General features: G+C 43.4%; 6 protein-coding genes across 9 annotated transcripts; 4 read left to right on the top strand and 2 right to left on the bottom strand.

Annotated features, from left to right (window-relative positions):
• The first annotated feature begins 16,304 nt into the window (after window positions 1-16,304).
• Window positions 16,305-21,071, top strand: MRGBP (MRG domain binding protein). The gene is made up of 5 exons (XM_066561395.1): window positions 16,305-16,527; window positions 17,422-17,543; window positions 18,083-18,164; window positions 18,652-18,729; window positions 19,741-21,071. The coding sequence occupies exons 1-5, from the start codon at window positions 16,305-16,307 to the stop codon at window positions 19,929-19,931; spliced, it is 696 nt and encodes a 231-aa protein (XP_066417492.1). The 3' UTR covers window positions 19,932-21,071.
• Window positions 21,072-22,059: 988 nt separating this feature from the next.
• On the top strand, window positions 22,060-32,650 carry OGFR (opioid growth factor receptor). The gene is made up of 8 exons (XM_066561733.1): window positions 22,060-22,327; window positions 25,881-25,925; window positions 26,611-26,673; window positions 26,957-27,041; window positions 27,391-27,469; window positions 27,921-27,987; window positions 28,268-28,416; window positions 29,212-32,650. Exons 1-8 carry the CDS (start codon window positions 22,112-22,114, stop codon window positions 30,563-30,565), a joined length of 2,058 nt encoding a protein of 685 aa, XP_066417830.1. The 5' UTR covers window positions 22,060-22,111; the 3' UTR covers window positions 30,566-32,650.
• Window positions 32,651-34,434: 1,784 nt separating this feature from the next.
• Window positions 34,435-71,055, top strand: COL9A3 (collagen type IX alpha 3 chain). Its single transcript, XM_066561873.1, is given in 33 exon segments — window positions 34,435-34,493; window positions 34,495-34,711; window positions 35,853-35,930; window positions 40,134-40,169; window positions 40,750-40,821; window positions 41,077-41,130; window positions 45,451-45,486; window positions 46,076-46,099; window positions 46,991-47,044; window positions 47,217-47,270; window positions 48,355-48,396; window positions 49,859-49,915; window positions 51,177-51,230; window positions 51,775-51,828; window positions 52,614-52,667; window positions 53,443-53,496; window positions 54,381-54,434; window positions 54,829-54,882; window positions 55,165-55,218; window positions 55,749-55,802; window positions 56,879-56,923; window positions 57,795-57,848; window positions 58,217-58,270; window positions 60,939-60,992; window positions 61,819-61,890; window positions 64,754-64,789; window positions 66,058-66,102; window positions 66,328-66,360; window positions 66,746-66,892; window positions 67,255-67,309; window positions 67,997-68,179; window positions 69,170-69,247; window positions 70,098-71,055. Coding segments are annotated over 33 exon segments (2,247 nt in total). The 3' UTR covers window positions 70,274-71,055.
• A 1,049-nt stretch (window positions 71,056-72,104) lies between these two features.
• TCFL5 (transcription factor like 5) lies at window positions 72,105-76,733 on the bottom strand. Its single transcript, XM_066561792.1, has 6 exons — window positions 76,000-76,733; window positions 75,104-75,290; window positions 74,393-74,552; window positions 73,438-73,678; window positions 72,884-73,025; window positions 72,105-72,218 (listed from the first exon to the last, which is right to left on the bottom strand). Exons 1-6 carry the CDS (start codon window positions 76,731-76,733, stop codon window positions 72,105-72,107), a joined length of 1,578 nt encoding a protein of 525 aa, XP_066417889.1.
• Window positions 76,734-78,917: 2,184 nt separating this feature from the next.
• DIDO1 (death inducer-obliterator 1) lies at window positions 78,918-126,622 on the bottom strand. Of its 3 annotated transcripts, XM_066561787.1 has the most exons (17): window positions 126,539-126,622; window positions 114,336-114,525; window positions 112,639-112,743; window positions 111,416-112,325; window positions 110,792-111,110; window positions 108,673-108,885; window positions 107,941-108,166; window positions 95,264-95,714; window positions 94,242-94,401; window positions 93,714-93,830; window positions 93,391-93,495; window positions 92,810-92,945; window positions 92,133-92,679; window positions 91,143-91,296; window positions 90,072-90,161; window positions 89,249-89,444; window positions 78,918-84,009 (listed from the first exon to the last, which is right to left on the bottom strand). In XM_066561787.1, exons 2-17 carry the CDS (start codon window positions 114,418-114,420, stop codon window positions 80,642-80,644), a joined length of 7,182 nt encoding a protein of 2,393 aa, XP_066417884.1. In that variant the 5' UTR covers window positions 114,421-114,525; window positions 126,539-126,622; the 3' UTR covers window positions 78,918-80,641. The 3 variants fall into 3 exon arrangements, with proteins under 3 accessions (XP_066417884.1, XP_066417883.1, XP_066417885.1); XM_066561786.1 differs by lacking the exon at window positions 126,539-126,622 and having other exon boundaries at window positions 92,810-92,936; window positions 114,336-114,509; XM_066561788.1 differs by lacking the exons at window positions 78,918-84,009; window positions 126,539-126,622 and having other exon boundaries at window positions 87,489-89,444; window positions 114,336-114,509.
• A 5,430-nt stretch (window positions 126,623-132,052) lies between these two features.
• Window positions 132,053-139,532, top strand: GID8 (GID complex subunit 8 homolog). 2 transcript variants are annotated; one of them, XM_066561507.1, is made up of 5 exons: window positions 132,053-132,179; window positions 133,314-133,443; window positions 134,588-134,784; window positions 135,285-135,482; window positions 135,820-139,532. In XM_066561507.1, exons 2-5 carry the CDS (start codon window positions 133,326-133,328, stop codon window positions 135,991-135,993), a joined length of 687 nt encoding a protein of 228 aa, XP_066417604.1. In that variant the 5' UTR covers window positions 132,053-132,179; window positions 133,314-133,325; the 3' UTR covers window positions 135,994-139,532. The 2 variants fall into 2 exon arrangements, with proteins under 2 accessions (XP_066417604.1, XP_066417605.1); XM_066561508.1 differs by lacking the exon at window positions 132,053-132,179 and adding an exon at window positions 132,477-132,584.
• The last annotated feature ends 1,720 nt before the right edge of the window (window positions 139,533-141,252 follow it).

Genomic DNA, 141,252 nt, shown 5'->3' with positions numbered 1-141,252 from the left:
GGGCCAGCAGGGTTGGTTTGTGCACCCAAAGCCAACACTGAGAAAAGTCCCATGGACAAGCAGAGTGCAAGTGAACAGCAGCACTCCCAGCACTCCCACACTTCCCTCCGCTCCCCGTGGATCTGCAGGAGCTGTGATGTATGCAAAGGACTCAGGGGGACCCGAATTTCCTCTGAAAATGTTCCTCACAGGAAGCCAAATTACATTTCTTCATTCAACCACACCAGCTAAATTTGCATTTGCAGAATGAGTATTAATTTCTTCATGGTTTTTTGCTCCTCAGAGAGAGATTTCTTGTGGTTTGGGCCATTTCCACCACATGTGCAGATTTCCCACCCAGAATTGAATCTGCTTAGTTACCACAACCTTGTGCACTGTGGTCAGTGCACATCTAATGGAGAAACAGCATTTACAGCACAGATATCAAACATCCACATTTAAATATTACTCTGAAATTCAAGATTTGTGTGCCAGCAATTTTAATGTAAATAAACAAAGGTGACCTGTTTTAGTGCATCAGCTCCTCCCTGATATAGAAGGTTCTTCTAATATTCCATTTTTGCTCTGGGTTAGAGTTTAATCCTTGTTACACATGTGTGACTATGGACCTACTGAAGAGATTTCAGTAGCTCTCACATTGATCCAAATAAGAAAATTTGGATTGTACTGACTTTGGCCAATGTTCCATAGTGAATTTGTGACAGAGATGAAATAAAATCCATCACTTCTGATGTACTCCCTGCTGTTCTCCCCCTTACACAACACTTTGTTACATAAAACTTTTTCTGGGGAAAAAAAAATAAAAAAGGAGGGGGAATGGAAAAAAATAGCATCTTTTTGGTTGTAAGCCAGTTTTCTGTATCAACACGGCAGCAGCGTGTGAAGTGAAGCAAGATTTCCTTATAGCACCATGTGACAAAGCTAATCAAAATAAACATCCAAAAAATAAAGAAATTAAGGGTGAGGTAGCAGACTGTGGGGAGAGCAGATGGTTATTTAAAATAACAGCAAATTTTCCATGCTGACTGCAACTATAGCTCTTGTCACAAAACATTGTTGTTAATGGCGAAAGAGAAGGCAGAAATATCATCAGAGGATTTAGTGGGGCTGGGGAAAGCAAAGGGATGAAAAATATATGGGGAAGAGGGAATTTTCCTCTCTGTCTTGAAAATCTGCTCCAAATATCAGTGGCACTAGAGCAGAGACAGCAGAAACAGCAATGCAGCAGGTGGAAGGAAGATCACATTGATCAAATTTATCACACACAATAAGAGGTGTCTCCCAAGCCCAAGGATCAGACACTGTGCTAAAGGAGAATCTTTTGTCTTCTTAGGAATGGAAAACGACAAAATTCATAGCTTGCAGTAGTTTGAAGCACAGAAAAGAGGATCCAGACCCTGAGAAACGAGTTGGGAAACCAGGATTGAACTCAGATCATTGCTGAAGTCGTGGTTGAGGACCAGCCACTCTCTCCCAGCCTCAAGCACAAATCCACAACTGAGTTCCAAGTCATGGCTTTGGCCAATCCTGACATTTTACAGGCTCTTCCCACTTTTAAGGGCAGTGTATGCACCAGATGTGCTTTTTTACAAATTCAGATTTAAATGTTCTGCTGGAGCAGGGAGATGCAGCTTCCAAGACAGAGAGAGTGCTGCAGCCAAGTGCCTCAGATTCAATGCAGAGGGGACCTGGGAGCCGCTGCCTGCAGCGTTGCTCTGCCCATTTTGTCCTGTGAATCCCCTAATCCCCTCTTAAGGCTGAATAAAAGAACTAAAAATGAGAAATTGCAGACAAACTGCTGCCTCTGCGCAGTTCAAGTTTCCAGAAGTGAGCTGTCAGCACCCTGGCAGAGCGGGAGCAGCCGGCTCCGCTCGGGCTGTGGAAGCGTTTCCAGCACTCCAGACACTCCAGGGTCTTGGCACAGCGAGCAACAAATGCAGAAGCAGCATCTTTTCTGTCTCCTGCAGAGAAGGGGGAGTAGAGGGACATAGACTAAAGCCCCAGAAGCTGGGATGGCTGTGACACAGAGGATGCAGCTGCAGCTTTGGCCAAGGGTCCCGTGGGTTTCGCAGCACACACCACCAACAGTTGTGCTGGTTGTGGTGGTACCACCCTGAGCTGCCCTCTGACAATACCCAAATCTGGGAGAGCCTCCCTTATCACCTGCCCTTTCCTATCCTTCCAGCCTGTTCTGCCTGTCTAATTTAAATGTTTGTGTTTTCCATGACTGTGAGAAAGATTTTGTAGGAGCTATTTCACTCCTTTAGCAAAAAAAATTTGGTTTCTGAGTTTTCCATTGAATGGCAGCTTTGGATCTGTTGGAGCAGCTTCTTCTCAGGCAGATACACCTCAGTTCTTGCTTTACACAACTTTCTACTTAAAAATATGTTCAGCAGCTCCCTAAGCAACAGAAAGGACAAAGGCAAATCCTTGTCTGCCCAAGAAAACAGAGATGTTCATGTGTCCATCCTGATGAACAACTGCAGCTGAACAGCAAAGGAAATTAAAGCATTTTTCTAATTCTCTTCCTCCTAAGGGATCATCCTTGCAAAAATCGACTGTGTGGATGCTCACAGTATTTAAAATCATGCTCACAGGTGTTTTCTGAAGAACAAGAAAAGTTTTGCTGGGAGTGTCAACTCCTGGTGACTGGACTTCAGTGAAGATCCTTCTGCAACATTATCCAGATTAATTGTAACTCGAATTTTCCTCAGAATTCACACATCTTTGCACTGCCTTTCCACACCCTTTTATTTAAACTCTGATATTATGCAACCATTTTATATCACCCCTCATCAGCACAGTATCTGAACACTTCCCACATACAAACTGGGAGGGAATATAAACTTCAGTTAATTCTTTGCCTTTCTTGCACTTTGGGGTGAAAGCTCAGCTTTCATGGCAGCTTTATTTTTTATTTTAGATATTATAGTTTCTTCTTAATGTACTGTTGCTTGGTTAAAAGGGATTTACTGAATAAAAATCTTGTTTTTTACAGAAATTTCCAGGGTTATGGTACAAAGGTGGGAAAAAGGCTCTGGTAATCCAGAGGAGAATCCCAGACCCCCTGTTTGTGGGGTAGCTGAGCATGGTTAGAAGGACTCAGGACAAAAAGCAATGAGGAAAGCTTTAGGAGAGCTGATAGAGGGAGTGCTGAATCCAAAAGGAATTCAAACCCTGTCTCCTATGTCAGGGGCAGATGTGGTGAATCATCCTTGCTGTAGGGGGAGCAGAGCTGCAGCTACTCATGGATGTATCCTAATACCCAATTTCCCAGCTCCTACACAAGCATTGGAGTTTTCAGTCTGTTTAATTCTGTTCTGTAAATATATCCTGCCTCAGAGGTCCAAGGAAACCAAAGTTTATCACTTTCCTCATTGCTGAGGGCCTTGAAATGCAGTAGAGCAGCTCCATCCCAGATTCAATTTGTCGGATTACATTAGAGCCCTTCAGACTTAAAAAATGGGCACCTGGTGAGCTTCTCTATTGCGTTTCCAAAACTTCTTGCACTTAACAGCATTTTTCAATAAGTTTCTTTGCAAATTAATTGTCAGTGTGATTAGATTCTTATTCAGTCTCAGGTGCTGCACACAACAATTGGAATGTCCATGTGAATTTGGAAGGAAACACAAGATTAAACTCGCTGGAAAGCAGAAGGAGATCAGTGACTGGCAGGTTTTTTGCTTTTCTTTGCTTGGTTTGTTTTTTCTTTTGAAATATAAGTCCTTGCCAAGTTTCACTACCCCCAAAATCACATGCCTATGCCTCTAATAAACAGCTGCTAAATGATTCTCTGAACAGTCTGTTCTCCTCCTGCAGAAACCAGGCAGGAGCCCACCTCCAGCTGGACTTGGCCACTTCTCATCTTGTTGTGCCCCTCAGAGAAACACAAAAGCATTGAGACAAAGAATTCTGACAAACTTAGTCACAGACTTGCATTTGAGGATGTGTGGGATTCACTTTACAGGAAAATTTATACATTGGGAGTCAGATGTCTGGGGTGGCACGGTGAGAAGAAAAACCCAGAAAACCAGAAAATTTGTTTTCGTGAGAATGGGGAAGCACAGCATGTACCAGAAATGCTGACAGCAGTGCCTCTCTTGCAGTTTCAAGGCATAACCCTGCACATAGCACAAGGATGTTGGACAAATTCACCACTGCTACTCACACTGAAAAAGAAAAAAAAAAAAACATCTACAAAAGTGCCATTGCTGCTGCTAAACTTCCAACAAAATTTCTTCTTTTCTGATAAAGGTGCACTTCTGCCTTATGTGAAGTTCAAGAAAAATCTGTACAGAGACTAAGATTCCCTTTTGAAACTGTTATCTCTATAGATCCAATACTTAAAATAAATTGTTTGCCACTTAAAACAGTTTTATTCCAAACAGTTCCAGCTCTGTAAGTGCTAGCTCTGTGCCAGGATTTTTCCCAGAGGCAGATTTGAAGCTTGAGGATTAACATCAGACCTTTTCTGACACTAAGAGAAGTCAGAGTATGGATTAACAGCCCGTGGTACCTGGAGTGGGGAGGGGTAACCTGTGAAAAGATTGGAGAACTGAAACCTTCAGGCTAGAAACTGCTACTGCTCTGCTCTGCCACATGCAATAATGTCACAGAAGGGACACCAGTGTCATCAGCAGGGCTCCACGAGGTGCTTGACCACTCCTAAAACCATTTCGCCTTAGGAAGCCAAGCTGTGTTTAATTACTTATAAGGTTGTATTGAATTTGAAAGGAAGGAACTGTCAGAGTGCACCACGAGGCCAAGTAATTATCCTGCATTCATCTTTGGCTGCCCCCTCCCCTGAGATGACCTGAATTTGTGAGTCCTCTGAGCCTATGGAACCACAGCATCAAGCCCAGAGGATTACAAAGAGTTTTCATTCTGAAGCTGAATGCAAAGGCACAAAAAAACCTAATGATGATTCTGAAGAACATTCAGGTTTCCAGTTGCTAACACCAAAAAGACTTATAAAGCAGGAAAAATACAGCTGTGTCCACCCAATAACATCAGTTTGAGATCTGATGCCTGATCCCACTTATCTTAATTATAACTTCTCATTAAGTAGATAAAGAGAAAAGCTATTTTAATATAGTATCTCTTAGCAGAAAACTCAATTGAACAGAAAATTGAGAAAAAATATTTAGACTCACAATGCAGTTAACAGTCAAAATGAAAAGCTTTTCCTCAGCTGCCCTCTTCTTATAATAGGTCACAAATTTTACAATTCCATTATCTTCCATGATTGGTCCTTTTTTACAATGTAATTGGCAATTGTTGTTTCAAACTGAAAATGAAAATGAATGGTTTGGTGACAAAAGAAGTTTCTTTTATTAAGACATATTAAAGAGTTAGGAGCAGCTCCAGTGACTGAACTCAGAGGATTCAGCCCAGTGAAATAAAACTTCATCATGTTTAAATTATTTAAAGTGCTGTTTGCTCATAACTGAAGAGTAAAGGGAGCAGCACAAATGGGGTATTCACTGTTCCAGTAAGTTTGTGATCTTCATTTTCTAGAAATATGTTTGTCAAAGAGCTTCCTATTATGAACCTGATTATTACCTGTATTAGAAACGGGAGCCTCAAACAGCCATTGTCAAAATTCATTTCAGAAATTGGTCTGGAAGACAAGTACAAAGGCATTTAATCAGCAATCCTGTCTAATAAAACTGATTAGAAGAGCACAGTTTTGCATGAGCCCACCTTGACCATAGTGAGAGCAGATAGCAAATGTTCTGAATTTGAATAAATTAGCAACAATCCCATCAGGGAGCAGAGATAAAGTAATATGCAGATATGAACTGCAGCAATAAAAGGTAAAGTGGGAAATGAGATAAGATTATTTTTCATAGCAACTCCACTAAGTTGATCCAAGAAGAATAACGAAAAGAATTCAAAGTGAATGCAGAATATTGTGGGTTTGGATTCCTCTTCCAGATCAGACTGTGGATAAAGTGGAAAATTCATCAGCTCTCCCTAAATCCCTTGAAGATGAATTACACTTCTGCACAGGTGTACACAAACAGCTACACACCTAAAAGGTAAAGTAATTTTGTAAGGATGGAAATATTTTCATTTAATCCCAACTTTGATCATGGAATGCATTCAGAAACAAACCAGACTCCCTTGCAATGGAGAGAAATTAAATTAAATTAATGGATGTAACAGCCAGACTTCTTAAAACAATTTTAGCAACTGCTACACACAAAATGGGCAGAAAGTGCCAAACACAAAATGGGGAGAAAGTGCCCCTTCCCTTGCTGTGCCCAGGGGTGGAAGCCACCATGGATCATCCCAGCTGGACACCCAGAGAGGCAACGACAATGAAATGTTGTCCTGAGCAGGACTAGAGCTTTTGAAATGAGAATACAACAAAAAATCAGCTCTAGGGATGAACATTTGGCACCTGTACAAGGACAGCAGTCACAGCAGGCCCAGGGCTCTACATCTGGGTCTCTATCGCTTTCACTGATGAAAATCTGTCCCATAAAAAGCTAAAAAACAAAATAAAGGAACATGAAAATGATGAGACCAGTTTGAAGGGCATCATTTAACAGAGGCAGTGAACAGCCCAGCACAAAAAATTTGCCACAAACTTTATTTTTTCACCTCTTATTTTAAGTCTTTTTCCACTTGGGCTATTGAGCATTTGGCCTTCAGATTAAGAAGTAAAAGGGAGAACAGCAGACCCAGATATCAGGGAAAAAAGGCATTGTGAGACAGGCCATTATAGAAGGGAATTTCTGAGAAACTCAACTTTGTTAAAGTAGATTTGGCAGAAGGTTATTCCACATAACAGAGCTGGAGCATTTTGCCCCCTGACCAAGGTCAGGTGGTCCTTGTAAGGTCACAGAACCCTTCCTTTAAAAGCATCAAACAAAACATTGGTAGATGCAAGTTCTAAACTTACCCCAGCTGTAAATATTTTCTAGTGGAGACCTAGTCATTCAAATGAAAAACTGTGGTGATTATATTTAACATCAGCAAAAGTGGAGAGCATTTAAGGTAATAGCTTCCATGGAGGGGAAATGAAACTCTGGGGATAAAGCCATCCTTTAAACCTTGTATATTTTTATTATCATTGCAGGAGCAATTCAGAATTCTGGTGTGCAATGTTAATAGGACAGATTATAGTTCACCTGAGCCCCAAATTTCCTACTGCTAAGGCAAAAGAGATTTTTACTTATTATTTTCTTAAAGTCTATTGAACTCTATTATATGGCAGGATGTATCTGGATTCCAAACAAGCTTTCATCTGCTACTAATAGAGGGTTAAAAATGAAAGGCTTTAGAAAGTCAGATATATGTGATTGAATAAATCCTATTGCAGGTCTGTGAGTGAACTTTGAGCCTAATTTAGTCTCTCTAAAGTTACTGCAAAAAGAAATTTTTATTTTTAAGGTTTTGGTATCTCATAGCAGCCAAGAAAGCTTGAAAAAGATCTGTGTTCTGAAAGACTTGGAGTTAGCTCTGAGGTACAGTAAGTTTGGCAAATATAAATTAGACATTAAATTTTCCTTCACATATATTCAGTCCCTATAATACAAAGTGCATCAGAGATAATTAAAAAATCCCACAATGAGGATAGCAGTTAATAAATGTACTGATTTTGTGTGAATGAGGGGTCAGCTTTGCCTCTGCCCCATATGGCCAGATCCAGACTCCTTAGCAAATAGGAAAAATTGCTAGTGAACAAAGATATTAAAAAAAAAAAAAAGATAATTTTTGTCCTGGTTAATTTATTTTGGCCATGCAGCAGCATCTCCAGTGTCCTAAAGAATAGGCATGAAAATGTTGGGGAATCAGAGAACCCTGATATTGCTTGGATATTCTTAAATTATGTCTCCAAGAGTAAATCTGTAGCAAATGCTGCTTTCTCTACCCCCATTCCCAAGGGCAGATCAGAAGTCCTGGGAAGGCAGGAGAAAGACCCCCACAGACAATGGCACCTTCTGAATCAGCATTTCCTTTTGGGTGTAAAAGTGTGAGTAACTCAGATCTCATCAGAGACAGTTTTAAGAATGGGAGAAGAGTGAGAGATCCTTGATTTCTCCTGCAGGGGCTGGAGGATGAGTCAGGAGCACCAGGGTGTGGAGGTGGGATCCCAAGCCCTGTGTGCATGATCAGCTCATCCCTCACCTCCCTGTTCCAGCCTGTGAGGACAGATTTTATGAGTTTTCAGAAGTATGACCCCCAACACACATGATAAAATCCAACAGGTATTTTCTTTCTATGTGTCTCACATGGATAAATGGTGAAATTATCTATTATGAAAGAAATCAGGCTCTTCCTACCTTTCAGAAAATGCCTTGCATTTAATACTTTACCTCTGATATTGTCTCAAGGAGCATAAAACCAGCATGAATGGCTGAGGCAATTGAGAAATCCTGAGCAGGAGGGGAAGCTCTCTCTCCTTGCAAAAAGCTTCCAGCCACAGCTTGCTGGGAAAAGCTGTGGAATGTGTTCCCAGGCTCTGTCCCTAACATGATTATGCAAAGCAGGTGACAGTAATAGTGCTGCCATGCCATCACTTACATTTGCTCTCTTCAATTTTATGTAATTTTCACCGAATTTAAGTCCATCAGGTCTATAGGAATCATGTGAAAATGAGATCCTCACTCAAAGCAATTGATGCAGTTGAAGAAATGGGAAGTGCTAAGATTTCTATCCATTTATGCTAAGGGGGGAAAACTATCCCCAAAATGCAAAGAGATAAAATCTACTTAAAGGTGCAAGTTTTCAATTACTTCCATTCCAGAAAAAAAAAGAAAAGAAAAGAGGTCTGTGAATCACAGCTGTCCTCAGAACACTAGAACATATGTGCTCAGGTGGGAATTCTGATATACATGTAACATTGCTCACAGACCTGACCTAGCAAAGGCCGCATTCCCATAGGAATCTCAAGTTGGAGTTTGGAGTCAATGCTCCAAACTTCAAATATCAACTTTGGGGTAGAGGCTACTGAGCAAAATAAACCAGAGATAAAGCAGGAGCAGTAATTTAAAGGCAGATTTTGATCTTAGTAAAGGAGCAGAGCACATTGGCCAAGTCAGCCTCTGAATCCACTATAAATTCCTGCAGCTCCAGAGTGATGAGGTGCTGCTCTGAGTGGGAAACAGTGCAGAAAGTGGTAATTAGAATTCTGGAAGCAGTGCAGAACTGTTGATCCAGTGGGCAGGTTTATGCAATTAAGTCTCTGATGAAGATATCATACATAATTTACCAAACTTCTTAAGCAATCTCTCATTGGCATCATTGGTTTTACATCAAATTATGGCTCCTCACCACAGTTTAAAAAATCCTTGAGTTTTGCCACACAAGCTGCAATGCACTGAAATAAAGTTCTGCCTGCTGAATCAGAAACCAGCAAGTAGCCAAGTGTATCAATCCATAACAAAAACAATTGCACATTCTACCTTGGTGATATTGTTAGCTGTGTCTGTGTTCTTTTTACAGGAACAGATTGATATATATATATAGATTTTTTTAGCATATTTTTTATATAGTGATGTCAGTCATGACAGTGTTGTCTACAGCCTTTCTTTAAACCTGTTTATTTACTTAAGGGGTTTTTTTTTGCTCCTGAGACACCCTAGGCAGACACACACTAAAAACTGACATTTTTTTGGCTATGAAGATGGAAACACTTCAGTCTAACCCAAATACTTTAAATTACTGATACAGTTATTTTGGCTTTTTTTTTTTTTTTGTCTGGGTTGTTTTAGAAGGAAGAGCTGGCTTTGCAATATGTGCTGTAAATTACAGAAAAAAAAACAAATAAAAGAGTCCCAGGCCTGAAAAATAATAACCAATTGTCCCCTGTCTCCTCTTACAGGTAGCTCCTAAATAACCAAATAAACAGAAAACAGAATACATTCTACAGGGAATTCTACCTTCACTGACATCAATGGATTTTTTTCCCCTTTGATTCACACTTAGGCATAAAACTATTTTTTTTTTTTTTAGTCAGTCTGGGGGTTTAGTGTTATTAAAGATGTGGGTGGAGACATTGAAAATGTGAAGGACAAGACTCACAGACTTTAGGTAACACCAGGCAAAGTTGCTCCTGATCCAGGGCTGCATCTGCCTGGTTAAAGGCAAAGTGACCCAGGTTAAGAACATCTCCTACCAATGGAATCACTGCAAACACACTGATGGTTTCTGAGAATCCAATTTCTTCTCCAGGTGATGGACAGTGAGGAATTTGGTTCAACAGATAAAGCTCCAGGATGAAATGTATTGGTTTATCAAGCATTCCCTACTGTGAGTAATTATACACTTTGCATCTTGAGGAAAGACAGAATTACACAGCTCTGTTTTGCTTCTGTAAATCAAATGAAAATTTAGAATCAAACCAGAAGTGTTTATAAAACAAAACAGGAGATGGGACTGGACTTATTTCCATGACCATTGAGAAAAAAATGTCCAGTGAGTAGGACTCTATGAACTCTCATTTCAGAGACACACTGACTCTAGAGACCTATTTCTACAAATTCAGACATTCCTTGACAAGTTACCTGGCTTAGACCTGGCTGGTTGTATGATTTATCATCATTGCAAGCCAAATTTCAAGTGGACTTGTCCCTTCCAAGCTTTCTGTGCTGTTTCCTGTGCCAGCAGCATTCCCTGCCTGGCTGTGGCTGCAGTTTTACCCCTGCTTCGGATCCATCCCAGGAAACAGCTTCAGGCATCACATTGCAGCCTAAGGCATGATGCTGCTGAAAGGTGCTTGTGAATACCCTCAGCAAAAAAAAAAAAAAAAGCCAAAAAAAAGCCAAAAAAAAGGTCCCTAAGAGGATCTCCCAGACCCCTGAGTGGTTGTGTGTGTGTTTAAAGGAGCACACGTGCTCCATGAAAATCTGCTGCCACCCTCTGCCACAGCTACAGCTGAGTGTGGCTGTCGTTCTAATGCCAGCCAGGCAGGGTTACTGCTTCCCTGATTCCCCTCTGAGGATCCTCTCTGCTCATGCTGCCTCTTTGTTGTTTTACAAACTAGTAGTTGTAGTTTGAAAAAGAATATTTTTTAAATGCCCCCGAGAAGAAAAGGATGAGCTGAGCAATCCTAATCAATGCTGAAACTGTCGAGGAAGGGAATTTCTTCTGGAGCTGTCCTGACCAGCTGGGCTAATGGGACTTCAGTTTGGCTGACACTTAGGCACTATCAGTAAAAACCACCTTCAATAAACCATCCTCTGATGTTGGCTTGGGCTAGCCAAGGATTCAGGAATTGATCCTTGTGCTCACCTTGAGCTTGCTCGTTATAAATCCCCTGGTTATCTTTCTGCCTCTCTGCAAGCCTGGGGTATGATGGATTTATTAAACTGAAAAATCAGTAAATGGCTTTTCCTTCTCCAATCCCCTCTGTGCTGGGATATTTTAAAGCACAGCAGCAGCAATAACAAATGCCTCTGTGCATGCTCAGAGATAATTATTTGCACTGTTTCCATCTACTTTTCCAACGTTTGCCATCTGATGCCCACCTAATTTGAAGCCTCCCTCCACTGGGAGAATGAGCACAAATGATCACAAGGGAAAAATTCAGTTTGAGAACATATGTCTGAGCAGAGTGGATCCCCTGTCTGACAGCTGCTGCCCTCAGCCTTGCTGCTTCACCCTTATTTTGATTTAAATTCCCTATTTTGCACCTGTAAGAAGCCATGCAGGGCAGATCTTGAGAGTGAAATTTCCATTCAATGTCCTTGTTTAATATAATCAAATACACCTTTAAGCAAAGGAAAAAGGTAATCAACTAGAAGAGGCAATGCTGCTCTAAAGGGCTTTGTGATAAGACTGACAACAAACAGCTTTATCTTAGAATGGGGAGAAAATCATTCACATATCAAAGCATCTTCACTGATTTATTAAAAGATCTGCAAAATAAGCAAGCTCCAAGTTTTGGACAATTCCCTGGGTAGCTCTGTTAAAGCAAAACTTCCCACAGATTTCACACTGAAAAAAAATGAATTTTGAAAGTACAGCTAAAGCTTGCAAATCACATCAGAACTCCTCTTCAGGAGGTCCTCCAAGTCACAAAGGGTATTTTATTCAGAAATACTGGATTGTGCCAAGGTACCAAGGTTACTTATTTTGTAGGAGGTTTTATGGATCTGAGAGTAATTTGGTGCATGAAGAAGCTCCAGAAAAAATGTACTTCTGCATGTACTTCTTACCTGTTTAAGAAAAATCCTGTTAGATTCTATATTTAAGAAGTTCTAAACCTCTCCAGCAAAGGTTAAAAGACTGGGTTTAAAAGTAGGCAGATGATACTCTTTTACAAATGTTCATGAGGCACACCAAAAAATTACAGGATTTGGAATGAAATTTTTGCTTTGTTAAGGGCACCAAGCACATGGTGTTCTAAAATAATGACAGAAATAGTTGTAGCCATATTGCTTATCCCAGAAATCCAATGCTTCTAGGGAGAATGCCAAATGCCAGGCGGATTTCTCAGTTGTTGCAAAGTCTTAGGGAAATTACTGATCATCTTCTGGTGGGGGAAACACTGCTCCAGCCAAGGGCTCAGCATCTTAGATGACACAACAACCAGCCAGGATTTTAAGGCTGAAAGCAGCCTAAAGAGTAGGAAGAAAAAGGAAGGAATAAAATCATGCAGGTCTTCCAGAGCCCATATCTGCTTAAACCCAAAAGTAGAATTTAAAGTTGAACGAGGGAAGTGTAAATTTTTCTGAAAAATCTGTTCGGTGACTGAAAAAAAAACAAAACCAAACCAGTCAAATTTAATGAGGGGAAAATTAAACTCTGGTCAAGATCCAGGTGGAGGCCGTACGTGGCATTATTATAGGCTCCCATATGTTTCCTAGAGGCATTGAACGTGACAAGGGAATTCAGACACACAGAAATGTAATTATTTGTGATTGAAACAAAATAGCAGCCAGTTTATGCACACACTGCTCCTGTTGCATTAATATTATTGCACTGAATTGAATTGTTTTCAGATTCTGTTGTATTTTCAGAGGTAGGCATAGTTTTTTTTTCATATTCTGTTTCACATGTTACTTTTTTTAGCCATCAGAACTTAGTGACATAAAAATTGCTGTCTGAGTTGACACAGTTATTCCCTCTTGATGTCTTTAAGTAGGAGCATAATGTGACAGATGAAAGTGCTGAAACTCAGTGTCTTACACAGGCTTAAAAATAAGTTATTCCTGCAAAACTTTGAAAACTGTTCTACTGGGGAACAATTTTTATACTCTGAAATTTATTTGCTTTTCTTTCCCCCCTCATTTTTCTATGTCTAGAAACATGTATGAAAGCAGGGATTGAGTTGTTCAGGAACTCATTTCCTCCTGCTGTGCAACCATCACAGGAAATCATAAGCCTTTTTCTCAGTAGCAGCTGAAGACCAGGCAGCAGCATAGATGAAATAAACACTGAAAGATTAAACAGGGCTGAGATTTAGGGCTGGGTTTAACTGCAAAAACATGAGGACCTGTGTTTGAGAATGGCAAAGTCCTGTGGGTAGGTAATTTGGGCTCAAAATGAGGAAATCTGTGAAGCCTGGGCTGCGTGAAGGCAGGTCCAGCACAGCCAGGACACGGTACAGCAGTGACAGCAGGCAGAGGGAATATTTCTGAGATTCCTCTACTCTTGATGCAGAGAAGTCATTCCAGCAAGATCTCTGGTCACTCTGGAGCTCTCAGAGAAAGCTATTCCAGGAGAATTTCAACAGCATCTAAGCCAGACAGGCGTCACAGAATCCTTTCCATTCCAGACTGAACCCCACTGGAAAAGAGGATTTGTACCCAGGCATCCACATCCATGATTCACACTATCAAACTTCCCAAGGCTTCACACATGAGGTTCTGGGTTTAGCTTATTTCAAATGTTTATTTAATGTCAGACTAACCTGTTTGGGGTATTAATTACATCAAGCCCAAAACAATGATACGAGTCAGCTCTTTGGGCACGAACAGGTACAGAAAGTTCAATTTCAGAAAATTGCATCTTTCCCTTCCTGTTTTTTATTATTTGGATAATTTGCATTAAAATAATGTCTCTGCTTGTGAGTGTTTTCCCCCACTGATTTATTATTCACTCAGAACACTCATTCCTTGCATATGATTTGATCATTATTTGTTGTTGAAATACTTTTAATGTCACAAAATGGATTAAATCTTCAAGTGAGTGAGCAATTGGAAAGCCCTATCACCTAAGCAACAGCACTCCTATTTCGTGCCTGTGTGTCTAATTATACCTAACAAGGCAAAAACCCCTTATCACCGAGGGAGTAATACATTCCCTTTCTTCCCAAACAATTTTTTTTTTTTTTTACATCTTAAATGATGGGCAAAGCTGGTAGGTTCTGCATTTTGTAACCAAGCCAAGCAGTTATTTGTTAAGCATGAATGCCAGGTTGGTATCTGATATAAATGATCAATATTGATCAAAACCAATCAACTTTATATCAAACGATCCTGTTGTAACAAGGAGAAGGGTTGCAGGGCTTGGGACATCCTTCCACCATGGCAGTTTTCGGGTAAGCACGGGGGCGGCCGAGGTTTGCCGGGCAGCAGGGCTGACCCCCAGCCCTGCTGTGACCCCCAGTTCCAATCCCAGTCCAGGGGTCTCAAAATGCAGAGCAGAGCCCTGCAGAGTTCATGGGGATGGCAGCACTCTGCTGCCTCCACGACCGGCCCAAGATGAAATAAACATGGGCAGGAGACTTTTCTCCTTTTTTTTATGCTGTTATAAATTATCAAATCATGAGCCAAAATTATCAAAGATTTATTAATTTGTCTGCGAGACCGAAGTTCGGTCTTTGAAAACACCACAGCCAAAGATACAGTGTCGAGCCTGGGGTCGACACCGGGTGAACCTGGGTCTGACCTCCAGAGTGTCAGTCTCCCCCTCGGTTCACAAATGCTGCTTCTTGCAGCAAGGTTTTATACAGTTTATTCTGCCCGAGGCAAAGACGACCGAATTTCCTTTGTATCTCTTCACATGCATCGCTGTTTGTTTCCATGTGCAGAGCTGGACAAAAGCTGGGTCCAGGTGTGTCAGTCAGTGACAATAGGCTCCGGGAAGCCGTGTATTCAGATGTATCAGTTTGGCACCGCTGACTGTCTTGATAGATGCAAGGCGATAATCGCTCTTGGGTGGCTCCCGACAAGTCGAGAAACCGGTGATTATCACCCTGGAAGCTTCTATTCTTATGTTAAGGCGTCGATGGTCATCTTAACTTGTGTCCGGGAACTAGATGAATCTAAAGAGACAGCTGCTCCCGGCTGGGATGGTCAAAAGACATGCTTTTGGATTTCACAATATTTTATACAATACATTAATAGCATGAATTATCCCTATCATATATTTCAATGTCTTTATTAAAAGTGATCAGCTCGGGTGGGGAGAACCAACAGGTCCGCGCTCACGCCGCCGCTGTTCCCAGGGGTGACTCAGAGCAAGAGTACGGCTTTGGCCACTGGTCTGTGGGCAGAGCTGGGGATTCCGTCCTCACGAGAGCATCGGAAAAATCCCTTGTTCACTTTTTTGGTTTGACTCCCAGGGTCCTGGCTCTAGCCGAGGTCCTTCCGTGGCTAGGGGCAAAAAAGGGTCTCAGCGTCTCTCAGGCTCTGGGCTTTGTTCCTCACCTCCAGACATCACTTTGATCTCTTAATTTTGTGTTGGCTCGTTGTTTTAGGGGTTTTTGGCTAGGTTTGGTATGGGGTCTCTCCCGCTGCGTGCTGGATCCGATATCATTTGCATGTTGACTCCATGTCCCTTCTCCTCCACCGTCTGGGTGTCATCCTCCAGGAAGCAGCAGGGTGTCACTCGACAAAAGGCGGAATTCTTAACCATCAACGACAGGTAGTTAACGAAAACGACCGGTGATTACAATAACAAACAGTTAGAACTCCACCCTGGCAGCAACTGGTCCAATCTGCTCACTCTGCAACCTTTCTAAAAAAAATCGGCAGCTTTTTTTACTTATAAAACAAGAGACCCTGAAACACATCCGCGGTGTTCCAGAGGCAAGGCACTTCCAGAGGCCTGTAATGCGTTCTTTCCCCAGTTGTTCCCCAAGCTCTTCCCAGCGCTCCACCACGCTGTTCCCAGCAGTCCCCGAGCCTCCTCCCGGCCCGAGCCGCGGCCTCGCCCGTCCCTCAGGGCCGGTGCTGGTGCCCCGCTCCCGCCTCCGGCGCTGCGAGCGCGGGGCGGCCCCGTCCGGAGGAGCCCCCCCGACCCTGCGCGGCCCCGCCGAGGCTCCCCCGCCCCAGGCCCGGCCCCGGCGCGGCCGTGCCCGGCTCCCGGCCGGCAGGAGCCGCTGCGGGCGCGGCGCGGCGGGGATGAGCGAGGCGGAGGGCGGCTCGGCCGCCGCCGTGGAGAAGCCGCCGCTGCCCGTGGCCGGGCCCGGGGCGGCCGCGGCGGTCGCTGCCGCTGTTGCGGCCGCGGCGGCGGCGGCGGCGGCCGGGCCGGAGCCCGGCGCGCCGGCGGAGGAGGCGGCGGTGGTGTGGAGCCCGGAGGTGGAGGTGTGCCTGTTCCACGCCATGCTGGGCCACAAGCCCGTAGGTGAGCGCGGGCCGCGGCCTCCGGGAGCGGCGGGGGCTGGGCCTGGGAGCGGAGCGGGGCCGGGCGGGGGCTCCCGGGCGGCTCCAGCGGCCCCCGCGCCCGCCCTGCAGCCGGGCCGGGCCCGCGGGGCGCGGCGGGGCCTGGGGAGGGAGCGCCGGGCCCGCCGGGCCCCTGAGGCGCCGGGTGAGCGGCTGCCCTGCGCTTCCACAGCAGCGCAGAGCGCTGGATCCCTGCTTGGGCAGGGTCATTGCAGAGCACATGGCACGGGATTGTGTCCAGGCCGCTCTGGAACGTCTCCAGTGAGAGAGGCTCCACAGTCTCTCTGGGCAGTGTGCTTCAGTGCTCGCAGTAAAGAAGTTCTTCCTCGTATCCAGGTGGAGCTTCCTGTGCATCAGTTTCTGCCCATTGCTTTATGTCCTATTGCTCTTGGCACCCCCCTTTAGATATTCATAAACATTGTTGATGTCCCCTCTTAGATATCTCATCTGGAGAGTGAACAGGCCCAGCTCTTTCTGCTTTTCATTGTCCGGGGGATGCTCCAGTTCCTCCTCTGTTGCCCTCAGTGGAGCCACACCTGGAGCTCTGTGTCTCTCCTGTACTCAGGAGCCCAGAACTGGACACAGCACTCCCTCTATATCCCTTGGGATGTTTCTCACATAGCCCCTCTAAAAGCTCTGTGTTAGAATTATCCACAGGGGCACCCTCAGCTCCCTAGAGAACAGCACCTGCAGTGTAGGGTGAAAGATAAGCCTGGCCAGCTGTCTCTCCTGTAGTATATTGATTCCTTGTAACAACATGGCTTTTTTAATTTATAAGTAAATAAATTTCTTTATATCTCTAAGTGTCATAAATAAAACTGCTAGCAGTGTTAATTGCACTGGGTTCTTCCCCCAGGCGTGAATCGTCATTTCCACATGATTTGTATCCGGGATAAATTCAGCCAGAATATCGGACGGCAGATCTCATCCAAAGTGATCTGGGACCATCTCAGCACCATGTATGATATGCAGGCTCTTGTGAGTATAAAGGGTTGGTGCTGCCACATGACTTCATAGAGTTCAGAAATTTTGCCAGGCCAAAATCACTGGGCCTGTCGTGCCTTTCATGGTACTTAGAATTAGGTGTCATTCCAGTGAGTTGATGGGGTTTTCCCTGAATAAAAAAGTATATGAAGTAGGAGACAATAAAACCTGCAGTGGCTTCTCAGGATTTTTTGGGGGTTTTTTGATACCATGTTCTATTAAAGTTGCCTAAATGCTGATCCAGGAAATGTTGATATACATATATAAGTGTCAAATGAGAAAGTTACATAAGAAATTGCTATGTTTAGGTTCCTAAAATGAGCTCAAATGATCATGAGTTGTGATCTCAGGTATCCTGACCTCAGTAATCAGCTTGATATCAGAAACCTGCTGATTCTCTCTAACATCTGAGATGTCATGTTAAAAATTATTTAGTTCCTAATTGCATGTAAAATAGAACTTGAGATTGCATGTCAAAATTCAAATTAAAGTCTTTACCAGTCACTCACAGAGATCCTTCTTTTCTTTCTAAGCATGAATCTGAGATTCTTCCATTCCCTAATATAGAGAAGAATTTTGCTCTTCCTGATGAAATGATTCAAGAAGTGAGAGAAGGTGAGATGTGATTGCAGTCTCTGATTCTTGGTTGCTTTAATCTTATCTCAGAATCTTTAACAAAACTCCCCCCAAAAAGCATGTATTGTCAAATCTAATAGAAATGAGCAGGAGTTTGACAGAAATCTCAGGCTGAGCAGCGAGAGCTGGATTTTGAAATTTAGCTGATGTGCGTTATCCAAAGTAGAAACTAGAAAGTTCAAGCACCTGCCAAAGGACTTCTTGGGATATTTTAAACTTCAGTGGAATGTTTCTCAATTACTAGGTACACTAAAAATTCAGTGTAAAATCATAGTACAAATAAGACATTGCAATATATTTTGCCTGTTTAGCATTTCACTTTCTCATGTTAAAAATAATTTCTTGGCACTGAATTACTGCTGAACGTTGCATGGAATATGTGCAAACATGCAGAGGCTACTAATCCAGAAAAAGTCCACGTGGTTCTTTAAAACCATCTAACCATTGCCAACAATGCTTTCTGTAGGAAAAGTAATGATGGAAGAAGAAGTGAAAGAGGAAGTTTTAAAAGAAGAGATGGAAACGCATGCAGGTCCTGAAGAAGGTAATTTTGTAACTCTCTACTGTGTAATACGAGATTAAAACCCAACTGTAATTGAGAAATTAATGTTAAAATGTAAATCCAAATGCAGTGTACTTTGTGATTTGTACTCAGACTTAGCCTGTGCTCATGCTAAGAACTTGACTAATTTAAGAGTGCACAGAGTAAGCAGCTGCTTATTGAAAAGATTTCTTCTTTGCTCCTAATGCATCTGTACAAAGTTGTATAGCTTTGGAGGTTTTTTGCTTTAATATGTACTTGACAAACCCCTGGGAGTCTGAAGGAATCTGGGGATCTCTGGAAGAAAGCGGAACTTGAATGCTTTGTGTTGGGAACTTTGTAGTCATGGGGGAAATAGGACCTAGAAATCAAAAGAGATTGTAAAATTGTGTGCTGAAATGGGAAGGTGGGCAGAGTGCTTATTTTATTTTATTCTCATTATCTTGCTGCTTTTAAATAAAAGGCTTGTTTTCCTAACACTTTGCTGTAGAACAAGTCAAATGTGAACAGTAGAGATCCTGCTATTTATCTTAACAGACAAAGCCAACTGCTATCTATATAATTTCATCATATTTATATCACTGAATAAGTGGTGTTTAAAGACTGTAATAAAAGATCTAAAATGTATTTTTAAATATATTAAATTTTTGGGTGTTCAGTTTTAAAATTATCTATGGTACCAAATGTAATGACTCCTGTTGATTATAAATTCCATAGATTGGTCCTATGTTTCTGTAAGTGTTTCTTTTAATTATTTTAATACTAAATGCTGTTTAATTCCACTCAATGAGTTTGATTTTTAGCCTGTCAAAATATATGCCTGTCTTTAAATCAAATAATAAAAGCAAGATGTGCCTTTCTCAGAGATTTTTTCTTAAGACTTAAATGATGGACAAGTATGCTGAGAGTCGATTGTTTTGAGAAGTTTTATGGAATATAAAGAAGTTTGATATCACTCTTGTTTGCCTTTGTGTATGACTCTGATCTGGAATCATTACTTTGGTCCTGTTTCAGTTTTTGCACCCTCTGGAAGTTTAGGAAAAACAACAGAAAAGCCAAGCAGCAAAGAGAAAGAGAAAACTTCATCAGATCCTGGATCCAAAGAAGGGTCTGATAAGAGGAAGCGCAACAGAGTCACCGAGAAGGTTCTCAATGCCAACAGCAACCCCTCGAGTCCCAGCGCCGCCAAACGACGCAGGACGTAGAGCTGAGGAGCAGTGACAAACTCTGGGATGGGAGGAGGGAGCAGGAAAAACAAGGAGCAGCACACAAACTTTGGGAGGAAGTGAAAGATACCTGAGCCAGTATTTGAGGAATCTGCGCATTGGCTCTGTCTCTCCTGGGGGGTTTCTGGGCAGCAGCGAGGAGCCGCCTCCCCCGGGGTGTGGGGACAAAGCTGGCAGAGGGGAGGGTGGGTGTGGCAGTGCCAGGGCTGCATTTCAAACCAGCAACACACTCTGTGTCAGCACAGCTCGTGGGAAGAGTGCCCCACGGGGCACATGGGCCATCAAAAGCAGAGGTGGTTTCTGTAAATGTGATTTCTGCCATTGCTGTCTGTGACTTTTAGAGACCATCTGTGGGTAATGTTTGGCCATTTCCCTTCCATTTGTATCAAATGCCTCAATTTGTTGGTTCAGTAAAACTAAAATAATTCTAAATGCAGATGACCACTGCATTTGAAAGGTTCTGTTGCTCTCTTTGCTGGAGGAACCTCATTTCACCCTTTTTGATGTAAAATTTTTCAACCGTAAGTAAAGTGAAAATTATAATGCCTTTAGCCCAAATACTTAGAAAGTGTCCTAAATATCTGATGATGACACACGGTTTTGTAAGGGATCAGCTGAGCTATGCCTGAATGTGGAGGTGTTGCTTCATCCATTTGTAATACAGTAGTGTATGACAGTGGGGTTTGTACTTAATTATTTATTTTTTTAAAGCAGTTTTAGTATATGTGAATGGAATTGATTTTCCAAAATGTTTGTTTTGTTCTACAACTGAAGAATCTTGCTGACATTGTAATGCTTATCTTTTATATGCTAGAACATTGAGATTTGATGAAGTTCCTATTTTTGTGTTGTCAAAAGATGGATCGCAGTCAACACACACCTGTTAAATGGTGAATGAAGCAGGCTGAAATGGTACTGAATTTGTTTCACTATATTAACTATCAGTTAATAAAAAGAAGAATTACTTCTTGATCTTTGAGTATTGCCTTCAAGGTGAGGCACTTGGAATCTTCTCACTTTTTGGTTGTATTCTAGGTACATAGCCAAGTTCTTGTCTGCCTAATTTGCTTATCTTGTTTTATACAAAGAATAAATTTGACTTGTTTTTATTTTACTAAATGACAGTTGTTGTGTGACTTGATTAAAATCTGGCCCAACTTATTTTAGAAGTAATTTAGCATGTAAGCATTGATTACTGTGTCACAATCTACATAGATTTTGGCCATAAAGTGCTGATTTTGGAACTCGAGTCTCATGATCCTGTGGGCAAATCCTTCTCATCCATAGGATTCTAATCAAAAAGTTTTGCTCTACCAATGAAATGTTTATGCAGCTTGAAGTAGAAATATGTCGTCAATGGCGTGTACTGGTGCAACCACTCAGCACCAACCTCATAGCACGGAAAGTCCACTTGGGGATTTCACAGTCAATGCAGCCATGCCGACTTTTTAGGAATTGTTTGGATGTGAAGTTGAGTATCAGCAAATGTAAACACTTTGCTTGTTGCCCCCTTCACTTTCAGAGTGCTGGCTTTTTGGGAATGCTGTTCTTTGATCCCTGTTCTGTCCAAGGCTGGCAATGATATTCTCTGATCCCTGTTCCTATCCCAGGCCGGCAATGCCGTTCTCTGACCCCTGTCCCCGTACAAGGCTGGCAATGCCGTTCTCTGATCCCTGTTCCTGTCCGAGGCCGGCAATGCCGTTCTCTGATCCCCGTTCCTGTCCGAGGCCGGCAATGCCGTTCTCTGATCCCTGTCCCCGTACAAGGCTGGCAATGCCGTTCTCTGATCCCTGTCCCCGTACAAGGCTGGCAATGCCGTTCTCTGATCCCTGTTCCTGTCCAAGGCTGGCAATGCCGTTCTCTGATCCCTGTTCCTGTCCGAGGCCGGCAATGCCGCTCTCTGATCCCCGTCCCGAGTCCCGCTCCCTCCGCTCCGCCCGGGGCCCGCGGGCGGTGCCGGATCCCCCGGGCGCGGTGCGGGCGGGCGCAGAGCCCGCGCGGGCGGTGGCCAATGGGGCGCGGCGGCGCAGGAAGGGGGCGGGGCGTGCCCGCGCTTCCGTCCCCCTGTTCCCCCCCACGCGTGCCCGGGCTTTGTGCGCGCGGGCGGTCCCGCCGCTACATCCCGGTCCCTTTCGCTTTCCCTTTCTCTTCGCCTTCCCATGGCGGCCTGCTACGCGCTCAGGGCGGAGGAGGACGAGGCGGAGGACGAGGCGGACCTCTGGAAGTACGACTCCACCTGGGAGGGGGAGGAGGAGGAGGAGGAGGAGGAGGAGGATGGCGGCGGAGGCGAGGCAGAGGGAGCGGCGGCGGAGGATCCGGAGGATGCGGGGGAGCCTGCGGGGCAGGGCCAGGTGTGCGGCTGGTGGTACGGCCAGGTGCGTGTGGGGACACGGGGACAGAGCGGAGCCTGCGGGGCACGGCCAGGTGCGTGAGGGACACGGGGACAGAGCGGAGCCTGCGGGGCGGCACGGCCTGAGGGGAGCCCTGCCAGCCCCTTCCCGGCCCTTCCTTGCCCGTTCCCCGGGCAGAGCCGCTGCTCGCTGCCTGCTCGGTGCCAGGCGAGGCTCCGCGGCCCTCCGGGGATCCGCGGCACGGAATTTGTCCTCATCTTGGGGAAGCAAATCCCCCTGGAGGAGCAGGGTTTACGGGGTTGCTGTCACTTCATGTCTCCTCAAGATCGGTTACATTGCCATGAGCTGGGCGATGTAATTTTAATTTGTTTTTCCTCACCGCTCCCTATGATGTGGGTGCTTTATCCCATAAGTACAGGTGGTGTGTGGCACCTGCCTGTTCGCCCCTGCTGATGGCTGCTGGGTTTGACGTTATGCCATTGATGTTCTTTTAAGTTTTTGGTTGGTATCCTCAGCTTTGTGTGGTGGCTCTGCCATGCCATCAATAAAAATCCATTATATAACACCTGCTCAATTTTAAAAATGAGCTGTAACTCTTTATTTCTCGTAGACGTGTTTTATTTCTTAGGGAACGGGTGTAGAGCAACTTTGAAAACCAAAAAAAAACGGTGTGCTTTAGAAACTAGAGGTACGTGTGCGGTTTTGAGCAAGGTGCAAAACACAAGCACTTGTGTCTGGTGCCTTAAAATAATGTTTATTTGAAACAAAATTAATTTGTTAGTCTTATCTGAGGTTTCTGTTAGTTTCAGTGGATTTCAGTTTGACATTGGGGGTCAGTAATTTCTTCTCCAGCATTGCTTTGGTAAATACAGCTTTATCCTTTTCAGTACTTCCTATGCCAGGTAAAACACACTACAGTCCTTTAACTCCTCCCCTTTTTGAGAAAGGGAAAACACTGCTTCACTTTGAGTTTCATTTCTGCAGCTCGTCCTTATCTTTAGAATATAAATAGGCAGATAGAGCTTTCTAATGAATATACTTTTAAAAGAGCTTGATATTAAACTTCCTTTTTTTTTCCTTGATAAACATTAAAATAGAAATAACCACTTTTGAAGGAACAGTAAATTGTCTGTGCACATAGATCTGGGAAAGGCCAAAGGTATTTTGAGTGGAATAGCTGTAATTCTGAAGGGAAGAGGTGGAGATTTCCTTTGAAGTTTTTTGCATTGTTCGAGTGCACCCTATCAACTTTTCCTTTGTACGTGGCTGGACTTCACAAGCTTTAATAACTCCAGAACATTCCCATTGTTCTGTTTGAATGTGTTTGTTCTTCAGGTTTTCCTTAGAGCAGCTCTGGATGGTGACAACTGTAAAAGCAAGGACCATTTTTCACTCCAGTGAGTGAACTTTTCCAGCTTTGCCTTACAAAGGAGGATGTTGTCTTTGAGACAGCCCTGAAATATAATTCTGCATTTTTAAATAGGAGCTCTTCCTTCAGTGATGAATGTGTAGGCACCTCTCTCTGGCAGTGTCCAGTGTAAGGGCAATGAGAATGAATGCACAAAGAAGCAGTAAATCTTCTGCTAGCCATTTATGCCTTTGCAGCCTGTCAAAGGCATGTATCAATTTCCCAAACTTGTTCCTTACTTCTGCTTATTTTACACTAATTTTCATTCTTCTCCCCTCAGCTTGGATGGTTTTCTTTATGCCTGAAGCAGATACAGTCTTTCTTTGCTATTGAGGTTAGAGTTTTTTATTTTTATTTTCGCTATGGGCTTTCAAAATAAAGTTCTGCTTCTGTCTTTGCATTTCACTTTGTCTCTGAGTGTTCACAGCCTGAAGTTCCTGCAGGTGTGTCTTTCCAGCTCTTTTGCATTTCAGTGCCTTCAGCTTCTATGGGTGAGCTTTGGAAACTTTGGGGGTTGTGTTCATTTTAAGAAGTTCCCTCTGAGACTGCTGTAACACCTGGAGTTCATGATCAGCTGTTTTAATAACAAACTCATGGGCCTGCCTCCTCCTAAATCTGCATCAACAAAAGGTTTCAGTCACTCTTCTGGACTCTTATCTTTCATGCTCCTGTGCCTTGTTCACAGTCTGCATCCCCTTTGGTTCCAGCAGCTTTCCTGCTGGTTTCTCAGCCAGATCCTCTTTCTGTCACCCTCTCCTGGTTATGTTCTCTGCTTCCCTTTGCCTTTCCCACAGCAATGCACATTCTGCCTGGTGTGATGCAGGTTTGGTGTGTGAAACCCACTCAGTTTTGCTGTGAGACAAAAAGGTGTTGGATTTCTACAGAGAGGTTTCAGCCTTGCTGTTCAGTTTGTGTTTCTTACCTGGAAAGAAAGGCATTAAGTTTGGTACAGACCCAGGAAGAGCATCTGCTTGGAGGAGCAAAGCTGAGTTTTGCTCTCTTTGCTTCCCCATCTTGTTCTCTGGATTGCTGTGCTCCAGGTTGCCTTTTCCCTGGATCTGGTTTCCTTCTGGACAGGCCTTCTACAGCCTGTAGATGCAGATGGCATTGCATCTGTCTCTGTACCTTCAATGACTCTTCAGCAAACCCCTTCTCTTTCTAAGTGGGATCCAGTCTGCTGTTCTCCTGTCCCACCTGACTGTCTTCAAGGATGTTATTTAGAACCTTAAATGTAAAGAATTTCTGGGATTATTTGGTAATTGGGAACAAAATTGTCATTAATGCCACATGACTGTCATCAGGGCAACTGAATGGGTGACTTGTTTACAGCAAGGTGTTACAAATGTAGACCAATTTCTGCCCTAATAATAAATGAACTAGTGATCAGTGTTAGAAAGTGATTTTATTTTTCTCTTGTGCATGTGATGTTAAGAAATATCAAATGAGGTTATGAAGTAACTTGGAGGAGTTTTTGCTGCTTCTTTCTTCTAAATTTCATTTAATGCTTGTTTTGCAAGATTCTGCACATCTTACACCCATTTCCCAACTTCCCTGTTGTCTCTGTGAGCTGGCATTGAACCCCCTGGCTGTGCTGTGCTTTGGGTGCCTTCTATTCATGAGCAGTCTTGTTCCTTTTGGTGGTTCTCAATTCACAGAACACTGTAATAAAATCCTGTCATGGTTTGGGATAAGATGGTTCAGCACTCAGCAAGATTGCACCTGTCTATGTTGCTTGTGAAATGTAACAAAATCCCTTATCACTGAGGTAATCAAATGTATAAATAAATAAATATGTATATATTTCAGTTAAAATGCACTTTAAACTAAGGCATACGTGGAACTTCTATTTCCATGAAGTAGTTCAGAGGGGAAAATAAAGCTGTTCTTTGTGAGCTCTGTCTAAATGTGACACTTGGAATGAATCTAGCACATCTGTGATGAGAACCTGGTGCCTATTCATGTGGCACCACAGGTTTTTCTCTGAAGCAATTTGAATTATGCATAAAATACAGTGAATTCAGCTGTAACTAGGTAAATCTGTCACTTGGCAACTAATAAGGATCCTGTGAGTCACTGCTGTGGGTATTCTCATTTTGTATCTATTTTTTTTTTATTTTCTTAGTGAAGTTTGGTTTCAAAATGTTCCGACTAAATGTTTTCTATTTGCAGGATCAAAGCTCAAATTCCTCACTGCTGTCTTGGGGGGGTTCTCAGGTAGGCTTGACATAAAATTTGGTTACGTGGAAAGATGGGTAATAATGAAGGTTATGATTGGAAGAGAAGTCCAATACAATAAATATCTAATGTGACCATGTGGCTCTGGTGCTATCCACTGTCTAAATCAGCAAGGTTGATCTTGAGCATAAAGCAAAGATGAAGAAAACTTTTATTTCAGCAAGGTCTGCAGGGAATGAGAATCTTGAATGCAAGGGATATTTCTGTGTCCTAAATTCTACAATTTTAAGGTCTAGCCTCTGTCTTCACTAGGGTTTGTAGCAGCTCAGAGACATGTCTTGTTTTGAAACCTTTGAGTTAAGGAAAAACAATCCCATTTTCATATTTGGGATCTCCAGCTTGTTCTGATCTTTTCCATTGGCAAACCCAAGTGGGATAAAAGATATACATAAAACATAAAAACCTTGATTAATAAGATGAGAAGGAAAAAAAGTATTTTGGTGACAGGAGATTGTGTTATCTTCTCTTAGTTTAAATTTGTCTTCAGGAATGCAGAGACGTGACTACAGCACCAGTCTGGTTGGTTTTGGGAGTGCTGGGAGTGCAGAGGACATGCAGGGGAACCTGTGTGAGGTGCTGAAGTCAGTCAGAACATTATATAATGTTACTTCATTTTGCAGAAGGTGATTTTATTCTGAATCTCTGCTCTGTCTCTTCTCTGCAGTGCAGCGGGAGGCGCAACTGGACCGCGGCGAGAGACCTGCAGAGATACAGAAACCATTACCCAGTACGTGTCCTGGGGCTGCTCCTCACCACTCCTGCTGCAGCAACTCTTCCTACATCTGGGAGCACCCTTTTGCCTTTGCTTTACAGGCTCAGCACCTTCCAAGGATTCATTTGTGAGGGGGAAGGGATGATGTGCATGTGGGTGCATCAGAAACAAGCTGCTACTTTCCAAAGCACATTTTTGAGGATTTAGCTTGAAATGTATAGGGAATGTGAGGGAAAGCAAGGAGAACTATTGCCTTTTAAAGGGTTGCTGTTTGTTCATTTCTTGTTCTCATCTCCAGGATTTGAAAGAACCAGAGAATGATGAGGATGAAGAGATGGAGAACTTAAACTTTTACAAAAATAAGATGCCTTTTGTGCCCTACGGTGAGTGCCTTGTGTGGTGGCTGCTTTATGCCATCTGCTGCAGCTGGGTGATGAAAGAGTAGTTTCATCCATGTGAGACAATAACAAACCAAACCAAGGAACTAACCAAAACCACCACCCAAACCAATAAAAACCCATCAAGAACTTAAATTTTTAAACATTCCTGCTGTATTTTCCTTAGTATTCTGGTGGTAGGAAACAAAGGTATTTTTCTGGCTGGTTGTCTTGTGGGAGGAGCTAATGCTTGTGTGTAAATATCTGGGTTAGGATAGTGAGCTGTGTGGAGTGACTGACTGGCTAACTTTAATTTGGTGTCACTTCTTGCCTGACCTTTTCCTTTTCCTTGCAGGTGTGACTATTGAAACACTGCTCTCATCTTGGGGGGACAAGTATGAAACACTGGAAGAAAACCATTCCTACATACAGTGGTAAATTGTTTGCATGAACACAGTGCCTCTCTAGCTGTGCCTCTTTTAAGTGTCAGGTGGATCTGTGTTACTGATTTCAGCTTCACACGTGGCCCAGAATTACTTCAGTTAGTTGAGGTGCACTCCTGAGGAAGCAAAGCACTAGAAGTCCTGAAAGCACAGGTTTCTAGTGCAGCTGTTGCAGTAGATCTCAATCATTTATGGTATTGTGGCACAAAGTTAAGGCAAAGAGAGAGATCCACATAAGCAAAGTTTTTTGTTATTAGTGTAGACAATACTTTTATGGGGGGAGTTTACTAGAAAATGACTTCTATGTCCCTAAGGATGGGAGTTCTCCAAGAGCTGCCTGTGATACCACAAATTTTGGAATCTGTTTTGGTTTTAACAAGTTGGGTACCCTGGGTTGGATATCATCTTTGCTCATCTGACCTGAAGATTCCTTTCTCTTCAGGCTGTTCCCTTTACGTGAACGTGGGATGAACTGGCATGCCAAGCAACTCACCTGTCAAGAAATCCAGGTATTTATTCTAAGCTTTTGTCTCTTTTTAATTTGAGATCTGAAGGGTGTTAAGATTTCCCCTAAATACCTTATATTTGAAGTCTAGTGTTTTTTTCCTGTTGTTTCCTTGTGTTTTTAGTGTGCACAGAGCTCACAGTGAAGCATTTGCCTGTCTTGTGTCAGCAGTGAAATGCTAGTGATACAATCAACCCTTGTTTAGAATTCAGGTGCCACTTAATCTGGTGCAGGTAATTAGGGAGTTGCATTTTTTTTTTCTAATTGCTGTGTCCTGTTTTCAGGCCTTTAGGAAGTCCAAGGAAGTCATGGACAGGTTTTTACGTGCTTACAAGCTCATGCTGGGATTTTATGGAATCAACCTGGTCAATGAAGAAACTGGAGAACTTGAGAGAGCAGAGAATTGGCGTGAACGATTTGAAAACTTGAACAGGTGATTGTGTTGATGCTGTTGAGCATTTACTGCAGCCAGGCACTTCTTTGAAGGGGAGAAAAAAGTCTAAGCCTAGGAAATCCCCAGCCATTGAGGAATGGAGACTTTTGTTGATAAATGTTATCTAGTAAAAGTATTTTTAACTTTTATTCTGTTAAGCTACAAAATAGAAGTCTTTCCATATGGTTCCCTGGTTGTTTATGAAGCACCCTTAATGTGTGTAAAATGCTGTGAGTCCTTGTGTGAAAAGTGCTCTGCAAATGGGATGGTTTTATATTACTGCAGGTTTTGTGGAGTAACAACCCTTCCTGGTAATATTAACCTCTTGAAAGGAGTGAGCATAATCACAAAAGAAAAACAACTTGAAGTCTGTCAAGTACTAAAATAAAAAAGGAAAAACCATCTGTGTCTAGCTTAAGTCCTGAGGTTTTTGCAGCATCCTTTCATGCCTGTATTCTCAACACTGCAGGCTCTCTGTCAGGGGCAGGACTTGTGTATCTGCCCCAACATGGTGGTTCTTACCTACTGGTGGCTGATTCAGAAAGCCAGAACCTTTCCAAGCAGCTGATGATGATGAATCCTATCAGCCCAGGGAGGGTTAGGAAGGAGCTGCTGAAGGCAAACAGCAGCACTGGGTGCCTTAAAAGTAAGCCCATCTGTGCTCCCATTTGCATTGTCAAACAGTCTTCAATGGCTCACAGTCAGTAAATGATAAAACATTTTCCAGATGTCCCAGAGGTTCACAGTGACTTGTAAGACTTTCCCTTGATAGCTTTGCTTATCTGTTTCCTCCAGGTTCAGCCACAACAATTTGAGGATTACTCGCATCCTGAAGTGCCTGGGGGAGATGGGATATGAAGACTATCAAGTGCACTTGGTGAAGTTTTTCCTCACAGAAACTCTTGTTGAGGAGACATTACCAAATGTCAAGAGAAGTGCCTTGGATTACTTCCTGTTCACTGTCAGAAGCAAAGAAAAGAGGAGGGAACTCATCCACTATGCTTGGCAACACTTCAAACCTCAGAGCAGCTTCGTGTGGGGGCCTCATGACAAACTCCAAAAGTACAGACCCCGCTCTGCCAAGGCACAGCTGCACCAAAGGCCTGAGGACAGACAGGACACTCAGTATCAAAAATGTGATCCTGTGGAGAAAGATCAGAACCAGTGCTCAGAAGTGGAACAGAAACCTGGAGATGCTGCGGAGTTGCAGCCTGCAATGAGTGATGAACATGTAAAGGAGAAGATAAGCAAATGTGTTTTGAAGGCAGATGATGAAGAGGAAAAAGAAGCTTCATTTGGCCAGCTGGAGGAAGAGGAGTTAAAAAATGAAGCTGAAGAAGGGCAGGGTACTGCAGAGAATGATTGCACAAAGGAGAGCAAGAAGAGAAAACTGAATGCAGGTTTGACAGATGCTAAAGGCAATGGATCATTGAAAAACTCTGCTGATATTGAAAACATTTCCCATAATCTGGGAGAGTGTGCAATTGATGCAGAGATCCCCTGCTCAGACCCAGTCTCCCAGGCAGAAGAGGATCAGGAGGCTCTGAAGGAGGATGATTCAAGCATCAAAGAGCCGGCGGCGCCGGAGGCCGCGGACGCGGCTGTGAAACGCAGGAAGGTTGATAAAAAAACATCCAGAGGCAAACAAGTGAGCTTGGCCATAAACCTGAGCATGGGGCCCTCAGCCTCTGCTGCCAAGGCAAATCCATCTGCTGCTAAAGGTGAGGCTGGAAAAGGAAGTGTCAGTGAGGAAAATGCAGCTGTGGAAGTGCCAAGTGAGAAGGGGGATGGTGGTGATGGAGATGGTGGAGCTGCGAGACCCCCAGCTGCTTCCAGGACTGGCTGCACTGCTCCAATCAAGGATGGCTGGAAGCCCAGTGGAGATCAAAACTCAGTGGGGGGTGATCAGCACCACTGCAACAGCAAACTCCTGGGGGGTAAAAGTGAATTAGGTGGGGTAGGAGAGGTGGAAAAGGCAGGTGAAAAAGGGCAAGCAGAAGACACAGACAAGAAGCAAGCTCCAGAGAGTCATGAGCAGAGCATAACACCCACTTGTCCTGAAGAAAACAGTGCTAAGGTCCCACCAGAAGAAGGTGAAGGCTCTGAGAATGGAGCAGAGCCTGGTGGAGAGCAGGGAGCAGCAGAGTGAGAGCAGCACAGTGAGCTCCTGAGCCAGCAGAGATGGCACTGCCCTGTACTGGGAGCCAGCTTTGGTGGCTTGGAGAACTGAATAAACTTCCTTTGGGATGATCCAGCTGGCCCCTGTCTCACTTTCACCCTTCCATGATTTTTTAATCATCTCTAGTAAACTCAGTGAGATCCAGCTCTTGGGTACCCTAAAGAGGAAAACTTAATTTACTCATCTTCATGGACAGGCTGTGTCCTGTTGCTGGGTTTTATCTGATGTTCAGGGCGATCTTGGAGCAACGGGGATTTTTGCACTTTGCTTTGATTCTGATTACGTCCCTACTGAAAGAGAAGAGGAAAACTGATCTGTCTCCTTGTTTGAATTACCTAAGTATTTATTAAAGACACGATTTTTAATGTAAAAGACAGCATGACCTAATTTGCCATGCCTTTCTACTGCTGTGTAACTTCTGTTTGTTACTGTGAAAGGCTGTACCTTCCCAGGAGTTTTTTCCTGGCAAAATTGCTGTTTCTCTAAAAGAGATGAGTATATGGATTTCACATGATGTCAATGTAGTTGCCTCTCTTCCTCTAAGGAAGGTAGGTTTGGCTTTAGACTGGGATAGATCTGTAGCCAAAATATGTCTCTGACCAGTATGAACCTTTGTGTAGAGATTCTGTTATCTTGAGGTGCAAAGTGCTGAGTAATTCTCTTTATCCCCACAGAGGTTGCTTTGTAGTTCTTGTTAGAGTTAAGACTACAAATTGCCTGCTGCTTTCTAAGAGAAAAAGCTCCAGGTTTTGCATAAAACTGTTTAGAGCTGCTCTTCCTTCCCCGTGTTTTCCAACCCCTTTAGAGTCTTCCACAGATTTTTTTGTCCATGACTGTTTCAGAGGCTCTCATTTCTCAGTTGCCAAAGCAGCACAAATATTTCCCAGTGCATTTTTTTCAGCCTTAGCTGGTAATTGGCAGTGGCCTGGGGAGGCTCTTTCCTGCAGGCCCATGGCTGAGGTTTGATGTGTCAGATCCAGCCTGTTTCCCTCTTAGGGCAGGATTGCTTTGCCTTTAATGTCAGACAGCCAGGGCATGCTCCAGTGCAGCATGTCTGGAAACCACTGGGCTTTGTGGGGCAGTTAATTGAAATGTTAATTGGAGAGGCTGTGCTTGTCTGGTTCATTTATTTCCAGCCCTCAAGAATTTACTTTCAGACCTTGCCAGCTCTTTGCCTGCCTCTGTTCCTGACCTCCCTGTCAGCTGTTCTGCCACACTGCACAATCCTCCACCAGGTCTTAAGGAGCATTAAAACAGTTTAGCACCTTCACTCCTAAAAATTTACAACAGAGGATCTGTTTCATGAAGCAGAGGAAATTGTTTCCAACAGCCTGAAGTCTGGACTTGCTGTTTGCTCAGGTTGTTTGGGTTGGTTTTGAGGTTCTTTGGTGCTGTTTGGTTTGTGTAGGAGATGGCCAGGGAGCAGATGCAGCAGCCTGTGCAATGTCAATGTTTTTCCTCTCTGCTACAGCTCTTAAGAAGCTTTATCTTTCAAGGAATTTGAGGGGTGATTTGCCTTCCCAGCCTGTAGGTTCTGATCAGCATGCCACATATGTGTGTGGGAATAAAAGTCTGCAAGCCTAACATCTGATGTTCGTGGTCACACATGTACTGAAATAAGGCTTTAATATTTTTAAAATACTTCTTTCTTCTTAAGAACAGATGGAGGTAAATAGCCAATAAGAATACACTTAACTACAGATGGAAATACTTGAAGATGTTGAGTGAAAATTCTTTCCTAACAGATTCCTAAGAATTGTTAATTGTGGCTTTTGTACAGATTTTAGTAATTTTCTTATTTAATGAAATTTTCATTGTGACTATGTGCTCAGTTGGGGCATAGATCCTATATCTTGTTATGGTTTTGTGTTCAATGGGATTTCACTCTGATCCCCAGCCTGGAGTGAGTGCTCAAACCAACCCCTTCCATCTCCTGCCAGGTTCACTTTTGGCTGTAGGTGTGTGTGGTGAGTTCACAAGGTGTTTGCCAGCACTCAGAGCTGTATCACGGAGTCTGTTATGTTAATTCCCCTATTAAAGCATGACTTTAAAGCATATCAGTTTCCTTTTATATTTTTCCATCTTTGAGGGTGGGATATGACCATGTATTTACCCAGCCCCCTGGAGCCATGAGCTGTTGCCTGTTTCCCCCCAATAAGAGGGTGCTCTGCTGGGCTCACCATGGCACACAGCTGCTGTTTCTTCCCTGTGGAGGTGCTGCCCAGTCTTCCTCCACCTCTAGAACGTGTCCAGTGAACGTTTCAGAGGAAAACACCCCCCATGCTGCTTGTTTTAATGATGTGCTTGGAAATCACAGAATTGCAGAATGGTTTGGGTTGGAAGGGATCTCAGACTTTATCTTGGTCCAACCTCCCTGCCAAGGGAGACCTTCCACTGGACCAGGTTGCTCCAAGCCCCATCCAGCCTGGCTTTGAACACTTCCAGGGATGGGGTACCTGCTTGTTTCAGAATGTTTTGTGTTGCTTTTGCAGCTCTTCTCCCACAGGTGTTGTGCTCTGCAGTGCAAACCTGGACTCTGCTTGGAGCATCCCCTGAGGCTCCTGCCCAGCCTGGCTGTGGGAGCTTCACTTCAGGGGTTTTTATTCCCTTCAGGACACAAGAACAGGGGTGTCTTTGTGGTAATGAATTAAAAATTTCCTCTAAGCCATTGTGTCCCCTCAGCTGTGCTGCCTGTGGGTGTGGGATGGAGGGCTGCTGGAAATGTGGGATGGTCTTGAAGGTGAACACTCCCAGGGCCCTTCCAGTGCTGCTCCTGGGCAGGCTCCACCTGCTGCAGCCCCCAGCCCTGGCTTGCTCTGGGCAAGGTCTGGATCTCCTTTGCCTCCCCTCCTGCCACCAGCTGGCCTCAGTGTGGAGGTGGAGGTACAAGCTGGGCAAAGCTGCTCTCCCTCTTCGGGGTTTGGGCTGTCTAAGAAAGGATTCCAGTTACTCTGAAGCCATCAGAAGACTTAGAGACACACTTTCTGTCCCCAGCTATTCCACAGAACCTTGTGGGAACCTGGTAAATCTGAGCCCTTTTTCCCTCTGCCAAAGCTCTAGGAATCCTGGCTGCTGGGGAGCTGGTCAGACAAACACTGTGTGCTCCTACAAGCCTCCTGTTGCACAGATGCCAAGCTAAAATCAGGTATTTCCATTCCTCAGCTTTCCACTTCTCCTCTTGTGTTCCTAACCAGATGAGCTGTGTCATTTCAGCCCTGAGGAGTCTGGCCACCATTCCTCCCCACATCCAAGCCCTGCTTTGGATGAAATTGCCTTTAATCAATAAAGGGAATCATGAAGCTCATTGCAGGAGATGCATCTTCATCAATCTCCTGCCATTTGGGGTCACCAGGCAGGGAACTGTCCTCTTTCCTTCCTCACAGCCTTTCAGATATTTCTTTGTGCCTTTGAGAATGTTCCTCCTTTTCCTTTCCTCCTTGTACCTGTCTGTGATTGTGTTTTCTGACCAGCATTCATCATTTCTCAAGGAATCAGTGCTCTTCAGATCACCCTAAAAAAAAACCCTGAAACCAGATGTGAGCAACTTCCAGAGCTAACAAAGCACCTCGCTATGCAGTAAGTACATTTCTCTGTGGTGATCATGCACTGTCACAGGTTTCCTGGAGTTGGGTGAAAAACGGAAAATTCACTGAAAAACTCCCCCTGTGTTCCTTTTTACCTGTCCAGCACAGAGGTGGGGATGGGCTTTGGGAAATATCCTGGGTGAGACCCAAGGAACAGCTTTGTGTTTGCAGCTGGAGTATCCCAGTTGTGCTCCTGTGTCCCTTCTCCCAGCCCAGCCCTTCCAGAGGCTCCAGGAGCAGGAGGCTGGGGCATGAATGAGCTGCTCTGCTGCTCCCCCTCCTTCTCCCACCTCCTCCAAGCTCAGCCCCTCTCCCTGCTCCAGCTGGAGCCACAGGTTTATCTGGAGGCGAGGAGTCTCTGCTCTGTAAGCTGAGAGCCAGGAGGAGGAGGAGGGATCTGTTGGACTCTGGAGGAGAAAGGGTTTGGCAGCCTGGAGGAAAGGGAGAGAGGCAGAGCCTGGGCACCATGGCTGGAATCTCTGCTCTTGGGCTCCTCTCCCTGTGTCAGCTCTTGGCCACAGCAGCAGCTCAGGTGAGAAACCTCATTTGTGTCTCATGCTCAGGGGAAAACCTGTAAGGGTAAAAAAGAGTGTGTGTTGTACCTGTGGGGTGAAATGTGGCAATGGGCAGGTATTATTCTGAGGTTTATTACAAATGTGCACCTGGGTTTGTACCTGTGTGGGTAGGTGTAAAAACTGCTGCTTTCTGTTTCTGCAGAAGTGGTGTTTTCCCATTCAGGACTGCAATTATGAGAGGGAAAGCTTTGGAAAGGGAAGATCTGTTGATTCAAGAGAAACAGTTTGCTTTTACAATGAAGTAACAGATCTCCAGCGAAACTGATCTGATCTGGGTCTTTATCTGAATCAGAATTTCTTTACTCATTCCCTCAATCAATTTTCAAATTTAATACTTACAGCATGTCTAACCCTTGCTCACTTGAGACATGAAGCTGTATTAAACTTCCCTGTCTGGTGTTAATATTATTGTCTGGGGAAGTGACTCCTCAGTGACTTTTTCATTGTTAGTGAGGAATTTTTGTAGCCTGGCTTGGGAATTCAGAACTCTGCTGTGAGCAGAGCTGCTTCTACAATGAAACCTTTGTTCCCTGAAGCTACAGTAAGTTGCTCTCTGGAGCCCTCTCCATACAGAAGTCATTTATCGGACCTTTCTCTGCTTCCCCCCACCTCAGACCTTTCCAAAATCCCAGATTTTCAGGGGGCACACTGCTCAGAAAGGAGACTTCTTCTTTCCCCTCGTCTTCATTGGTGTCTGCCTGGCTTTGCCATCACCCCATCAAACTGGGGCTATAAATTCATTATTTCTGCCAAGCAAGAAATAATGAATTTATAGCATCTTTTCCATGGGCTTTATGTTTCCTCCTCTGCCCAACCCAAAATGTGCCTGTAATCAGAACAATTTCCCATACAATAAAACCTCTTTGCTGCCCAGTGACCAGTTTGCATTCCCAGTATAGCAAAAGGAGCTGGGGATGTGCTCAGTCAAAAGGGTTTTCCAAAGAGCCTTGCAGTACCCTGGAGCAGCTCTGAGTCCACCCAGGCTGGCAGGGGGTGCAGATTTAGGGTTAAGCTGTAGGATTTTGCCAGTGATTTCTGATCTTGCCCATGTGTTCCTTCTGTTGGACAAACAAGTTCTTGTCTCTCACTTTTCCCCAGTCCCTTCCAAGAATTGGACCCCAAGGCCCTCCTGGACCTCCAGGGCCCCCTGGACCATCTGGCAAGGACGGCATTGATGTGAGTGGGGCAGGGTAGGGCTGCCGGGGCCAGGGGTGGGCAGAGAAGCTGCTCCTGCTCTGCAGATCCTCTGGGCATCCCTGGGGGATGGACCTGGAAAATCCCTGTCCTGTTCTGCAGGAGGCTGAACAGCCTGTGGGGTGCTGAGCAGGTTCTTTGCAGGATCAATCCCCAGGGAGAGCTCAGGGGTTTGTGACCCTGCTTGCAAAGTAGAATATTTCTCTTTTGTGCAGAGGTATGATGTGTGTGGGGTCAGGGCACGTTCAGCAGTTCAAGGACAGATTTATGTGATGCTTCAGAGCAGCTACATTTATAGAGAGGCTACAAGAGACTCAAATATGCAGCACTGGACGCTGCTTTTGTCTTACTAGTTTTATTTCAATATCATCATCATGGTTATCCCTCACTTTGGCACAGGATGTGTCAGGATCTGGCTCTTGTGTTGCCAGACATGAGTTTGCAGTGGCCCAAAAGGCAAATTAAATGAAGAGCCCTTGTTTCAGCAGGCAGCTCCTTACACCTCCTGCGGAGGGAGAAGACTCCATAACCCAGGACTTAATGGAGGAGAAAGTCTTGTTCTGTTACTTTTAGTTCATGTTTCCATAGAAATTCAAAATATTGCTTCTGTGCATCTGTTGGATAAGGACTGAATTGTGTCCTGTAGTTGGCAGTGGATAACATGAGCATCAGAGGGACCTTCAGCAAGACCACATCAAATGCAAAATCTGGGTTCCTGCTTCAATTTCCAGTTTGAGCAGCTCTTGTCTCCCTGAGTTGCCTATGGAATAGTGCAGGGGTTTTTAAAGCTCATCTGAAGTGCATTTATTGGAATTGGGCCCTTAAGCAACCTTGAAAATATCTATTCATTCCATGCAGGTCATTTTCTTTTGAATAAGGAGGTAAAAAAATAAAAAATGTATGAGCTCCCTGGCACATGGTGAACAAGGAGTGTTTGTGCCTGCAGTGGGGAGCTTTCCCTGCAGCTCCCTGAGCCAGGCTGGGCTGAAGAGAGAACCTCATTGATTTCCAGCTGCTCCCTCTGAGTGTCCTTTTGGCTAAAGGAGTCTCTATTCCTGGGAATCTCCCCCTGGTTTTGTGGTTCAGAGAGAGACGTTCAGAGCTGGCACCTTGGCAGCTTCCAGCTGGTTTTGGTGGTGTCACAAAAGGCTGCAGGGGACAGCCCAGAAGAGGGCAAAGGACACTGGTTCCCCTTTGCAGCAGGGCTTTGCTGTGGCCAGCACACTTTGGGAAAGGCTGCCTGTGATCCACTGCGGAAGCAAAAAGAAGAGTTTGGGAAGGATGAAGCCCTTCAGACTTCAAGTTTCAACTTCTGCAGAGAGGAAATGGGAAAGAAACCCTGTAGTTGTTCAGTTCCTCCTTTCTACAGGGTATTTAACTCTGGAGCAGCAGCATCATGGCTTCTGACTGCTCCTGGAAACAGGAGCCCAGGGAGGTGTCAGTCCACGTGGACCTTCACCCTTTTATTCAGAACTAAAAGCTTTGGAAGGCTCCCGGTGGGACAGGCTCAAATAACAACATCTAATTAGTGTGAAGAACTTAGCCCTAATTAATCAAAAGGCTGGGTGAAGTGTTTAAGGTGCAAAGTCCTGCGGTCCCAGCTTCAGCCTGGAGTTTTGGCTGCACAGAAATAATCTCTAATTTGAGCTTGAAGCCCATCCCTGGTATGGATGGAGGAGGCCAGGTCTCTGTTCAGGTGAGATGGTCTGGCTGTCCAGGGAAGGCTCCAGGATGGTTCCTGCTCCTCAGCAGGACAGGGAGTCCTTCCAGGGGCTGCACAGGAGGAGATGCTGGGCTGTGGCTGCTGTTGAGCAGAACCACACAGCCTCCCTGCTCACCAGCTGCCCTTTTTGTGTCAGAACACTCCAAAAAATGATGGCAAACAAAATTCAGCACTGTCCTACATTTCCCTAGTGCTGCATGAGGAGGGTCATGTGGATCCTGAGTGGCAGTGTCAATTATGCCACTGCAGAGTGAAATCATTATTTTATTTTTCTTCTGGTGCTGAGACTTTTTTTCTTAAATTGCAATTGAAAATTTTCTGCACTGTATTCCTGAACTCTGTAAGTCACTCCAGCCAGGTCAGTGTGACAGGTGCCTTGGGATGAAAGTGGTGTGGAAGTGCTCTGGGTGTCCTTGCTCTGAGGTGCTCAGCAGTCTCCTACCATCAGCTGTGAGCACTGAGAGGTGCAGAGCCTGCAGCTGAATTATTCAGGATATCTCCTTGGATGAACTCCGTCAGCACAATTTCTCAAAGGCCCAGCTTTCATCCCTGCCTTTCGGGGGGAGCTGCAACATTAAGTCCCTCTGTAATATTTTATAATTAAAGCCTTTAACAAGCTTCTCATTTCATACCCAGTAACAAGCAAAATCTCTCTCCCAAGACTAGAGACAGCATGTTTTGATGGAAAGAATTAGTGACAAGTTCCTGTGAATTATTTCTGGAGATGTAATTCCCTAAATTGCTAATAAGCAATTGTCACTTTTCAAAAATCAAGCTTTTTTTTTTTTTTCCCTGCTTTCTTCCTTGTCTGCAAGTCTGCTTGACTTGCTGAGAAAGAGAAAACTTCCACATGGCACCAGGGGAGCATTTCCTTTTGCTGACAGCCCTTGCTCTAATTCCCAGTGACCTGGCATTGGGGGTGCATACCCTGATTAGGCTTTGGATTCAGCTCTCTGAAGTTCTGGTGCTCCTGCAGGGTCCTGCAGGGGTCCACCACCACAGGATCAAGGTTTAAGATGGTCCCCAGCATTTTTTATTGGTGCTGTGACCTCCCTGTGCAGATTCCCGCCACGGAGGAAAGGAAAAATGCAAGGGGCTGGCAGTCCCAGGTGCTGGAGGAGGGAGCAAACCACCCCTGCAGCCCTTTCCAGCTGCCTTTTCATTTCCAAAGAACTGCTCCTTTCATTTCCTGGGCAGGGAACCTTCCCCAGCCTGCTATGATAACTATTTATGGAAAAGCTGTGGGCAAAGGACACTGAAGGAGCTGCTTCAGCAAGACAGAGCATAAAGATGCCTCTGTCCAGGGCCCCTCTGCTTGGTCAGGGGTGCAGGACATAAATCCTGAGCAGCTCTAGGCTGGAGAGATTTGCCCCCAGCCCTCCCAGTAAATACAGAAACATGCTGTAAATCCCACAGCTCTGATTCACCTCCTGCCTCCCAGTCAGCAGCCCCATGGTGGGAGGGATGGTGTTTTATTTCCAGCCTTGCTCTGTTAATAACCACCCTTCTTCCACAGAGATCTTCCCCTTCCAGGGCTGCCCCTTTCCCTCTGCTCACCCTCAATAGCTCTCACAATATCCAGTGCACTTACCCTGCAGCCAGCAGGGCAGGAACCCTCTGGGCTGGGACACAAAGTGTTTCTCTGTGGGATCAGTTGGAAGCCAAGCTCCAGTCAAGCTCCTCCTCTTCACAAGTTTGCTTCTTTTGGGGCCTAACAATAAAATACAACTTTTTGTCTGGAGTCCACACACAGCACTCGTGAAGGGCATTCCAACTGGTTGAGCTGGAAGAAGTGATTAAAGACTCACAAAATGTTGTCTCACAAACACCTTTAATGCTGTTCTTAAAAGTTTCTTTTTATTACAATAGAGAAAAATTAGAGTGCTTTTGAAATATTGTATGAAAATTGTGCTTAATGCAGATTGTGCAATTGGATTAGGTGGAAATCAGTTGGGGGCTGTGCTTGTTTGCTTTCCCTGTCCAAGTTTAGTCATATGGAGAAAATCATTGTAGACAGCTGGTTCATTCTTCACTTTGTGGTGTAATCCCCACCTCCTGGCAGTACCACAGCTCCATGCTGTGCCCTGGAAAGCTGCATTTGATCCCTGTATCACCAGGAAGATGTTTGGAAGCTGCGACACCCATCCAGCTTCCCCTCTGCCCCACTTGCAGCCACTCCCAAGGGGAAATAAACTCTGACCACGTCTGGAAGGAGCTGAAAGCTCTGGGGGCACTGTTCAGGAGCACTGGTTCTCTCTGGGGGGCTGGGGATGTGGATTTCCCCAGATTTGGAAAAGGCTCCTCCTGCTGAGGGGGCAGCAGGGTTTAGAGCATCAGCTCATGAGACTGAGCCAGGGAAATCCCGGAGGGGCACAAGGAGAGGTTGGGGTGCAGTTGGGAACACCCTTGTTGGAAAAAGTCAACAAAGGTTCAGCACTAATGCTTTTTCCTCTTTCCTCTAGGGAGAGCCAGGCCCTCCTGGTTTGCCAGGCCCACCAGTAAGTATTTCCTGCTTGGTACTGACTTTTCCATCCTTTCAAGAGGACACAGGACACGAGCTGGCACTTAGAGCCTTCCTTTCCTCTTCAGCTGCCACAGAATTCCCAGGAGTGGGGATGCTCAGGGGACAAACACATTCCCCTGCTTCGTTGCAATCAGTGAAACAGAATGAAAGTTAAATTGATGTACAAGTGAGATAAAGGTTGTCTGTATGGGGACAGGCGTCACGGCACCAAGCCACATTACAGAGTCATTTTTGGCACTGCTCTGAGTCTGCTGCAGCCCCTCAGCCTGCCAGGGGTGCCCAACCCTGTACCAGAGAGAGCCCTTTGCTTTGGCCAATTACTGCATCCCTTCCTACCCCTACTAAGAACACCTTGTGAGCACGTGGGAATGAGCCAAAGCTCTGAAATTCAGGATTTGGATGTGGATTCGTAGCAGGATTCACCTCTCTTCATGGGATTCTCCCATGTTGCACGGTGCAGGATTAACACATCAACAAATGAATTTCCATCCCTGCATCCCTGTTGTGTTTCTCCTGTTATTTTGTTATAATAATTGACTGTTTACCTCATGTAGGGGCCAAAAGGTGCACCAGGGAAGCCTGGAGCTGCAGGTGAAGCTGGGTTGCCTGGCCTTCCTGGAGTGGATGTGAGTATTTTGTCATCTCCTCTTAGGTTTTTTAAACCCTTCACCCAGGCAGGAGAGTTTTCCTGATGTGTCTCATCAGCTTCTCTGTGCCTACTGGAGAAGGAATGGGAGTCCTGGACCTACATCCGTGTCTTGCATGTCAGGAGAAATTGAAGGAGAAGCAACTCCAGGCTGAATTAAGGAATATGAGAACAATTTTGAGATGTGTTGCTGACAGGATGGCACTCTGTTGATCTTTTGGGGTTTTTTTTACAGGGTTTAACAGGAACTGATGGCCCACCTGGCCCAAATGGGCCTCCAGGAGACCGTGTGAGTACCTCATTAGATCCTAATTCCCTTTAAATGCTCATTACCACTGAGTGTAGGGATGATTTTCACATTCTGTTGTAGATTGGTAATATTCAAGTGTTGATTCTGATGGAAACCCTTGCAGAATATTTGGATCCTTGAAATGCAGCCCCAGTTGGCTTTTCATTAGGCAGGGCATGAAATCCACCTTTCTTTCACATGGCTTTGAACCTGCTTGGGTTGCCTCAGTGGTGGCTGGACTGGGGATATTTCAAGTATCCAAAAAGTTTCTTGAGGCAGTCAACAGACTCAATGGTGAAGTTTATCAAAATGAAATTATTTTGGCCTTTATTTGCAGTCCAAGTTGTGAAATCTGAGTTGTTTATAATTAATGCTACTGTGTATAATTGTTTGAAATTTTGCCTTTTATTATTTCTGGAACTGTCCATATGGTTTCATTATTAGTTGCCATAGTTTTCCCCAGCCAGCCTAGCAAGAAATAAGAGTTTTTTCTGTTTTCTGTGTGTTCTATCTCTGCTGAGGGGCACCACAGGGACAGAGGAACAGCTGCCAGAGATGACACAGATGTCCTTCAGATCATCCACAGTCGTGTCCCCTCTCAGGCCTCCCTGTGACATTAAGGAATAATCATTAATGAGCCTCTCAGCACAGATTGTGATCCAGCATGGCTGTTCTCCTGCCTCCCAGAGGGCAATATAAGGCTTGTGTCCACAGCTGGCTTGCTGGCCTCTTGGACTCAGGGCTGCAGTGATGAGCTGGATTTCTGTCACCTGTTCAGTATATCCCAATAATCCACTTGTTGGCCCAAGGACTTACTGAAATCTAAAAAATCTGTGAGTTATTTCAGGGGATGAACAGTACAGCCATGTATTTGTGATATGTTCTTCTTCCTTTGCCATGTGACAGACAAAGTCTGTGTGGCCACTGGCAAATTTGAGTGGCAGGACCCAAAAATCCTGGTCACAGCCCCGAGCCTGTGTCCATCACCACCACCCTAAACCCCAGTCCTTTTCTGTCCCTTGTGCCCATCTTTCTGCCCAGAGATGCAGACCTGCCACATCCTGGCCACTCTCAGACATTCTGTGGCAAGAGCCCAGCAGCATCTGGGAACAGATCCCTGATTTTTAAAGGAGGGAAGCTCGGGAGCACCCGTGGGAGGCTGTGAGCAGTTCTGTGCCCTGTTTGGGGCTGGGTGGCAGTGCCCACGTTAGCACACAGCTCCTGCCGTGCAGGGCAGTTGAGCAGAGGATTTTTGGGCACAGGAATTCCCCCCTGGCTGCCCCAGACAGGCAGAGCTGCCCTCGCTGCTTGCTGGGGTTTGCTGGGCTCTCCCCTTTCTTGTAACTCAACCCGGCAGCATGGGCAGACCTGGGACCCCTCCTCATGTATGGGAGCTTTTCAAGGTCACTGGTCCATCTGGGAAATTGCTTTAATTGGTCTGATAAAAACCTGGGAAAAGGGGGGACCTCAGAAAGCCTTAGCACTCCAAATGGAGCATTGTTAGCCCAACTTGCTTTTTTTCCTCCCTGTCTTGTAGAACAGATCTCAGTCTTGCAGTACTCACTGAAATAAGCTGTTTACTTATTGCTGTGGGTTTGAACTCATGCTTAACACTCTGATTTCTTCTAAATAAGCTTAATTTTTTCAGCTGGAGTGTCTGAGAGCAAAGCTGTTTAGCATAGGGAAGTGGGCTCATGGAAGCCAGTTTTCAGTAATGATTTATTGCCAAACATTTCCAAAAAGTTTTTTATCTTAAATACCTCCTGCTGCTCTCAGCATCCATTAGCTTTTCTCCTGCTTCTGCTTAAAGACTGATTAGATCAAGTCGACTTGTTTTTTCAATTTTAAAACCCCTTTATTTTTAGCTGGGTGCTGATCTCCATGTTAGATACTGGTATCCTTCATTGGAAAGTTCTCAAAGGCCATTTTGAAGTTTGTTGCTTTCCAATGAAAGCAGTAAAGAAAGCATAATTATTCATTTCTATTTATGAATGTCATAATAATCAAGTGTTTTCTACACTCCATAGCTGTCTATTCACAGGGTAAATTACTACAAAATGAAAAATTATGATGATAGTGTTTTCTAATCAAAAGAGAAAGAACATTGTTACCAGGAGAATGAGTCGAATCAGACAATGTTATTAAAATTGAGATGTAAATTAGAGTCTTTCCTTTGCCTCAAGGCAATGGCATCAGCTCATTCAGGGATTTCACAATCTCTTACCTTACCAGGAATGTTCACTGCTGCATTCTGCACCTCACACCCTCCAAGGAATCAGAATTAGGGAGTAAAGGGCCAACATTTGGCATTTTGGGTGCTCTGCCATCTTTGTGGCCTGTTGGACAAAGCAGAAAGGGGTGATCCAGCTGCTTTCAGAATGAGGGTGCAAGTCAGGAGGTGCCAGGAATTCAATGTTTTCCTTGCAGGAGGAGATCCCAGCTGGTCCCTTACAGCCAGCAGCAGTTGTGAGGATTTTTAGCCTTTAGATAAAAGCGACTGGGAGCAGAGCAGAGTAACCTGCAGCAGGAGAAATGAATGAGCTGACATTCACAGCACAGCTGATTTTTATTGGATTACTGTCCTCTGCTCACAGGACCACTCTTAACAAGGCCTTGGGTGCTCTGTGTCTTTCTCCTTAAGCTTAACAAGGGAAAGCATTTCTAATCTCCTTTGGCCTGACTTATTAAAAAATATGGATATTGATCTAGTGCCGATATCCAACTGTGATGGACAAAGACTCTCTGACAGTTTAAAGTTAGAAAGTGTTTGTTTATTGTGGGATAACTCCCAAATACACCCTGCAATTTACAGGTGATTACAGAGTCCTCTTATCTATACAAGTATTGAATACCCAAAATACAAATGCATATTCATAACTTTGGTACATCCCATTCCCCCTATGGGAATTAGTTCAAAAGCCATTAAGCTTGTGTAGTTTGTTCCTTGAAATGGGTCAGTGGTCCCTTTCATGGGGAGGGGTCCCAAAATGAGGAAGTAAATGAAGTCTTCTTCGTTCTGACCTTTTCAATGCAAATCTGACAAATGAACCCTTGGTAGAACTCCCATTCCCCATCTTGAATTGGTTTCAGAACAGAGGAGGCCACAATTGTCTTATGTTCCTCAAAGCCATTTATCAGTTTCTATATTCTTCATTATAAACCCAGCTAACCAAACATTGTGTGGACAAGCAATCAATTATTAGTTAACTACTAACTCTTAACTTCATCAAGGCCTACCCATTTATTTTGATTAACTCCAATAAAGCTTATCTCTAACTAAAACCTCCTCTAAAATCCCTAAATTCTTTAGAGTTCATGTCTCAGGCCCTCAGAGCAGGAGCAGAAGGCAGGTGTAATCCCTGGGGGCACAGTGGGAGCTGTGTGTGCTGGGACATTCTCCAGCTCAGCCCATCCACCTTGTTCTCCTGCTCCCAGGGGCAGACACCCTTTGATTCCAGCTCAGGACATCTCCTCAGGATGTTTGTGTGCAGCATTTTGGGGATGCTTGGGAAGGAGCTTTGGGCTGGGGAGAGGCCATGGAAGATTCTTCCTGCACCCTGGTGCCCTGGGAGCTGTCCCTGCCCATGGCAGGGGGTGGAACAAGATGAGCTTTAGGGTCCCTTCCAACCCAAACCATTCTGGGATGCTGTTTCAGAATGATCTCCCATAATGAATGTTACAGCCTGCTGGCCAGCTGGCAGCTTTGCAATGCAGCAAAGGGGTTAAGGAGGCCTCTCTGTGCTCTTATCTTCAGTCAAGCAGGAGCTTCACAGCTTCAAGAGTGACTTAATTCCAGTCTAAGCCATGAGCTCACCAAGCTCCAGTCAAGCCTAAGAGTGGGAATGCAAATTGGGAAAAGGAGATGGGGGAATTGCCAAGGAAGCAAGTGAAGAAGCAGAAGCTGCCAAATCTTTGGCTTTGCTTGAAAGGAAAATAGATGAATTAATACAATTCACTAGAACAAATTCAAATTCTGTTAATAGTTTTAGGAAACTTAGTAATTGGATCTACAATATGAATGTATTATGAATGAGAATATTTCAAGTAGATAGAATTCAAGTTATGAACGTTTAGATATTCATGGAGGATATTTTAGATATTCATCTGAGGCCAGCTGGGACTTCCAGAGTAATTATCCATAAGTTTTTGTCCTTATATGTGTGAATTCAGCTGAGCATCTCCGGTTCTGTCCTGCTTCTGCAAGACACTGCTGGAATTTCCAAGCAAAGATTGATGTCAATGAGAGCAGGCCTTGGTGACTCTCCATGTGGAGGTTCCTCTTTTATCCCTGCTGATTTTTATCCTGTTTTATTTCCACAGGGTGCATTAGGACCTGCTGGGCCACCTGGACCAGCTGTAAGTACCTCCCAGGGCAGCTCACGGGATGAAAGGGTGGAATATTGTGCCAAAGCCACCACCAAGAGAGGGTGGGAAGCTTTGTATCCCAAACAAAAGGATCAAAGCTTGAATGAGTGAATACATTGTTTGAAATGTTTAAATATGTATGTGTGACCTGTTCTGGTAACACAGACCTGGTTTTATCCTCTGAGGTGCTCTAAAAGCAAACCAGCTTGGGATACAGACTGACATATCAAATGCTATCACAATTATTAGACATTGTTTAATGTCTAATCAAAATTAAAAGGAAAAGAAAAAGGAGAAATAGATAAACTGGAATGTTGTCTTCCTCTCCATGTCCCACCCTTGTGCCACCACACATCTCTTTTCTCACAGATATCTCTTAGGTAACAGAGATGGAAAGGGAATACAAATTATTAGAGGCAGCAAAAGAATTCATCAAAACTCTGCTCTGATTGCAAATTGCAATCATTATAATGGGGCAAGGGAGTGATAAGAAAACTTAGAACAAAAAGAAAATTAGCAGTATTTTTCCTGTGTGCACATTTTCTGAGTGATCTTTTACTGTTTCAAATGTTGTTTTCAGGGCAAAGGACTACCAGGACCTCCAGTAAGTAATAAGAATATGTTTAAAAAAAAAATTAAAAATTAAGGTTCTGATTTTATTGGATACCCTGAGTGTTCCAAACCCTCCCCAGGCCTCAGGTCCTTCTACTGTGCCAGGAGTCCTGCAGGTCATTGACCCTGTGGGGTTTTTATCCTGTCCCCACCCTGGGGAAGCTGTCTCTGGTGTAAACTCAAGGCTCAGCAGCCTTGGAAACAGTGGGAGTTTGGTGGGCTCCTGGGAGCTGCCCTGTGCCTGAGGGATGCAGATTGGCAGTGAATTCCAGGGGAATTTTTGGAGTAAAAAGCAAGATGTGCCTTGGGAAGCGGCTGGTGTGGTGCAGGATGGAGCTCCTTGGGGGGAATGGGCGAATGGGGGCAGCCCAGCTGATGCCTTCAGTCTGAGCTCTCACGTTTTCCTGGTTCTGTACTGCATTAGTATGGAACTCTGAACTTCATAGGAAGGGTTAGCAAGTTCTCCTCACAGTGTAGTCTGACAAAACAATCCTGTTCCAGCCCCAGAACCAAGGACACCACCGCAGCTCCAACCCCAAAAAGTGCAAACAGCAGGGAATTGAAGGGAGCAATCTGGGAGGGTGGGACTGCATCACCTGGAGCTGGAATTGGACATTTAACCCCAATATGGAAATGGACCAAAACTTATAAAAGTCTGAGAGCTTGTGACTCAGGGTCCATCTTGGGTGTAGCCATGGCTGGGCTCTTGTACTGCCCAAGGTGCATCCTTTGAAGGCCTTTTAATAAATCCCAATCTTGTTGCCTTAGCTCTGTCCAGCCTCTGTTCCAGGCAGCCTCTCAAGGCATCACAGCTGCTGGGTACCCCTGGCTTTGGGGGTCCAGGTCAGCACAGATATTGAAGCTCTTCTCTCTGTCCAACCAGGGGCCTCCAGGACCCAGTGGGCTCCCAGGGGGACATGGATTTCGGGGCCCTTCTGTGAGTTTCTCCTTCCATTTAATGCTCATTTGCTGAATGTGCCACAACCACAGAAGAATGAGTTTAATTCTTGTCTCTTATCTCTCTCTGAAGTGATATTTTGGTAGCCACCCCTCACATCCCCTTGCATTTACTTTGAAAGGGAATTCTTACTATTTTCCTCTCCTTTTAGGGACCTTTTGGTCTGCCAGGATTCCCAGGGCCTCCTGGACCACCCGGGCCTCCTGTAAGTTGAGACTTGCAAATAAATGTGAGAAAATTCCTGGGGGGAGTCTGGAATTTTCTTCTTGCTGCACCTTTTATTTGTTGCCACTGCCATGATCATTCAGCAAACACCATGTCCTGAGGAGAGGACTTTTCCCCGCTGCCCTTGGGCATTTTGATGATGATCTCCTGTTTGTTATTGGTGCTCTGTGTGAGGAGGCACCCAATGAACCCCACCTTTATGGCACACAGGGCGTGGGGTGGGCTTGCTGTTCTCTCAAGGAAGGTTTTTGTGCTTGCTTGGATCAGGATCTGTGCTTGCAGGGCCAGCAAGTGGGGACTTGCAGTCAAATCCCTGTGTGACCGTGGTCACAGGGGTTTCAGGTTGAGGGAAGAGATGAGGATCTGACTCCATGTTTCAGAAGGCTTGATTTATTATTTTATGATATATAGTCCGTTAAAACTATACTAAAAGAATAGAAGAAAGGATTTCAGCAGAAGGCTGGCTAAGAATAGAATAGGAAAGAATGATAACAAAGGCTTGTGGCTCGGACTCTCTGTCTGAGCCAGCTGGGCTGTGATTGGCCATTAATTAGAAACAACCACATGAGACCAATCCCAGATGCACCTGTTGCATTGCACAGCAGCAGATAATCAATGTTTACATTTTGTTCCTGAGGCCTCTCAGCTTCTCAGGAGGAAAAATCTTAAGGAAAGGATTTTTCATAAAAATGTCTGCAACAGTCCCTGCTTTGGGTTTGCTGTGGCCTCTCTGCAGTGTTGAACAGGGGGACTGGGGGGGTGGGGTCTTTCCCAAGGCCAGGAGGAAGCCAGGCTCATCTGCTCCCCTCTAAGTGCTGCCTTCATCACCTAAAGCCCAAGAGTCTTCCCTGGCATCTCCAGGGATGGTTTCACCCCTGCTGTGTCTGCTTTTGGGGACTGGTGCAGCTCAGAACACTCCAGGTTCAGGGCAGCACTTTGGGCTCTGGGTCTGGGTGTGCCTTGTGCTGATCCAGCTGAGCTGGGTCTGTAAAAATTGTCCTAGAAATTGTGTTTCCTCCTGGTGTTTGCCTTGTGTCTAAAAGCCACCCTTCCCTGAATTGCAGGGTCTTCCAGGTGCCCTTCCTGACGGCGGTGGGGACCTTCAGGTAGGTTTTTCTTTATGTAACATGGAAATATGCTTTGCTTTAATCCCTGATGTGACTTTTGGTTGGCACAGCTGGAGGAGTGTCAGGCCATTTAACATGCACTGCTCAGACCTGCAGGTGTGGGTTTAAAGCACCTTATCAGAGTGGGGGATGTGTTTTCTGGACTGAAATGTGAAATGCTTATTCAAGGAGGCAGATGTGCACTGGAACAGATTTCCCATTGAAGCTGTGGCTGCCCCTGCATCCCTGGCAGTGTCCCAGGCCAGGCTGGACAGGGCTTGGAGCACCCTGGGACAGTGGAAGGTGTCCCTGCCATGGCAGAGGTGGAATGGGATGAGCTTTAAGGTCCCTCCCAACCCAAACCACTCTTTGATTTTGTCCTCGATTTTTGGTTCCCAAAATGCACATTTTGCATGCATTCCTCATGTGCTAAACAGATCCAGCATTTGGTAACAGACAACAGCTTTTCATGCTTCCAATCCTGCTCTGCACAGGAAAGGCAGAGTGTGCAGCCCTGTTTGTTTCCAGGGATGGTGGCCCAGGGTTCCATGGACACATTTAGGCTTTGTTTAAGCTTCCTTCCTCAGCAGAAAGCCCTGATCCCCTTCTCTTGGGGGAACCAAAGGAGTGTTGGGTCCAGGAATGATGGAAGTGACATTTGCAGATTTCACAGCTGTTGTTGTGACAGCTTCTCTGGTTTCCTAATTGGCATGTCCCAAAAAAAGCTCCAAGTCAGTTTAGACTGCCTGATGGCACATCACATGGCAGTTAATAGGAAATGCTGCTATTTCTGCATGTTTAATTTAAGTTACCCTGTGGAATATACTAGAAAATTAAATTTTTGCTACAGAGGTGCTGCCTGAAGTTGTATTAAAAGGAAAAAAAAAAAACCAAAACCAAACAACAAAACAAATTGAGAGCTATTTGTAACATTTCAAGACTATGGCCTTTTCCTCATTAAATTTCCAGTCAAGCTGGAGTTCCCACCAGGGGCTCTCCCACCCCTGGACATCTGCAGATATCAGCTTATAGGTTTTTTATTGGTGCCCTTCAATTAACTCTGATGCCTGTCCTTGTTTCTTTTAAGGAGTTGGCCAAAAGAAATCAATAGGGGTCAGTTAATGCAGAGGATTTAATATGGTCCAAATGATTTAAAGAAACGGATCCAACTTCACTGGGTTCTTCAGCATTTTGGACTGTGGACACTGTCAGCCTTCAGAAAGGCTCCCAGTCCATGTCCAGAGTGGAGTAGGCCATTCATCAATCATCATTTTGTGGGGTACCAGGACCTCTAGGACCCTGTTCCATAGGGAAATGTTGGTCAGTCCATGATGCTGTGATTCCATTAGATTTAGTGAATTTAGAGCCAAAATCCACAATGACTTTTTCACCTCCTGGATGGAGCCAGCCTCCCTGGGTGTGCTGTGTGCCCCTTAAACCAAAGTGTTTCTGTTCCCTGCAGTGCCCAGCTCTGTGCCCACCCGGTCCCCCAGGCCCCCCAGGAATGCCAGGCTTCAAGGTAAGGAAACATCACCTGCAATTCCAGATTTGTCTCCCAAAATAAACGCCACTATTAAATTGTATGTACAGTTCCTACATGTAGGCTCCACATCTCCTAAAGCAGCCATGCATTTGCATTTATTCCTACAAATGAAATAGAACCCTTGGCATAGATTAAAAACCCCTGCAAGGCCACTGGGGCAGAGCTGATGGACAGGAACAAACAGGGGCAGCAATTCAGGGCTGCCTCAAGAACCAGGTGCTGAGAGCTGGAAAAACCTCACCAGCTCTTAAACTGCAAAATGTAACTTACATAATTAATATAATACAATTTAATTGTTGTTTTTATAGCCAGTGTAGCAGCAGGCAGATTTATGCTTAAATATTTTAAAGAGAATTATTTTGTTGGCCTCTGGTATGTAAATTTTCAGCCCTCAGGAGTGAAACATCTCCTCCTCTGTCCCCTCTATGTCCTTGCAGTTATGGACTCCAGCAGTGAGACAAAGTAAAAAGTGATTCAAGTTCTTTTAGCAGGATTTAGAAGTTGGCAGTGAGTGGGAGAACTCCTGGGAAATGCTCTCAATTCCTCCTGAAGTGACCTTTCCCACTTTCCCTGTCTGTTTGGGCTCTGCATTGAGTCATAAATATCATTACAAATACAAAATGTTTAGGGATAACTGCTCAAAATTCATAGCTCATGCAATGGAAAGCCCAGTGAAACTCTCCAATTATGATGCAAGTGGTGCACAGGACCTTTGTTGTGGTGAGGAATAGCATCTGCCATGGCTGGAATGAGCCTGGGTCTCTCCCACAGCCACAGGAACAGAGCCAAGACACAAAGTGAGTCAGAGCTTATGTGAAAGCTCTCAGTGGGACGTGGATTTCTTTGAAAGCTTGGTGATGCAGACCTTAAAGATGATGTAAAAAGGGAGGTTAAAAATGCAGGATGGGGTTCTCAGGAGTGACTCATCCCCATTTTCTGGGGTGATGGGAGCTGAGTTCTGGTCCCTGATGTGTGTTTGAGAGTTGCATCCAGACCATGAGCTTAGTGCAAGTCACTCTGGAAAACCAAATCTGGGCATTTTCAGGAGCTGCATCAATTGTGGCACTGGTACCTGCCAGCCTCCCCCAGGAGGGATCTCCATTCACAGCACACCTACAGACTGCTCTCCCTGAAAGTCATTTGGGAGGTGGGGTTTAGGTTTCACAGCTGTCTCACCAAATCTAATTTTAAAACAAGACTCTACTGGGATGTGAATAATCCTAACTCTTATTTCTAGGGACACACTGGCCACAAAGGGGAGCCTGGTGAAGTAGGAAAACAAGGAGAAAAGGTACATTTAAACTTATAAGTAACAGGGGAGGATTTTTCTCTTGAATAACAACTTGAAAAAGAAATAATGGATTTTTTTTTAAGGAGGCAGGGAGGAAGGAGGCTGTTTCTGAACAAGGAGCAGTCACTTTGGCTGAAGTGCTTTGGGTTCCACTGCTCTCCCTGTAGGACCATGTGCTGACTCCCCAGGAAAATTCATCTTTCCAAGATCATCATGTTAGGATCAGTTTGAGTTAACAGCTATTCTTTGCCATGCAGGGATGTCAGCTCAGGAAAAGCCCTTCTTTAATCCCTTGGATAAATTCCTGACTGATAATCACTTGGATAAATTCCTGCTCTAATCACTTGGATGAGTTCCTGTCTGATCTGAATGCTCTTGCACATAGAAATTGTCCATAACGTAGAAACAAATTCTGAAGAGAAATCTGGGAGGGAGGGAGGGAGAGAGAGAGTGAGCTCAAGGAGGAATAAGATGGGGCTGTCCCTGGCTGTGTTTGCAGGCTCCTGCTGTCCCTCCTTCTGTCTGATTGATTTTTCTGTCCCAGGGTAACCCTGGCCCTCCCGGCCCTCCAGGGATTCCCGGCGGTGTTGGCCTGCAGGTAACCCCATTCTCTCTTCTCTTCTCTTCTCTTCTCTTCTCTTCTCTTCTCTTCTCTTCTCTTCTCTTCTCTTCTCTTCTCTTCTCTTCTCTTCTCTTCTCTTCTCTTCTCTTCTCTTCTCTTCTCTTCTCTTCTCTTCTCTTCTCTTCTCTTCTCTTCTCTTCTCTTCTCTTCTCTTCTCTTCTCTTCTCTTCTCTTCTCTTCTCTTCTCTTCTCTTCTCTTCTCTTCTCTTCTCTTCTCTTCTCTTCTCTTCTCTTCTCTTCTCTTCTCTTCTCTTCTCTTCTCTTCTCTTCTCTTCTCTTCTCTTCTCTTCTCTTCTCTTCTCTTCTCTTCTCTTCTCTTCTCTTCTCTTCTCTTCTCTTCTCTTCTCTTCTCTTCTCTTCTCTTCTCTTCTCTTCTCTTCTCTTCTCTTCTCTTCTCTTCTCTTCTCTTCTCTTCTCTTCTCTTCTCTTCTCTTCTCTTCTCTTCTCTTCTCTTCTCTTCTCTTCTCTCCTCTCCTCTCCTCTCCTCTCCTCTCCTCTCCTCTCCTCTCCTCTCCTCTCCTCTCCTCTCCTCTCCTCTCCTCTCCTCTCCTCTCCTCTCCTCTCCTCTCCTCTCCTCTCCTCTCCTCTCCTCTCCTCTCCTCTCCTCTCCTCTCCTCTCCTCTCCTCTCCTCTCCCCTTCCCTTCTCTCTTCCCTTCCCTTCCCTCTTCTCTTCCTCTCCTCTCCCATGGCCATGTCATGTGGAGTCACCTTGGTTACACAAACAGTGACTGAGTTTGAACTGATTTGTTTCCTTAATTAGGGCCCAAGAGGACTGAGAGGCCTCCCTGGTCCAATGGGTCCAGCTGGCGACAGAGTAAGAAAAAAACTTCTGATTTTTTTCTTTTCCTCTCCACCACCAGTTTCTCTTTTGACAGGTGCCAGTGGCACTTGTCCTTACTGAATCCCACTGGGAAACTCCTAAAGGTATAAAGTGTGGCCTGTTCCCTGCAGCCCCTCCATCAGAACAGCCTCCCAAAGTCAGGAATTCACACACCCAAGGGACTGGCAAGGTCAGCCCCAGCCAGACTGAGTCATTCCAACCAAAGGGCAGCACTGACAGTGCTATAGAATCTTGGAAAAAAAACAAAACAAACCAACAACAAAAAAACCACCCCAAAAAAAAAGAGAAACATTTCATGAACATTTCCCTTTCTGTCTGTCTCTTCATAAGAAAAAGCCAGACAAAGGTTTTCAGGACATAAAAAGGCTCCTCAGTGAGAACAGGGTCAATCTCCAGCTCATTGAGGTTTGGGATTCTTGTCACAGTCCCTTGACCAGCAGCCCAGAGGCTGAATGGTTTTGAATTGGATGAAGTCATGCATTTGTTTAGGAGTAAGAGTGTTATCAAGATAGCAAGGCCATGAATGCTGTCAGTGTGTCAGAGGTACAAAGGTGGGGAGATCCAGACTAAAACCCTTTGGTCAGAGTGGGATTTTTTGCAGTCTGTCCTGCAAAGTAGCAGGAGAATCAGGGTTGTCTTTCCAGGGCTTTTGTGTTTTCTCAGGTTGTGGTACAAGGTGGGGATTCTGTTACTTCACCCTCTGCCAAGCCCAGGCTCACAATGATGTCTGTCTGTCTGTCCTCTGCAGGGTGACATTGGATTCAGGGGCCCACCTGGAATCCCAGGACCTCCAGGCAAAGCTGTATGTATCCCAGGCTCTCTGTGGCCCTGCCTTCCACAGCCTCTTTGTTTATTCCTCCTTCCAGTGAGCAGAGGCTGTGCTGGCCACCTCCAGCAGATTATTCCCTTTTCCCTCTCCCTCCACTCAGAGCAATGTTATTTTACCTGACCTAGACCTCATGATGTCTCTCCCTTTGCCATGCCCCACACCAGAATAAGTTCACCACATTTCCGTTGCTCTCTGTCCTTCACTGCCCTTCCTTGAGCACCAGCAGCTGTGGGCAAGCCTTGGAGAAGGGAATATCCATTACTTTTGGAGGAAGAATCAGCCCTTTTGTGAGCTTACATCCCTTGAGCCTGCTCTGTTCCCAGGTGCCCACAGCTCTCAAGCATTTTTGCTCCAAGCAGGAATAACTGTGTGTTGAAGATGAAATCCCCATCCTTCTGCAGCACCACCCTCTGGGGACTCCTCCCCAGTCTTGCAATTATAGAAGAAATTCATCCAAACTAAAACAAAATGAGGTGCTTTCTCAGCAAACCTTTCATTACACCCAGCAGCATCTAGACAGTAAATATTAGAGCTTTTCTCCCACTCTGTTTCTGCTTAAAGAAATTGCTTCATTAAATGAAGGGGAAGATGGTCCCTGCCCTGAGGGATTGCTGGCAAGGTCCCTGCTGCAGAAGGTGTGTCAGGAACTGGGGAGTCACTGAGAAAGTGCAGCCCAGCTCTCGGGGGACTGTGTGTGCTCACACCTCTGCTGACACCAGCAAACAGCACAAAACCCAAAGCAAACAGCACAAAACCCAAAGCAAACAGCACAAAAACCTCCTCATTTCACCCCCCAAGCAGCAATCTCTGCCATTGTGTGATGAAGATGCTTAATGGCTTTTCCTCCTCTGTCACAGGGAGACCAAGGGAGCAAAGGACCTCAGGGATTCCGGGGGCCCAAAGGTGACACCGTAAGTGCAGCCAAACTCCCTTTGCTCCAAACTCCCTTTGCTCCAGGCCAGGACTGTTCCACGGGTTTATTATGGCTTGTGCTCCCTTCATTTGCTTGAAAGGGATGGAAGCATCATCTCAAAAATGAGATGTTTAAGGTGTCCAAGTGCTGCTACAGCCTGGAGCGCAGGGAGCAGATCTTACATTTCCATCCCTTGAAATGATCAAGGATCTTCCCAGGTGTTGCATCCAGAGCTGGGGTGGTTTCCTGCTGTGTCCCAAAACAGCCTCCAAACTTATGTGGACAGAGAGGACCCAGCTGAAATGGAATGAAATGTCCCTACAGAATTTGAATGTTGTCTTCATTGACTGTTTTTCACATTTATTCATTCAGGATTTATTGTTGTTTTCTAGGGTAAACCTGGACCAAAAGGAAACCCAGGGGCTCGTGGGCTCATAGGAGAACCTGTAAGTCAGTTAAGCAGGAGGCAGGTCCTGCTGTTTGTCTTGCTTGCAGATGAGGAGATCAAACAGAACAGGCAAAAATCTGCTTCTTGCCATCTTTGCTGTCAGACTCCTGCTCTGTGCTCTCTGTGCAAGCCCAGCTGGGCTAAGCCAGAGTTGTACTGCTGCTAATGAAAATCCCCCAGCACAACTGGAGCTGGACTCGTTGCCAAAAGCTTCTTTGATGTGAGTTTTGCAAACCACAGAGCCTCCTCTGACCTAAACCTGTGCTGTCCATGGTTGCAGGGGATGCCTGGCAAGGACGGGCGGGACGGAGCTCCTGGACTCGATGGTGAGAAGGTTTGTAAAGTCCTGCTTCACACTGCAGGGAGGGTTCCTCAGACTGGGCCTGCGGGGCTGCAGTGCTCCCCAAGAAGCTTGGCTGGAAAGCTTCTCCTTCTAAAGAGTTTTCTGATATTGTCACTAGTGAAGGGGAGTGAAATTCTCCTGTCAGTTAATCCCGAGGGAATTCCCTAGAGAAGGGAGGTGCACAAATGATGAAAGCTCAGCTGTGCCCCTGGGTTCAGTGGTTCCTGCTGGCTGGCTCCAGGCCCTCAGAGATGCCTTGACAGAGCTGATTTCAATGGCCTGGGGACAAGGTGCTGTCAGGTGCTGGTTGCCTGGTTCCTGAGCAGAGCTCCTGCAGGAATGTTGGACATGAGCTGCAGGGAGCAGGGAAACTCTGGGAGCTCCTGTGGACACATCAGCTCTTGCTCCTGTGCATACAGGGAGGGAGAAAAGTCCAAATGCCTGTGTGGGAATGTGTCCCCTGCCTGTGCCAGGCCATTCCCTGTGCTGGAGGATCCCTCCTAACCTGTCCCTATCCACAGGGCGACGCAGCTCCCGTGGGTGCTCCTGGAGAGAAGGGGCCAAATGGACTTCCTGTGAGTATGGAGCAGGACCTGCCACCTCTGGGGGCTCAGTGTGCCTGCAGAGATCCTTCTGGGGACAGGCAGGGTCCTTCTGTGGGCTGTTTCACAAGGAGCTCTAGTTGAGCCAAGAGGAAATGTGTCACAGACATTTTTATGAAAAATCCTTTCTTTAGGATTTTTCCCCCTGAGAAGCTGAGAGGCCTCAGGAACAAAATGTAACCAATGGTTATCTGCTGCTGTGGAATGCAACAGGTGGATCTGGGATTGGCCCATGTGGTTGTTTCTAATGAATGGCCAATCACAGTCCAGCTGGCTCGGACTCTCTGTCCGAGCCACAAACCTTTGTTATTCATTCTTTCTTTTTCTATTCTTAGCTAGCCTTCTGATGGAATATTTTTTTCTATTCTTTTAGTATAGTTTTAATATAATATATATCATAAAATAATAAATCAAACCTTTGGAAACATGGCGTCAGATCCTCATCTCTTCCCTCATCCTCGGACCCCTGTGAATGTGGTCAGGGAAGGAGTGTGCCATACAGGACTGGAGAACACCTGGAGTAGCAGCTCACAGTAATTACCTGCCTGTTGGCTTCTCTGACTCTTTGAAATCTAAACTTGAGAGGGGTTTTCTCTTTCACATCCCACTGATGTGCATCCCTTATGGAGAGAGGTAAGATCTGGGGTGTAATATCCTGAGCTCTGTCCCTGCCTCACTCCTTGCTTATTGGCAAAAGGTTTCATCTCTCCAGACTTCCAACTATTTAAAAGAGATCAAGTATTCCTTTCTTCCTGCATTTGCAGAATATTTTGAACTCCCCTGGAGAGAGGTTTCTGCAGTGCAAAACGCTGCTGCTGGTCCATTTGTACATCCCTGCTCTTTGCTCTCATGCCAAGGATTAGTGTTCATGGAGCTGCAGAGGCAGCAAGAGAGACATTGAAATCATAATTTTCACAGTGAAAGCTGCAGAAGTCTAAACCTTCCATTGCTTCAAGCAAAGGCAGTTCCTTGTGTGTCAAATCAGACCAGAATAACAAATTTAATAACTTCACTTCTTCTGACATTGCTTTAATATGATTTTTTTTCAGGGTCTGCCTGGAAGAGCAGGTATTAAAGGCTCAAAGGGTGAACCAGTAAGTGAATCTCTCTAATGATGAGGTCTGGTGGGGAAACTGGTCACAGCAAGACTTTTAGCTTTGGGGGACTGGGGGACTTACCCCAAAGTGATGGTTTCTGTATTTCTGATGGGGCTGAAGAGCTGGAATTAGGTAAAATAACTGGGCTGGCACCTGGTTCAGTAAAGACACAGCAGATTCACAGGAGAGTCATCAGTGGTTTGGTAAAACCTCATTCTTTTGTCAAAGTCCCAGGAGGAGGTTTGATCTTTGGGAATCAAAAGGCTGAGCACCAGCAGGAGCAGAATGAGCTCATCTTGCCTTCTGCAGATTTTCCCTCACCTCAGGAAAAAAAACTTCCATGGAGCTTTAGATTGACACCTACCTGTGAGATAAAAGAAAGCCTCAGGCACACCAAAGCAGTCCAGCACAAAGCTGCTCTCAGAGGTGTCTTTTTTTTCCCCTGTCCCTCTCCTTTATGAATTTTTCCCTCTGCATCATTATTGCTGCTGATCCTCAGGGAAGAGAGCAAGTTGCAGGAAGGTGGGGCAGGAATCTCCTCCTGCTGTGAGGGGGGTGCAGGAGGGGATGGGATGGGATGGGATGGGATGGGATGGGATGGGATGGGATGGGATGGGATGGGATGTCCTGGCATGCTGTGGGACATGGGGACACTGCCTGGGGCTGGCAGGGCCCCTGGTGCCAGGAGAGAGTGTGCAGCTCACCTGCCCTCTGGTGCTGCGAGTTTTGCCTTAAATCTGTAAAAGTTTAAAGCTGTTTTTATTCCCTGATCCAGGTTTTAACTCCCTCTCCTGTTGTTGCTTCAGGCAGGACAGAAATGACTCCCTGAAGTGCTGCCCTCACTGAGTGTTTGCTTTGTGCTCTGCAGGGCAGCCCTGGAGAGATGGGAGAGGCAGGTCCCTCTGGAGAGCCTGGCATCCCTGTAAGTGCCCCCATTCCCACCGACCATGGCCCTGCTGGAGAGTTTTAAACCAAACTGGGGAGCTGGAGCTCATGCGCTGCTTCCTTGCATGAATAAATCTCCCAGTGATGCAGCAGCTGCAGTCCCAGGGGACTGAGCACTCCAGGCATTCCACAGTGCTGTGGAGCTCCCAGGGAGCACTGAGCTGGCTGGGCAGGGTGCTGGACACTGGTACTGAGCAAAACCCCCCAGCAGTGGGCTGGCAGAGGGGCCGGTGGGGCAGGAGTTGGGCACTGAGCAGCCTGGGATGCAGGAACGTGTCCCAGAGGGCTGGGAAGGGTGGATTTGTGCCTCCTGAGTGCCACAGCTGACTTTGGTGTCCCTGCCAGGGCGATGTTGGCGTCCCTGGTGAGAGAGGTCTGCCAGGACCCAGAGGAGCAACTGTAAGTACAGAGCTGGCTGTGAACCAGAGAGGTGCCAAAACAGGGCTGGGATGGGGGGTCACTCTCAGGACAAAGCCACTTTCTCTCTCAGTGGAGTCTCTGGGGAGCTTTGGCAGCAGAGAAATTCCTCCCCCAGGCTGGGCCAGGTCCTGCTCTCACTGGCAGCTCCGTGCAAATGCCAAGGGATCCCTCCCATTTCCCTTGGCAGAGCAAACTGCAGCTGCCAGGAGGTTTGTGGAGCTGCAGGAGAGGCTGCACAGTCAGCAAGCCCCTCATTGCACAGGAACAGGAAGGTGCTGCCCGTGCTGGAGTGAGGCATTAGTGAAGCAGAGCTCCTGGGAAGCTTTCACAAAGGACTTTGCCACCAGCACATGGCACCTGAAATCCTCCCCAGTCCTGCATCCCCTTCCTTGCAGCAGTGCAGAGGGACTCCCTGCAAAACCTGAAGCCACAGATAGAACAAAACTGGGAATAACTGCATGGAGTCCCTGCTCAGTAGCAGAGATGATAACAAATAATATCAGGAGGGTGAAACCCCGATTTTGATCCCACTACTGAAAATGCTTGGGTACTTTTTCATCTTGTCACTCCCCAGCCATTGCGGCTATTGGGGTTGGATCTGATCTTCTAGTGGTTTTGTTGGTTTTTTTCCTTTTCTTTTTTTTCCCATCTTAATCTCATTTTGAAATCCAGGAGCCTACAGCAAGTCTAATATGATTTCTGGTACGTGCCACTTGGAAGAAATTGAACTGCATGATTTATTGTTTGTGAGCAGCTTCTGCTTTCACTTTCAAGGAGAGGGAAATCAGCTTTAGAAATAAACTGTATTAATAATGTTTGCTTTTATGTCTGCAATTTTTCAGCAGAGTGGCTGGCCTCACAAAAGGTACCACATTATTGCAGCCAAAAAGCAAAAGCATTTGAGCTGATTGTGTTGGTGCAGAGTTTTGACAGGGGTGCTGTTGCAGCTGAACCCATGGTTATGTCTGACCAGGGCTTCTCATTTCTGATTTGTTTTATTAGAATCATAATTTATTTGTTAAGAGTGGGCTGCTCCAAGAGAGGTGCAGGATTTTTCCAGTGTTAAGGCTGTTTGGCTCAAAATAATTAGGGTTTTTTTAGCTCTGAGTACCAAGGGTTTCTCAGAACCTGTCAGGTCCCTCCAGCTCCCATCAGCAGCTCAGCAGAGTCATTTTTGATGCAATTTAACTCAACTTCCCTAAAGCTTTGTATTTATAACTTTTAAAGTTCGTTACTGAATTACAAGCAGAAAGCAAAGTGGAAAGCAGTAACCACAAAAATACCTGAGCAGTTGTTCAGCTTTTTGAGGCTGATGCTGCTTTATGTCAGTGGCCAGTCTGGGGTTTATTTGTGTCCCTGAATGCTCCACCCAGCAGGGATGGCAGAAAGGAGCCAAAGCTGCAGCCCTGCCTTGTGACAGAAGCTTGCTGAAGGCATCTATTTCAAGAAGACAGTTTACAAAATGAGACTTAAATGCCTAAATTACTTAGTTTTTTTTGGTTTGTTTTTTTTTTCATCCAAGATCTTTATTGGATATGTGATTTTTTTTTTTTCTCAGGAGAAAGCAATAGAGACTCCTAATGGCAATGTTCATGTTCTGTCTGGTGAGCTTTTAAAAGCCCTGACAGCATACAGTGCTGCCTTTTTGTGCATTGCTGGAACCAAGGATGCCCAAGCAAATGGAGGCAATTGCCATTTTTCATTTCCAAGGGCCTGCAGCACGTGTTTTGCAGCAGTTCCTTGCAATCAATTAAAAGCATAGCACTGGGACAGCAGATCCCTCTAATGGGCCTTGTCTGTGCTCTGTCATGCTGCCACTTCTTGCTGTCCCTGATCTCTACTGCTGGTGAGCATGGTATGTTGTTAAGCACTGATTACCCAAATAAGCCTTTCTGTTAACAACAGTGCAGTTAACAGAGCTCAGCAAACTCCAAACCAACTTTGCAGTGGTTCAGCAGCACAGAAGTGCCCACTCTGCAGGTCAGTGACACAGCTGACTCACCTGGCCCCAAACGTTCTCCCTACCTGTGCAAACCCAGGGCACCCAGGGAATGTTTCTGTGTCTGCTCTGGGGTGCCCTGACCCACAGGGCAGCACTGACTCTGACCCTCATTCAAGGAGAAAGTTTTCCAGACTTCAAGATAGACTGGAACCCACAAAAGTGTGAAACAGGTTATAGAGAGCAGTGCAGGTGTATCACTTGGTGAGAAATTGAGGTTTTGGGGTTTTTAGTGTGTTGTGGATGGAAGCAAGATGGAGGGCACAGGGTGTCATCCTGGGCTTCTTCTTCATGCTTCTTCTTCCTCCTTCTCCATGGGTTTGTTTGTCATTTTGTAATTGGGCAGAAAAGTCTGCATTGTGGGCTCTGTGGGATCAGTTATTGGGTTAAAAGGGAAAATAATCCAGGTGTCAGCTCTTAATTGGATAGCTTAGTCTTAAAAGACCTTGTACCAAGAGATTGTTGGCCATTTTGTGCCTTTTAATGAAAAGCTGCCCAACTCACAGTAGTGAGACTGTTTTACTGATAAGAAATAATAAACACCTGAATCTGAACACGAATTACTGTCTCAAGTGCCTTCAATCCAGACCCAGAAAAACCAACAGCTGGTACCCCCACACTTACCAAAGCTGATCTCTCTCTTTGCAGGGACCTCTTGGCCTCCAAGGCCCCATAGGAGCCCGTGGTGTCCGAGGTTTCCAGGTCAGTGTCACAGAGGGGTCCTCATGGTGTTTTGGCAGGGCAGCGCTCCCTGCAAACCTCTGGCCGGACACTTGGGTGATGGCAATGAGGGAAGGAAAGAAATCTCTTTCCATTTGCCAGAACCAGTGTGACACCTTCATTGCCACGGGTGGTAGAAAGAGCAAAAGGCCAGATAAGCTCCCTGCAGGAGAAATTTATATTTAGTGTTTGTTGGCAGAGGGAGGGGTTGAGTTTTGAGCCTTTTCCCTGGGAGCAGCTGAGGCTGCCCCATCCCTGGAGGGGTCCAAGGCCAGCCTGGTCTGGTGGAAGGTGTCCCAGCCTGTGGCAGGTGGTGGAACAAGCTGAATTTTAAGGTTTTTATGACTTTTTGAGTTTGATCTTTGTAAAGACACCTCAGTTTCTCCTTGATCTGCTCCACTCTCTGCCTGTTTTTCTTCAGTGAATTCCTCCTCCTTTTTTGCTGCACTGGGGTCTCCAACATTTCTTCCTCCCTCCTCCAAGGGTGTGGGACCTCCACTCCCCACTGGCACTGGCTGAGGGGAGCATCACTTGGTGGCCTCACAGACATTGAAGGTTTATTAATTTTAAGAGGTTTATAATGAAAGCCCCAGGCCAAAGGTTGGAGCACCTCGGCACGAGCCTGACCTGGGACCAGGGGAGAAGCTGGAATGAGCTCTACCAACCAACACAAGTGGTGCCCAGGTCCTGGGGGAAAAGGGAGAGAGACATCCAAAAATAACCCTTCTGACCATGTTATGGAGACTGGTGAACTCCCAGGGGTCCTGGCACTGTGAGCTGCAGCTTGGTTTTGTTGTTTCCCCAACAGGGGCCCAAAGGTGCCAGTGGTGAGCCTGGCCTGCCTGGCCCGACTGGGATCCGTGGAGAGACAGGAGACAGGGTAAGGACAGCACTCCTGGGAGCCATTCCTGTTTGGGGTGGGGATTTACAGGGCAATGGGCACCAAAACCTGGTGTAGCTGATGGGTGTTGGGTGTCCCTGAGGCTGCCCAAGTCAGGGCAGGGAGCAGGACTCGTGCGTGCTGTCCCCTCTGTTCCTGGGTTCTGTCCCACTCCAGAAACTCCCACTATTTTCAGACAGGGTGGATTGTTTAAAAGCAGCTTCCAGGCCCTATCCTGGCCAAAATACAGAATGTTTTGGATTTTCACCCGTTCCTTACACTGGTTTCACCAAAGCCTTGCTCCCCAGGAGCACAAGAGAGCTGATTCATGAATTTTTGTTACTCAGATGCTTGATTAGACTCTCTGTTTTTTTTTTTTTAATTACAGTTTTATCAGTGACTTTTTTTTCTGAACAGCAAAACACCTGGGCATCCCACCTCACAACAAATGTGACTTTTTATTTAAATGAGTTCATTCTCATTTGAAAGAAGCCATCAGGGCAAAGTGAACAGCATTTTGGGAGCCTGCAGAACAGGAGCCATGTGTTCACCAGCTCCCTCCTCCCCAGCTTTAAGGTGAAAGTTTTTTTAAAAAAAAAAGCTTTAAGTTGCTTTCTGTGTAAGCAACTGCTGCAGCACCACTGGGGTTCCACAATGGCCCTTCTGTGCTGGCTCCAGGCAGGTTTAAAAAAGCCTTTTGGAGTGACTGTGGGCTGGAAGTGTGAAACAGGAGCGTTATTGTGGAGCTCTGGGGCTCCTGGCTGCACTCAGGGCTTTGCTGTGGTGGAAAATGTACATTCAGAGGGGAAGAGGCCCCTGCATGAAGCACCCAGAGAGCTGCTCCAAGCCAAGGGAGGGGAAAATGTTGTGCTTAAAGCAGTAAAAACTAATCTAGGTTTTATTTCTGCCTCTGAAGTTCAGTGCAGTTACTCTGAGATGTGATTGTTGGTTGCTCAGAACGAGAGGAAATGGCCTCAAGCTGCACCAGGGGAGGTTTAGATTGGATATTAGGAATTTTTTTCCCAGAAAGGGTTGTAAAGCATTGGGACAGGCTGCCCATGGAACACCCCCATCCCTGGAGGTGTTCAAACAAGGGGTGGATGAGGTCCTTGGTGGTTCAGTGGTGACCATGCTGGTGGTGCTGGGCTCACCCTAAACCCTCAGGCTGTGTTTTTGTAGCCTAAACAAGCAGCCTGTGCTGCTGGGGACACACAGAGCACCCAGAGACCTGCCCTGGGTCAGGATAAAGAGGAGAGCTGCGCACACAACACCCACGCAATCACCCTGTCCCAGCTGCAGCCAACTCATCAAACTCTCCTGACATCAATTGAGACTTTTCTGTGGAAAAAGAGAAATCCCCTCATGCCTGAGCTAGCTGAGTACTGACAGGCTTTTTCACAGCCCTTGGACTGACTGGTCAGGCATGTAAACCAGCATTTCAGTCATTGTGCTTGTTGGCATGGAAAATACCAGTGGTTTGGTGCATCTGACTGTAAGATATAAAACAGTGTTGAGATAAAATACATCAACCATCCTGCTGGGGTGGGATATGGGGAGGGTAAGGGCTTGGCTGTTCTTGCTGACTGAGGCAGCAATAGACAAATATTTTTCCTAAGGGTTTTTATTATGATCAAATTCCTGAGGATTCTGGATGCCAGCAGCCACCTGGGGCATTGCCTCTTGGGCTCCCTACTGGAGCACTGAATGCTTGGCCCAAACCATGAGTTTTGTTGAGCTGATCAGAGGAAATGTGTGAAGACATGGGGCTGGCAGTCCTGAGCTCCTTGTTCCTGCAGTGAATTGGAGTTTAGAATGAAAATCCTCTGGGCTAAGCTTCTCCTTAAGGGAATGTTCCTTGCTTGCTCTTTGGTGACTGAACTGTGTTTTATTGCCATAAACTGTCATGGAGCCTTGAGACTCTGTGAAGTCAGAGGTATGAAATTTAGATTAAAATGTTCAGAAAGGAATATGTTGCTTTCGCCATCAGCAAACATAAAATGGGTGTTACAAAGTTTTAGCCACTCTTGCATTTCTATATCCCATTGTGTGTTTTTCTGAGTTATTTTTCATTGATAGAAATCCTCCCTCTTTTTAACTTAGTGCTCGAATTGACCAAAATAAAATGTCCTTGTTGTGTATGTTTGCTCTTCTTGAAGATTCTGTTCTGCTGAGCCATCTCTAGATCTAGTTAATAAAAAAAAAGATCAGTTTGCAGATGCCAGATTGATGAGTGGGCTATAAAAATCTTGCTTGAAGGGTAAAATGGCTGAATTTCACATGTAGATTTTGCAGCAGAGAAAAAAAATCTGGGGTTCTCCTGAACTCCTTGTTGGCTCTGCTCTTTGGAGCAGAAATGCCACAAATAAAGCTGAAAATGTCTCTCTGTGAATGTCAGGTAGATAAAGATGAAAGGATTTTCCAAATTGCCTGCATTATTCCTGAGGTGGTAATCAGTTCATCATCTAAATGTATTTTATTCCTGTGGCCATGTTGTTCCATTAATCTTTAAATCAGGAGCACCTTATTCTAAATCCTAGGAAAACTGACTGTCTAATAAGGCCTTGAAAAAGCATCTTGGCTTTTTGCCCTTGTGGCATGAAAATATTCTTGTCTGTTTTATATCACAAGTAAATCCAAGCTCCTCTCACATCACAACACAAACCAGGGATTGTGGAGACTGTCACAGCGCTAGCAGGGGTGCCTAAATCCCCTCTTATTTCTAGGAAGTGTCAATGAGATTTGTACCCTCTTACTTGGCAGCTGGGAGACTCTGACCCCTTGCTGAGAGTGTCTGGCCACACCAGAAATTCATAGGAAAGTAACAGTTTGAGCTCATTTGCTTCTTTCTCTTATTTATTTTCAGGGTCCTCTTGGTGCTCCTGGTCCCAAGGGGAACCAGGTAAGTGATAACTTTCATGCTGTTGTTAGCAGAGGCATTTAAACCAAATTTCAGAGACATCCTCTGACAGCACAAATGGCTTTTTCTTCCACAAATGAAAATATTCTGCAGCAGAAACCAAACCCCTCTTTTGGTCCCATTTTCCCTGCATTGGCACAGATGTTGCCTGTTCTAGTGGGGACTCATGAAAATGCTGTGGCACAAACACCAGGCCCTCACTGGGTGTTTTGCGGCCACAAGGACCTGTGCAGGAGCTCCTCACATCAAATTCCTCCCCAGTTAAGTTTAGAAGTGCAGCTTTTCCTCAGCTGCATGTGCCTGATGAAGGATATTTCACCCTAAGCTCAAAGCCTGGCACACTAATGAACTAGCTTAATCTTACACTTTTTGCTGCTCAAGGTCCATGCTTGGTTTAATCTCAGCAGTGAGTTTTGGGCCAGTTTTTATCAAATATATGGCTTTTATTAATACATGGCTGTGTTCTTGCAGAAAGTGGAGCTTTGCTAGCAAGCTTTGCTGGTTTGGTTCACCAGCATCAGTGTGCTCTGTGTTTTGTTGCTAAGGGGAAAGAACAACCTGATCTCTGTTTGTCTTGGAAAACTTCCCCTGGAAATCCATGGAGTCCATAGCAATGTTCATGGTCTGCTCTAATAGCAGACCCTGTGCTGAGCCAGCTCTGCCCTGGGCAGGGCAGGGATTGCAGGGGTTTGTGGCACCCCAGGCAGGCTCAGATTGCTCAGGCTGCTGCTGGTGGCGGTGAGCAGCAAAGGGCTGGCACAGGGGACGTCACCAGAGCTTTAGCCACCCTTGCATTCCTGTCCCAGGAGTGGCAGGGCTGTTCCTCACCAAGAGATCATGCAGTTTGAGGGTGGGATGAAGCTGGGACCCTGCTCAGGAGGCCATGAGAACAGTCAGTATTTTCCTGTGGCTTCAAACCCTGTTTTTTGTGAGACAGAGCAGGGGGAGCTGAAATTCAGGTTCCCTGCTTGAGGAATGCCTGTGGATGTCTTTCATGGCCAGCCCATCATTTTTCTCACCCATATGAATGCAGCCTTTCATCCAGGTCCCAGCTTGAGGCAAAGGGCACCCAGTCCTTGTTGCAGCTGCCCTCATCAGCAGGGGAGCAGCTTCTGTGGAGTCCAGCTTTGGGAAGAGGGAACTTCTCCTTGCTGCAGCTGGGAGACCCCATGTCCCAGGGTACCCCAGGGGATATATCCAGGTCCTTGCTGGAGCAGTAGGTGCTGTGTTAACTCTGCTCTCTCTCTCAGGGCATTGCTGGAGCAGATGGCCTCCCAGGTGACAAAGGAGAGCTGGTAGGTGTCCTTAAATTCAGTACAGTTGACTCCTCAAAGAACAGATGAGTGCAGAAAGCCATGGATCACTGTGGTCAGTCAGAATTCATCACCCAAGATCCCCAGCCCTGCTGTGAAAAGAGGGCAACCCAGGCCTTGCACACATCACAGCAGCTTGGGAGATTGGGCTTCAGATGTGCATTTTCTGAATGAATCACTTTCTTATTTCCCTTTTCTTTCTGACAGGGTCCCTTTGGACCTCCTGGCCAAAAAGGAGAGGTAAGTGTCAGACCCTGGGGGCTCATGCCCTGAAGGGTTTAGGAGTAAGCATGACCATTGCACCTCTGTAACTATAGAATAAACTCTGCTCTGGTGTCATTGCCTAGAAGCAGGCTTTCCTCACTATCATGCTATAAAATCTATGAGAAAAATGGTGATTTGTGGCATTCAAAATATTGAAATCTGTTTGTTAATTTTGCTGCAGCAAGGACTCCTCTTATCATGGCCTATATATGCAGAAACACCCTTAGGATGTAAGAAATGCATCTGATCCTCCAGATCCATTCAAAAAACCTGAAGAAAGTCTTAAATAACCCCCAGGAGAAAAGAATGGACCGTGACTTCCATTTTAAGTCATTTTGGTCTTTTTTATTCTTCACTGCAGCCAGGAAAAAGAGGAGAACTTGGTCCAAAAGGTGTCCAAGGACCTAATGGGACAGCTGGAGCACCAGGGATCCCAGGACATCCAGGACCCATGGGTCACCAGGGGGAGAGGGGTGTCCCTGGCATCACAGGCAAACCTGGGCCTCCTGTAAGTATCTGCTGCTTCTGCAGCACAGTCAGGGAGCCTGTGAAGGGAAAAGAATGGATTGTGGGGTTTTGGATGCTGTCCAAAAAATAAGGTCCTGCATTTTAGCAGGCAAAAATAAGGCCAAATAAACCCCAGATTAAATATCTGGCCTGACATTAAAATTAATTGCTGCCATTTGTACAGCGGAGTTCTGAAGGGAAGCTGTCACCTTTTGAAGAGGGGAAAGAGCCCCCTGCTCTTCATGCAGGACCTTGTGCTGCTTCCCAAGCTCCTGGAAATGTGTTTTGTGTCCTGCAGCTTCTGCCAGGGCTGGTTATTGATAAGGACGTTCCTACAAAGACAAATTATTCTGTTAACTGCAGGGCAAAGAGGCCAGTGAACAACATATCAGAGAACTCTGTGGGGAAATGATAAATGGTGAGTATTACTGAGAGAAAACTGACTTTAATTACCAGATGAGTAAATCCTGAACATAAAATGGCTTCTGAGGTTTGTTAATTTTCTGTCTTCATATGAAAAAAAAATACATTGGCCTTTAGTGTAAGGAAATTATTCAGGAGGTCACCTTGTTGTATTCAGGAGGTCACTTTGTTGGGGATGTCTTTTGGTGTTCTAAAATTAGTATTTTTAAATGATTCATCATGGCAGTGGTCAAAATGCACTGAAAGCAGCTTTGGCTCAAGTGTTGTGTGAGACCTCCTGCCCTAACCTGTGTCATTCTGAGCTCCATCTCTCTTCAGTGCACCTCGTTTCCTTGGAGCAGGTACTCAGGGAGTGTCCTTCTTTATTCAAAGTGACTGTTTTGCATTTGGAGGTCACATCCCCTGTTTGGGATCAGGTTAAAGTTTGTTTCAGGAAATTATTTAAGTGTCATTTGTTAGAATACTTGACATCCTTTAAAGTGGTTTTAGAAACAGGAATAATCAACCCTGCAGATTTATGATTAGTATCTCCATCTCTGGAGATGTTAAAAAAACCCAAAAAGCTACAGGTAAACAGAAAGGACAAATTCACTGTTCCCTCTTGCCAGGAGCAGTGGCAGGAAGTTCTGCCTGAAGAAAGAGTGCAAATGTTGGAGATGCAGAGTTTGATTGTGTTTTTCAGAGCAAATCGCACTGCTGGCTGCTAACCTGAGGAAGCCCTTGGCTCCTGGGGTGACGGGACGGCCTGGCCCGGCCGGGCCCCCGGGCCCTCCTGGGAGCACGGGCAGCGTTGGACACCCTGGTCCTCGTGGGCCCCCAGGCTACAGAGGGCCCACAGGAGAGCTTGGGGACCCCGGACCCAGAGGCAAGTTCAGAGGGAAACAATTTGCTTCTCTTTTATGCCCACTGAAATGAACTGGTACTGAATTCAGCACTGGGGAGAAGAGATCAGCCCTTGGTAAAGCTCTGGGTGGAGTTGTGCACCTTGGGGGGTGATGTTGGGAAGGATGAAAGTTTGACAAGAAGGTGTCACAGATATGTGTGCTTAGCAGAAAGATTTTTAAATGTGGAGTCTGATGAAAGACTAGATTTGGAAGCAAGTTTTGATATAGAAGAAAAGAATTGCTGAGCCAATCTTACTGGATAACCAAGGAGGCAAAGGGTGTGTTAGTTAGAAGGGGTTTTTATGGCTTAAAGCAAAGGATAAACCCACCCCAAACAAGAAGATGTTTTTACCAAGCAGGAAGATAGCACAGGCAAACAAGCCTGCTGATGTAGCAAGTAGAAAAAAAGTCTCAGAATTTTCCACTGCAAGAAAACTGAAAAACAACTTCTAGCTTAAACTGTAATGTACTAACTTGTGTGATTAGTGATTGGAGAATGGTAACATGAATATGGTAATTATAGTAGTTATGATGGGCTATAGATAATAGTTAAGGTATAGATTGGCTCTACTGCATTAAGATGCTAAGCAAAGAAAAGTCTATAATGCATTGTAACCAAAAGAAAAGTCTATAATGCATTGTAACCAAAAGAAAAGTATAGAATGCAATGTAACCAAAAGCAAAGGGTCTCTGGGCCTGCCTGCAGCTGGAGCTGACAGCTGTAGGCACAGGCTCTGTCACCCACAACCCTGAGCTGCTGTAACATCTTAGATAGAACAAACTGCATTTTAGAGAGCCTCCTGGAGTCCCACATCTCTCATTTAAGCTCTTTCAGGGTGCCATGTAATCCAAGATCCCTGCAGCACCCAGGGGATTTATCTGTAGCTCCTCCTGTTCTCTCCCCATGCTGTTGGTGGCTCTGGCTGCAGAGCCTGCACAGCTGACTGTGGGAATTGTGTTTGTGATTGAAGGTGACCCTGGTGAAAAGGGAGACAAGGGACCTGTGGGCCAAGGTATTGATGGGCCTGATGGTGACCAAGGGCTGCAGGGTAAGTGTGGGGAAGTAATAAAAATAATTTAATATAATACTTATTATTATTATTATTATTATTATTATTATTATTATTATTATTATTATTATTATTATTATTATTATTATTATTACTATTATTACTATTATTACTATTATTACTATTATATAATTTAATATAGTTTAATGCTGCATGGCTGAAGTGAAGGCTGAGGAGGGACAGCTCTGCATGCTGATGGCAATAGATTATCATCACTCATTTAAAGGTGTGACAACTCTGAGGCTCTCCAGATTAAGGGAAAGGATGGTACCTGCTTCCTGATGATTCCTTTATTAAAAGATTCAAGATTAATTTATGCAAATTAATTAATAAATATTTATTGGAAACGTGGAAGAATACGCTTTATTTTGCTCACCTGTTAAAGCAGCTTTTCTAACTGGGATTACACCTGGACAATGAATAAACTGCAGGCACCAAAAGCAGGCTCTCCGTTCACAGAATTTCATAAAGCCAAAATATTTACAACCATGTTATCTTAAATTCTTCCACAAAACCTATACTATAAAATTTTAAAATACTTATACTTGTTGTCTCAGAATCTTCCATAAAATAATTAATTCCATGTTAATAAACTGTGAGCTCACACAGCCAAGACATCCCTTGACCGAATTAGAGATAAAAAAATCCAAAGCACATACTTCAGATTCAGGGTAAATTTATTGAAAACACCTTGTACTCAACAGGCCATAACAAGTGTGATGTACAGACACTCAAAGTATATTAAGATCTCTAAAATCAACACATATATACATATATTAAAAAAGAAAAGATCGAAATATTTCATGTATCTTTCCCCTCTCTTGTTTAGGACCACCTGGTGTGCCTGGAATTACTAAAAACGGCCGTGATGGTGCTCAGGGTGAACCCGGGCTGCCAGGGGATCCTGGGACTCCTGGCACTGTTGGGGCTCAGGGAACTCCAGGAATATGTGACACGTCGGCTTGCATGGGAGCTGTTGCAGCATCAACTTCCAAAAAATCATAAACCAACAGTACAAGAAGTGAAGAAGTGACTGAATATTTAAATAAACAGTGCATTGTAAGAAAACAGAATCCTTCTAGTGCTAAAAGGACAGATGCTCCTTCTATTCTATTAAGTGGAGACTTTGACACAGTTCTATGAAAAAGAAAGCATCAGATGAAAACTTTAATTAAAAGATGCTTTATGACTATCTTTTCCTCCCCCCAATTATTTCCCAGAATTTTTACTGCTAAACAACCTCACCTTTCCTTCCTTCCTTTGCTCAAGAGACCTGCAAGAGGAAGCATTGCTCCTTTTTACCATCACCCTCCCTGTACTAAAGATCACGACTTTTTGCTAAGAAAGTTTGAGCCTTTTCCATTGAATTCCTTGGTGCTGCTCCCACTGACTTCAGTCCTGCAGGTTTGTGCTCTCAGACATGTTGTTAAGACACTCAGGCACCGAGCTGCCTCTTCCATCAGTGGAAATCAGGCATTTCAATATCCTGTATTTTAACATCTGAACCTTCTGGCCTAAGGAATGACCATTGCTTAAGTCTGTGCTGCCAGCTAGAAATTTTCAGATTGCACCTCAAATATTTTGGCAAGACTAGTAAACAGTAATCCTCTTGCAAGCAAATTCTGCAAAAGGAGTAATGTAAATATTTTAATTTCCAGGGAAGAATTTTTGCATATTTCCATATGATAACGAAGGAAATGAAGTAACAGCATTTTCATGACCTCTACTTCAGCTATTTGCACAGTAATTGTGATGGAACCCCACCTAAGAAAGGATGCTCTTTTAAAGTCCAGCCAAAACCACCTGTATGAACTGTTGTAAAAATAAAAGGAGATTTTTTTTAACCTTTTCTTTTTGATGTTGTAAGTGTCATTATACAAATCAAATTTACTTGGCTAAACTCCATTTTCCAGAACTAGGTTTTACTAGTATTGTTTGGACATAAATTGCTGCAAAATTGTTCTTATCCGTGATTTAAACCAGTATTAATTTTGGTAGAACTTTTTATACTTTAAAACTTGCTAGCATCATCTATTAAAAAAATTAATAAAGCCACTCTCAGCTCACCCACAGTTCTATTTCTGTCCTATATGCCAAAGCCTATGAACAAAGCATCATATTTCTCTTTAAATATAAAAATAGTTTGTGCATTTAAATATCTACTGTTTAAAATATTCCACTTTTGGTCTAAAGTAACAACACAAGAACCTCTTGGACAGTTGTGTGGCAGACATTAAAAATAGGACTGAATTTAAAAATGCCAACACCATTGCACTACTCTTTGGAGCTAATTATGTTAAATATGTATGCAAATGCAAAATTCATAATACACACAGTTTAGAAACTATGCACTTGTCCAAATAACCAATACAATATTTACATTTTAAATGGAAAAATGGGCATTATAATATGGTAACTTCAGTTTCTTTATACACTGGAAGAATGAGTTTGCATCTAGCCATTAAAATAACAGGAAGATAGAAGTTCTACAACTCTTCCAATCTGTACTGCATCATCTTTAAAAATAAAATAAGAGCAAAAAATTAAATGAGACCCCAAAGTAGGATGACAAGCAAATTTTGTATAACTAAAGGGTTAAAATAATTAGTTATGACATTTTCTTGTAGCTTCTGGTCCCAAAGCCCCTTGAACAGGGCACTGATTCCCATTGCTGGTAGTTACCTTCCATTTCCATTTGCAATAGAGAACGTTTCTTTTAAATTTCTATTTATATATATTTACAAGTTACACTTTCAAATTCCTATTCAGCATGTAAATGGAAAGAATGAAACACAGTTTGCACTACTGTCACACAATTCAGGGTGGGCAGGTCAGGCTATTTGGTCTCCATAGCTGTGCGGTTTTCCTGTGCTGGACACATTACACACGAGTCTGGTCTTCCAATTTTTAGTCTCCTGCCTGTTTTACCACAGAAAACAGTCTCAAATTCCTAAAAAAGAATAAAAATCAAAATACAAAAGATAAATGTTATATTTAACGTAGATGTTTACTTGAGAGGGATGCTTTTGTTTCATTAGTGCCTTCCATAGGAAGGAGGAGGGGCCATATCCATATCTAGAGCAGCAGGTTTTCCAATACACACCCTCCTAAAATTCCTAGCAGAGCCAGAATTATTCTGGAGCTGCAACTACTGCTGAGGAGAACAGGAGCTGCTCTTAAGGCATTTAACCCTTTAACTCTGCTCACCCACTCAATACAGTGTGGGCATTAGCTGTGATCCCCCTCTCTGAACTAACTAGAAGCCTGTGAAAGAGGTAGAAAATAGAGAAAATGAAGGAGGAGAGGAATAATTGAAGATGACCTTAATTTCATACTGTTGTCCAAATAGGGTCATGCTCAGGAATTGTGTAAATAAAAAAATTAATTTTAAAATCCTATTTGAAAACACTGACTGAGGACGGCCTGTAATTTCTCACTAGTGAACTCAAACAGCTGAAAGAAATAAAAAATAAAAATTTAAAGGAGGGTTCAAGGGTATGGTGGGTCCTTCACAAACAGCATCAAGCAGAAGCTTTCCATCTCAGTTCTCCGTTATGACAGCTTTAAAACACTTCCCATTTTTATCAAGACCAAAAATGAAATGTGATTTCAAACCTGCTTCAGGGAGTCGCCGTGCCTTTCCTGAATGTACTTGAGGAATGCAGTTGTCCACTGCAAAGTTGTTGCCTTGTCAGTGTCAATGGTGCAGAAGGGAACGAGGAGATTGAGCTCATCACAACAAACCCGGATCCTGCGCCTGCAGGCGAACACCCAAGGTTATCAACCAGGGGCCAGAGGGAAGGGAAAAATACAGAAAACAGGAAGACTACTCACATGTGGAACCAGCCATGGACTTTGGGGACTGCTTTGTGTTTGCTACAAGCTTTGTGTATTAGTTTTGCTACACACAAGTCACCTCAACCTTATAGAATGGGTGAAATGTTTTGAAATATCTTTGTTTACAGAGTGAAAACACAAAGACAACCACAATGAAACAGAGATTTTTTTTTCCCCTCTAACAAACACCAAACCCTCACCTCCTGCACTGCTCTATCTTGAAGTTAACACAAAATACGTCAAGCTTACATTTACTCTGGATAATCAGAGTACTGCAGTACCAGTATTTTAGGCTTCAAGAGGTGTTTCATGACCCCTGCTCCCAGAATTACCTCCTGTCTCTCTCCAGGCGATTGTGCCTTTCCCTCCTCTGCGCACTTCCATCCTGGGAACCACTCTGCACCTGCACACTGGAGCTGGGCTGTGCTGACTGCCAGGGGCCCTGGGCAGCTGCAGTGCTCTGGTTGTTGTCCCGGGCGTTCCGAATCTCCCCGAGAGGTTTGCGATCCATGTTTGCATCCAACAGATTTATTCGGCTGCAACTTCTGTTTATGGCTTGCTTGCATAAGGTGTCTTGTTGGAAAAATAAAAATGAAAATAATGACCTATTTGTTACTCTCCCATTAACCTGAAAATACTGATAATGGAAAGTTCCTTTGGTGCTTTATTTATGTGGAATAATCTTTGAAGCTTTACTGCCAGCCTACATTGATTCTTACAGCAAGACATGTCCTGCAGAAGACCTAAGGCACTGCTTGCTATTCCAAAATCCACACAGCTTCTATTTTCTCAGAGAGCCCACTGAGATTGTGCCTGCCCTTGGTGAGCCCTTGAGGCAGCCCTTAAAATGTTCTTCAGTTTGATACTGACTGGGTCTGTGGATCAGCTTTGGGGTCAGAGAACGTACCCCTCTGCCATGGGGTTTGGTGGTGTTTGCTCAAAGGCTGGACTCAGTCATCTTGGAGGGCTATTCCAACCTTAATGATTCTATGATTCTAAAGGAACCAGCTGCTGACCCAAGGCTCAGATTTTCAAAGGTACTTTGTAACCTCAAGTCTCCTCATTTCAAGCCAGAAGTGCTAAACAATTTTGAAAGTACAGCTAAACTTAGAGGTGTTGAACCTCTTTGGAGAAATCTAGCCCCATGCTGCCTATAGAGCATCTTTGCCATAAGAACATCACCTTCCACATTTACTAAAATCATATTAATTCCAGAAAAGAATTTAGAAAAAAAAATAGTTTTGAAGACCAAGAGAAAACTAAGTGAAAAGAAGATAAATGGTTTACCTCCAACTTTAATCCAAACTTCCTCAGGCAAAGCTTTATTTATAGCACCTACTGTCTGTTTTGTGGATTCAACTTCCTGATAGAGAAAAGGGAATGTTTTGGGTATCCCAAGGTCTTGATGTTTGGCAGCTTCCAAAATAGTGCAAGATGTTCCACAGGTCTGTGAAAACAAAAAGGAAATACTTACAGAAGTATATACATTAAAACAAAAGAGACTATTGTGATATCTTTCTGTTAGCTTCTTAAATTACTTCTTCATGCTGAATAAATCCCAAATACACACAGCCATGGGGTTTCGACAGTGATGAATTTTGGGAATATCTCTGACATTTCTCAGTGCCATGCTATCACTTTTGCTTCAGAGGTTACTGCAAGTTGTGGAGAGGGAAATATCTTTATCACCAAAATGAATTAGAAAGAAAGGAACTACAGAAAATGGTCTCTTGTCTTGCACAGATGAAAGAGATGATAAACTGATAAACTCTAGAAAAAAGGAGATCTGATGGCCTACTGCTCATTACTGGGATGCATGTAATTACAAATGCCAGGAAAGTGACTTGATTATCTTAAATATTGATAAATAAATTGCATTACAGATCATTCTGATCATCCCTATTCAAACCCACCCACACTCTACCACAAACCTTCAGAATTCTACCACACCCAGGAAGTTAATACTATCAGCATTGGAAGGTGGCAGAGGAGAGTTACCTGTGCTTGGGAAGGGTTAGCACTTCCAGCAGCAGAACATGCATTCATGGTAAAGAACGGGTAAGTAAATGGTAAGGAATGTGTGGCAGGTGCAGCCTTATTTTTCCCTAGTGCAGCACACCTGCTCCCTTGCTGGTGAAGAGGAACACCCACCACTTCTGAGGGCTGGCGGATCAATGTCACTAAACTTCAGACAAAAACAAACAAACACAGAAAACATACCAGGCTGACTGCTTGGAAATGAGTGCAGAAATAAAGTACAGCTACAAATATTCTAGAAACTATCACCAAGAAACCACTTTCATTTACTGTAAACAGAAATCATTGTTATTGCTATATTGCCCACTTCAGGGGCCAAATAAAAGAAAAGAAAAATCAGCCAAGGAGGTATTTTATTCTGTGCAATAACAAGGTGCTTCATGCCTCGATAAAACATTTTGTCAGCACATTAAGATAGGTACAGGGTTAGGTTGTAAAACAGTATTTTTGCTCCAGTTTTCCCCATAGTCAGGCCTCCACATTATAACCCGAATCTATCATCACCATAATTATTATTTTTTTTTATTATTATAAAAAATCTACTTTGCTTTTAGCAAGCTGCATATTAAAATTAGGTAATGTTCTCTCACCTTTATTTACAGTACAAGTTATCAAGAATAAAGTCATAAAGTAATTCATTTTGGAACTCCATGCTGTACCATTTATGCAATAAACAGAGGGGCCTAAGCTGAGCTCAGTGGAGTCGCAGCGACGTTTGATGGCACAGTTTAACAAAGCCCAACCCATCGTTCTCATATATTAAAACAAGCACTATTCATAGGTTTCACTTAGCAAATCACTTTTGAACTACATGATACATAGTTTAACAACATAAACTAAAAGTAATTGCAACACACTTGTTAAGAGTTACTCCAGATTCTTGGGGTTCTTGACATCTGGGGTTTTCTGTCGGGCTGCTGTTGAATCTGTCTTCCAACCGAGCTCTGACTGCAGGTTTAGATCTAACCTCTGGTGCCAGTGCCGAATTTTCAACAAATATGTTTTCCTTATTCTCCCCCAAGAAATTTTCACCCTGTTTAGCTTTTGCTACACTGCATCCCGAGACTTCTACAGAGCTACTACTGTTGGGCGCTTTCTCTCTCTGGTTCACAGGGAGGTTGGACTCGCTAAGCAACATCATCCTGAGCTCCTGGAGGTCAGCATAGCCCAGGTGCGGGTTAGAACTCGGCCAGTAGCTGTCACAAGGCAACCCTGACTGACAGGTCACTGGGCAGACCGACTGGTTCCCAGAGCTGCTGGATGAGCCCCCGTCCTGACTGGTGCTGGGGGAGGGCTGCTGCAGAGGGGGGTCTGCAGAGGGGCCAGGCGAGGAGAAAGCGCTGAGCCTGGCTTCCACTTCACCTTCACTACTCTGCGCCTCCGTGTGCGAGCAAAGTATGTGCTGCAGCTGGGTGTACTCAATGTCCATCATCTCCACCAGGCTGGCCTCGGGGGTGGCGAAGCCAAGGTTTTGCTCACCAAAGGAACTGTCACTTGAGCCTCCAGGTCCGACAGCAACGGGAGCGGGGTCAGGAACACTAGCTGGGCTCTGAGGAACGGTCTGAGGCTCCTCGGGGGCTGATCCTGACATGGCTACAGCAAACCTAATCAGTTACCAATGTCCCTTGCAACAGAAAACCATAAAACCTTCAACAATTGTCAGTACTATCCATTAAAAAAACCCAAAGGCAGAAAAAATTGCACTTAACACTGATTGGCGAGGTAACAGAGTGGGGACCAAGCTGCCGCTGGCGGGGTACCTGACACCCTGACCATGTCTCCCCCCCCGGGTGAGACCCTCCCTCCCCCTCCAGCACAGCTGCTCACGACAAACGGCCTTCACCTGTCCCCGCCCCGGCCTCGGCGGGGAGGCTGCGGGCACTCTGCGGCCTGGCACCCCCTGAGACAGCGCCCGGACGGCGGCGGGGCAGCCCGGGCGGGCGGGAGCGGGCCCCCCGCGGCCGGGGGGAGCCGTGGGGAGCCGGGGCGGGCAGGGCCGGGCGGGGCGGGGGCGGGAGGGGACGCGCGGGCCCTCAGCCCGGCCGAGCGCTGCCCGAGCGCGCCGCGCGCCGCCGCCAACGGCTGCGCGTAACCGCCGCCCGCGCGCGAGGCCGCGCGCGTCCCCCCCGCCCCGCCCCGCCCCGCCCCTGAGGCGGGACCGGCCCCGCCCCCGCCCGCCCCCTCAGGGCTGGAACTGACCCGGAGCGGAGCCCGGCGGTGGCAGGGGGGGCGGCGGTGTTGTGAGGAGATAAGGGAAAAGAACGTGCGGCTGCAGTGTGTGCTTACAGACGTTTTCTAGTTCTGCTGCTTTAGCTGATTTGCGGTGCTTGGCTGGGTACACGCTGTTATGCTGAATTTTAATTAATTAAACCTCTTGGCTGCTTAGCGTACGGCTAAACTCTGTTACTTGGCTTTGTCGCTAACGGAAAACTCACAGAGAGCAACGGCCGGGGCTCGGCTGCGCTGAGGGAACTGCCCCACCTGCACCAACAGCATCACCAGCGGCACAGAGCAGGCAAACGTGTGCAAGAAGGAAAAGGCAACAAATCCAGCTGGGTTAACGGGAGAAACCAGCTGGGTTAACGGGAATCGCTTGTCGTTCCCCACGAGGGGCCCTGGGGCCGCCTCAGCCCCGAGCCCCGCGGGGAGAGCCCGAGCGGGGCAGTGAAGGTTCCCCGGCCCATCCCGCCCCGGGGTACGGATGGGAATACTGAGAGGAAAAAAGGTCCCAAGGCAGCGTGCACTGACATTTCCATGAAATGCAGCCACATCCCGACGATCTCACTCATGACTTCCATCTAGACGCAAGCCCAGGAACTTTAAAAGCAGTTTTGTGCACACTGAACTCAACACACACTTTCCTACTTCTCTAATCCTCTTCCACACTCCCCTTTACAATGCTCACAGTTGCAGTAGTACAGCCTTTTATAGAAATAATAATAATAATTCTGCTTATATTGTTCTAGACTTTGCAGGGAGTTTTGCAAAGAAAAAGATTTTTCAAAATACTCTTTGTAATGTTAGCTTAGTACAAACACAGACAAAAGCTCAAAATAGTGAGTTCTTTCATGTTAATCAAACGTTTGGGCAAAGCTAGAGAATTGTTTTTCTCTTTCTGGCATTGCAGGACAATCATTCAGTGCCATTTTTAGTCTCTGTAAATTGAGTTAAATTGTTATGTTGGTTTCAACCTGGTTTTTAGCCTGCTGCTGTGGAGGATACAGGAACCCTGCTGCAAAATTCAACTCCAGCTGATTGTTAACTACATAAAGCTGTGGCTTAACAAAGTCACTGGAGCCTATGCTCCTTGATTGTTTTTTCCACTTGATCTCTGTGAGGAGGGATTTACTGATCCTAAAGCATAAATAGATCCCCCAATCTACTAAAGGAGAATTTCCTAAAAGATGAAAAGCCACACACTTATTTCATAAAAATGCAAAGCCAAGAAAATCATAAATGGTGAAACCTGAATTAATACTTTTTCTTTTCTTCAGATTTTTTGATGTAAAAAATCTTCAAATTCCAAGCATTCTGATTCAAATGTAAAAAAAAAAAAAAAAAAAGCCTTCAAAATAAATTAGGGGATGCCTTAGAACTGAGAAAGAATCATTAGCACAGATTTCTACTATTTTTAGAGGGCCCACAATCAAACATTGCTGTGACATCCTGCAAAATGTCTGTCATTAAACTACAAGGAAACAAAACCCCTGTGCCATCAGTCTCTTGTGATTTGTTGAGAAATAGCAAAATGTAGAAAATAATATACACATACACATTTAAGAAATGGACAACAGTTCTCTGTAGGTGTTTATTCTACTTACAGTAACAAAAACCTGTGAAGTCCCATATTTTAATGTACAGTGATATATTTGCCATATAAAATACAATTTACAGAAATTTCTATCAAGTAAACCTAAACAAACACACATTTTGCATACTTTTATGTATGTCCTTAAATTAGAAACATCTCTTTAAGAAAAAAAATCTTACACCGTAGTTGATGTTTGCATTTAATACGATTTCTTTGCATGTTACCGTTTTCCCTCAGGTTCAGGACACAGATGATCATTTCAGCCAGCAAATCTTGGATGTACAAGGACCTCAAGGATGCACCAGTGTGACAGTGGTGACACACATTCTACCTGTAATATAGTCCTCAAGATACAAAATGTTTACAGGAATCTAATTTTACTTTTCCAAATCTATCTTAGCAAAATACCAAAATATTTACCCAGTGGTCAATTTACACATTCAAATAAACAAGCGAGGTTTTATTTCACACTTTAGAATTATGTGCTTGAGGACTACATGGGAAGTAGCAATGTGATATATTTCACCATGAAAAATGTCCCTCTTCAATCACAACATGATGTACCACCATAATTTAAATTTTAATGCAGCTGTGTCTTTTTCAGTGGAGAGTTTTATATACACTGCCAGCCTAAGTAGGGCCTAACAAAAGAACAGTATCATTTATTTTTCAAGAGCCCTTTTAGAATGAAAGAGCACTTCTATAATGAAAAGTTCAATCAGATTGGGACATTTCTTAAATCTGTGGAAAAATTCTGCAAAACCTAAACAAAACCAAAAAATGCTCCACTAAATCAGTTCAATTGAAATAACAGATTTAATGGCCTATTTAACCAAATGCTCTCTCTTCCTTTGGTTTACAACTTTTCAAAACAAATGTCTGATGCTTTTATAAGTTTTGCTGGTTATAAAGGTGCTACTCTTGTATTTTCTTTAATGACAGGTTTGTAAACATGGGATATTTAAAACCTCATGAAAAATAACTAAGTATGACTTGTTTCTTTGCTGTACACTTAAGAGATGGATTCCAGACCCAAAATACATGTATATAAAAGGAAGATAGTGCACTTTAAGCTTATAACATTCCATTTTCAAATCCTCCATCAGTCACAAATAATTATTAACACTGTTCTTTTGCAGCTTTTTCCTAAACACATGACCCTTCCATTGTAAAAGAAACATGACACCAACATTTTTAGTGTGTGCTGTAGGAACAATTTTGACACCAAAATATCACGTAACTGAGATGTAAAGGTATGGCTCCTCAGGTCTGGATTAAATTCTCCTATAAAATTACAATTCAAGTTACTGGAAAACATAACTTTATAATCTTAAAAAGCAATATGCTCTTCTTAGACTTTTTCCATTTCTGTACTGTAAATGGAAACTTTAAGATAAAGATGCAAGTAGAAAAAACAAAATTTCAGTACAGTTAACGTTGTGAATCTTTATAAGAAAAACATTATGCACAAAATGCAGCAAGTGAAAGTCCAATATGTTCTTGCTTTTCATCTATCTGATTATTTTCATTCACAGTTGTTCAAAAATTGCTTATTTGTCAGTACATTGGGTAAGGCTAGTTTTACAACAGAATTTTTTAAAAGGCGAGAATATGTACAGTATTTACAGATGTGCAGTCCTTGCTGTGTTGCCAAAGTGTGTTATTTGTGGGAAGTATCAGTCACAGCTCTATGACTGATTGCTGGAAGATGAAGCTTCAGTTTCCACCGGTTTCTGAGTTTCCTTCGGTGTTTCTGGCTTTGTCTCTTTACCAGTTTCCTTACTCTTACTCCTATCTTTGCGATCTTTCCCTCTTTCCCTGTCGCGATCTCGATCTCTGTCCCGATCCCTTTCCTTTTCCCGGCTCCGATCCCGGTCCCTGTCTTTCTCTCTGTCGCGATCCCTGTCTCTGCTTCTCGATCGCTCTCTATCACGTCTTCTGTAAGAGTCCCTCTCTCTGTTTCTTGTCCTATCTCGGTCTCTGCTTCTTTCCCAGTCCTTACCCCGCTCTGAATCCTTGTCTCTATCTTTGTTTTGGCTCCTATCTCTATTTTTATCCCATTCCTTTTCCCTGTGTCTCTCCCAGTCCCTTTCTCTGTTCCAGTTTCTGCCACGGTCTCTTTCCCAAGGTCTGCCATGTTCTCGATCCCTTCGTCTTTCCTCAAAGCCTCTACCTTGGCGATTATCTGCTTGTTGAAGCTCTTGCTGATCCAAACCCTTATCTTTATTTCCTCCCTCATATCTCTCTCTCTGTCTGCCCTCAAATGTCTGGCCTCTATAGTCAGGATTTTTGCCTTCTCGGAAGTCAGACGTGGGCCACTGTCCTTCCAACTCAGGTCCTTGTCCAGACATATTGGAAAGAGATGCAGATGGTCCACCTTCCTCCCACATCTCTTTTCTGTGAGATGGATGGCTTGGAAGGTCCAGGAGTGGTCTTGGGGGTGGTTTCATACCTTGTGGTGACTGACCCTGGTAATGAAATCTAGAAGGAGGTTCATCTTCTTCTGGAAACATTGGAGGTGTGCCTCCTCTTGGTCCTCCAAACTGATGTGGTCCTGGACCTCTCTGGTTGGAAAATCTGGGTGGTGGGCTCCCTCTCCGTTCTTCATATGGCTGTGGCAAAAGTCCCCTTGGACCAGGCATATGATTTGGAGCTGGACCTCTCTGCCCTTCAAATTGATTTGGGTGAGGTCCTCTTGGTCCCCCAAAATGACCTGGGGCTGGACCTCTTGGCCCTCCAAACTGAGGGCCTCCTCTCTGTCCTTTAAACTGACCTGGAGGGGGTCGTCTTTGACCTCCATAAGGAAAAGGCGAAGGTCCTCTGTTTCCCATAAACTGGGGGGAATCTGGTCCTTCAAACTGTCCTGGAGGCCCCATCATTTCATCATATTGGGAATCTGAGAATTCCATTTGTTCCATGTGAGGGTCCCTATGATCTTCAAAATGAGATGGTGACATTCCTCTTGGACCACCACCATGATAAGAAGGAGCAGGGCCCCTATTATCACCAAAAATAGGTGGTCCATGCTGTGCAGAAAATAAGGAAGGAATGGGACCCTTCTGACCTCCAAATCTTCCAGACTGAGGTCCTCTTTGCCCATCATTATTTGGAAAACCATGCTCTTCAGAGAACTGTGGTGCTGGCCCTCTAAAATTAGGTCCATGAGGTCCTCCAGGTGCGTTGAGCATCATTGGAGGTCCCCCTTTCTGCCCAGACATGGAAAACGCTCGCTTTTCCTCAAAGTGCTGTGGGGGAGGCCCACCCTCACTCTGAGCTGCTGCAGATTCAGTTTGTTCTACAAACTGATGAGACTGAGGATTTCTTTGTTCATCATATTGCACTGATGAAAGACCCATCTCTGGTTCAAAGTGTCCAGCTGCCTTTTCCTGCTGAGGAAACATTGTATTTGAGAAGGAATCCCTTCCCATTGCTTCCTTTGGCTCATTTGACCATGACACTTGATGCATATCTTGCAAAGATGGGCTGTCATTTGATGTGGAGAAATTAGGCTGAAAAGATGTACTCGGTGGGGTTGGAAGCAGCACTTTACGTATAGGTTTGGAAGCAGAAGGATCTCCAGAAGCTGATTGACTCAAGTTTTCCAAAGTAACTTGAATGGTGTGTTCAAATTTGCTGTTAGATGTCTCTTTCTGGGGCATCGTAGATGTCTGTTCACTTGAGACCCAATTATCAGCAGTAAAACCAGGTGGAGTATTGGAAATTAAAGCATTATCTTCCTTACCAAGTGAAGTCTGCAAAGCATTTGGAAAACTTGCTGGAGCAACTTCTCTTGTGGCAATCTCATTCTGTACTACCTGCGGTTTTATTCGAGAATCAGCACTGTCATTCTCTGTCACCATCCTTCGAGCCTGTCGAGGATCTCTGTTCTGCCTCGGGTCACAGCCCTGGTTTAAAACTTGTGCTTGCTGATTTAAAGATGAAGGTAAATCTACTTTTTGTGTAGCTTGCTGGTCCTGATGGAATAATTCAGGCTTCATTAGGGAAGCTTTCGCTGGTGGAGGTGACATTAAAGCATCAGACACTGAAAAGTGAGCCATTGAAACACCAACAGCTGCTCTTTGTTGTCTGAGGGCTTCTTCTTGTTCCTCTAGCTGCCTTTTCTGTTCTTCTATTTGTTTGTTTAATTCTTCCAACATTTTTTGCTGTTCTACCAAGGAGGAGGATGCAGATAAATCAGACACAAATGAAGCAGATGCTTCTGAAGAACTGCTTTTACTGTCTGTATACATTTTGTTGGGTAAATCATCAACAGTAACTTTTGCTTCTTCCAAGATAGTTTCATCCTCTGGATCATAGGCCTCATCCTCTAGTTCTGCTGTAGTAGATGGCTTTTCCACACTGTAGCGTTTGTCACTCTCACCAGTCTGTGTTTCAAAGGCTTTCTCTGGACCATATTCTTCCTCAGGATCATAAGGTCTGTCATCCTCCTCCTCCTCTATGGCTTTGTCCTTGGACATCTGCCCGAACTGCTGCACAATGGGGTCCAGCAGGGGAACTGCTGTCATCCCGCTATCTGCCGCAGCTTGACTTTCCTGACTGGAAGACTGAACAGCTCCAGAATCCTTGGCAAGAGGCTCAAAAGTTTTCTTTTTCCCAAAGAGGGTCTGCAGGATGTGCTCTAGAGGCGTGGCGGTTTTTGAGGATGAGGAGTGTGTGGCAGTGCTGCTTGCAGGAGTGGCTGTTGAAATCGGTGGGGTCACAGTGGTTGTGGGGCCACTTTTAATGGAGGACAGTATTTTCAATACTGAAGGTGTCACTGCTGAGGTGTCTGGAACAGGAGGTGGGGGTGGAGGTGGAGGAGGAGATCCAGGTGGTGTTGTACTCATGGTGGAGTCTCCTGAATAAAGTGAGTATTTTGGAGTTTTCTTCTCTTGTGAAGCTGGAGGCCCTTTAGAGAAGAGGGATGGTTCAGCTTCCTCATGTGCTTGAATTCTGCTTCGCTTCTCCTCCATTTTTTCTGTCTCAGTGGCAGGACGTTTCCCTTTCTGACAGATAACCAACCCAAGGATTAAATTTGGCCGAGACGATTCAAGACCTGAAAGAGAACACAAAGACTGTATATGTAAAAATCTGATTTTTAATGATGCTTTCAGTAGAAAACTATTATTTTACAAAGTGGAAGGTACAAAAGTCATAAAGGTAACAGTTTTCTAAATTCCATCAGACCTATTAGCAATTTTCATTAGCCCACAAGCATATGCATTTGCATTTCTTACTTTTTAAATGTATTTATACATAAGTTTAAAAGTTTAAATTCCTTCCTCAAAATTTTTAATAAAGGATGGAAGCATCAGGCATCATTGTTAAGTGTTTCCGCAAAAGTTCAAACAGAAGCAAACTGTTATTTTTGTATCTTTACATTGTTTCTACCGTTCAACTACTCCCATCTCTCCTCCTGAAAAAGCAAATATTTACATTTAGTTTGCAAATATAGACAGAGATACTGAAAAGTGAGAAAACCTGGACTAAAAGTCCACATTGACATCAATCTATAAACATTTTGTCTGTCTCCAAGTTAAACAAACACTAATAATGGCAAAAAAAGATCACATCAAACAGTGTTTGGAAATAGTGTTTAAAAGCTTGCAATTACTCCCAGTTTGTTGTGGTTTTTTCCAGCCAGAAATTATTTTAAGAGGCCAGAGAAGCAGGGAAACTGGGGATGTCCCAAACAAGCCCAGGAGAGGTGTTTGGCTGGGCCAGCACCTGCTGTGGGGGCGAGAAGGCCTTGGAGCTGCTGGCACAGGGTGGGAGTCAGGCCTTGATAGGTCAGTAAAAAACACCCTGAGCAGAACTGCTCCTTTGTGAAGAGCTTCAGACTTCAAGGAGAAGTACATCCACAAATGATAAGGAAGTTTCAGATAAAAAGGAAAAATGCAAAGGGCTGTAGGCCTGTCTCCTGTATTTTTTCCTCCTACATGCACAGTTCCACTGGCAGATAAACATGCCTAGAATGAAGGGCAGGGACTAAATCCTTTAACATACAGTGGTGGCAAACGCAGAAAATCTTTTAACTTCTAGACTAAATGGCCTTTAAAAAGCCCTCATTTAAGGGCCACTGTCCTCCCTATATGTTCCATTAGTTATGATTTCTATTCAGCAGGGAAGCAGTAATATAGATATATAAAATAACCTGTGAAATAAAAGAGAATATTCATTGTGGATAAATGGCAATGTGAGAGCTCTGACCTATGTTGACCCTTCTATTCAAGATCCCATAAGTAGGAGATTTTTATATATATGGTCCTTGTTCTTATTAAACCAACTTCTCACTAAGCAACAATTTTAAATATCTAATGATTAGCACCAAAACCCTTTTCATACCAACACAACCCCCAAACCCCACAGTAGCAGATACATTCTACTAGCAAACTACATCACACATACATTAATCTGGTGAAACAACTCAGAAGTTTTACTGGGACTCCTAAATTTATCATCTAGAGAGGAAAACACATCAGCTGTTTTCCTAAATTTACGTTAATGAATAACAACTCCCCAGTTGGTGGGTGTTGACCAGTGCAGAGCATCTCACAAACAGGAGTTCACCCAGAAACTGCCAGTAGGCATTTGCTGTTCTGCTGTTGTTAAATGTTTTGATTACCAAATTACATGCAGAGACTTGTGATTTATGCAATTAGTCACAATGAATTTCAAACACTGAATAACTGAAATAAACAGGTGTCAAAAATCCATCAGGCAGGATATCTAATAAACAGCAATTACTGAGAAATCAGGTTTGAATTCCTGTAAGAAATAGAGATCAAGTCACTAATTAAAACAGGGTAAAGTTTTAATACACTTTGAAGGCAAAAAATTCCAGCAGCAATAGCATTACTTATAAATTATCATGTTTAGAATTTAGTCATAATAGAATAAATCCATTAAAATGTTACATTTTGATACTGGAATTTTACATAAATCTTAGAAATTCTGCCTAAGCTGACTTCTACACTCAGTTCTGAGAGATCAAATACTACATGATTCCTTCAATGAAGACATGGTCAGAGCAGCTTTCAAAGGCTACAGCCCTGTTCTATCTCAATATCCATAAATAGGTTAAGTGCCTAATTTTAGGAACAACAAAATGTTGACTGCAGTCTGCCACTACTGCTAAGTGACTGCCTTTCACAAACACAGGTTTTAAAAGTACTGCAAGCTGTGCTGGCAGTTAGTCGTTTTCAGTGCTAAATTATTTATAACAGTTATTATCCTATTATGCATTTGAAATCCCCAGTCTGGTTTTATTGAGTTACTTCCTGTAACTAAAGCAAATAAAACAGAATCTACCAAACATGAGTATTGAATTAATATTTACTTTCCTTAGCCTTAAATAAATTTTTTCATTAGATCAAGTTTACCATATTTATATGATGTATATTGGCCCCATCTTTCCCTGTGAACAGCAGCTGGTAAAAGCTGACCTGCACTGTTCAAGACACAGCTTCTGCCTGTCCCTGACAGACCCAAGGGAGGGACTAAGCACACCTGTGGTGAATTTTAAACTGCAGAGGCCAACACAAGACTTTATCTGTAGCTTATCAATGCTATTTAAATATCTGTCCCAATTAATCATGAGAGCAATTGATAATGGCCATCAGACTTGTGCCCCCTTCAATCAGAGCACTATGACACATGTCCATGTTCAGGCTCCTCTGCTGAGTGGAACTGACTTGTACAGAAACTCAGGTTTGTTATGCCACATTTCTCTACTGTTGCTGCTTTTCCTAATGAAATCTGCTCAGCTGAACACAACAAACTCCATTCACAGTTCAGGTAAAATTTTGGTGCATTTGTTTTTTTTAAAACCATTCCAACAGCATGAGGAGATTCCATGCCTTCATATTCTATGAAAACTAACAGTCCCTATTAAAAACTACCAGAAGACATATCAGCATTTGTGGAAACTTTGCTGATATAGATATATATCTATATGTGTCTATTTTAGTAAAACTCAGCTACATAAGATAATTGTTACATTCCCATCACCACTAAATCCCTCAATAAATTACCTTCCATTAGTAATTAAGTCTGATTATACTACCTTTTACAACTGGAAGTGGTAATGTGTATGTGAAAAATAACTCACATACTGCAAACCACTGCAAAAGGACAGTGCAGAAGAGCCCATGACACATAAATTCTGGTAATAAGTATCTGAGTTAATAAATATAAATCAGGATAACCTTCCATTTTTCTGTGATTTTAAGCTGCCCACATCAGAGTTTTCTGCAGATCTTCTAAGTACTAGTGCAGTCCTCAGTTGTGTTCCAACTCCAATCCATCAGAAAACAGGAGAAATTCCTAATCCATATGTGCCTGATGGAACTGGCTGATACAGCTGGAATATCTTCTAACTAGGATTTCTGGAGTGGCAGGGCTTGATTGTCCTCTCCCTCCTCCCCCCTCAGCTAATACTTATCTAAATATGATAGACCATCTAAAGGCAATGCTTTTCCAGGCCTTGCTAGACTCTACTGGAAGGCACACGATTAAATTTAAGGAGACAATGACCACGTTCCACAAAATATTTTTATTGATTGTGAAAGAAAGAAAACACAGTAGATTCCATCAGATGTCATTAAAAAGGTGTAGATTACATGCTGTGGTTTTCATACATACATAAAACAAGAGGAACAGCTTACCTGATTCTTTTCACCACTTTTAAAACACAACACAGCTTAGCACAGCTGAGATAAAGACTGCCACAGGAGTTTCCAACAAGTGTTACCTGATGGCAGAACTCTTTAGTGAAGCTTCTGTGAAACTGTTCCATCTCATGGCCTGCCTGCCCTTGGAAACTTGTTTCTGCTAATCTTTAATCTACTTGGCCTACAACTCTTTATGTCAATTTGAAAACCTGGCTGATAAAATTTGCCTCCATGAACACCTGCAGATGAGACCTGAACTTGTTCTGAACAACTCCTTCCAGTTTTGAAATACTTGTGCACTTGAAACTCAGCAAAACCAGTCTGACATTAAAAGTATCTCTTACTAATAGTAAAGCTTGGCTACATCTACCGACCTTCAATCCAAGGTAAAAAGTTTCATTTGAAATGAAACCCATAATGGAGAAGTAAAAAAAGTGTAGAACAGAAAGCTGGTAGCTATTGCCTAAAAACAATCACCTAGTCTGTGCACTGCTCAAAGACAGATGAAAGGGATTTGAAGTGTATGAGAAAAATCTTGTCTGGGGATGCAGAGCAAGTGCCCTTGGCCATCTCATGGAGGAAGGGACAGCACTTAACTCATGATGCTCCATTTGTTGAAAACCTGTCCCAGCCACTGTTGCTCCTGCATTAAAGCTCTGAGAGTGCTTTATTGAGTTTTGTGCTACACTTGTGTCTGAGGGGCAGAGCTCAGTCAGCCCCCAGAAAGGTGAGCTCCTTGTTGGTTGCTCCATACCTACCACGCAGTGCCAACCACGGCCACGACAACGGAGCTCTTCCTTCACTGCAGCCTGCAGCTCTTCAGTTTCCCAACCTGGTATTTGCTATCAAACCTACATCCTTCTTTGGAAACCAAGCACATGCATCTCCTTATCCTTAGATGAAGATGACTCCAAATTTTGTAGAAGGATGTTTCACAGCTGAATTCATTCTCAGTGTTTCCGTCACCATGTTTGACATGGGGCAAACTCACCAAACACTATCACAGGTAATTTATCTAAAGATAGAAGAATCTAACCCTAAGGAATTCCTTTCTCCCCAAAGGATTGATTCTCTGAAGCCTGTGATTTGACTAGTTTGATCCAAGTGGAACAGAACATTTCAAACACCTTGTGCCCCACACTGCATGTACAGATTAACTCAGCATGGACAGTGACATTGCAGTGGAAGCACCAGAAATGTTACCTGTGTCTTCACTCTGACTTCCTGAATCCTCTGTGGTATAAGTTTCCTGCTTGAATTAAGTGATGGTGAATGGCTTGTAAGGGTCTAGGGTTTGTGAATTTAGGAGTTGCTGACAATAGGGTGCGAGTTTTTTGTGGTTTTGTTTGTTTTTTTTTAATATAGTGGCTGTTCCACATCCTTGATTTTACATGTAAACTCATTCTCTTAAGACATATGAGCATCTTGTTAGAAAGACTAAAGTTTGGACAATTTTATCTTAGCAGAGTTTGATTTCCAGTTTTTCCCTATTTAGGTACTTTAAAATTGGTTTTATATAAAAAATTTAACTAATGATTACATTAAATATTCAACAACTTGTCTCAGATTGCCTTTTGTCTTGTGATTTTACCTAGCATTGAACCTCCCCTGTTTTGTGCTTACCTGGTCCCTCAAAGGGCAAGAGTTTGGAAGGAATTGGGTCCTTAGAACTCAGGGGGATCAGGTAGAGATCCTTGACATGTCTGTTGTTATTAGCTACAACACCAAAACGACCACGACTGCTAAAATAGGAGTAGAGAGAGATATAGGCAACTTCTTCTTCTTCTGTTGCAGGATGGAAACGAATCAAACACAACTCCTGGAATACAAAAGCAAAGTGGAAAAATTCAACCTGCAACATACCAGCAAATGAAATGGTAAAGGGCAAATTCCAGAGGTAAAATAAACTGCACATTTATCACTCCAACTATGCCTTCAGGACAACACTCTAGATTTAAGAGACTACTGCTGTTCAATTTGCAACATTAAAATAGAATTAGGTTTGTCATTTTAAGAAACACAAATTACTTGTGTATCTTACATCAAATTGAACAGCTTGAGGCTCAAATGAAAAAGAAATGGAAAATTCTTAGTTTCATGTTTTTCTCTATAATGTCTATCATTTTTTCACCTCTGAAGTGGTTTTAATACTAAAATATATTAAATGATAAGTTCATTTTCTTTAATATTTGAATTTCAATCTTCAGTATTTCAGTTAGAAAATAGTCTGAAGATTTAACTACTGTGCAGGAAAGAGAGAGCAAGGTTTACAGCTCAATGAACACATTACTAAAATAAATAAAAAATTTCAAAGAAGTGGTTTAGGTAATTTTCCATGTGTGATCTATGTCAGTATTTGCTGTTTACTACTCTGTATTATAAAAAGTTGTCATTTTACATTGCTGTCTATTTCTTCTGGGTTTTGCATAGGATTTTAAGTGAATACCTTAGAAAGTGAAGATTTGAGTTTGCCAACATAATCCCAGACTGTCTTCGGTGAGATCCTCCCACCAATGTGAATTGTGTCAGGTAAATCCTAAACAAGAAGTATTACATGGTAGTGTGAGAAAAACCAAAAATTAAAACTAAAAAAGGCAGTGCATGTTTCCCCATCCCAGTAGCCCAGTGGACAGTTAAATTTTAGTAGACTTTGTACTTATGTTTTTAAATTCAGACAGACTATTCCTAAACTTGGAGGTGTTTAATTATGGCATGTGACCCAAAGGCCACAAGATACCTGGAACAGATACACACCCCCAAACATGGAGAGCAGCAACACATCAAATAGTTCTGTATGCCCATTACAGGGAAACTATAATATATGTATATATTGGCTTTTACAGGGAAACTGCTATATGAAATACAGCTTTTCTCCACATTTGCAGTGACCCCACGTCATTTGAATTCTGGTGAATTTCCTGTCATGAGGACAGTGAAACTCTTTTCAGCAAAAGCAGTACTCAGAAGAACAAGCAAGCCTACTAAGTCCTAAACCATACATTTGTAATTGAAAATTCTTAAGTCACCTAAAATACCCTTGAGAGAAAAAAAGAGAAAGAAAAACCTTTCTACTGTCTCATGATTTGAATGTACACCCTCTCAGAACAGTATCATCCAACTGGTTTTACTTGAAAATTAGTAACAAGGATGATACTTTTCATAAACAGCTGAACAAAATTTTCTAACAGATCATATCAGTGACCTGTCTAGCTTGATAACAGAACAAGGCACGCACTTTAAAACACTGGCTCCTAAACAAGGAAGCTGATGTAAAGCCATTACTCCATGGTAGATCCTAAGATATGTATAAACACGTTCAAAGACATTAGAATTCCTCACAGATTTGCGAGGAATTTTTAAAAGGCTGAAGTTTTTTCCTTGAGCTACTTTTCCTATTACTACAAAGATGTCATTTACCACTGCTACAGTTCTAATGTAGCTCTATAAACACACAGTGCCCCCAGCCTTTCTAGCACCAGGAACTGCAGCACAGACCATTCCAGACACACACACACACCTCACTAAGATAATCAAAGCACCCGGACACTGGATAGGCTTTAGTGACAAATTTGGCCACACTCTGCATGTTAATAAATCCTTTCCAAATGGTGTTGAGACGAGAGAGAAAGAGGGAAGTGTCGCTGTCCTGAGGTGAGCGAGGCTCTGAAGCACTGCAAAACAAATCCAAACAGAAAGGTTACAGAATGCCAATGAGGATGGGCCCTTTATTTTAAATTTTCTTCCCTCCTCCTATTGATCTAATACTTTCTTTTGAATAAGTAACAGCATTTTTACTAGATGCTTTGTTAATGTTTTCCATTAACTTGGTAATAGTTAAAAAGGCAATGAATAGCAGAAAATAAACTTGTAGCTGCAGACAGGCAAAGAGGTGCCAAAAGGTATGACTTTTATAAAACCAGTTATAGACTTCTCACTGATTAAGTAAACAATATCCTTCAGAAAGCGATTCTAAAGTAAAAGAACTTGCTATGAAAAAAACTATTTTAACTGTAATTGCAAAAGGATATACTCAGCAATAATTATTTTTAGTATTGTGTATACTCAGAATGTGAAGGAAATCCACTTCCTTTCAAGCTGACTAATTGGTTAATTTTAATTCATATTTAGATGGAACAGTATTTTAATACAGGATGAAAACGGAAATAAATGCCTCTAATCAATCTCTCCCATGCATTGTCTTTCTAGATATTAATGTATATTCAGATTCTAAGTCTGCATGACACCCTCAAGTTTTATTTCTTTGCTGGAACACTGTAGAATCTTTGCTGATACTCTGTGCATCTGTTGATGCACACACCGATGCTCTGAAAACTTTACCAAGCTAGAGAAAGCCAATGAGGAGAGATGGCATTTTAAAAATGTGAATCAGGCTCCCTGAACTTTAAACCTCAACAAGCCTTTTGGCTGAAGGAAAGAGAACAGGATATGGGAGACATGGGAATCTGCGTCCCACAGGAGGGATGTGGCAGCTGCTGAGGATACGCACTTGATGTTGGGTGACTGATGAACCGCCAGGTATCTGGGATCTGGTGAGGAAGAGGGTTTGGTTAATATTGATTTGGGAACAGTCATAACTGGTTTGGAAGTTTCTTGTTTGGTTTCCCCTGTGGAGACTTTGTCAGCTGCAGGCCCAGGACGTAGGGCCGGGGTCACAGTCGTGGAGGAGCTGCTCATGGCTGTCCTGGGGTCTCTGCCAGAAACTGTGACGGTTGTGACAACAGGGCCAGCACAGGAGGCAGCAAGAGCAGAGACCTCTTCAGGTACAGCAGAGTCTGTGCTGTTCTGGCTCTGGCTTGTAGGAATGTAAGTCCCTTCTGTGGCTGGCTGGGAAACTGCTTCTGCTGCTGGTTCAACATCAATTTCCATTGCATCATCAGCGACGGGCTCTTTGTCAGGCTCTGCTGCCGGGGCTGCCGCAGGACTCTCATACTTGGCCTGCACTTCTGGCTTTGATTTCGACTCCACTTTCTTAGCAGAAGGCCCTGTCTTCATCTTCTTAGCTGGTATCTCATCTTCTGATGCTGAAATCTGACCTATAGATTTATATCAAGCATTTTTGATTAGTATTTAATAGTAGTTTGGAGAAACTATTTCAAAAAAACCAAACAACACTTAAGTAACAGCTCTTTCACTTTGCCCAAGGTGAGCATTGGCAATAAATACCTGTACAGATTTTACAGTTCAGGTCAAAAAGATGGGCTCGATGCTGACTTGTTGTATCCTTCAACATGCTGCTAAAAACATCTAGAGAAGGAGGACTGTTCAAATTGGGTGCAGTTCGGGTTGACTCCTGCTGTTCCTAAAAGTGATTAAACAGAAAAAATATCACAGCTGATCATTAACTTCAGCAATAAAAAAATACTTGTAAAACTGTTCATTCAGTTTTTTAAAAGAATACATAAAAGTCCTTGCTTAAAGCATATCATGTTAGATGGAGTTATCACATGATATGTGTCCAAATTTCAAGCCACAGTGCTTTTAAAGCAGAGCTCATGTTCAGAAAGAAAGGAGTTTTCTGCAAATTGGCATCAAGGGCTGAAAAGTATACAGCTTTTTTGAAGTGCCTGCAAAATACACCTATCAGTGGCTGTTGCAGTCCTACACACTTGAGGAATGCTCATAGCACACCCAGAGGGCAAATGATATCCCCACAGTTCAGTGAAGCAAACTGCCCAAATGTGAAGCCCTAACTGCCATTTCTCCCCCTCCACATCCTCATCTGAAGGAACAGCCCCAGCACTCACATCAGAGTCAGATACTGGTGGAGAATCCTCCATATTGACAGCAGGCACATGTTCCCGTTTTACAGCTGTCTTCTTGATTTCATGAGATTTGATTCTTGACTCCACCTGAGAGAAACAAAACAGTGTTGGTAAAAGCTCCATATATTTATTTTACTCTGTACTTTGCTATCATTTGGTATGTGGTAGGGAAGAAGTGTATTGAAAATGAGTGTTATTAGTATTTTGTTAGGAAGAAAATGGTACATTATTGTATAATGGGTGGTAAAGGTTAGCAAACTTGCTCTTTATTTGTACTTAAAGACATAGGAAAAAATGTTACTTACTGCCTTAGCTGGTTTCTCTTTCCACACAGACAGTTCTTTAGATAACAGTTCTTCTGGCTTCATTCTCACCAGTTTTGACAGGGAGATTTCCTCACGAAGGACACGATGGAAAAGTCCCTGAAAACAGAAGATACTTTTGCCATGCTGAAGGGAACCTGCTCAGGTAACTGGGCAGGCAAAACCTGCTCCAGTTTCTTAATTCTCTGTTAAAAATATCACCTTCTTATAAACAAACTTGGAAAGGTGCAGCAACCAGAAATCAGGGATGAAATAAACCCCAAAAATAATAAATACATCACATCAAATGCTCAAACTGTATAAATACCAATCACCAAGTAAAGTAGGCTTTGAATTTCTACTTAGATAAAAATATCATTAAAATGCTCAAATGGCTTTATAATAACATTTTATCATTTAATTCATAAGTCTCTATTTTGAAACTCCTAATGTTGAGGGTAGAGTCTGACATACCATTCAAGCCCAAAAGCACATTTCTATACAAGTTTACTGTTTAAGAAAATTCCAAACCTGGTTTTTGGGGTCCTTGAGATTGAACATGATGCTACGGTATTTGCTCTTGTATCTGTTGTCTGTCACTTGGAACAAATTAAACATCTCCTTCTCAATATTGAGTGCCACTTTCCCTACTTCACTCTCTGTCATGACCAGGTCATCGCTGTCATTGACTCTGTTGCAAACAAGAACAGGAATGTGTGGTTACATCAGGGGTAAATGGTTAGGTACAGTCACAAAAAATAAATTTTTCAGACCTGACCTCAGCTCCTCCTCACGCAGAAGGGCATGAGACTCCTTTAAATGAAGCCTCAAAGCCAAAATCTATCTCAGAAGCTTGAACTCTGGCAAACTTTAATTACTGCCTGCAGATGGCCATGGACAACATGGCTTTGGGAGACTTCTGCTCGTGGCACTGCCACCTGGAGTTTCTCTGCCAGGAGTGACACAGGGAGCCCAAGCACGTGACTTTCAGTCCTTGATTCCCTACTGTGACCAGAATTGCCTTTACAGAGACAATACCAGAGGGCAGTGCTCTATGGCAAGTCTTTATGGTTGGCATTCTCTTTAATAATTATTGTGGGAAAACCTGCATTTTATGGTGTTATTTTTTTCCTGTCCTAAGTGATAGCTGCCTGTTGACAAGAATTTCTTGTTGTTGATTTTCATGTTGGGACAGGAGGCAATCTCTCCTTCAGTGAGCTTTAACAATGGTATTTCCTGTACTATGTTCCCTACAACTCTATATCTCCAGACTTTAAATCTCAGAGCACCTACATTATAAATGCTTCTATGCTGTGATTTAATCCTTCTACTGTAATTGCCTCAATATAAATGGAATAGTGAGGTTTCTTTTTATAAAAGTTTTATCACATGTACATTTATTTTCTATCAAGAATTTTTATTTCAAATATAAACCTGAGATGCTGATTGCACTTGTAGTCATTTGTTGCATAAATTCAATCCCTCAAAATTCCTTATCAAGACAAACTAAACTCTCCATGCAGCTTCCTAGATAAAGTGTTTTGAATTCCCACCTCTTCCATAAAATTTCTTTCAGGGATCGTCGAATATTCTGTCGAATCTGAGAGTTGGGCTGTGACTGGGCAGGACTGGCTGAGGCTTTGGCTTGGCTACTTCCAGCTGCAGCTGACACGGAAGACAGTGAAGGCTTTTTGAGTCCCCCACTCAAACTGGAAGACGCTGGAGCTGCTTTCTTGGCAACTGATGAGCCATGAGAGAGAGGTGACTGTTTGGAAGGAACACTGCCTGACGAAGGCCAAGGTTTCTTGGGAATGACACCTTTGAAACTTCCAGCAGGTTTCAGTGGTGGTTTAGTTAGTGAGGTGTTGGAGTAGGATGGGGACTTCTTTGAAGGCAGATTTTTGGGGACAGAAGAGGGCTGTTTCTCCAGGATAGTTACCACAGCCTTCTTCGGGGCCGATGTGGACTCTGCTCGATCTTCGTTCCTTTTCTCTTCCCTTTGAGCTGTTAAAACAAAGAGGAAAATACAATATTAAAGGCTTAATTTTATAACTTCATAGTCATGAAGACCTAATACCAATATATAAGGAAAAGTCAGTGAAATACCATCTCCAGGGAATAGCTACCAGGCAAGCAGTTTAAGCTATTTATTCTCATTTGCCTTGTTAGAAATGGTTTTTAAAATCATGCCATGGTTGACTTGTTTGTTGAAAATTTTGTGCATAAGAAAAATATGGGGGAGGGAAAGGCACCACCTTTAAAGATTCTTGAATGGGATTCCATGGTTAAGCTTCAAAATCAATCCAAATACTTACACATATAAAAAATAAAAATAATGCAATACAATCCACACACTACATTTAAACAGAGAAAGTCTCACAGCACTTTACAGAACTAGTTAATTACAGAGGTTGACCTGATGACAAAGTCCATGAATTTGAAATTGTACTGGTATTTCCCTAAGTTGAGTATTACTGAAGTTTAATAAACCTATTCAATTCCTAGCTAGAGTCTAGATTTAAAGAATATTTAAATATTAACACTGCTGTCAGGCTGTAGTAATTCTCACTATTCTCACCATCCTAATATTCAGTTTTCCATTGAAAATCCTAATGTTACAATAACTGATACATATCATATACAAGAAAATTTACAAAGTCTAAATAAAAGCTCTCATTTTCACACCTGTAAAAGGTATACTTGCACAGGATTTTAAAAACAAGTATGTTTCTAAATTGCATTTCATCTGTACCACCTTCTGGCACTGAAAGGAACAATTCAACCCAGCAAAAAAAGCCAAACCCCAAAATACACACATGCCCCTACAACAGAACATAATTTCCAAGACATCAAATTTATATTGGGTAACAGCAGCATATGGATCCTGAGAGCACAAATGAGGATGGGTTCTGAGGGAAACTACCAAAACTCAACTCCTAAAACAGAGTTGTTTCAAACCTTGTTGAAGGTCTGTAGGTTTATCAGCCCACACCCCTTAGGTGCAATGTGCAGGACACTTCCTGGGCAATATTCGGGAGTTCCAGTAAGTTTACCAAGGACCAACTGGTCACTCTTCACCTCCCAGGTCTGCTCTGATGAGAGCAGAAATCACTGGAAAAGGTCTAAACTGTCCTGAGATGGACTTGATAAGGGACCAAGCCCTCCTGGGGGGGCCTGGTTCTAAACACCCCACACATCAGCATAATTTCCCAAAGTAATCATCCCTCAAACTGCAGAGGATTTAGCATTCTTAAGGGACAAATGATACTACCTTATTTCAAGAAATGGTCTTGCAAATCTCTGCATGCCCAGTGGAGACCAGCACTTCCCTGGACAGCAGCATGCACTCCCAGCAATGCCCTCACACCCCCCTCCCTGCAACTGGCCCTCGGTGCTGGCAGCTTCCATGGACACTGGTGGGAGAGGAGCCAAGAAACACCACAGGAACTGACCTTTTGTAAGCTGAAGTGCAAGGGTGTGTGCTCAACTTCTGCTGGAACACAAGAAACCAAAAGATGGAGAGACACTCTATCTTTGTCCCCAGCTTTCTCCTAGTATTTTACAGCTGAGGATTTTTTTCTGAGCCAGATTTAACTACTTGAAGTGTAAAACAAAACCCACTGGCAAAGTACATTAAATCATTTCATAGCCTGTGATGATTTTGCTATAAATGAAATGCAATTATTACCCTCACACTTCTTCCAGAGTTTTCCCTAGACTGGCGTTGATTCCTGTCTGACTGAGCAAGGGACACCTTCCATGTGACCCACAGTGTCTCTCTGTATGTATCCCCTAACACTATTCCAGTTGTCAAGAGGACTCAGACAATGCCAGGAGGGAGGAAGAGGATAAGGAACTACTGCTGATATGGTTGATCTGTTCAAGCAGGGTCCCCAGAACCCAAGAAGTAACCAGCCAACCTATTTTGAGGTCAGTCTTGAAGAGACAGATGGCAAATACCCAAAACGTGTGCACTGGTAACACTGCAGGAATTATTCCCATTCTCTTGCTCCTGGTTTATTTCTCTTCTGCACAGACCTGTACCTTTCCAGGCAGGTAGGACAGCAGCACACTCTGTGACCTACCACAGCAAGGCAGGACAGAACAGTGGTTTGCAAAGTGACAGCAAAATTCAATCCTCAGTATTAAGATGTTTAGTTCTTTGTGGTTACAGCAGAAATATGACTGTAAATTTATTCTCAATCCCCTAACCACTACCTATTTAATGATTAGCTCAAAGTAGTTAACAAAAACTACATTGATAGAACTAAAAACAGAACCAAGATGTTTTGTGTCCATCAGATGTTGTGTGTATATAAGAACTATACCCACATCAAACGCCTTACTGCTACAAACAGCTATATGACAATAAGAATAAAGATTTGTAAAATAAATAAATAAATAAAAGCTACTAGTACAAAGCTAGATTGACATTCCTGGGGCTGAAGGTCAGCAGAGTCTGTAAGGTCCAAGGACACACAGAGGCATCCTTTAAGCTGCCAGCTAACACCATGACTATTCTTAAGGTGTGTGATTTTATGCTTCTTTAGCCAACAGAAAACATGCAAAGAGCTCCCAAGTATCATGCATGCCTGACAGTTGCAAGCTACAATGCTATTTTACACTAATTTCTAGTGTCTCCTGAGCAGGACTTGTTGACCAGACATGGATGGCACAGATTCTTTATGTACTATAAGTGACTCCTTCAGTTCTCTAGAACTACCAAGGTCCTGTTCAAACTGACAATGTCCAATCAAGCGTGTGCAGGTTTTGATAAAGAATCCAGAGATCCTCTGTACAAACAACCCATGACACCTGTACGTGAGACTAATCTAAAAAAAAACCCTCTTATCCTGTTTTGACAATGAGAAATCAGATTTTTTGTCCTATTAGGTTTTGGGTTTCAGTGTCAATGTGCTGCCCCATAACTCAGCTGAAGCAACTCACTGTGCATTACACAGGTCTTATCCAAGACCCAGGAGCAGCCAGTGGAGGGTGGTGAAGGAGCAGCACTGGCTCTTGAGGTGGCAGCTCACTCTCCTACTGATCTATCCACAACATGAGCACACCCCAAAGCTGACAGCACCTCCTGACAGGTATGGGAACATGGTAGGTGTCTGTTTGGAAGCACTAAAAGAAAAATGTGCTCTTTTCTGAGAGCAGTATGCCAACACATATGGAGCTTTACTTCTGAATGTATGCCAGGGCTGCTCAGCAAATGGATGAGATAGATCATGGAGCAGGCATTCCCTCAGCCCATGATTTCCAAGTGCTTGGCCCTGCAGTCTATGGGCAGCATGAGGAGAAGGCACAGTCAATTCTACTGCACACAATGGCCACTGTGTTTTATACTATGGTGGGTCTGATCTTTTCATCAGTAGCTCCAGTGCACTTATAATAAATGCCCTAAACCAATCTGATATAAAAGGATGAGACAAGCACTGAACATCAGCCTATCCTACCTAAAAGATTAACATGGAGTTTCACCACTGGCAGTTTAGAAAAAGGCATTTAGTGGTTCTTCTATTCAGCCATTTAAAAACCCAGGTAAACCTCCGTGGCTTGACGTCAGAAACACAATTCCTAATTGCCCCAGTTTGTCCCGTAGGCCACTTGTTAGGTGAGGAACAGGATCCTAACTGACTGGAGGGAGGTGTGGGCTAAAGAGACCGAGGTGCAGCTGCAGCTAATGAGGCAACACGCTCCCAGGGTGAACCCAAATGAATCCTCTGGCAGAAACCCCTTCATTCCTCCCAGGCTTAACAAACAGCATTGCTTGGTGTGCTCACTACAGACAGAACCAGAACCCCTCCCCTGAGGAAATTCCCCCTGAAGTTACACTTGACATTACAACACCCAGCCGGGCATGAGGCTTCTGCATGCAGAGCAGGACAGAACTGCCACAGCATCTGCTGGGACAGACGAGCCTGACGGTTCCAGGTACTTCTGAACCTCTCAACACGGTGGCTCAGCACTGCCAGGCCATTGTGGAGGCCCAATTAAGCAGGATTTCCACAGTGTAGGGTTGTTAACTTTACATGAAGGATTTGCAGGCTGTACTTGTATCCCAGTCCCTCACCAAGACCCAGAGGCTGGGTTTTACACCACCAGCAGGTACATTATCCAAAGGAAACTTCGTTTCTTCTCCAATCATTAAAGACTATTTCTGTATAGCATTTAAGTCTATTCTGGTTCTTTCCCCTTTCCCTCTCCACCCAATCCTTCTTTGGAGTTAGAGCTTTCGAAGGCCACTACAAAAACTAATCCCGATTTCTATATACGATATCTCATTTGTGATGAGCTGTTCTGCTGAAACTATTACCCACTTCTTTCAATTTTTAAATACTAGAAAAAATGTGCTATTCCTTTTCTCTGTATAGCTTTAAAATTATTTAAATCACAGCTCTTCAAAAGAACTTTAATTTCTGGCTCTAGTTGGTGTTAAAACTTTTAAATGCCATGAAGATAAACCACAGGCTGTTACACCTGAAGAGCCCATTTCACAGTGACTCCTGTAAAGCTGTTTTTTTGGTGGTTTTCTAAATTTAAAAAACCATCACAGCTCCTCTTACAGGACATTAAAACACTTCTGTGCAATACATCTTGCAGCCATGTAGAATACTGTAATTTTCTACACAGAATTAAAATTTTGGCATAAGGCTGTTCATACACCAGCACTGTCTCTGCTGTTCAATATGATCTTCATGTTTCCCCTGTGTTCTCTTCCATCTACATTAATCTACTTTCTTTCCCCAGGATAAAATTCCTTCAGGCAGTGTGAGGAGCCGATGTCTGTGTCGTGTCCAACTTGCACAGAACTTTCTGCAGTGGGAGAAGGACGGCAGGAACCCAGCACTTCAGGGGGCACTGTCCAGCAGAGTCAGCCCAAGCCTGTCTGGATTTTACTGCTCCTTTTCAGACTTCTCTCTCACTACAATAGTTTTAGGGAAAAAACCAAAACTCCATGACTAACTTCAGTCTTATGCACAATATATGAATTTCTGTGGCACCAACAGTAAGAAAACTGGTAATTAACATTTTTCTTTAACAATAAATCTGAAATATTCCACAAAATTAATAATGCAACCTAAGCAGAGAACAGCCACTTGTGATCCACCTGTTCAAAACCGGATCATATTTACTGCTGTTAAAAGTAGATTTTTCTGCCTTTAGAGGGAAGAAAATCCACAGTGCTGCAGCAGTGCAGTTGGAATAAACCCATTAATACCTGTTAGAAAGTATATACACAGGAGGGAGTAAAGCCAGTGTAAAGGCTGAGCAGAGCTGAGCAGAGCAGAGCAATTCCATCCTGTGACAAGAGCTGATCTCTAGAGGCACCAGCACTGGCCCTTACACCCAGCTGCCAGGACACAGGTGTGCACAGCCCAGTGGAGCCAGTCAACTCTGCAGGACCTGCCCTGCCCTGCCAGCGTTTTGGGTGTCACACCAGACCCGGACAGTGACCTCGGCCTCCAAGTCCTGCGGCTCCTCAGGCTCAGCCGCAGGTGGCTGCGGTGGCCGTCCCTGCACCGTTGTCGCAGCGCTGCAGCTTCTCCGCTCCGAGCGGGGCAAGGTGAGAGCAGCCCACTGGCCTACGAGGGAAACACCTCACCCCTTGGCCAGTAGCTGAGAATTTAACAACCACATTTCCCCTCTGGATAATTGTTGGAGGACAGGCGGGATTTCCCAGCCTCCACACTGGTGTGGTTCAGCAGTTTCCCACTGCCACTCAGCCCATGTCCCAAGAGGCGCCATCTGACACAGCTGTGTGATGATGACACCCTCCTGTGTGACTTGTGACAGGAATAACCTGAACAGAGCAGAATTTAACCAACCCCCCCTACCCCAAGCAGTGGTCACCACTGAACTTTAATCCACGAGTTCTTCCGAGGTGCAACCTTTGGGAACTGAAAAAACGGAGTAAAAGACGCGGGTGAGCAGGTGCTTTAGCTGTCAGTCCTCAAGCACTCCACAACGGGAAGCTACTTACCAGTTCCGAGCCAGCTGTGCCCGTCCTCGCTGCGGCCGCCTGACATCTGAGCCCCGGGCAGTGCTCGGCGCCGCTGGGTGCCCCGAAGCCCCCTCTGGTGGCACCGAGCACCGCTGCCCGCGGCTGTGCAGATGAGGAGCTCTGGCACCGCTGCAGCTCCCAGCCTGTTTCACTGCTCTCTGCTCACACCTGCTCCTGCAGGGCTTTCTGTCACTTCCCTCACAGATAACTCAGTGCTAGCCCTAATTCACACGTGGTGAGCTGCTCTTAAATCGGCTTCAGTGTTAGTTTTCACTGTTACCTGCCCCATCTCCTTCCACTTGCAAGACCAAATCAATCTTTATTGAACACTAGTGTCTGGCACATGCTGCCTGCCCCACTGCTGCTCTTTGAAAGCCTCCATCAGTTCTGATCTGTACTGCAGTTAAGCTGCCTGTGTGCCAAGCCTCTACAATTAGGCACACAAAGTAAACCTGTCCCTAAAGTTAATTCAGGAGACTCAGAGACAAGGGCCTGCCTTTCCTGCAGTGATTTGTGTTCAAGCCAACCTGTAGTTCTGTGCTGATGCACATCTGTAGCTTTGACACACAAGCTTTATTTTAATCTGCATGATACTGTAGTGATCTATCTGATTTCCATTAGACAACTGCATCTTTACTCCTACCCCCCTCCTGAGGGAGAGAAACACTGTCTGAGGCAAAAAAAAGGGCTTCTTATTTTCCAGTGTTCATGGATTGGCATCATCACTCCTTGCAGGGACAGGCCATCTTCAGGTTCCAAGTTCAGCACAGATGGGACACAGTGAATCAGCAGCAAACTTGACTCTAAGTGCAAGTGATCACCTCAAAAAAATCCCTTTTATTTGGGGACTAGCAAAGAACTTTTTCACTGGCTATGCAGTCAAGTGAGCAAGTTCAAAAAACTGAAGTAAAAGAAAGCAAAACAGCAAGAGGGTGGTGAGTGTTTTTAATCAAACTTTCATCACTTTCAGTGTTGATGATGAGATAAACCACCCTCATATGCACAGTGCCTCTGGAAGCTGTACCAGGTCTCTGCCCCCCAACCCTTCCCCTGAGCAATGGTTCTCACACTGAAGCCAAGCACCCCTGATGGCAGGAGTGCTGGCCTGCTGTCTCCAAGTGCCTCAGGTGTGCTGCTGGGTGTTTGAGAGGCACGTGCCAAGAGCAGGGACCAGCCTTCCTAACTTAAGAGATGGCAAAAATCTTCACGTGGCTGCCAGCCACAGGTGTGACATACCTTGCAGAGCAGAGAAGGGGAGCTCCAGGAGTTCACAGGCAGGAGATGAAAATGGCTCCCCAGGAATCCCATTGCTCCTTTTAACTGGCTGGGTCCCAGGGGATGTTGACTTCAGCACCACTATGGTCTGCCTCCCTCCACAGGCAGGGCTCAGGTCTCGTGCCAGCTCCAGGCCAGCACAGCCCCTGCCAGTCTCACAATGGGAGTTCAGCACTGGAGCCAGGTTATTCTGCTGGTTATTCTGCTGTACAACCCTTCCAAAGCCACGTCTCCAAGGCCAATTTTTCAGAACTTCTGGCAGACTCATCTTGAGTATGCTGATCATTATTGGTCTGTCAGCAGCCCTTCTGAAAACTCCTCTAGTTCAAATGTCTAGGCCAGACCTGCATGCAGGGCAGCCAGGTGTCCCAGAAAGTGGACAGTACCAAAATCAGTAATTCTTTTCATTTTCCTGGTACTATTCAATACTTACTGCCTCTCAGGATGGGCCTACATTGCAGAATACAGCATTAAGCAGCACATTTTGGCTTTCTAGGAGTCAATTCAGATGCCAGCAATAGTTCAGTTGTAACAGTATGGAACCTGGCACAGCCTAGTTTTTCCTGTGGGGAAGCACTCATAACCAAAGGAATCCAGTTTACCTACAATCAGTCCTGGCAGGCAAACATATCTATGGCTTAAAAAGCAAAGTTTCAGTAAAATATTATTTTAAGTTAAGCCAAACCAACAGCAGTATATCCACATCCACTGCACCCAAGAGCCACAACTTCAGGTGGCATGATCTTGCCTCAAAAGCAGCATTAAACTGGCACCAGCCTGTGGGTAGACAAGACCTCATCTTTTACTCTTCATATCACTACTTACAACTCCCTACATCACTATTACGCCCTGAGCCATAAATCCTGTCTTCAGTGCACTCTATATTCCTCCTGCTCTCTGTAGAGTGGTTTATTTTCTTTCTTTCCTCTCTTCATGCTGTTATTACATAAAGAAAAAAGAATAATCAAGACACAAGGAAATGCACACATAAATTATGCATGCTATAATCCTGCCATTTTGATACCCACAGCAGTTTCTGCTGGTGGGGCATCCCACTATCCCTGTGTTCCATTCTCAAAGTCTCCTTATTTTGTTAGAGGTGTACAGGAACAAATAGTCCAAGATCTGTAACTACACACACACATCCTACTCCCTTTGTGTGTGGAAAAGTTCAGCTGCAGAAAAGATTAAAAATACTGAAAATGGGTAACAAAAGGAAATTTGTATGACCAGAGCCAGGGCTCCTCCTTCCAGGAGGTGGCAGCGTTGTCTCTTCGGAATTCCCTGCTGGGAAGCAGGAGCAGGACCACAACCATTGACGGTCTCTCTGAAGGAAACACTCCCCACTCCCCCTCCCTTTCCAAACCCCACTCACTCTTTAGTGAAATACTGGTACCACATAAGGTATGACCATAATTTGCTACAAATTCACATTGTATCTGTCTGGAGTTAATGCAAACAGAAGTTACAATGTAAACACAAGTTCAGTGATCAGGCGTGACAAGGGCTTGCTGCTCTGAAGTTCTCCCACAAGAACAGTAACTTAAGGCTTCCTTTTGAGCTTTTATCTAATAAACCCTCCTCACTCTCCTGCATGCTTAGCTGCTCTTCTCAGGAAAAGCAGGCAAGATATTTAAACCCTTTTAACACCTGAATTGAGTAAATTATCACTTTGTCTATTTAAGTCTAATAAATCAGGTGAACTTCAAAGCTTTAAAGCAGTAATGAATACTTAGCATATTTAGGACTGGGTAATTTAAGAACTAGGATACTACAAATGTTTACCCTCCTCCCTTCCTTTGGGATTAATTTTAAAACCACATTTGCTGCTAACTTCTGCTTGACAATTATTAGCAAAAATACAGAAAAAGTCTCTTACAAGTGTTGCTGTTGTAACACTGATCTCTGACCAATGTTCATAAATCTCAACAATCCACATACTTGTATGAATTTGGAAGCCAGGATGACTTCTGACATGCAATGTAAGAGCTGAGCATTGCATATTAAATTAATACTAGTTTTGCTACCAAAAGTAAAAGCAACTCTTCTGAAAGGGGATATGACTCAGACCTAATTTCCTTTTATACGTGTCCTTCAAATGCTGTCTGAAACTTCAGAAGTACTTGTACTTCATATTAGTTTATCAAATCAAGGTATTTCCCATGCTTGTTTTTAAATTAATCAAATTAATTTTCACTGGGCACAGAAAGATGGAAGAGAGTGTCATTTTTCAGGCACCAGATTCTGGTGTACCAAGTCACTTTTAAGTACAGCCCTAACTCATATCCCCAAAAGATATAGGAAAAGTAAGGAAGTGAAGAAACACAAAGTAATGGGATAACAGAAGGAAAAAAATGTGACTGTTCTGCATTACGAGCACCAAATATCCCTTTTCTAAACAAATGCAGAACAGGTTGGGAGAAGGGCCCTGGTGGTAGGCTGAGATGCAAATACACTATATGCTCTGACCACCCAGTACATCTTTGAAAGTGACTTGATTTCTTGGTACTACTTAACAAAACAGCTATCTCATGTAATAACAATGAAGTCTTGTAACTCACAAGTACTGAGTAAATACATAAAATAAATCTATGTTTGAAATTATAAACTGTCTGATGTAAAGAGTATTAGAGTGATTCTGTCAGTCAGGTTAAGTTTTCTTAATTCCTAAAAGGCCTCCTGCACTGAAGTTGCAAACAAGGGTTTGGTGAACACGGCTGGAAGCTCTGGAAGAACAGTGCCAGCATTCTGAAATGCTGCATTTGGAAGTCGTTTGCTTCTTCTGGACTACAAGTTCTTCATAATCAATGGTCAGAAATGCAGATTTCTAATCTGGGAGCTGCTTGGTTTTAAGATTTGCATCTAAACCAGACTATGTTTGGTCCAATGAACATGTCTTCCTTGACACACTCAGACTTAAAGAGACTTCTCACTCTTAGGAACCTGAAGTGAACTGAGATGACTCTCATGAACTTCCCTAATGCTGTAACTCTTAGGTTTTGAACAGCATATAAAGATTTCTTAAAGAAATAAAATTGGTAGAGTACTTCTGCATTTGGTGCACTGGCAGCTTCTCAGGATGATTACAGCTCAGACCTATCCACTGAAAAAGCAGGACACATTTTTTCACAAATACACAAACAATTTATCTGGGCATTTAGTAATGGCAGAGTTCCACATATCAATACAACTTACCTTAAAAAAAAAAATCTGAAGTTCTTCCTTGCATTTGATATGAGAGTTCTTCATCACACGAACTAGGCTGTTCTCTATTTGCTGCTAAAGTCTGGTATTTAAAATGTTTTGGAATCAATTTCACTATTTAGCTGCAGGAATCCAGTTTTCTACTGGAAGTGGTTAAATCTGTAAAACCTACAGTGTGGTAAATCTTAAAAGCAAAGTTCCTTAAAAAAAGCCTCAAACTTTCTGCCTCAAAAACTGTATTCCTGTCTCAGGAAAAAAAAAACAAACTCTATAGGAATAAGGACATTTAAGGTGAAATAGTTCTATGGATACCTGTAACTGTTACAGTCAGAAAAATCTGATGTAAAATAAGCCCTTATAGTTTCATTTATGTCCTTCCACTAATTTTAGTTATTTTTAAAACACTACTGTTTCTGACAAAAAAGCTAAACTTTCTTTAAAATAGTCTAAAAGGAATGGCAGTTAATTAAAATATATACCTTAAGGGAGTTTACTATACAAGAGGTCAAGGGCCTAATATGCAGCAAAAATACACAGAGAAAAATTACAACCATTTAACTTGATGTGGGTAAAGATCATTAAAATAAGTGTGGTATGTGCCTTGTTCATCAATAGCAATTTAGGGTAGCTGGTGTTCCCTCAGTGCTTAAAAGCTCTAACTAGAAAAATCTCATCTTAAATATTATTTCTAAGGTTATCAGTTACTTTACATGTAAGTGTTCAATAATTAGGTTTACTTCTGAAAATAAAATGTAAATTGGCTGAAGTGCGGTTACAAAAGCTGTGAGAACTGAATTTCTGATTCATTACTCTTCAAAGGAGTAATGTGGAGGTCACGTGGTTTGTAACTGAAATGTCAGATTTCATCTCAAGTTCCATAACTGCATTATAAAACTACTCAGAGTGAGTCAATCAAAAAAAATGTCGTAAGCAAAAAGAGTTGTTCAGGCTTCAAAGCAGTATTTACTTACCTTTGCATGAATTACAAGGATGCTACTCAAAACCTGCAAAAATATGCAGGGCAGTATCTCTGCCCAACATCCAGCAGAGATGTGCTCTTGTGTGTGTGGATAATGTGTGGAATATGAACAGAGAAAGGGAAAAAAAAAGAAAATAGAGATAATAGAGTTCTGCCTCCCCCCCAGCATACAAGTAAAGGATGATCCTTTAAGTTATTTCATGTAAGAAAGAAAAGCAGCAGGAGAATACTTGACAGTTAAAAGCTGTTTGCAGAGGTGTCAAGTATCGTTGGATACCACGCTGAAGATTTCACTCTTGGCACCAGGCACTGAAAATGCAAGACCTGAGAGACAGGTGCCAAATCTAAATTACAAAAATACAATGAAATTAGTACAGGCAATTGCTGATTCACAGTGCACACTGCACAACCTTTTTGTAAAACTTAACACAAATGTGTCAATACTTACCTTCTAGATTAGAAACAGACACTTTCTTTATGGGAATGATTTCAAACTTAACCATGTAGTTTTCATCCAGAAATCAGCTGGGTAGATCAACAGGCTCTTAATCATACAACTGTCATATGATACATATGAAACTCCTAAAAGTGTCTCTCATTAGTGTGTATCTGTGTGAATCTTTGAAGGTGGAGAAAAGGAGCTTGGTGCCACAGTAAGAAAAAACCCCCAAATCCTAAACTCCCTAGTTCTGCAGAGCCAAGAATGGATGGGTATTCAAAGAAAATATGATTATTCAGGAATATCCCTAAGCCATACATACATTTGAACAACAGTGCAGGTGAAATGGCAGCAGTCCTTTCAGGCTTTACAGCATTGTAATTATGATCGCTGGCCCAGGACGGCGTGATGGGCTCTGCCGCTGCCTCTCGAGCAGGAGCTTGGCTGTTGGCCTCAGGCTTGGCTGTGCTCACAACAGTCTTCTTCACATTCACCTCTCTTTTCTCAGGCAACTGTCTCTTTTGGTTTGAAACTGGTTTGATGCCCACCTGGGTAATTAAAAGTAGCTTGATTACTAATAATCATCCAATGTATTGCATTTCATAAACAAGCAGAGAGAGTTACACACACGTACACCAGTTTCTTTTATAGTAAACTCCTTACTTTTATAGTGCACCATTTTAAATTACTTGATTACTCCAAAACCCAGTAATGTGAAATTCAGTTTAAGAAGCCAAAATTAATTTGGCTTAAAGTAAAATAAAAAAGAGGTAATTACTTGAAATAGTACTTTCTTAAAAGTCATTGCCATCTAGACAACCCTTGCAAGGAACTATCTCCATCTAGAGGCAATTATTAAGATTTTTTTTAAACTACAGGAAAACATTTTATTATCCTTACCACACGAAAAGGCAAGAGAATAACAACAAAAAAAGTAGCAGAAAGCTCCTCTTCAGTGCAGGACATGGCAGTCTTATTTAAGTCAAAAAGCAGAGCACAGAAATAAGGCACAGTGCTCCAGGGCAACTGCTCTAGATCATGGACACAAGCTTACCTGCTGCTGAGGTTTTGGTATGCCAGGCTTTTCAGATTTTGGTTTGATCTTCTCTTTAGGTTTTGGTTTTGCATCCTTGCCAGAACTCAAGATCTTCATGGTGGCTGCAGCATGTTTGAGGATGCAGTCGTTGCTGCAGTACACGGAGTCAGGCTGGGCCACGTTGAAACAGCCGGGGCCGATGCACTTGGAAGCACCAGGAGCTTCAATTACCTTCAATACAGAGAGAAATGGAGTGAGGTCAGACTTCAAAGGGGAAACAGCAGGAACAGCCTCCGTAACATGGAGAAATGCTTACACAGCTCATGTGCAGACTCTGCAGCTCTGACCTGCACAGCTGCCAACACGAGAACAACAGCTGTTCATGACATAACACAAACAACCCATACAAATGTAAGAATTTCACTTCTCTAACACATTTTTTTCAGGATGTGCTGCATTTTCAAGTGGTTAGTCTGCTAGTCCTGAGATAAAGGAGGCTGGTTTCCTAAATTTTCAAATCCCTTAAGTACACAAATGCTTTTCACTGATCCTTTACATCATGTGAGAAATGTCCTTAATAATGTAATGCTGGGTTCTCAACAGCAAGGTCTCTAAACCATCCCCATCAGCTGCTGTCCCCAGCCATGCACACATGTAAGAGGAAGCACTCAGATATCCAGGTGTACAGATTATTCTTGCTCTATAGGTTTTACCAATTTTAGTTTTAGAAGTCTCCAACTTAGATTCTTATACACAACTTTCACATGGCCTCCTATTCCTTACACGTTTATAGGTTTGTCTCTGCAATCTGAATTTTCCTCTAATTCAAAATCACTCTCCATTTATATCAAGGTGTTACAGATGAACAACTACCTCTTCCAATGTTATGATTCAGAAAATAACACATTCCTTGAAAACAGAGTGAATTAAGTTGAACTGTAGAAATACTTGAAAGCTTTTTGGGCTCCAACCCATCACCTCTGGAAAATTACTCCTAAAAACAATACAAGATTCTCCCAACTATTGTAGTTCTAAACAACCTCTTGCCATTTGCAATTACCAAAAGTCAGTTTTTCAGGAGTATTTCTAATTAAATAAATATTGTTTGCACAGTGCAATTGACTTCTCCGCAATCAAAAGTCAGTACAGAACTTTATCTGCAGCAGCCTGATAAAACCTGGATTTGGGAATTTTCCCATTATGTACACACTTAACAGAGAAGTAAAGATAAAGAGCACTTGGTGATATTCAGGAGCAGAGCCAACACCAACAGCACTGGACTCTCAAAAACCTTTGTGTGCAAAAGTGAACAAATGTATTGGAAAATATTTTTGAGAATACTGTTTTCCACATATTTATCTCAAACCAGTAAGTATTTATATATTCAGCTCAAACTGTTCTGTCTATACATTAATCTCACTGTCCTGCCATGGTCAGCTCTACATGTCCAAGATACTGGCACTAAAATCCAGCACCTTAAGCAGAACAAAGACAAACACTGCAGCACTTGTTTTTTTTAGTTCATGTACATTAAGCTGAAGAAGCTTCTATGCCTTTCCAAATGGATATGGAATTTTAATTACAAAATTTCAACTTCAAACATTGAAATAGTTCCAAATACATCTTTTTAGATTTAAAAAGGCAGTATAAAGAAATTCCCTATTTGCTGATAACCTAAAGCAGTATAGGACAAAAATCAGAATTTCAAAGACTAACAGGAAGTGCAGCTGGCATTAACTCCAACAGAGACTTTTTCACATTATGTAAAAAGTTTCACTACCACTGAAAATGTCCAAAATGTTTGAGATTATTTCAAAGATAATATAAAACAGCACAGCATTCTAGTATTTTTATTAAAAGAGTACATCACTGTTTGACTTCCAAAACAGTATTGAAAAAGGGAGAACAGCAAAAACTATTTCCTACACCTATATAAAATTTTTAAATCCCTCACTTGAAACTAAGTTTTAATTCCTGTACTGATAGAATTATGGATAAACTTCTGCTAGCCAGCAGTGTTTGGTGGGCTGTTCAGCTTATGTGTAGCTTTAAAATCAAGTCAGATTTATAGTCATACAGGTCATTGTCTCATGTACTCAGTGAAACATGAAAAATAAGAAACAATTAAAATACTTACAGGCTGAAATATCTTTAGTTTTTTCTTTCCACTTGGATTTGCAGCTTTTTCAATCCTACCCTTGATTCCTTGGTCCTCAACTGATTTTTGTTCAATTGTTCCTATGCTTGTGAATTCTGTGCCATCCACATTTCCTTGCTCCATTTTAGCTTCCTGCTGGTCTAGTTCTGAAACAGGCTCATCCTGTCCCTGGAGAATGGTGCAGTTTGGACAGATATAGTCCTCACCATTCCTCTCCAACAATCGCCCTCGAGCCTCAGAAATACCCACGCAGTCACCATGAAACCATTCCTCACATCTATCACAACAAATCATAAACCTGAAAAAAAAAAACCCACCAAGGAACAGTAAAACACTGTGAAATGAAAAGACAATTAACATTCAGTGAATATTTCAAGCAACACAACTTCAGCACCCCAATAAAGCACCAGTGCACAGTTCTGCCCCACTGGTTATTCAGTATTTGTTTATCCTCTTTTTAGTATTTGTTCCAAACTCCTTGCCAAAATTCAATATACCCAAAAGCTCATTCAAAAAATAACCACTATCATCTAATTTAATTTTTAATCACAGAAAAATTCCAAGTCCTTGCACTGTGTGTCTGCAGCTGAGCCCTTGGCTTACCTGTTGTTGTGAGGCTGACGACAAATACAGTACAGGGCATTTGGGTCGTAGATCTCAGACTCAGGTTTGCTTTTGGGCTGTTCTTCAGCTTCCTCATCTGAGGCCCCCTTTGCACCAAGGGCAGGCTTCTCCTCCTTCTGAGCCTCAAGATCTTCAGTGTCCTCCTCAGACACAACCACCTGACTTGCAATCTCAGTGCTGTCTGCAGTCTCAGGCTCCTGTTTGACAGGCAGCTCAGACTCATCCTGTTTTTCAGGTGTGACATCACCTGCTTTGGCAGGATCTTTTTCGGAATTCCTTTTCCTCAGGTGGTTCTGCACATCCTTCAACACCAGCTGAGAAGGTTTCTGCTCAACACGTTTCTTTCTTAGCCGATTCTGCAGTTCCTTTAGTGTTAACCCATCACTGTCACTATCAGAAGTAGCATCTTCCTCTTCCTCCTCCTCCTCTTCTTCTTCCTCTTCTTCTTTTGTGGGTCTGCTTTTAGGGCTTTTCTGCTCCTTACAACTCCTGGTGCAAATCCTGCGAGTGACAGGTTTGGTATCTGGAGTGCTCTCAACACTGTCTTCAGAAGCAGTTTCAGCATCAGTGGCTGGCCCAGAGGCTGCTTCACTGGAGTCCTCCAGGGTAGTGGGAACGCTCCTCCTGCCCCTGCGCCTCACCGTGGTCAGGAACTCTTCCACCCTCTCTGTGCGCTTGGGCTGCCGCCCGCTCCTCCTGAGGTTGGTGCCTTGCTGCTGCTGCTGGGGCTGCTGCTCACTGGAGTCCACATCAGCATCTCCTGCACACTCTCTCTTGGCAATCGTGGTCCTCCGAAACCCCCAGGTTTTCCTGAACTCTTTACTTGTTGGCTTGACAGACTTTTGTTCCTCCTCATTGCTTTGCTCACCTTTATCATCCAACACTGATGCTAAAAACAAGGGAAGCGTTAATAAAGTGCTGGTGATCAATGATGTGCTTTCATAAAACCTTTTTTCAACATATTATTTTTGCTTTGTGACATCTATGTATCTCTACTTCATATGATGAGCCTCCAAACAGATACAATATTTTCTTGTGAATGTAATACAACAGCAGTAGCAATTAAATACATCACTGATCACTGTGACAACACAATCCAGCTGTTCCTGTTACAAATTCTTTAGTTATTTAAAATCATTTACACACATACATACATGATGGACAAATAAGCACATTTTCAATTGCAAAGGAAGAACCCTTACCAGGAGAACTGTTTTCCATGTTGTCAGTATTAGCTTCAGACTCTAATGGAACTGTGTTTCCACTTTGTTCCATAGTACAGGCAACACTGTTCCCACTCTGAAACGCTGAACAGAAATAAAATGTCTAAAACTCTCATTCAAAACTATTCATAGTCCAAGTAATTGGTAAATATTCTGATTTCAGTATTAATTGTAACAGGCACTTGTATTTCAAGCCACAAACGTTCCTTTAAAATACTAAGTTAAACATATGGCTGTGGATCCTGTACTGACATATTTTATTGAGTAGCCTTAGGATTTCTGGTATTTTCTGGTATTTCTCAAAAAAAAAAAAAAAAAAAAACAACAAACCACAAACAAACAAGCAAAAAACTCCTTCATGGTATGTATCTACCCCCACAGCAGTTCCACTCACTTCTGTGTGGAATGAAATGTAAGAAAGATTGGTCCTTGACATGGTTGTTTACAAAAATGTTTTCAGCCTACATGATCGACCAGAATGACCCCCCAAAAAAACCTGATTCAGCAAAGAACCTCCAACTGTCACAGACTCAGCCATGAAAGAAAGAAAGTCTGTGCTGACAACCAGATCTATTTTCTCATAAGTCTTTCCCACCTTATTAGAAGACTCTTATTTAAGAAGGCAGAAACAAGTGACAGAAATAAATGTAGGATCTGCATTTTGATAAATTCAGGAATAACCTGGTTTGAACAAGAATTAAAGCTGATATATTTCCAATGAGCTGCATGCCCTGGAACTGCTCCTATGGGCACAGACACTGCTCTGCAGCCACTACAGTGACATTGCTCCCAGGGAACTGGAACATGCAGTAGTAACTGCACCTCAAAGAACAGGATAAATAGAAAGTTATTTGAAAACAAAGGACACACCCCAACTCTCCCCAAGGATGTTTCTGGATATGTGCATCCCTGGCTGAGGAATTGCAAAGGTACACCAAAAGGGAACATGAGCAGAATTCCTAGATAGCAGCACTGAAGGATCAGATGCTTTTAACAGATGTACATAACAAAGCTACAAGGTTTCAGAGACGCCCTTCAGCAAGCTTTTCCCAGTTTTCCAGTGTTCCCTGGGAATAAATGCTTCCTTTATTTCATATACTGCATCACTTCCATCACTGTTCTGTCTTGACACAACCCCTCCTCTGCAAATCCTCTGCTTTTGGTGTTAAATGTAACACTGCTGGAACAGAAACGTTAAGGGGCAGTGCTATGGAAATAAAAATCTATGCAGATATGTTGAAAAAATTAACACTTCAGTTGTAACTGTGAATACTATAAATGTCACTGGAAAAGCAGCAGACGTCAGAACATTAATTTAAATAGTAACTCATTACTTTTAACATAACACAGAATAAAAAGTGAAATTTAAGCCTGTAGTACACAGGCAAAGAGCTCAAATTGTCTCAATCCAATATGAAATTCCTGTAAGTACCCCCATTAAAAAACCACTAATGATAAATTTTTAACTTTTTTTTAACAGCACTAAAATTATATTTGTACCAAAAATGTCACAATATAATTAAGAGAGCAAGTCAAAACAGTTAAAAGTCTACATCTTTGTTTACTCTGGAACATGAAGAAACATTCAAACCTAGAAGCAGAGGTTACCCAAATCTGAGATAGAAATTTCAGCTAAAATGTAAATAACTAAGAAGGCTCTCCAATGTCCTCTGTACCTGACACAGCATCAGAGGCTCGAATGGTTTCTCCTTGAAGGGCTGAGCCAGAGGAGGGCAGCACAGGATCAGAATCATTCAGCATCCTCCAGCCAGCACATGCTGAATTTCCTGACTCACAAGTGCCACACTGAATCTCTGAGTTGTCAGCAGGTCCAAATGCTATCAATCCTCTTCTTCCTGCTGGCTCCTGGAAAACAACAAAGGGACAAAATAAGGCATCGATATATTTATTAACAGATCTTACTGTTGTTGAACTAAATTTGGAATTGTTTTGCTTCTATTACATTCTAAAGCAAATTCCATTATTTTGTCCTCTTGACAGTTTTGCACTTTCAGAAATACACTGGAACTGGAAAAGAAAAAGTCAAAATTAAGCAATACCACCTCCCCGGTTACCAACAGCCAAGACCTCTGAAAGAAATACAAAAGATGATTACACTCTCATTATTCATTTAGATTCAATTAAGATTTCCAGAACAGTAACAAAACTGTAATGAAGAATTTAGTCCATGTGCAGAACTTAAAAGCATTCTGGGAGTGGAATTTACTAAGTCCAGTCAATGAAAAATACAGAAATGCTTTTAAATTCCACCAGCTTACAATAGGGCAGATTTACAGATTTATACAAAATTTCAATCCAGGAGACACTGCAGCTTTGAGTGCCTGAGTTTGATCATCAGCAGGCAATGCCTGCACTAACCCAAAGTAGCCTACCAGAATACAAGAGCACTGGAAAAGAATTTGGGAGTTAAAGGAGGACCAGCTGGACAGGATGAACTGGGCTATGACACCAGTTAGTGGAGACAAAGGAATGAAACTGAGCACAGACCCTGTGAGTCAGCACTCTGCAATGAAAAGATGCAGGGCAACTGCCACAGCAGGTGTAGGACCTAACTAAAACAATAATAATTCTCTGAAAGGAATAAAAATTAGTTTTTAATACTTCAGGTGAGGAGACATACAAATTTTAAAATAGGTTAGATAATCCCTGAGACATGCCAATATATAGTCTAACTTTGATTTTTAAACAATACCTTTTTTTTTCCCCCACAAATCTCTGAAGCCCCAGCTCCTAAAGCATCTGTGCTCTTCAAAAACCACGTTTTACTTCCTAAGCAATCATCATCTCTAGGAGTTCTCCAATGTCACTGTCCCAAAAAATAAGGAAGGGGGAAAATACAAAACCCTCCCCAAATGCAATTTTCATCAGTGGATCACTTTATTTCATCAACTATAAATCTCAAGATTTGCATGACTGTGGCAGAGCAGAATTAGTAAAAACAATACTAATTGGAGTATAGAGCTAGACTCACATCAGTATTTCTTCTTCCCCCTGTGCCTTTCCTATAGGGGATTATGTACATTCTTTGCCTCAGTCAACCACTACCACTCCAAGAACAGGAGGAAAAATTAAACAGCAAAAAAGTACAGAACACACTAATTATAAAAACCCTGGTGCTCTATCTCATGGCTATGAATACCTGCTCTAATAGGTGTTTTTCTCCACTGCCTGATTCAGGGATTATATACAGGGACTCTGTCACTGAGTTTTAAGTGCCTCCTTCCACAGTGTAGTTCTCTAAGAACCTTTCAATCTCCCTGTTCAGAATCTCCAACTGATCACACATCACTCAATTTTTAAGTGATATGCCTAAAGGGAGAGGAAAGTCAGCTAATCACTTCATTTAACTCTGTATTAAACTATGAAACAAACTCAGTCTGTAGCACACACAAAAGGTGGCTCCTGTTTGGGTATTTACCCTGAGGAAGGAACTGTGTGCAGGGCTGTGTTCACAGGGCTGTGTTCACAGTGCTGCACCTGGGCATTCAAGGCCCTGTGTGCAACCTGCTCTTCAAATGATGTTTGAGTCACCAAGTATCACCACAACATTCCAAACCCAGAAGCAGCATCAACTCTTAGGAGACACAGCTGGTTGAACACAAAGTGCATTTTCCAGGGTCACTCACTGCCCACCCAGTGCCTCAGCTCCACAGGCTCCAGCTCTGATCTAACAGAGAACAGCAGCAGTAACACCTGTGACACCTGAAAACAAAGATTCTATGCCAGAATCATTCTTCTTTTTGCAATAGTAGATATTATCTAATGGCCATAGTAGATATTATCTAATTGCTATTACCTATATTATCACCATTACCTACAGGAAAAAATTTAATAGAACTCCAATTTTGAAATAATTCAAAATTTGAGAGATATAAATATACAGTGCACCAAAACACTGAAGTTACAGATCCCATGTTTGCTGTAAAATGCCTGGTTGTTTCTTATTACTTTTTAGTATCTCGACTTTTTCCTTTCCCATGCGGTTCAAAATATTTTTCATGAAAAAGAGGAAGTTTCACACTTACTTTACATGCACCTGCTCTTGCAGAATTGCATCTTAATATAGACTAAACTTAATTGCCTAAAAGAAGCTGAAAAATCAAGTATTATCAAAACACAAAAGGATGAAGCCTAACTCAAAACTATACTTTGCACTTCTAAGCAAATGTTCTACAAACTGCCTGCAAAAATATTTACTGCAACATATGGCAACTTTGGAATCTTCAAATACCTCTTTCTCTTCCAGATTCAGTGGGACTTTTTGTTCATTTTGTTCTGTTTGTTCTCAAGTTCAGTGTTCAACTGCAGCTGAGATACTGACAGAAATGTCAATAGAAGCAGAAAACTGGCAATCTTGTTTTAGACGAGCTGAACATCCAGGATAATTTTACTTATTTCTCCTAACACAATATATTAATCACATTTCTGAAATTGGAAGTTCCAGCTGAAAACTGAAAATTATTGTATTTCCCCTAGAGGACAATTCCCATCAGCATCATCCTGTCTATCTATCTATGTTAGGAAACTAGATCTAATATTATGCAGAATATTAGAAAGGATATTTTGTTCCTCTGAAAAAACTGAGGCAAAAAACCTCAATAAATGATGGGGAAAAAGAGGCAAGCTAACATTAACAGACATATATACAAAAGGCCAAGTTCCTGCTGGTATCACAGCTTCTGTGAGAAGCAGTCTCCAGTGGGAAATGTCTAAGGTTTTAAGATCAACTATAAATTAATTCAGAAATACAAATCAGGAGTCGCTGCAGTAGCATGAGCATTCCAGTGAAACAGAACAGTCACTTGGCTGGAAGTAGAGCACAAAGCTGATGTACAGTATCTCGAGAAAGAAGGTCCACTCAAGGAAACATTTATTTAGTTTCTTCCTCTCCCATTAGTTTTCAGGTAAAATGTTTCAAAACTTCCAAAACACGTTAGGCACTTGATTTCATTCTGGACCTAAACTCCAGAAGCAATGGAAGCATACAGATATTGTAACTTAGAAAAATCACAGAACTGGCACAAGCTTTTAATTTCAATTTGGTCAACTATTCTCAAGCACTAACAAATCTGAAATCACAGGGTTGCCACGCTGCAAGGGCAGAGAGCCCAGCACTCACATTCAGCAGCTGTGGATTCTCCAACTACTGCAAACCCTTGTGGTTTCCAATAAACAGACTGAAGACATTGCAGAGCAGACTCGGCAGGCAAATTAATCAGAGACTGAAAAGAGTCCCAAATTTCAAATCCTGCTATTGCAACACCTCGCAACATCCTTTCCAAGAAACCTTCACTCATCAAACAACATCCCACTTGTAATCTCCCTTTCACATTCAGACAAAAACTCACCGGAAGCTCTCTCTTATCTACTGCCTTCTATTGTGAGCCAGCACGAAGCAATCACAGGTGAAAGAGGAGAGATGATCTCTGCCAGTAACACAGAGCTGAGATATTCATGGCAGGATGGGCTGAAAACGCCTGGATCTGCTGACTTCACTAAGCCCTTTTTAGGATGCTCAAGATAACATCTTCATCTGAGGTGACAGAGCAAACTAGTTCAAGAACATCAACATCTGCCCATCTTTTTGTGTTGGTTTTTATAGATAAAGAACGATTCAATAAATTACGACAAATTTTCATTTAGATGGGAAATTCCACTTTCATTGTTTCTCATTTCCCTGAGGAGGAGATAAAAGCTCAATGGGTTCTTTGACTGCATTAAGGTTTTGTCTTTTCTGGAGCTGATTATTTTAACTGCATTAAGAACTCTGTGCTTCAGGTAACTGGGAAGACTTCAATCTAAAGAATGATCTTGAAAGGAAGCCTAGTAATAAAACCTTTAACAGAACTAAATCCATCCCCAAAAAAGTAATTTTATTTCTTGCTTCTCTGAGGACTTGCATACAAAAAAAGTCTGTCAATACTCAAGATAAACTCTTCAGATCCCGCTTACTGGGGATTTTATTCAGTGTTTGAGGAATATGCATGAAAGACCAGTGATCTTTATTCCCTCATTCTCACATCTAGATAGCAAAAAAAGCCGTATTTTATTCCCTGATCTTAGATCAGCACCCTTCAACACTCAGCCAATTTGCTGTAATCTGCACCAAAGCTGGTACCTCATTAGGGATTACACCAGCCCCTTGCACAAACACTTTAGTCCAAATGATTAATACCTGACGCCTGCTCATTCTCTGATCTGCTCCTGCCTTGAGAACTCTACAGCCATGCCTGTGATTTTGAAAGATCACACACAGGTACTCACCTCTACACAAACACCCATGGAAGGAAGATTCACTCCTATTTAAGACTTGTGATAACATTTACATCTTTTAGGTTTTTAAAGTCTTCATACTGAAACTCCAGTTATGGTTTTGGATACATTAAGGAAATTCAATGGCCACACCCCAAGAACAGGATGGAAATCTCAACAATTACAATGGCCATTGTAAGGTTCTGAACGTGAGGGCTGGTGAGAAGACACACTTTGCATCTGCAAAGAAATTCAAAGGATGATTTTACACCAGCTAGGCTTTCAAAGCACGTATCATTCATCAGTGACCAATTTCATGTCCATGTCCTCCTAACAGAAATCCAGTCTGGCCCAGTATATAAAATACTAGCTTCAGTTAGAATGGCTTATACCTGATTTTTAGATGTGTTTTTCTACAGGTTTCTTCAGAATTTGCTTCATATGCAAAGCACTTGGCTGAAACAATATCCCAGTCAAGTTTCTTAAATATCAAAGAAACTACAGGATGTTACAAACAGGGCAGGAAAATATCCTTTCCAGGGTGATATAACAGTGATTTCAGTCCCAATTTCCTCTATCTTCTGTGAAAGAGTTACTGGGCTTGGCCTACAATAACCTCCTTTAAGTGTTAAAAATGCCTAATCAGCAAATACAATCACATGAGCAAAAACAAAACAGTGTGAGAACTCATAAGGATTTAATTTCTGATGCAAATAAATGTTGGCATGGCTCAGCTGATGCACTCCTACTTGGAAGACTGATCCCATTGAAAATTATTCTGCATCCCTTTTTGGCAAAGATGACAGCTGGGAAACCTGCACCTTCTGCTAAGCAGCAGCAAAATTAATCCCTTGCATCAACAAGCACTACAAAAGCAGCCCTGTGGATGCCAGTAGGGCATCACCTACTTTGTACAGGAAGAAGCAGCTCCAGTGAGAGCAGGGACAGAAGTGCAATTCAGTGACCCCCAAGAACAGCAGGAACAGGTTCTGCCCTGGCTCTGGAGATGCCCCCTCCACCTGCTCAGCCATGAAAGATGCAAGGACAGATCCTCTACTGGCATGGAAAGCAACAGAAAATCATATTCCACAGCACAGCCTGTCTTTTATTTTCATGTAAAACATATCCACTGCTTGCTAATGTGTCTTATGAAGGAAGGGAAATGTCTTCCAAACCGTTGTGAGATGGACCTTGTGACAAAGAGAGGCAATGAGAGTTGAAGAATGAGAGGTGACAGCCCTAAAGCTTAAGTCTGGATATTGTGAGACAGGAAAACTGTGGCCCTAACTCCTCCCCTGCAGGCCAAATAAGTTACTATATCACTGCTTGACTGCTATAGCCAAGCTGCAGCTCAAGGTCAAAAGTCCAGACATTCCTGGTAAACACAAGAATTTTATGCCAGAAGTTTACATTTGACATATCATGTTAAAAATCAAGTTTGTATAAAATCACAGCATTTCAGTGCTTAGAGTTAGACCTAAAAGAATAAAACCAAAGAGAAATAACACTACAAAACCTGTAACACTTATCCCTAAGTGCTTTGCTGGCTATCATTAAACACACTAAATTAATTCCTAGATTACAAACAAAGCCACCTCTACCTACAATACTATTACTCCAATTTAAAAATTTAACAAGCTTTTTATATTTGCAAGATGTAGACTGACCAGTAACACAGCCATGCTCCTCAGGAAGAACCCAGCCTAATTTAAGAAACCTGTGCTCTTAAACATCACAGGAAGCATTAATTATTCTGGGCCAGTAGGAACAGCTCTTTACAGCCAAATTAAGACAAAATATCACCAAGATCTAGTTTTAAGGTGGCTTTTAGTATCAGGACAGTATCTCAATCTCTGATGTACAGAGAATGGCAGGGTATTATATTGTCAGGGATGGCACCATGGACACCTACAGTCGTCTCACAACACACCTGAGTCTACTCAGACCTGCTGCTTGTGCCCTCAGCTCCCATTACAGAGAGGTTCTAGGACATTTCAGTGGACTTTGTGGACTGCAGACTTTCTGCCTTTTTATGTTTGGTGCTGAAAAATTCTTTCAAACATTCATGGTATGAACATTCATCCTGCCTTGGTACAGGAAAGCCTATTAAGTGCACATTCACGTGACACCACACACCAGCACACGGTGCTGATAACAATCAACTAATGAGATTTTAAATGTAAACAAACAATAACTACTTTTTTTAAATTTTCAAAGATGCAGAAACAAGTTTTCAATCGCCTTCTAGATTTTTCCATCATGAAAAATGAGACTTAATATGTTTATAAATTTCACAAGAACAATACTTTTCAAAAGCAGAAAATAATGAAGAGTTTACCTTTAAAATAAACTTTAGAGCAAACCAATTTAACAGCTTACTTTTTAAAATACAAGGAAATTGATTAATTCCAAGATGAAATAGCTTCCCTCAATAACAAGATACACTCCTCTGGTATCTGTACTTGAAATAATAAAGACATTAACCTTCCCAAATTAAAATGTCTTTAGTCACACATTATAAACCCTCTCTGCTGTGTCTGAAACTAAAACACCTTCAGGCTTTCCATGGTTTCTGTCAGGCTGCTCACTTACCTTACATAAGCCTCACAGGATGGATGGAAGCCTGTGCTCACACAGCACAGCAGCCCTGCACGTTTGCAGGGAATGTGGGAGAGCTCCTGGAAGTGAGGAATTTCAGTGTGTGCAGAGCAGATTATCAGATTAGCAGCACACACACACTGGGCCCAGCAGCAGATAGAGAGCAAAGACAACGAGGGACTGCACAGTACAACAGAACTGCACCAAGCAAAAGCACAGAGCAGCTCCCTGGTTTATGCCAAGCAAAACACACACACACTCAGGTTTATTTTGATGTCTTTCAGGTTAAAACCCTCTTGCTTCAGATTGCAGCACACAAGACCTGAGCAGTCAAAGGAAGAAGGGATGGACTGCTGGGTGGGTCATGCACAGAATGAGAATGGCACCAGGCATTACAGGCAGTTTATTCTGGGCAAGTAGCAAAAAGAGCTTCTTGGAGCCAGATTGAAGTTCTCACAGTTAAATTCAGCTGAATAGCAATTTCTCACAGAAATACTCAAGGCACTTTAGCAGCAGGCCCATCAGATATCTGGCAAACAAGAAGATTTAATTTAATGACAGATCCTATCTGTACTACAGATGTTGCCTGTCACAATTGCACAAGTCAGGAACATCAAGGGCTACAGCCCCTAATCAACAGAGCTGTGCTGGCTCAAGTGCCTCACACTGCTGTAATCAGATCTCCAAACTGCACTTTTACCTGCCTGTGTTTGCAGGGTGGGGCAGTGAGCACCACCCTGGGCAGTGGGCTCTGAGTGCAGCTGCACAGAACTCAGCTCCAGCACAGGCCCCTGCAAGCAGGGAAGAGTTCATCTCAGGGGGAGAAATACTTGGAAAGCTCAATCAAATTCCTTGGGAGAAGAAGTTACACTGGCAAATGTAGGTAGATGTGTAGGCAGGAGAGGCTTTGCCAGCTCAGCTCTGTGTCAGCAGCTGGGGACAGAACTGTGACAACAGCACTGACAAACTCCAGTAACCCCTAACACAAGGACCTTGCACTGTGCACACCCTGCGAGCCCATAACTGTGTTTGGGAAACAAAATTCATATTCCCTGTAGTGCTTTTGGTATTTATGAAAACATTAATGTAAAGAGGGAAGTAAAGTATTACACATATGTCATTTTTATTTTCTAGTCAGAGTTCCATGGGTAGCCTAGGCAGATACTGACTTAGTAACAGACTGACATTTGGCATTTCACTACTCCTACATCTTCTGAAGCCTTTAGTCACATTCTTCTGAGTAAGATAATCCCATAGTCATCCTAACAATGAAAATTAAGCCCCCAAAAATCTGAGGTTTTGGGTCAGGTTTACTTCTGCTTTCAAGATCTGAATAGCATGAGCAAAAATCAGGCAACAAACAGATTTTGCCCATTAGGGAAAGCTGTGAGCTGAATGAAAGCAGTGTAGAGAGCCCTACTGTTGTGGTTTTTTTTCCCTTTTATACAGATTAAGAAGCAATGAACACAATTTTAGGCGGTCAAATGCTTAGATTAAAAGCCCAAGCACAATCATCTCTTAACAAGAAACCTCCTGAAGGCTCCAGCAAAAGCCAGTTTTACAAGTCATGGTTGAAAGTTTAGTCAACAGAAGCATCAATTACAAACACTGCCAGGGTATCTTTAGCACTCCTTTTCCATCATCTTGAATGAAAATATTTTGCAAATGCATACTATATATTTGCCTAATGTTCAGTTTCTGCAACTGAACTTGATTCCTTAGCAACTGTCCAGGAAACATTGCTTAGGGAAGGCAATTCACACCCTCTGGCATTTCTCTACCGAGGCACCAGGGAAATTAGTTCTTATCAGGGCCGTTAGAAACAATCAGCTGTAAATCCAACAGCTAAATCAGAGAATCTTAAATTTTAACTTTTCATAATCCCACAACTTGTTTATCTTTACTAATCTATCATTTCAGATCCTACTAGTATAGCTGCTGTAAAAAACAAAATCACGTGGTTATGCAACTTTTTCCGTTATTTTATCTGTAAAAAGTGAGCTAAAATATAACCTCTGAAACTAGCTAACATTTTTATTCTTATTCCACCAAAACAGCTTCATTAAATAAAGTAAACAGAAATTAACTTCTTCCAAATTTGGTGAAACACTGATTACAGCACGCTGATTATGTTATTAAGGATGCAGTAAACACAGTTGAGTTTCCAGTTTTGATTAGAATTTACTGGGAGAACAGGCATAATGTTCATTTAATATGTGTGTCTGAGCTGCCTAACTGGAAATTTAAGCTTTTTAACCTCACAGTCTATCAGTGCTCTTGAGACCACCGTCAATAACACCTGTGAAATATCAGCTTATTTCAGAAGCTGCCTTAGATAAAAACTTCCCAGCAATGAATCCTCCAAGCATTAACTGGGAGCTGAGAACTCAGGCCTGACTGCACACGCGAACAGGAATCAGCTTTGCATGAATTGGGCAAATCTTACTGCTATTAAAATCCTCTCCTTGTATCTCCTACCACTGCTCTACTACTTGTGGCACAAGAGACACAGGGCAGAAAGTGCTCCAGAGAATAAATGGTGCAGAGAGAGACAGCAGTTCTGTCAATTAAAGCCATCTTCTGTCAATTAAAGCCATCTAGTGTCACTCTCACCCAGCCCAGGCCCTGCCCCTACTTCCATCAGTTATGTTTTATAACTCTCAGCCCAACCCCTTTAATCCTTGCTCTTCCTCTTCCCACTAATACCTCCAGCTTAAAGTTTCAGGCTGTACCGAATTAAAATCCCACAGTCGTTAAGTTACAACTATAACGACAATTGCTATCTTAAACCAGAAACAAGTAACGTGATCAACTGCCAGAAAAATCTTCGTAGTAAAGCTGGATTAAGCAGAACAAACACTGGCTTTTGGAAGTCCACTAGACACTGAAAAAATATTTATTAAATTTTATCTACTAACCTAGATTCGATTCTATTTGCATTGCCTTAGGGAGTTTTGAGGTTTTGGTGTTATTTGCTTTTAATTCAAAATCCATCTTTTAGTTATATGCAAACACCCTCTGAATCATGTGTGAATAGATATTAGTTTATATTATTATTTTATATATTTCAGCGGTTTTAAAAGCTGCAGGTATTTTTGCACTGTACATATATTTGCAAGACAGCAAAACCTTCATTTGCATACCAACGGAAAATACCCCTTAGAGAAACAACTTAAAAACTTTGTAAAAAAGTTATTTAAATGCTGGTCTTGAAAACACCAATTATTTGATTTTCTAATCAATGGAGGCTGAAGGCCAACATGGGCCTTGAGTGTTTCACCCCAGTGCATTAAAACACCTTTATGTGTGACATATTTCTGGAACTGTCAAGGGAGAAAAAATTAAGGCCTAACTGAAGAGCTATTTTAAGCTTACTTCTATATTTATTCCTATAGAAAGTTCTAAATGTCAAGGAACAATAACAAGTGGCTGGCACACATAAAAGTGGAGCAGAACCCAGAATATCTACTACAATTAACACAGTACATGGTACACTTGGACAGTAACTACACATCATTTTTCACTGACCTGCAATTAAATTGCTTAAACAGCTAGTAAATTTTGTTTGTAGAAGTAGCACCAAGACTGTTAAAGCTGAAGTAATTTGAATTACCCTTTAAAACTGAGGAAAAATACACAAAAAAAGCAAACAGTGGAAAAAGTTATCATAAAATGAGGCAAAATATAGTTTAATATTATTTGCCAAAGAATTTAGTTATTCGAGACTGTGATTACTAGGTATTCAAAAGACCTATTTCTGAAAAAAATGTGAACTCTATTATCCAGGGAAAAAATAACCAACCAAAAAAATCCAGGGCATTTAGGAATGCTATATACATTCTTCTGAGTGAAATAAAAAGAACCAACATTTTTTTTTCTCCCTGAAGTTCCTGGAATGAAAAACCATTAAAGCCCATGCAAGAAAAAGAGCACGTTACACTGTTGCAAATGATTGGAGATAAAAACTGCAGGGTGAGCATAACACACGTTCATTTTATAACACATTGCGAGATTATAACATTTTTTCCAAATTATAAAGGACAAGGTAAGATAGTAAGATTATTAAGGTAAGATAGTAAGATTATTATAACCACAACTAAAACATAAGGTGTTGCTTGGAGGTATAAACTATTTAACTGTATGAAACAAAATTTGGTCGCCACCAAATAATGGTTTTTCCAAGCCAAAAAACCAGCTCCAAATTATCACCACCTCCAGGAGACAGCATTTAAGTACATTAGTACCCTTTAAGCACATTCGTGCCAAGGACAGGGAATTGGCAAGGAATTTATTCAATATTTAAAACCGACCTACAATTCCTACTGTCTAAATATTCTGGTTTTTCTCCCCACAGAAGAGTCAGCAGAACACGATTAAGTTCAACTCCTCGTGTTTAACTCACCAATAAGGAGATCCCTCCTTTGCCGAGAAAACCAACACCTCTCCAAGGCAGGGAAGTTTCAGTCCCACCCGCCGGAGCCCCGGAACGATTTCGGTTGGGCTCGGTTGGGTTTCTGGGTCCCCAAGGGCGCTGCCCCGCCCCAGCCACCCCCGGCGCGGGCCCGGGGCCGCTGGTGCAGTCAGTGGTGCCGTCACGAAGCAGTTCCCGGTGTCAGCTTGGCCATGACGGCGACGGGCTCCGAGCACACCCGGCCTCTCCTCGCCTCTCCTTCCCCCCAAGATGGAGGAGCCGCCTTCAACCCGCTCCGCCTGGGGAGCGGCCGTTCCGCTCCGGCCCCGCCGCGGCATGAGCCAAACGCTTCCTCCGGGGCCCCGCACGGAGCCACCGCCTGCTCCGGACCGGGCCAGACCGTGCCGTGCCCGCGCCCTGCTGCTCCCCGGGGAACCCCCCCCACACCCGAGTCACTCCGGCCGCCCGCCCGCCTCCATTTTATAGCGAACCCAAAGGTGGCCGGGCCGCCTTTCCCACGACCCCGCTGCCGCAGCGGCGGCCCCGCTCCCCCTCTCCTCCCGCCCCGGTGCTCCCCCACCCGCCTCCCGCACTCACCGCGAGCAGAGAAGGGGAGCTCTCGCCGCGGCCGCCAAAAGTCTCAGCCGCGCCGCGCCGCCATTTCCTCCTCGCTCCGCGGCAGCGCTGGGCGGGGCCGCCCCGCCCCCGCCACCATCGACACCGAGATGGCGGCAGCAGGGCCAGAGCGCCGCCCTTGGCGCGCGCCTCCCGGAGGACCCGGCGGGCGCTGGGCGGGAGAGCGGCGGCCCCGCCCCTCAGCGCCCTCAGCGCCATGGCGGCCGCTCCGCGCCTCACGCGGGGCCCTCAGCGCCATGGCGGTCCTTCCTCACCCCTCTGCCCGTTCTGCGCTCCCTCAGGCCCGCTCCCGTTTCTCCGCTCGCAACCCCACGCTGATCCCGGCAACGGCAGCTTTAGCCACGGTTCGTTATGGTGGACGGGCAGAGGAGCCATGCTGCTGCTGCACAGCCACCTGCTCATAGCAGCTGTGCTCCCCACCTGTGCGCATTCCACTGGGACTTGGTTGGTTTTTCTGTTCTACTCACACTGTTTGGCAAATAGCTGCTATAATGCCTTCCTCTGACTCTGAGTTCGGAGTGCTGAGAGTGGAATGTTCTCTGAATCTGCCCATCCAACACATGGAGCCTCCACAGGAAACATCCTTGCTCAATGATTGGGCTACTAAAAAACCACTCCAGGATCCAAGCTGCTACAAATAGCTACAGAGAGTTAATTTCCATTTACATGTGGAATTCCTTCTGTTGCTGTTTGGGACATTGGCACCCAGAAATATCCACTCCTGACAGACACTGAGTGATCCCAAGGGGTACAGAACACCCCCAACACCACACAGAGACTCCTGACCTGGGGACGTGAAGAGCCTTTAGACAGCTGGAGGTGTGAGGTTTGGCTCTTTTGTTACCCTATCCTGCACATTTTTCCTCATGGGTTGATTACTGAGGTTTCAGGTAGATTCCAGACAGATAAAGTGTTTACTGAGATAAGGAATGAAAACATGAGGGAAAATAACCTACCTTGAAATAATTCTACAGAATTACAGGATTCTGTCAAGTAATTAGATTACATCTTTCAGGAGTCTATTCATGAGACTTCTGATGGTAAAAGCTCAGGATAATGCTGGAAAACCTGCTATTAGCATAGTCAGCCTCTTTCTCCAGCTGTAAAAGTGGGCAGTTTTAACACTTCACCCAGGAACACCAAGAGGTAAAAAGCCACAGATTCCTGTGCAAAAATACAAAACACCACAATTAAGGGCAAGCAGGAATTCAGATTTTGTTCTGCAGCTACAGAGCTGCGATAAATGAAATCACATGGAGGGAAAATACCTCAGGGTTTGGTAGATCAATCTATAGTGTGATTTATACTCTGGGAAAAGCTAGTAACATGCTTTTAATGGATAAATTTAGCATCTAGGGAATGCTCAAACCCAGGAATTACACACCAACAGAGAGGGAACACACAAAACAAGGAACTGCACAGCAGCAGTGAATGGGGGATGCTTGCCACAAAGAGTCCTGCAGTGAAACAGGTATTAAATTCCTCTTACACACGTTTAGTAAGAGGCTTACACCACTTTAAGGTAGTGGTAATGCAATCTGAGCACACTACACTTCCAACCACAGAACCTCTACACCTTGGTGTTAAAGCCAGTCAGAGCATCTACCTTTGCTGACTAAACATGTGTCACCTCAGTTCTTTCCCTGCCTTGTTGTCTTCCTAATTCTTTTCCTTTTACAGCCTAATTTCTTTTAATTTAGGAAATTTACTCCTGGGTTACCAGTCTGAATCTGCATCATCCTGGCAGCACAGCAGGAGGAGCTTTTTCTGGTTATAATGTGAGTTTTGTTTCACTTTAGGCCTTCTCTCCTGTAAGATGCTGGTCATTTGTGACTGGTTTGAAATGAAAACTCTGCTGGGAAATCCTAGAAGGGATTAATAACCATAAATCAGCTTCTAAAACAGTCTCATAAGCACTTTAGCTGTCTCTCCTCCTTAGACACCAGAGAAGCTTATGCTGAGATACCTACAAATCCCTCAGCACTAACTCTCCTTAAAACTTTTTTCCACTTCCTTCCAAAAGTGGGTGGTCAGTGCACTAACTTTCCTCAGCAGCTGACACATTTATGCCTTCCCTAATTAATGTTTGTTGGGTTTTTTTTTAACTTTGGGTTTCTAAAATTGGCCTCACTTATATTTGTTGTGTCTCACACAAGGGTTGTTACGTGTGACCCACAAAACCTTGTGACATCACTGTTGTGTGGCACAATGTGCCCAGATCTGGGATGTCACTTCTCACCCACTTTCCCTTTAATCCCTGTTTGAAGATGCACAACCTTAACTATAAACACAACACTTATTTTGTGTTCATTCCTTCCCTCAGTTCTCCATCACTGATTTCTCTGAGTGAGCCAATTGCAGCAGCCAGGAAAAACTGCAGATGAGAGTTAGCCCACAGATGAAAGCAAACAAGAAGGTCCTTTTCCCTCCTCAGGCTCTGGTGATTTTGTTGTATTTAACAGATAATTAATACATTTAAGCCAGAAGATGCTAATTTCTCTTGGCTGTGCTCCAACTTTACCTTTTTTCTTTTGGTGGAAAAAGGCCTCTGTCCTCAGAGCTCTGCACATCACAAAACAGGCACGTCAGGTGGCAAGGTAAGGCTTCTTCAGGATTCTTGATTCTCCAAGGCTCCTTGAGATTTTCCAAAAAGACTAGAACACAGAGACATACTTGAATGAGGTTTAATCATGTCCACATAAAGTGACCCCCTTCTTTACCAGCTGACACAAACTTGCAGAATTTTCCCCCTCTCCAATTCTAGGAAAAATTCCTTCCCTTCAATACAAATATTTTTGTGACTTCTGGAATTAGTGACTTTGGTTTGGGATTCACTCCACTTAACCCCAAATATTAGTCATCAAAACACCTCTTTGAAATTAGGATTTAACAAATTCTAATTAATGTTTAAAATCTATAAACTGCACTTACAGTTACAGATTTGTTTTAATCTCAATTTTTTTCATCTTGGCCCCCAAAAATCCAATTTTCCATGTTACTACTGCCTCATCACAGTAAGATTCTTGTAGAACTGGGGCATATGGAAGATGTATTTTGGGAGAATTTCCCAAGAGCAAAGTAGTTGTGTATTTTAATTCAACTTGGGAATCACGTGAGTAACCTGCAAGGTTTTCCTTGAGCAATAAAAGAAAGGGGTTTTTTTCCAACTTTTGGGAGAATTATGAAGGTTTTTAACAGAAGTCAGTGTTTGGTGCAAGGAAAAGAGAAAATGATGTAGGAAACCTTTTCCCCTGCATTGTTGCACAGCTTTGGATCTTCCTGGAATATAAAAGATGTATCATTTATTACTCAAGATACTGCTCAGCTCCCCAAACATGCAGAATTTTCGTTGCATTTAGAGAATTAGTAGGGAAAAAAAAAAAGAAAGCATGGATCAAGACTTCCATCTCTGGTGTTCCAGGCCAGGCTGGACTGGGCTTGGAGCAGCCTTGTCCAGTGGAAGGTGTCCCTGCCCTCTGCCAGTTTAAAGCTACTCTTCCTTTTCCTGCCACTGTGGTTCCTGATGAAATGCAGCTGGCCATGATATTCTGCATAGAATCAGGACTTAAGACTTTGTTCTTTGTGTGTCTCTTCCAACTCAGGATATTCTATGGCTCTAATAAATTATTTATTACATCATAGGTTTTTTCTGTTTCAACATAAGCGCAGCTGTAATGAAAGTGAGTTTTGGAGCCTGGGCTTTAGTGCAGTTACAAAATCAAGAGTGAAAAGTGTACAACTGTGTCCATATTCCCCATCTGTATGAGTGAAATTACATTTTTCTCAGGAGTGTCATTTGCAGCATTTCACACAGACAGGTGTACATTTTAAGCTTGTTCTCCCTTGAAATGTACAAATTGAGGTTTTGTTGCAAAATGTGGAATATGTAAAATTTCCTGAAGGGAGGATGTTCTTTGAAGTTTTGGGGAAGTTAACAAAGCTTGGTAAGAAGGATGTACCAATGATTGTGGACACAAAGAATGCAGAATTCATGGGCCACAAGGCCATGTGACACAACTCCAAGATAAGGAAGACACTAATAAAGCCAATTCAGCAATTGTTTTGGAATCAGCTCCAACTGGGTTAAAGGTAATTAGGGCAGGGGCAGATCGTGACCACTGATGGATCCAAAACACAACACTGAGCATGCGCATTATTCAACTTATAGCCAATGACCACTAAGTCATTTGCTAAAATTTAGAAATAGTAAGAAATTTTGATAGTTGGTGTGCTGGCTCTGTGGATTTGCCAAGCAGCACCCGTTTCTGCACAGAACTGTAAATAAATCAAATACCTCCACTCTGTGTGTGGATTGGCTTCTGTTCACCTGGGGCAAGAACTGTGAAAAATGCATGTATTTTACGATTGGCTTTTCGCAAATATTAAAATGAATATTGTATGTGTTGTGTTAGAAAGTAATGCTGTATTAATTCTCTTAAATAATGTGTTAAATATAGTTTTAGGTTATAAAAATTGTTAAAATAGAAACTATGCTATGTAGGATACTTTTTTTAAAAGAAAGGACTCGCAGCGAGATAGCAGCCACAGGACACCTAAATCTTTCAGAGAAGAATTTATGGCCCTCTTATCAGAAGAAACGAACTTCTTCCCGCCTCGATGGCGCTGTTAGGTAGGATTCGGAGGAAGAAGTTCACGATGACCAGACAGAATCCTGTATTTGAATGGAATTTACGCATCATGTATGAGGTGTATGAATATGCAACAGACTGTTGTTTTTAAGGGTTAATCCTTTGTTAACGGGTGTCCTTTTTCGGGCTCCTGCTGCCCAGAAAAAGGTACCCGGACGTCCGTAACTCTTTGTATTTATTGTCCTAATTCAAATAGTCCAAATTATTACTACTCTAATTGTATTACTATTTTTATAACCATTTTATTACTATTAAGCTTTTAAAGTTTTAAAAACAAGTGATTGGCGTTTTTAACAGAACCTATTTTGGCAACATTGTGTTCCTGCTTTATCTGCAGTGACCCACAAGCCCCGGCGTGGGTTCATGAACGCCTCAGCAGCCACTGCGCATTTTGCAATACCATCAATCCTGAGCCCGGACAGCTCCCAGCCCAGCGATCGCCACTCGTTGAAGCTGCCGGGGCTGCACAGGGATCCCGCAGGCGGTGCCGTGCCCGTTTCCCTGGCAGATGGCGGGGCCGCAGCTCCCACGGCCGCTCCCGACAACCGCAGCTCGCACCGACCCCGCTGTGACCGCGCACGAGCCGCCGCCGCCGCCTCACACGGTGGTTCCGGCGCCCCTCGCGCCGAGCACGGCCCGGATCAGCCTCTGCCTCAGCTGCTCGCGGCGGGGCCGGCGCCCAATGCCGTGAGCCGAGCGGGGAGCGGGCGCGCAGGCCGGCAGCAGGAGGAGGAGGAGGAGGCGAGCGCTGTCCCTCAGGGCCCCGCAGCCGCCATGGCCGCCCCCGCCGCCTCCGCGCTACCCCGGCCCCACTCCGCGGTCGCGTGTTCTCGCCCGCTCCCCGCGCGCTGATTGGCCGCGAGCGCCGCTCTCGCGAGACCCGCGCGCCTGCAGCCCGGCGGAGGCGGCGGAGGCCCCGCGTTCGTGCGTCGGAGCGGCCCTGGGCGCGCGCGGTAAGATGGCGGCGGGGGGACCGCGCCGGCCTCGGAGCACGGCGGGAGCGGGGCCCTCACCCTGACCCGGACCCGCCAGCCCGGCCGGCGCTCGCCCGCCGCGGCTGCAGCGGAGGCGCCGGGCCTGTGGCGAGCGGGGCCCAGCTCTCCCGTGGCCCAGCGCCCCTGTGGCCCGCGCAGGGCCGGGCCGGGGCGGCGGGGGAAGCCGGGTCCGCGGCGAGCCGAGCCGGGCCGCAGCACCAGCGCGGGGCGGCGGGAGCCCCGTTCCCCCAGCGCGGCTGCGGAACGCGGGGCCGGGAACGATCGGGGCCCGGGCGGGTCGTGCTCCCGCTATCGGAGTTGCCGGGCGCGGGGCGGCTTCGGCCGCGGGTTAGCGAAGGGAGAACCTGTTGGAAGCGGCTCGCGGTGAGGAGCCGCGCTGCCGCTCGTATTGTCTGACACGGCTGGCGGTGCCTGTTGCTGTTGTTGTGGCCGCCTGTCCTCCCCTTTCGCTGCCCCCGTGGTCGTGACTTGGAAGTAGAAATCATAAACGCAAAAATGCTGTGCCTGCCAATCCGAACAGAAATATTGTCTAGAAAAATAGTGGAGATAACGTTTTAGCAGCGCTGACAGGAGAACTTTCGGGGCAGCGAAGCTGAGCTGGTGTAAAGCTTTGAGTTGTACACTGGATAATACATCATTGACAATTTTGTAGCTGTGCAATATAGGGAGCTGTCCGAAGTTTTGGTGAAGATTTAAAGCAGATATTGTTTACGTAGGCATTGCTATAACTGTTTGTCACAGTCTTTCTGGGTGGCTGACAAACTCTGATTCACTAGTTTCACACTGTGATGCTGCATGTCCTGTGTAAATTCTATACAAGATTTTTATGGAGTGGATTTAAGAGTAAGTGGAAAAAGATGGTATTTGAATTTTTTATTCTGAGAGTTCTGAAAGCAGCTTTACAGCCTGGCAAATAGATATGGGAGAGTGCAGAAATGAGGAGGAAAAAAATGCAAAGATAAAAGGTCAGTTTTGGGTTATTTACTTAAAGGAACTCGTAGAAAGCTCTAAAGATGGCAGTAACACAATTCTTACACACATTAAACTTATTTCTTCTGGAATCATGCTAAATGAGATGCTTTTCTTTCATAGTTGGAGTCCAGGATGAGTTATGCAGAAAAACCTGATGAAATCACGAAAGATGAATGGATGGAAAAGCTTAATAACTTACATATCCAGAGAGCAGACATGAACCGCCTTATCATGAACTACCTTGTCACAGGTAAAAACACCTGCTATTGCCTGGAGGCTCTTCATGTGTGTCACATATTTTATCAGTTTGGGGTCGAATACGGAACTGGATGGAGTGGAATTAAGGGCTGTGAGGACTTAGTCATTGCTGTTGGCTTCCCTTAGCAAAGCCCAACTGCTCTGGTGTTCTCTTAGCTGCAGACCAACAAAGAATCAGAGACTGAGCAGTTCTCATGGACTACAGATGACATTTATGAGCCTGAACTCTTCTGCTAAATGATAGAGAAAACAGAGTGTTTTCTGCAATGCTGTAAACATGACCTGCTTCTCCGTGATGTCCTTTTTTGTGCCATTGAAACAGCTCAAGATAAGTTGCTGTTGTTAAATAACAGTCTGAAAGCTGCAAGAACAACTATCAGAAGCAAGTTTTTAACTGGGCAGAAAGATAAACTCTGAGAGGGCACTGTTGTCAAAATAATTTGAGACCAGAATATTAACCCCTTCAGCACACAGCCTGGCTTTGTACTTGGAGCAAGCCAAACCCCTGGGGAACTGTTGGTAGTAATTAGGTGCATGCCATCCCAGGAAGCTGTGCTAGGGTGGAGGTGTTTGTATCCATCTACACCCCTGTTTACACTGAGCGTAGGGAAGCCTCTGGGTTGAAGGAAGAGCATCTTAGTGGGTGGTGTAAATCAAGTTTGTGTCTGTGAACACAAGACCTGGGGTTTAAAAGAGCTATTATAACCTTAAATACTACACAAGAAAGCAAAATTATATCTTCTTCTCTATCTTAGAAAAACTGCTGGATTAGTGTAAACAGATTTGGGGGTGGAGGGCAAAGCAAAACCACCCACTTGAAAATGTGACTTTCACAATCTCATTTTGCAATAAGCACAATGCTTTATTTAAGTATAAAACAGGCTTCCATGTTAAGAGGTATTGGACTACAAGTTGCTTCCCTGGAGAGTGAGCATACATGAATTCAGAATGAATTAAGCATTTACTCTAAAATGCCTATTGGATAAATGACTTCTTATATAGAGGAGAATTTTTCACAATTTTGGGTTAATCTTTAAACCCCCAAATTGCACAAGCAACACTCAAACGAAGCTGATATGTTTTCTTCTAAAGTGTTTAATGCAATACATTCTATGGGTAAAATGTTCTTATTTCAGAGGGCTTTAAAGAAGCAGCAGAGAAATTTCGGATGGAGTCTGGAATTGAACCCAGCGTGGATTTAGAGACTCTGGATGAAAGAATAAAAATCCGTGAGATGATCTTGAAAGGGCAGATCCAGGAAGCCATTGCATTGATAAACAGCCTCCATCCAGAGCTGCTGGATACCAACAGATATCTCTACTTTCATTTGCAGGTGAGGACAGGTGGCAGACTTTTATCTTTGTCTTAGAGTTTGCTGAGAGAATGGGAAAAGTAGTGAAGAAATTAAGGTTGTGTTGGGAGGTTTGTGACTGAACATGGATGCAATTGTGGATGTTCTTGGTATTTTTGGTAGCAATGGGAAACTTTGTGTCATGGTGCAGGAGCCACCATATACAATTATTAACATGAAAACTTGTAACAGCACCAGTGACCTGTGACTTAGCAGCTTCCAGTCGCTGTTGGCCTGAATTCCTTTAGTAACCCATCTTCTCAAACCCTGTTACTCAAAAGCACCAAGTTTCCTTTTTCAGTAGATTTTGCAGCCAAGTTGCTTCTCCTTGTCTCACACATTGAGAAGAATTGACCTCAAACTGTCAAATTACAGATTAGTATTTGTCTCAAATTACACACCAGTGTCTGAATCTTCCAGGCTTGCAATAGTGGAGATTTGTTAATTTGTTGGGCTAATATTGCTGTGTCTTTTGTGTGTAGCAACAGCACTTGATTGAACTGATTCGGCAGCGTGAGACTGAGGCAGCTCTGGAATTTGCTCAGACCCAATTAGCAGAACAAGGGGAGGAGAGCAGGGAATGCCTGACAGAAATGGAGCGCACGCTGGCTCTGCTTGCCTTTGATAATCCCGAAGAATCACCATTTGGAGACTTGCTGAACATGATGCAGCGACAGAAGGTAGTCCTTTCTCAAAGGGAACTGATGTCTTTTATGTGTATGTTATGAAAATAAAATCTAAATATTTTTGAAATGCTCAGAGGAAACTTATATAGTGATACGTGAAAGAACAGAAGTGTTTATTGAGCAAGATTACAAAAATGGTGTTAATATATTCCAAATGTATTCAACTGCTTGGCTCTCTTCCTTCCTTTCTCCAGGCTTGTAGTCTGTAGAGCTTTGTCCTGGCCATTTCTGAGGAATTAGCACACTAGGTGTGATCTTCCCAGTGTCTGCGTGACTTTAGCAGTGTTAATTATGTGAAAACTGTCACTGAACTCCAGTTTTTCTTTTCCAGGTATGGAGTGAGGTTAATCAAGCTGTTCTAGACTATGAAAATCGTGAATCAACACCCAAGTTGGCAAAATTACTGAAACTACTACTGTGGGCTCAGAATGAGCTGGACCAGAAGAAAGTGAAATACCCCAAAATGACAGACCTCAGCAAGGGGACGATTGAAGAGCCCAAGTAAAATGTGTGCAGATGGACATCAAAAAATCTTAGTACTGCACAGTATACATTTATATCAGTCTGTGACTGAAATATTTTTACTACAGTACAGCACTCAATTCAGATTTTTCAATGAACATCTAATTTGAAGGGAGAAAAGTCCCTTTTAAATGCTGCAAAAACTGCATTGAAAGGCGCTGTATCTCTTTGGAAGTCTGACTTAGGCTATGCACTATAATACATTTTTAAAAAAAAAACAATTAAACAGGACAGGAAAAATAGCATTTTTAAAAGTACAGAACTCAAGCTTTCTAATTGGCTGCTGATGCCTAGTTTAGTGGCCAGTGAGTTAATACGGAGTTATATTGGCAACTGTTCAGTTTAACTGTCTCCTGTTTGAAATGTGTATATAGAACAGTGAATATTTTCTACCTTTAAGTTATAGCCAGATATACATTCCCCTTAAAAGTAACTGGTCAAGTTTTCATCTATAAACTTTGCAGTAAGGTCAACTTTTTGCTTAGGAAATAGTGTACAAACTTGTAAATCTTAATTTAAGGACTTTTGTTTTGGTTTTTTTTCTTCCTTGTTTCTGACTTCTTGGTGCTTTATATGGTGAGAGCTATGTTCATAATGGATCAGTGACCCATCTTTTCAGGAGGAGTATTGATGGAAATAGGTTTTTTCTTGATATTCACAAATGACCAAAACGGCCCCAGAGGCATTTGAGGGTTTTTTTAACATGGGCCTTTCCCCCCTATGTTAAATTTGCAGCAATTCCAGGTGGCTACTACAGCTTTGAAGGCCCCTGGATGTCTCTAAGCTGAAAGATTTGTGTTAGGAAATCAAGTGGTGGGGAGAGATGCTTGTTGAAGCCTCTGATGCATCATCTTGTGCAGGATCTGCCTTCATGCTTGCTGAATAAGAATTGTAGTTTTAGAGCTACTTGGGCTGTTTTTATGCCTTGAGCTAAGCAAAGCAGGGCTGTCTAAAACCAGAAACTTGCATTTTGTCACTTCTTCCATACCTTTCTGAAGAGATGCAGTTCATCCTCATCTGTATTTGTTTACTGACTGTCCTCACTCCAGTTAGAACTATAGTTTTAATGTGAAGTCCAGACATTCAAGTCAACAAATTGTGATCTTCTGGGTATGGGATGTTCTGGTTGAGTGATTGCAGCACTGCACGCTGGTGTATACTCAGTGGTAGGAAGCACTAATCTTGCCAAATCTATCTCTAGATTTTTAGGTCTATAGATCAAGTTTTGCCAAGCACAGAGCGAGCTGATGAGTGAAACAGTTTAACATCATGAGACACTGGCAGTTGTCACACCAGTCCCATACTGTACATAATCTAGTCTTGTATGGTAGGTATTACCCTGTAGAATGAAACTTAGTTTTCACTTAATTTTACTGGAATACTTAATGCATTAAACTGTATAAAGCTTTGCAGATACACCTGGCTTAGGGGAACTAACAAAACCTGTTACTGATTGCATTACTGTGAACACTGTTTACTTGTGTAGCTATTTTGGGGGGAAGCCATTGTTTGTTAAGCAGCTGTGAGAGATGCAGAGCACCAAGGTTAAGCGAGATGATGGATGTAACAAAATAATTTGTTCCCATTTCTTCCTGATTGTTCTGTTCTCCACTTTGAGGCATTTGTGGTAGGGCAGTCTTCAAGTTTATATATAACAAACAAGCTATCAGTAGCCCCCCAGCTACAGCAGCAGTTTGGCTTTCCTTCACCCAGGTTGGTTATTCTAACACCAAACTTTTAACAGTTGTGGGTTTGGTTGTTTTGGGTTTTTTTTTAATTTTTTTTTTTTTTTTAATTGGTTGATGTCTGAAAACCATGTATAACTTTTAGTTTGTGAGAAACTGTATGGTTAATGTAACTTTGTTTAATAACAAACTGCAGAAACAAAACTGGAATAGCTCTAATTTCTTCATGTAGAACTGATCAGCTTTTCCTCTCTGTTCTGACACTTGTGTTGTTGAATCTTCTGTACAGCTTCTCCCGGGTGAAGTGGAAAGTGGTGCGGTTTTGTGGCATGATGAGCATTTTTCTCCATGAGAAATGCAGTATTACAGCCCTGGGTGAGAAGTTCACTGTCCTCCTAGAACGCTACCTTAATTCCATAGAGTATTTGGGCAATGATTGAGCATAGATTACTTGAATTTCCACTAGCTTGTTGTTTTTTTCCATTAAAAAAAATAAACACGTTTTTAAGGGGGTTAATATAAAATTAGTCTAGAACTATTTCACTTTGTTTTTATGAACATGCCACATTGATAAGCAGCTTTAATCTGTAAAGTTTTTGGTAACTGCAAGAAGATACTCGAAAGCTATGCATTTTAGAGAAAGCATAAAGGTAGTGATATTGGTACTTCTAAGGATCTTTATATTAGTGTATATAAAATAGTTTGCATATACAAATATAATATATAATCTGTTTGAAATATTCTTGAATGGTAGGGGCTGTGAAACATATTATAATTTATGGAAATATTGTACACAGTAAACAGATGTCTCAGTACACAAATGAATTTTTGTCATATGCATGAGAAGTGTCTTATTTGGTGACTACTAATGAATGGGCTTTTGTTAACCCATTTTTGTTAGATAACCACTTTAACAAATACTATTAAATGCCACTTTGATCAGTTTGCTTTAGTGTAAAAATACGTATTTTGTTCCACTGAATTTAGAACAATATGAAAATAACTTTTGTAAGAAGATTTGTTCCAAACCCAATGTTGGCAGACAGATATGGTCCTTAGAGGTGGTGCACTTTTCCTCCCCCAGCCTTGCCTTTGGTGAAAGCAAATAAGATATTTTCATTCATGCTATGGATGTGGAGAAGCTGGATTGTAAAATATCCTGTTTTACACCCCTGCAGAAAGGCTGCAGAGCAAGTGTGTTTGATTAGGCTACAAATCTCCCTCCTTTTCCCAAAGCCATCACCTCCCTGTAACTGTCTTTGCTGTTCCCATGTTTTGTTTCTGCCTGTCAAACCTAAGCTGAGCTGTGGCTGCTTCTGTTGTACAAAGGAGGGATTTTTGGAAGGGTGGGGGTTCACAGACTTTCCTGAAGATGAAGTTGTGGTGGTAGTTTAAGAAATACTTACTGAACTGTTTAATTTCATATGGTTGGAAAAGCAGGCTGCTGCACAGAAACTTAACAGCAGAATTTTGAGTAAAGAATTTCCTCTCAAGACTTTTGAAGAGGCAAACATACACCTTTAAGCCAGATGAAGTACCTCTCTCTCTAAGATGATTTCATTGAAACACTTTCAGCTTCTTCTACCCACATTAAAAGAAAAATTAAAAAGAATTCTGCTTCCTTTCCACTCCTTGTAAATACAGGAAAAGCCACTACATTATTCCAGGGTGATTTTATTGTTTTTAATTTGTAAAATTTATGCTTTGTATGCTTGAGTATAAGCTTAAAGGCATTACTTTAAAAAATCCTTGACTAGCTGAGTGTTGTTCGACTTATTTCAAAACCACCTTGTGTCCAAGTGGGTTGCAAAGCTCATTAAATGGAGTTGGATCCCTGTGTGTTGTGTCTTCACGGGAAATGGGGCTGCTGCTGTCAGCCACGGCTGCCAGCATCCTTGAGAGCCAGAATAGAACAGGTTATGGAGTCCTGTTTGCCCTAAATCTGCCCTGAGGCTGCAGGTTCTCACCTGCACTGTAGCTCTCTCTTCCCTCCAGAAACGACACCATGTCAGGAATTGTTTCTGCTCTGCTGTCCTTAACGAAAAGGGATGAGGAGGGTTTGTAGCTTTTGTGTGAGATGGTGTTCCCAGCCCTGCTCGCTGCTGGGTGTGCTCAGCTGAGCACAGACAGAGCACAGAGCTCATGAACAGCACCCTCAGAAGGATTTGTACTTCTCCATGGGCACCTCGAGGTGCTACAAACTATTTTTATTCCTTTCTGCTCCCCTTCTGCCTTCACCTGGTTAAGTTAAGCACAAAGTTGGTCAAACCACTGATGGGCTGCGTATTGATGCTTTCAGGCACCTCAGACCAGAAAGCCCTTTGTCTTCTGTCATGCTCTTCATGAGGATTACAACGTGATTCCAACAATATCCTGCTACCTTATCTCACCTGGATGAGTGGCTGCACGGAAGTTGCTGTTCATTTACAAGCAGGCTTAATTTGCCAACTTCTCTGAAAATTTGCTTTTTTTCAGTGTATTGCTGCTTAGTAATTTTGCCAAGTTGGATTATGTAGCAGTAGAAACCCACGTGTGTTTTCTCTATTGTATGGAGAAGTTGTATTGAAACTGCTGGGTTAGGGAACTCTCAAGCTGCAGTCACTGTCCTTTCAGGAGACAACAATTGTCCTTCATGGAATGTATGAGCCTTTTGCTCCATTCTTACCCTTTCAGGAATTGATCCTAATCTGTGCTTAACTTCATAAAATCTTCAAATAATTCAACCATTGTATGGGTGCACTACAGGGATAGTAAATGTCAGGTCAAACATTAACCCAATAATCTTTTGTTTGGTTTAACCTTTTGACAGATTAAGCTGAACACAGGAAAAATGAGAGGAGGTTGTATTCTTGTGTAAGATTATTTTCTTTAGTCAGCACCTGTCCTCTGAGCTGATTCCATTTGTCATTTAATCAGCTTGGTGGGAGGTTTGCCTATAGAAAATCATACAGCAGTAAAAAGAATGATGTCTGTGTATTTACTCTTTAAATCTATTTATGTGAATGTGATGGATGTTGCACTCAAACACTTTCAACTGCAGTGGTTTGGACAGTGAAAGTAGCTTCTTATCTGAGAGGCAGATTAGTCAAGCTCCTAATTGAAGAGGTGGCTCTGAGCAACACAAGGAAAGGAACAAAAGAGTACAAAAATAATGAAAATTTGTGCTTGATTTCCAACTCAACTACTAACTCACTGAAAGTATGATTCATTGTTGCAGTGTCAGTGTTGGAAATGTTTGCACCCCTCAGCGGTGAGACTGAGCACAGGATCCCTCATACCTGGCTATGAGTTCATAAGTTTTCTGCATCTGTGGTTACTCTACCATGCCCAAGGCTCTTCAGTTCTTTCCTGAGCTTATTGCATGGATTTCACTTCTGTAGTTACATCAGATCCCATCTCCCCTCCTGCCTCGAGTTAACTAAACTCCAAACATACATACAATTTAAGAAACCCAAAATACGTTGTCAGTGGTTTACATTTTTGGCTGCAATTTGCCATGACTTGGCTCCCTCTTCTGGAAAAGGGGGCAGTAGCAGAGTGAATAAAAATACTTCATA

This window comes from Molothrus aeneus, chromosome 17 (genome assembly GCF_037042795.1).
Source record: "Molothrus aeneus isolate 106 chromosome 17, BPBGC_Maene_1.0, whole genome shotgun sequence".
Lineage (NCBI taxonomy): Eukaryota > Metazoa > Chordata > Aves > Passeriformes > Icteridae > Molothrus > Molothrus aeneus.
Note: the sequence above shows the minus strand (reverse complement) of the source record. Positions and strands in the feature narration are given on the sequence as shown.

What these genes read in the sequence shown, in the direction of transcription:
- GID8 (XM_066561507.1), top strand. Translation starts at nt 133,326, where the DNA reads ATGAGTTATGCAGAAAAACCTGATGAAATCACGAAAGATGAATGGATG. An exon ending in ATCTCTACTTTCATTTGCAG is followed by an intron (nt 134,785 to 135,284) that starts GTGAGGACAGGT and finishes TTTTGTGTGTAG; the next exon opens with CAACAGCACTTGATTGAACT. An exon ending in ACATGATGCAGCGACAGAAG is followed by an intron (nt 135,483 to 135,819) that starts GTAGTCCTTTCT and finishes TTTCTTTTCCAG; the next exon opens with GTATGGAGTGAGGTTAATCA.
- OGFR (XM_066561733.1), top strand. Translation starts at nt 22,112, where the DNA reads ATGGCGGCCTGCTACGCGCTCAGGGCGGAGGAGGACGAGGCGGAGGAC. An exon ending in GATACAGAAACCATTACCCA is followed by an intron (nt 26,674 to 26,956) that starts GTACGTGTCCTG and finishes TCTCATCTCCAG; the next exon opens with GATTTGAAAGAACCAGAGAA. An exon ending in TCACCTGTCAAGAAATCCAG is followed by an intron (nt 27,988 to 28,267) that starts GTATTTATTCTA and finishes TCCTGTTTTCAG; the next exon opens with GCCTTTAGGAAGTCCAAGGA.
- MRGBP (XM_066561395.1), top strand. Translation starts at nt 16,305, where the DNA reads ATGAGCGAGGCGGAGGGCGGCTCGGCCGCCGCCGTGGAGAAGCCGCCG. An exon ending in GCTGGGCCACAAGCCCGTAG is followed by an intron (nt 16,528 to 17,421) that starts GTGAGCGCGGGC and finishes TTCTTCCCCCAG; the next exon opens with GCGTGAATCGTCATTTCCAC. An exon ending in TGTATGATATGCAGGCTCTT is followed by an intron (nt 17,544 to 18,082) that starts GTGAGTATAAAG and finishes TTTCTTTCTAAG; the next exon opens with CATGAATCTGAGATTCTTCC.
- DIDO1 (XM_066561787.1), bottom strand. Translation starts at nt 114,420, where the DNA reads ATGCTGAATGATTCTGATCCTGTGCTGCCCTCCTCTGGCTCAGCCCTT. An exon ending in AACTAAAGATATTTCAGCCT is followed by an intron (nt 108,886 to 110,791) that starts GTAAGTATTTTA and finishes TCTGTATTGAAG; the next exon opens with GTAATTGAAGCTCCTGGTGC. An exon ending in CATCAGTCACCCAACATCAA is followed by an intron (nt 91,297 to 92,132) that starts GTGCGTATCCTC and finishes TTTGTTTTGCAG; the next exon opens with TGCTTCAGAGCCTCGCTCAC.
- TCFL5 (XM_066561792.1), bottom strand. Translation starts at nt 76,733, where the DNA reads ATGTCAGGATCAGCCCCCGAGGAGCCTCAGACCGTTCCTCAGAGCCCA. An exon ending in TCTGGAGTAACTCTTAACAA is followed by an intron (nt 75,291 to 75,999) that starts GTGTGTTGCAAT and finishes TTTTGTCTGAAG; the next exon opens with TTTAGTGACATTGATCCGCC. An exon ending in ACGGCGACTCCCTGAAGCAG is followed by an intron (nt 72,219 to 72,883) that starts GTTTGAAATCAC and finishes ATTCTTTTTTAG; the next exon opens with GAATTTGAGACTGTTTTCTG.